Below are 123722 nucleotides of genomic sequence, written 5' to 3' on the forward strand. Positions count from 1 at the left end.
TTGTCCAAAGGCATTCACATATTTAAAAAAAATGTACAAAGCTCTCCCTGTCCTTTCATGATATCGCTGCCGTGTATTTCTCCTCGCTATCCTATCCTTTTTTTTTTTTTTTTTTTTATCGCTGACCGCAGCTCGGGCGCTTTAGATATTAGACAGCAATCACCGCGGCATACATCATCTTTTTCCGTCTCTTTTTGTTTCTTTTCTTTAATAAATTAGTACCACCATGTAACGGCACGTGTCCTCGGAAACATTTTGGTTCTATTTTCTTACTTAATGTACTTTGCTTTCAGAGATGATTTTGTGTTGTTAAACGCAAGAAATAAATATACAAAAGCCCAAACTACCCTCTTTGTTTCTTTTTATTGGTACAGAAAAGAGCTTAGCTGTCGAGGATGTAAAATAATATGCAAAAACACTGCCTGAATCTAGCGCTCCCTCTTCTCTGTTTCGTAGGATCTCCAAGGAAAACGATAAAAGTTTGTCTTCGGCACCTAGTTACCAGCAGTGTTTTATATGTTATGACATCGGTAAAGACAGCAATAGGTCGAGCCACCCATAATTAGTGGTGTTTATTTTCGCCTTCGGCGGAAACACCTTGCGGCTTGCCTCCTTGACTGCAAACTGAAAGAGAGTGGCGTCCTACTTTCGCCTCAGCGATTTTTTCATCTAAAGACGGTTAATACTTTGCGAAACATTGTGCTAATATTTTCAATGCCTCAAATCTATGGAATGAAAATGTGATTCTAAAGGCGCTATATATCGCGACTATTCTTATTACGAAGCTTAATTAGGCGACCGCCAAATTCTATTCCTCGCCTGATGAACGCTTCCCTCCCCCTTTCCTTCTTCTTAAATTTTGAAGAAAACTATTTTCATGGAGGTGTTCATTCATAGAAAATTATCCTTTGCAGAGAGAAAGAAGTTTCATTTAATAAGCTTTGGTCTAAACCACGGTCCAATATTGATATAATCCTAATCCTATCATTAGCAACATTGGTTTACGCTGCATACCTGCTTGAGCTATAGGAAAGCATCAGCAAAAAAATAAATAAATAAATCATAATAAAAAGAACAATAAAAACAAACACATGCGATATAGTCCTATGAAAGCTCCATACGCCGGAGTAGCCAAACAGGACAGACAGCACGCAATATACATACGTAATATACAGTTTACTTTCATTTGTCGTGTCTGTACAATCACAATAACACTGCTGCGGGGACAACAGCGAGTACAAATCCCCGTAACAACGTACATCCCGCATATTAACGCAGTCGGCCGTAGACAGCAGACATATCAGCATAAATTTATTTCTGTGCCCGGTAAGAAGGCATCGAATCAAATGCGAAGGCACGATCGTGTAGTCAAGCTGAGGAGGACTGCACGGGTGACAATTATAACCAGTTTCATTGCTGTGAAAATGCGCCGCACTGTACAAGAAAGAAACAACAACAACTTTAAGGCACCGATATAAAATTGCAGCGTATAGATCCGTATATACTGCATTTCTATGTCATATTATTGCACTGTCGTCCACTGGCACAGATCAGAGTGCACGCGGTCGCCATTTTGAAATGACACTGCATGCAGCGAAGAAAGGCACGTATATAAGTGGACAGGTACACCGTACTCTTGCAGTTCGCAAAAACACTATATGGATAAAGACACAGTTATATCACAAGATGGGTGCTGTTGTTTTATGGAGGGGGGGGGGGGGGGGTAGAAGTTGTTTTAACAAGACAACCAGCGGTACTTTAATTCCTTTGGCACAGCTGCAACTTCGGCTTCTATACATGACCTAGAAATTCAAGTTAGCTCTGCTCATGATTGTCATAGCAGACTATAGTATATGCAGGTGCAATTGAGAAAATGCTGACCTGGGAAGTTGTGTGCTGACGCGCACAGCTATAAAAAAGAAAGACGATTCGTCACTGGAGCCCGGACAGCAGCATGGGCACTGAATGCGACGCGTTAGGAAGCAGATCCATAGAAAAATTCTCTTTGTAGACAGTACATGACAGACAGGGAATTTTGCAATGACCCGTCGGAATCAGGTATGTCTCCACCCAAGGCACGGATGAATCAGGCTAGAAGGTTCGAGTTGAGTGTTCATTTTGCGGGAAAAACATGAAAACCACGCCGAGCAGAAAGACGTTTCAGTGTCATCCTTGACTGGCGTGAAACAGGGCATGCTTTACGAACGGTGCGGACAAAGGAAGACATAGCGTCGCTAAGTTTCGTGGTGTTTCCTTTCCAGTCTAGTCAAGGAAACTCGATCAATAATTTGTGTCGTTCTGAAACAGTGTTCGGTCTAGCGCTATTTGGACTCACTTTTGCATAAGTGTCAAGGGAGATGTTTCTTGTATGTATATAGATGACCTAAAGGTTGGAAAATGCGGTTATCAAATATTGCCAAATAGTATATATTGTCTTGCTGATCTGATTTTCGTTTATCTCAGGCAGCGTATTTATCTGTTTACCAAGTGTGCGACCATGGTACTAACTGAATTCACAAGATGCATTTCGGCAACTAGCATTTTTACGGTGCATGCACAGGAACACACTGTCCGTCTGTTGATTGTCCCAATTTATGGGTGGCAACGACATCATAACGGCCTAAACAAGGAGTTGTGGGGCGGTAAAGCTGGAATAACGAACTATTTTACGTGGCGGCTGCTCTGTGAAGCAGATTTCAATATCTCCAAACCAATGCCAATAATATGCCAAAGACAGTTGTCGCGAAGTTTGAGATTAGAGGTCGTTTTCAAGAACGTTTCCTGCCTTTCTCCTTTCTTCCGAGGCACTATTATCCGTGTCTTCCGTTACCGCCTACGCCACCGGAAAGCAGCGACCAATGATATATGCTCAAAAGAAAGGAAAACAAAACTTACAATGTTACTTAGAACGGGTAAAAGCTGCACGCATCCTGCTCCCAGGTACACTGTAGAAGCAACATATGTGGACCACCATCATGGCGTCCGCGACGTCAAGTGAAAGTCAGATATTGATTGCCGCCTACTATTCCTGCTGTAGCCAATAAAAAACGGTGCGTTATGCTGTCAGAATCTCTGTACACTATCCCACTCATTTCGTCGCTTAACCTGGACGGACTCTATCCTTCTGCACCTTTAGCAAGACCCCGCTGCAGGTCACCGCGTCGAGTAGTCGTAGCTAGTTGGCTGCTTCGCCCTGGGCGGGGGATAGAGGGCGCCGTAAGGCTGGGGTCCAGCCGACGCAGCAGCGGCGCCGGGATGGTGGTAGCCGGCGTACGAAGAAACTGCGGCGGCTGCTGCAGCGGCCGCAGCCGCGGCTGCCGATGTCGGGGGTGGAGGGGGCCGGCCGTAAGGTGAGTTGCGCGACTCCATCTTCATCTGGTAGACGTAGTTGTCGTAGGCAGGCGAGTAGCCGCACAACTCCGTCGGATACGGCTGGCCCACGGCGCACCCCGCTGGGGGTACCCCGGCCGTTGGCGAGGACACCGGGCCCGCGGTCCCCAGGACTCGGGAGAAAATGGCGCTGTTGCTCAGCTGGTCCACATCGTCCTCTGCATTGAAAAGTATGCGTTCAAAACGTTAATAGTTAAGATTAGAAAAACATTTGCGAGCGAACAATAGCGACAGATATGCGTTACGAGAGGTTCAGAGCGCCAGACAAATCAAATAAGAAAATAACGAACACAGGTCAGTGCTTGTCCGACATCTTGCTTTATCTATGCTGTTCACCTTTCGCAATGCTTAATCGGCTAGACCAAGTTGCTGTTAAGCAATACAGAGCTTTATTTGGGCGCTGAAGTTCAACGTTCTCAAGCATACAGGTCGTCCATCAAAGCTTGCAACGTTCACTGATACAGCAAACTGTTGCAACACTATCATATGATAAATGTGGGCTCATGGAGCTTGTTACGCTTCCGTGTTTCCATGCTATGTCACGACCAACACCTGCTAGGCTCCTCGGGGCACAGGTTGTTGCTGTTGCCTTGCGAACCCTTTCCTGTAATCTTGAATGTATCATACACTATCACTGCAGTTAGTGTTTATGATAACATCTGGAGTTACTTTGCGATCAATACGGCGACCGAGGTGAAAGCATCCGGGGATCTGTTAGGGGGTCACAAACTTCGTTCAACAGCGTGCGTTTTATGCGCATGATATACCAGGCACATAAATGGAATATAAGCATGACAAACTTCTGCGGCTCCCGCCCCTCTTTCCACCAAGATATTCCTGCTCGGACACTATCGCAGTGTCATCCTACAATGGTTACACGGGAATTTCACAAAGCACTTCGCTGGCTGAAATTTGTCAACTTCGTGGCATCAAGATCAGCAGGGGTACAAAAATAATGACCTCTTTTCAGGTCCAGTATAACGTACTGGCGCTGGCAATTATTAAATGTTTTCCTCCTGGTAACAACTAGGTGACCTCATATCGCAACAACAGCGCGTCACCCTACCAGAGAATGACAATGACATACAGTAAACGATAACTAAAAATAAAGGCGCTGCACATGCATGCCTGGTTTGAACCCCGAACCATGACGATCTTTTCTTCAACTTTCGGTAGAAGCTGTATGGTTTTCCTCTGTAGCCGGTATGGCTGCGCCTGGGTGGACGCTAATGAGTAATTATTCTCTTAATTATTATAATGTCATTCTTCTGTGCGCGTGACAGTGGTCTTGGAAAAAAAAGCCAAGCGCTTTCTATATATAGAGTTTTAGCATACCGTGATCCGCGATCCGCTTCCGTGATCTGCCACAGCGCGTTCCACTGCGCATGCCCAGATCCCTTGACGCCGATAGATGGCGCCACATACTGGATGTCGGCACATAGACCTGCCGCGTCGGGACCAATCAGGTTGTGCGCCCCGCCCCGCCCACGCACGGTAGCGGGTCACGGTGGCGGATCGCGGATCACGGTGAGCTAAATCTCTCTATTATGTCATGAAAGGCGCGGCGTAGAACTGGCAACGTGACTGTCTCAATGCACTAGGTTTTCTCAACAAAGCAAAGCGGACGACCCACCGTATCAAAACTATCAAAATCGATTGGTTTCATCCACCATGCGTTTGTATCCCTACCGTCAAAGAATATCACATCGCAGAGGTAAAGTGTCTCTAAAATATGGTAAGGATGACTTTGAGACCAGCCTGTTCTTTGTCGCGGCTCCTACTATATCTTACAGTTTTGCAGCCTTTCCTTTGTCCGAAGAACCTCACAAGTTTTCCCTTTGTTGTCTTCGGATGACCTATAAATTTGCAGCTGTTAGTAACAGTTCCTTGATGCTCAGCCATCGATGCCTTCGTCAGTAGTTGTTAGCATGCACGAAATATGGGCTCATAACATGAAAACAACAGAATAAAAAATGAAAACATAAAAATATCAGGATGAACGATCTGTGGTTTACGTAACGAGTGGCCCTTTTCACAGGAGCTTCTAACCTATCCTTTGGTCTCTTGCATTAAATTTTTATCTGCGCGCTTTTATTCATTTTATGTTATTCCGCGTTTTTCTTTCTTTTTTTTTTTTTCTTTTCGCAACCGCTCCTTTCTCCTCTTCCCTTCCCAGCTCTTGACGCGTGGTAAGAGCCAACAGTCTTTCAATACGGCCTGCTTGGTGAGGTGAGTTTGAGAGCCATACAGTTTGTTCGGAACAAGTCGACCGCGGGCTTCTTCCAGCTCGAATTCGAGCCCATGCGGAGGCGTCGAACAGCGCTCGTCTGAGTGCGAAGTGAAGCGACGACCGCGGCGCTAGCAGACGCGCCCTGGTAGGGACCCCTCTGCGAGGCGGAAACGGGAGGCCCCGACCGCCGCCCACCCGCGACAGAGACGGATGCGAACGCGCCGCCGAAGCCGAGGCCCAGGAATGCGGCTAAGTGCCGCGCGGCTCTAAATGGCCTCCAGGGTTCGGGCCCGCGTCTTTCTGTCTTCCGAAAATGCCACCGCGTCTCCCTTTGCGAGCTCGCACGCGCGCACCTTATGGTATAAAAAGCGAGGCGATCGGTTCACCTCGGAAGAACTATCTACACGGCATTCAAGGTCCGTTGTGTTTCTCCTCACAGTAATCTTGGCTGGGTAGCTTACTCTCCGGGCATTGTCCAAGCGGGATTAGATTTACGTTAAGTCTATCCGCATGCTGGTCTGGCCGCCTGCGTTTCTTTATAAAACAGAAAAGAAAAGTTTATCACGCCAGTGTCCAGCAATGCCAGTGCCCTCCAAAAGTTTCGCCACAGCGTTAGTAAGCCCACGGGGCACACAATGCGAGAGATGTTATCAATGACATATAATATTTATGAGGCTTACAGCAATGGTATCTCACTATTCAGTGTACCAATCTTGTGCACCCACGCGTGTATAGTCTCACGCTTGTCAAACTCATGCGCAAGCTAAAAGAAAATGATGGAGTGCAATGATGCTGCTGTCAGTTATCCATCGTGTTCATGACATAGCGTTCTGCGTCACATTCTCAGCAATTGTCCCTGCCTATATGTGCCATAAAACCCAACACAACACGACTGAATAATTTTCATCGCATGTCCAGGTCCTGAGAAAATATTTGACCTTGTTTGTACAGGATAGTCCACTCTTATTGGGAACGCACGAGGAGGTGGTCGATCCCTTTGAAGCTCAACTCCTGCTGACATGGCAGCATGTCGAAGCAAAGTGGCACAGGCAAAGAGGAACCTGGAGGTGGGCTTCTATCGTCTATAGTTTCAGTGAGAAATCGGGTTGGACGCGTTGACGCTCAGAACAGAGCGGCAACGTGCTCGCGTGTTCACCCTTAAAGTGGACGACCCTGATACACTGATACTAATTGAGAAATAAAATCACACTCGCGCATTTTGCCTCAGCTTGTGAGGGCGGAATAAAAGACAGCGATGTCGCCTTAGCTAGTGCCCCCACATTAACCCCCCACCCCCAACTTTCATTTCCGGATCCGACTCAACATAATTTTCCAAGCAGTCCCCATAGTCACAGGGACAGTAGGACAACGCCGTTGTGGTGGTTGCGGATTGATGCAGTATTTTTTTTTATTTTCTTACTCTCTTACTTTCTTTTTCGGTAACGAAACACTCTAATTCGTATGGCTTTTTTTTCTTTTTTTTTAAACATGATAGTTGAACGGCCCGCCCGTCCTTTAGAAAATCCGGCATTGTCGGTGTTGTGAGCGAAAAATATGCTTCTGACAGGTGGTAGTTGGCAGGTAACATGACCGGCCACTGATTGGTCGGCAGGTTTCATGACGTCACGAGACCACGTGACATGGCTGAGTTGGCCGGAGCTGCAAACTCGGGCAGCTGCTTTCAGATTGGAGGGTGAGATGGGAATATAATCCATCGTTATATTCTGGCACGTTCGTATGACGTGGTTAAAGCGGGGCGTTATGTCTATGTCTAGCGGTATCCCACACAACGTAGCATCTTACGAATGTATGCTGATTAGTATGTGTAAGAGAATGGAGGCACAAATTGAGGAATTCACGGTTAGGCGGGTAACGGAGTGCATGAGCCGCTAGGAAAGCCGCAGGCGTCCTGCCGGGTTCTCTTTCTCTCTCTCATTGCTCGCTCACAATAGCGAGTCACGTGTGGAGTCACGCGTGTCTTCCGCGCTGTCAAGCTCTCGTTAATATTGCGTTTAAAAATAAGTCGCTTTTCCTTCCTGACCTCTTTTGTCCCCTTTTGAAACATAAAAAGAGAAAGAAAGAGAAGGCGAGAACCAGAATGAGGAAAGAGAGCGACAAGGCGCCACTTGTTGTCACTGACGCACGCAGGAGCAGTCCAGCTCCGAGGAGCTTCTCACTCCTTCCTCGTCCTCCGCGCGGAAGAGTCGAAAAGATGCGGCGTAAATTACGCGATCCGGACGTAACGGTCTCGAAACAGGCACTAAAGTAACGACCGGGCCGAGCCACTTTCTCAACGTGCCTGCACCGCACCCTAGTCCCACCTTCCTCCAGCCTCTCACCGTTCAGCTCACTCTCTCTGACCGCCTCTCCATCTCTTAATCTTTCTCCATTTTTCTTTTTTCCACCTCTGCCTCTTGTTATTAATTGTACACTTCCAGGGCGATTTTTTTTTTCTTTCTTCCGTTCTTTCCTTTCTGGCATACTATATTATTGTAGCGCCGAGCGCGAGCTTGCGCACAAAAACAGAACACATTCATCACGAGGGGGAATGGAGCTCAAGAAAAAGAGGACGAAAGAAACGGAGTCGAAACTTGTGCCGTTGTGCCAATGTTAGCATTCCAGTCACCGAGGGTGGAGGGGTGGGGGTGCGGAGGGGCCACTAACGTGGTCGCTGTAAAGAGAGTGGAAAGGCAAAGCCAGAAAGAGGGGGGAGGGGGGGGGGGGGGGGCTTCACTCGAGAACAAGCGCGTCAAAAGGCGCAGCAAAAGGATTCGTTCTACAACCAACAGCGTTCACACCATCCCGCTACTCCCTCAGCGCCTACGAGCAGACCTTGTACGGGTTCACCTCGGACCCCCGTGGCTTCCTCTTGGGTACGGAACGAGGAGGCGTGGTGCTCTCGATGGACAGAAGGAGGGAGTGTTTCTCTACATGTGCCCCGCATAACAGCAGATGGAGAGGGACTGGGCAAAGTATCGCAAGTATAAAGCTGTTGACTCAATGAACATGTTTCCAAGTCGTGCCGATGCGTCGTGACTCACAAGTAAGTACTCAAGTGACAAAGTATTGCAAAGCCTTAGAGAAAGGAAAGACAAGATGAAAAAAAAAAAAAAAAAAGGAATCGTTGGCGAATTAAAACGGCGGGTAAACCAATTCTAGAACTGTATGACACGGCAAATGACAAACCATTTAGGCGATAATAAGGAAAATAGTTTTACGCGATTTCAAACGAAGCGATCAGCTTTTGGAGGCAAAAGCTGGGTGCTTAGGGACGAAGTGCTAGTGACGAAAATTCTAATTTCATGAAATATATCGGCTGCCGCTGTGCACGACATAAACAGAACGCTTATCAGGAGTCCGTAACAGACCCAGCGAAATCTGACACAGAGCACACGTGAATGGAGTCAGCAAACAGAGCTTTTACCATTTTCTTTAAGCCCCCCTCTCGCCCCTCTTTACCGCCTTCGTTTCAGTGCCCCCTTTAACACCTGTGGATGAAGGCAGTGCTCATAGCGATGTCCAACTTAATGTTTCTGAGGTCACAAACATGTGATTGGCCGAAGGGGAAGCCTGATCCAAGATTCTTAAAAACCAATTTGCGCCGAATCAAGTATTTCTCACGGCTACGAAATTTAGGTGGAGACAATTACAAACAAATACATACCCGAACCCACTGCAGTACAACAGGATTTACCTCGAAATATATGACACTGACACATTCAAGGTCTGCAAGGCAAACATACAGCACTTAGGCACATACTCTGGGAGCTAGTGCAATGCACAATTGAAAGGCTTTAATCCCGAAACCCTCTCGTCGAGGCGGTCAGCGGCTCTGCGCAGCTCCGGCCTCAACGACCAACTCTGGGCCGTCCAGCAGGGCCTCATGGCGGCGAAGACAATATCTCGACTTTCCCACGTGGGAGCCCGGTCGCGTTAAATCCTGCTGGACATCAAATAAAGTTAAGAACAAAAGACTGACAGTAGCCCAAAATTATTATTTTGCTAAAACGTGCTTAAACCGTGAGCAACCCATGTCTCTTGCCTTCGGAAGTGCACATTTAAGAAGAGGCCAGTCCACGAAACCGACTTTTCCGGGCTCGCACGCCGTGGTGTCTGGAGTGACGCGCTCTCGGGCGCGCTATTAGTGTGAGCGCGCGCAAAGGAGCTCGCGGCACCACCTCAGCGCTTGGCCGGCTTGCCGGCTCTGGAGCGTATTCATCACCCGCCCGCTCGTGTGCGGTAGCGTTTTGCCACCAGAGAGGAAGATGGCGAGGGCGGAAGACGTCGCGGAGACTGCTGGCGGCATCCAGAGCAGGAAAACTCGATTTATCAGCCCGCGCGCGCAAGCTCCGCAGCTCGTTAGCGCTGCTTTTGCAGAGCATGCTGCCGCGGTGCTCTGTGAGAAGAGCCCACCAAGCAGCCAGAAAGCGGCCAGCTTTCTTGTGTGCGAACGATACACCCTGAAGAGAGAGGCCGCGCTTTTAGCACCGTGGCCAAAGATGAACCTTCGCTTTTGTATTCATGCGTGAAACGGATGCGCTGCCTCTTTCGGCGCTGTGTTTTTGAAAGAGCAAGCTGGCGATGTGCGTGGTTCGGCTCTGTAGCGGCGCGCTTATGCGTAAGCGGGTGTTGCCATGAAAAATTGCTTCAGGGTTAAGCAAAATAAAGGCCCGGGCTCGCAGTCTCCCGAAGCAGTGGGTAGCACCAAAGGCGTGATAATTGCTCCTGAAGACCACTGTGTATCCAGTCTGAGTTTGGAGACTTGCCGTGTTCAGCATAGCGTAGACGGGCGCCTTTCAGCGCATACACAGAGAAGACGTATTGGCCTAGGCGTGTATCGGATCACCGGAGGCCCCACGCGCATGCGCAGTGGCAGGGTGGGTCCCTGTGCGTGCGCAGCTGGCTGGAGTCTCCTAAATCGATATACCTGTGTCCACATATATGTATGATAAATGGTTCTTTTATATAGGCATATATTACGGACGAAGTCATCGCGCACCACAACTGAAGGCTTCAACAGCACAATTAGTTGGAGATGGTCTGACTGGGGCTATCGAGATGGAAAAGTGCTAATGCTGAGCTGTTACTGTTCCGCATGCTTTGACGAAACCCGTAACAATGGCTTCAAGAAGGAGACGACTACAGAAAGTTGAACTAATGGCTACTAGGGAGGAAGATTTCATCCGGTAGCTGACGGGCAACACTGAGAGCCGGGGCTGCTTTAGGCTTCTGGGTGACTATAGCCTTGACATCCTATAGGATACTGACAACAGCTCCTTATGCCACAAGGAAAGTCATAAAATAAAATAACGCAAGTGAAACAGAGGCATTATACATAATGTACACCAGTGATAAAAGGATACGATATGGAAAGAAAAGGCTAAAGGCACTCACCCTTCTCGGCTTTTGTGTATGCTCCCGTGTGGCCGACGCCGTGCAGTAGCTGCTGGATGGACGAGGGCCTCGGGTGCACCTTGGGCATCTTGACCGGGGGCAGGTGGTGGTGACCGAGCATTTCGGCTACGCCCGGCGGGACACTCCTGCGCGAAGGTGTAGAGAGAGAAAATTAACAGTATATGCTATAAATTGTTACCGTTGCCCGATATAAGCTAATAAAAAGCACAGAGGGAAGCGGATATGGCACGCAGCCATTATATGATACGGAGCAAACGATTGAGGAGCTTTTGCAACGCGGGACTGTCGACGCCGCGATAGGACGGGTGTTTCATGTTACAACATACGAATCGACACATATGCGGAATCTGCCAGCCTTAGACAAGGGCCTGTGCAATTTTCTGAACAAAAGCTACAGTGCTGATGAACTTCGCAAGAGTTCGTATTCTCCGCGTTGAACTAAAGAAGAAAAAAAAAATAACGAATAACATGGTTAATATCGGAGGTTCGTCCTTTGGCAAATATGGGCCTCTACTCAGCTGGCCCATCTCATACAGCCCATCTTCTTCTTTCGCTCAGAAGGAAAGTGAAGAAGGGGGATCATTTTAAGGGCGGAAGCCTCTCCCGTGACCCCAAGCCAACTTTCCGCCTGATATCCTTTTTCATAGGCCACGGCTCAAGAGGCGCGGTAAACGAGGCGCATATGAAGGGCTTCCGCCTCTGAAGAAGGCATGCACGGGGGAAATATATGTGCGCTGTTGGTGTTAAAAAAAAGAAAGGCGTACATCTGAGATAGCAACTCTTGTGATGTCGCCGATGAGGCAGCCTCGGAGAGTCGCAGCCCTTAAACGCGGGAGTTGATAGCGGGCTTTAACGGCCGTTTTTAAGACCTCTATGTGCTCGTAACACTCGAAGGCATAAAAGATCTCACGGGATATCCGTTACCCTTCAAAGAGGCCGGCTTGCGTCTGCGATTGCTTCCCTTATAAAAACGTCGCGCAGCTGTCGGCTTGACAGTGCCCAAGGATAAACTTTGAGATGCGACCCTTACGATATTTATAAACGTCAGCAAAACATCTTCATATGCTAGTCAGTAAACAATTAGCTGTTAGTTTGATGCTTCGCGAGTGGTTAACCCCGTTCGTAGTTCAGTGGTGGCTCGTAAACATCGTCTGGCGAGCGATGGTACACGAGAAAAAAGAAAGCCTCCTAATATTATGCAGCTCTTTGAAGCAGCTGCAGGGTAGACAGGCGTCCAGGCCCTGACAACGTATCAGACAGTTAAATGTATATGCGGTATGTGCACATGATTGCTAACCACGAGAAATGCCTTAAATATGTATACGCTTCTTCGTCCCCATTTAAGCGGAGGCATGTTATTGTCTACATTGGGGCATTTTAAATCACATACTTCAAGATAATGAGCAATAGCATGAACGTTACCGTTTCATGCTATTACCGTTAATAGATAACGTTTCAAATGCAGGGCGAAAATTCGTGCATGGACAATCGTGAAGATAAGATCGTTTATTTGTCGAACAATATATTCTTCAGTAGACGTTTACGGATGCCATTCGAACTTCCGGAGGTTTACTTTATGGTCTCGGGTTCCGAAATGAACTACTGTAACCAGGCCTTCAGTTTTTGGTAGAACATGTGTTGGAATTTGAGATTTACCACGCATAAATAGGTGTCTTGAATTTACGGGCTGATTACTATGAACCAAAGTGCCGCTCAAGAAAGTCAGAAAAATTTTCGATTAATACGTACCAGTCTTCGGCGTCGCAGTCTCTGAAGCCCTTGGCGAATGGATTACTGGCGATTTTCAGTTGCGTTATCTAAGAAAGAAAAATGCGAGCAAAATTGTTATAGACTATAGTAGCAGCGAACAAACGGGAAGATAGGGGAAAGGCAGTGAACATGTGCACATTCTTTCTTAATTGTAAGACACAGGCAAAATGATGTCAGGCGAAAACTACAGATTTCCACTGCAAATTCAGTTCTCCTGCATGTAGCAGTTATAATAAGCACAAATAAAAAAGAAATAAGTATCAAACATTCTAGACATTATATCTATGACACAGCACGACAGCATCGACACATGTCCACATGCGCCATTTTGTAACTTTACTTATTTTCTTATAACTATATCCTCAGCGCTGAAAGAGAAGTATACGTTGTCTCAAGTTAAGGAAAGACTGTGATGGTCCGCAAAATTCATATTTGAAAGGACACACACATATGCGAGCAATATTAAAAACCGCCCCTGCATGGTTTACAGGCATGAACACTAAATATGACACTGCAGAAATGAGGCATGGGAATGTAATGTGGTGCAGTACACAAAGGGGTACAAGTGAGTACCGTTGTAACATAAGGTTGTATATTACCGGCGCTCATCTGAGAGGCAGAAACGTGGAGGCTAACGAAAAGCATTGAACTTATATTGAGCACGCAGCGAGCTACGAAAAAGCAAATGGTAAGCGTAATGTGAGGAGACAGGAAGAGCGAAGAGAAGAGCAGTCAAATGCGACCTAATGATTCTAGCCGAAATCAACAATGACAAATCGCCATGGGAAGGGCGTGCAATGCAAACGAAAGATAAGCGACCGTTTTTAAGGGTAACGGGTGAGGTTTCAAGAGATCACAAGCGTACCAGGGGGTGGCATAAAATGAGCTGCACGAACGAAATTAGGTAGTCTGCGAATCATTTCTCCTTTGCTGTTATCTAATTTGCATTTCGCTCTCTTTACCTCTTCCTTGAATATAGGGTAGCCCAGGCTGGTCACAATAGAAAACAGACAGAACAGCTTGCACAAGACTGGCTAGCCAAGACAGCCTAGTCTCCTGTACCGTTTGTCGACATAGATTTTTATTTTTGACTCACAGGTGAGACTCAAGATTCATCACCTACGTCATAGTTCCTCTTTCTTCAATAAATGGGAGCCACTAGGTGTGTTATGAAGTTAGGAAACTCCATCACAAACAAGCGCAGTTGTACGAAATTGGGCAATAAGGGAAAACATACTCGGTGATCGTATCCTAGGTAACATCAATGGCGAATCCAAGGCGCCTACAAATTTTCCGCGTGAATTAAATGTTGCTCTAGCAACGAAAGAGAGTTCTAGGTATACAATTAAAAGCCAGCGGCACCCTAATCTCTGCTCCATGCTACTTTCATGCTCATTTCAGCCGCTATCTGTATCTTTCATTGTTCATGAACCACCCAGGCTACTATCCAAATAGAGGCATTAAATAAAAAAAAAATGCAGCGCGTTCGAAAACATTCTCCCAAATTACGACTGCCGAGAGTTCCTACTGGGCCAAACTTGTCGACCTTGACTCTCGACAACTAAAAGAACGCAAAGGCAGCTCTGCCGTCGCTAGACGGATAACAAACAAACAAATGGAGAAGGCACACATCCACAGCGTCACAGCGTGTCAACGTTCCTGTTCGCAGTTCTGATAGACAAACCTTGTCACACGCTGTGCCCGCGATCTCCACCTCCTCCTCCCCGTTCTTTCGTCGCGTTTACGGACGCACGCGCGCGTGTTTTCTTGCCGCAGGCATCATCGCCCAGCGGCAACAGCAACAGCAAAGCCGCGGCGGCGACGCACAATCGAGGCGTTGGCAGATTCGAACCACGCGCAAACTCGCGGCCACGGCGAGTGCAGGGCACGCGCGCGCTCGGCGACAAAGTGAAAACTTCCCCGCGCAGCGCGTCGAAGAAACAAACTTTCGTCGAACGAAGACGACGAACAGGGCCACCCATATGGTGGCATGGTCGCCGTGTCCTCCTTGCCCCCCCTACTCCGCCCATGCTATGATGGCACCATACCTCAGCTACTAGCACCACAACCACCACCATGCAAAAGCTACGGATTTTGACTACTTTCCCCCTCACTCACCAACCGCGCTCGCACAAGAGTGCATACGGGGACACGTCATCGCTGGCGCAGTAAAGCGACCGGCCATGTCCCTGTCCCGGTCGGGGAGAAAAGGTTTTTGTGAAGAAGCCGTGATTTACTGCCTGACTGGCGACGCTCGTCTTGAGAACGTCCGTGCGTCTCCAAGCCCTAATCTTTCGATATTTGTTTTCCCGGCGTTCGGGCTCGAGCTCTTAGCCCAGAACGATTTTCTCCTCATTTTTTTTTTTTCTAGCCATCAGCGAAGCGTCCTTCTTTTTTGAGACCCACGGGTCGCACAAGCCTGCGATCCGGAGAAAGAAGCAAAAAAAAAAAAAAAAATAGTGCCCGAGAAGAAGACAAAAAAAAAAAAAAAGAAAGAAAGAAAGAAAGCAGTGTGCGTCGACTTGGCTGTCGCCGGGCTTGGGGCCCTTACAAATTACTCGTCCGGACGACGAGCCTCCGCATTCGCCGGTCTGGAAGTTCCGCGGGAGCTCGAGTATCGTCCCGTCAGCCCTGAATTACGGCGCTCTTCGAGGTCATAAATGCAACTTTCGCACTCCTTCGGGGCGAGCGCACACACTACTCTGCCAGACCCAAACCCGAACGCTGCTGCTGCTGCTTGCTGCTGCCGACTCCCAGAAGAAGCCACGGCGGCTCTTTGCTTACACTATGCACTCACACACAGACAATACCTTCCCGTCATGTTTGTTTTGGCTGCCAGGAAGAGGCGAGCAAGGAATGCAGTCGCATACTTTCCGGCAGGGAGAAGAAGCTTGCACCGCCATTATTTTGGGGCTGACTGAGAAGTCACCAGTGTTCGAACCGTCTCTGCAGCAGAGGAGGATCGTTGCTCGTCTAGGCTTTCGCTTTCATAGGCACATGACGCCGTTGCTTGTCGTGCGCCACAGGAGGTCGCCTTTCTGGTCTGCCGGGCGGCGCTGCTTGGGTGTGTTTCCCAGTGGACGTCCAGTGTCGGGTTACAACGCAATGCCGGTTTGTCAGAGAAGGTGGCGACGGCGCGCAGAAGGGCGTGTCCGGAGCGCGCGACTCATGTGGACAGTGTACACGAGACAGAGGGCGCTCGTTTCGGCATGCGCGGTGTTGGTGGAGGGCTGGCTGCTGTGCCTGGTTAGCGCGCGGTAGCTGTGGCGTCGACGGGGTGTCGTTCTCCCCCCTTTCTGCCGCTTCTCTTTCCTGTCCCAGGTTAGATTGATGGCTTTTTCACTCTTGACCAAGGCTTCCAGAGCATACTGTGCAGACTGGTCAGGGTGCACAGTGAACATTTACTTGCCGGTCGTGTTGGTAGTAAATCTTTCGCGAACACCCCCATTCCTTCCAACTTTTTGCTCTTTTCCCGCGAACCCTCGCACTGGCTGAATTGAGTAAATACGTGCGAACGAAGTGACTATAACAAGAACAACACCGGAGAAGGAGAAGTTTCCAAGCGAACTAGCGAGCGCTTCCTGCTTTCATGTTCCCCTTGGTCAACCCGAACGTTATTTCGTAGCCTCTGAGCAGTCCTTTGCGGATGGACGAAGTTGAGAGAGAGGTTTGTATGGTTTGCCGGCGTAGCTAAGGGAGCATGCGAGTGATGAAACGGGTAATAGAAAAAAAAAACAATTTTGTGCGCACGGCAGAGATGAAGTGAAGTATATAAGAGCAACGAGGATGGGTCACGACTCAATGCCGTTACCTTTTAGTAAAATCTGAGGGACACCTAATCAGGGTATGACACGCGAGATATACGTTATCGGTTCTCCTCTTCGGCTTCCCTTCCGGATTCTCGTTCGCTTACAGACACTTTGCTACTCTCTTAATCGCTAATTCCTTAATAATTCCTTAATAATATTAGCTCACATGTATACTCGTTGGCATACAGTGATAAGCTACCGTTATATGTGAAAGACCACCTTACATATAGATATAACAACCCGCTTTAACCAAGCCGTACTAATGTCACGTGGTCTCATGACGTCACACAATCCACCTACCAATCGGCGTTCCACCTGTCAGATGCATGCTCACAATTTTTCGCTCATAAAGCCGACGCTTGGAAAGCAGGGCTTTTAATAGTCGCATTAAAATCAAGGAAAAATGCGTACAACCGGATCTGAAGAAGCACTATAAGTGGTAATGCACATTGTCGATAGAATGTGTTAATCAATTTACACCATCCATCAATGAAGCTCAGCGGCGATATAGTGTTCGGCTGACGAAGCACAGAATTGTCATATCAAATTCCGACCACGGCCAGCCGCATTTCGATGAAAACGAAATGCGAACAGTACCATTCTGCTGAGCAATGCCAAAGCTCGTTATATGAGACAATGATGGGCAAGATATTGTTACTAGCGGTATTATATAGTCGCATACAACTCAAGCCTGCAGTATACCACAACACACAGCTCCTCCGATACGGGAAGTAACCCGCTGTCAAAGCTTTTCTAGTTATCTAAATTAAAACTAAGCATCAGACAAAACCAAGCGTTTTGATGCATCTGGCTCGATTGTGATCAGATTTAGAAAACTGATTTCTTTACTGTTCAGTGGAGAAATACACACACAAAATACCATTTCCCAACGTCAGCAACTGCTGTTTTTTTTTTCTCTTCTTTATTTTAAGTTATATATAGTATACATAGTTCGTCAACGTTCCCGCCTACGGCCGATGAACGATTTAATTTTTTTTTTCTCGCGTTTGTGCGTGGTTAAAAATATCAAGGTATGCATGTACCACCACTTGTCTTTTACACGTCTGCCAAATCGTGCTCAAACACAAATGAGTAGCAACAGTTTGTTAGTACTTTGCCTAATCAAGCAATGTCCTTCAGGGGTAAGGGTTTTCATTCTGAAATCAATATTTTTCTTTCCAGAAAAGAATGACAAAAAGTTGGGTACATCAAGGCAGATGTCTGTATGGCATGCTACTTTCGTCGATAATTAGGGCACGTACTTTTCGGTGTTAACAAAAATAACACTGTTGAACATTCACCGGTAAACATGGGATCGTTAAAGTCGTAAACCGGGCCAGCCACTCTGCATATTGGAGCTAGCTAGCCGATGATAATTTTTATCCAAGTTCTTTTCAAAGCCCGAAAATTGCAAAGGAAGCTTCTCTGATCAGCTACCATGTTCAACCCATATGAACAGCAATATAGCAGTGAGTTTGTTCGAAGCAGTACAGTGGGCATGATCAAGCACATAAGCGCAGTGTAGTCGACTTCCGTGGTTCACTCCGCACACTCGTGGCTTTTCTTTCGCTTCTTCTGAGAAATGTTCTTTGGCTCGTGAGAAATATTAAGTGCTTTGTAACTGCCCATACATATATGCAAGTGTCTCTCAAATCCTTTGCCTCAATATATGGCAAAAAAGCTTAAATAACTGAGCTCAAATTTTGAATTAGTCGTCCTTACAGACGGTTTTTTTTTTTTTTTTTTCAGCTGACATGTTCGCAAGAACTTTTGAGAATGGTCTTCGTGTACGAAAATCTACCTCTTTGTTCGATGTAGTGAATAGGTTTCAATCGGAGAGGTGTATATCCCTTCCGTCTCCAGTGTAGGGTAGCCATTGACCGGAAGCCTTTCTGGTTACCATCCCTGCCTTTCCTCCTCCTCCCTATCTATGTCAGCCTCGTAATGACGGGGAATGAGGCATCAGTGGCAGTCCACTGGAGCATATAGACAGGACCCATTATGTACGCTAGATGAGGACCTATGAAAGTAGTTCGCAACATTCCGCAGCATACAAGGCGCTCAAACTACTTCCTTGAAAACACTAATTTTAACGCCTACTATGCATAGCAGCTCACAAGTGAGCCTTAAATTTGACGTCTAAAATGCTGGCCCTTACAGAAAACTAAGATGCCAGAAGAATTCGCGCACCACGAATACAATATCTATTAACTGATTTTGTGGAACGAATGCAGCACAGAAGGCTTCTCCTTCCAGATGTCTTTTACATCTCAAATACATATGGCGAACAAGAATTTTTGAATTGTGTGCTGCAAGCACAATCATACTGACGCAATCCATCAATAATGCTAACAAACATTTAACTATACAACAAACTTTGCATAGTGTACGAACCAACTAGGTAAAAAAACTGGGTTCTTTGGTTCCGTTTCTCTTTGAAAACTTGGAAATTAATTATCGCTGATAGTCGCCTCTTTTAGTTTACCGAAAAGCATAGATTTTCTGAAAAGGAAAAGACGCCAAAAAATATTCGCCGAATTAAACACAGGAACATCCACGGCCTAAGGACACTGTATTGCGACAGGCCACACGTCGAGTAATATATATACCGGGTGTCCCAGCTAACTTGAACCAAGGGATACAAAATAATACTTTTGAGGTAGGTCAGTGAAACCAATTGCATTCAACTGCCAGCCTCCTTGCGCACTACAGGCAATTTTTTGTTTTGCAATTACGTAATTAGCTAATTATGTTAATTTTTCTAATTTATTAAATATCGACTTTAGACCAAACATGTGAATTGTAAACTTGTAGAGCACCTTCAGAAACCCCCATTCCATTAATTGCGATAAAGAAAGTCTCACGTGTATCTCTTTTTCTGGGCTCAAAAGAAGGCCCGCGAAATACAAATAATACCACGTGACTTGTGCATTTGTGCGCCGCGATTGTGGTGCTCTCGGTCATGGTTTGAGCGAACGAAATTAGCGACGGCTATGACCCGATTGTCCCGTTAAAGCGGCAGGCCGATATGCCTGCAATGGCTTCTTCGCCCGCTTCAGACAGCCTACCCACGTGACGGTGCAGTAGCAGCGAGAGCGGCGAGCCGACACCACCGACATTCTAACAAGGCATCCTTCTCTCCCATCAGCGAACGTCACGACAAACGAATGAGCGATAAGGTATCAGCCACCGAATCTGCGCATACAGGCTTGGGTAAAGGGGCGAGATGACATCATGTGACTCGACTAAAATTAGCGCTGCGCCTTCATTTGCCGGTTCTTTATCGTCATCCGCCTGTCGTGATGTAGGCCGCTGCGGTGCGTAGGCCTGGCCAAGATCGCGGTGGCGACGGGCGAGCTCGAGCTCGCTCCAACCATCGCCAACATTTCTGCCTGCCGCTGCAACGGGACAATGGGGTCACGGCCGCAGCTGATTTCGTTCGCTCAAACCACGACTGAGAGCACCACAATCGCGGCGCTCAAATGCGCTAGTCACGTGGTATTATTTGTATTTCGCGGGCTTTCTTTTGAGCCCGGAAAAAAAGATACACGTGAGACTTTCTTTATCGCAATTAATGGAATGGGGGTTTCTGAAGGTGCTCTACAACTTTCCAATTCACATTTTTGGTCTAAAGTCGATATGTATTAAATTAGAAAAATTAGCATAATTAGCCAATTAAGTAATTGCAAAACAAAAAATTGCCTGTAGTGCGCAAGCAGGCTGGTAGTTGTATGCATCTGATTTCGCTGACCTACCTCAAATATATTATTTTGTAACCCTTGGTTCAAGTTAGCTGGGACACCCGGTATATATTTGAAAGGAGCGAACAGTATGCGTGTCCAAGGTAAACGTAGGGGACATTTTTTTATTAATGCTTTTGTATGATATTCACCAGAATTAGTATCATGTAATGATTTTAGGGGTAGAAAAATTATTATTATTAAAATTATATGTATATACAGTGCCGTTTTCAGCATTGATAAAGGCGAAACGACTCAGCGTTGATTTTTCTTCCTCTCCATTTCTCTCCCTCTCCTAGCCGCTCTTTCTTGGAGAGCGAAGGCAGTGGTGCTTCTTCGCGGTGCGGCCCGGCCCGTTCGCGCGTCCCGGAGACCAGTCATTTGTCTCAGCCGACAGTTCTCTGTCTCGTCTGTCTCGCAGCGCTGCAGCCTCGCCCGGCCCGGAGCCCAGCTCCGGGGAGAGGACGGGAAAGAAGTGAAGCCACTGCCAAGTCTCCTCGCTCTCTGTCACATTTTGTTTTCTTTTTAAATATCCTGCCTTCTGATTTCTCATTGCTCTCTTTTCGTTTCGAGCTGTGAGCGCGAAGCACTGTCTGCACGGTGCGCACCCTGGGCGAATTCTTTCTCACCCGCTTGCTAGGCGAGACTTATCTAAATGAAGATGCGGCAAATAAAACACAAATACCAAGGAGATGGTTGCGGCGGTGACGCGAAGACGCAACCAGCGAAACAAAGAGTGGCATTAGACACTGTCGGCGGGAATTGTGACGAGCGTATCTTATCGCTTTCGCTCCACTCCCCCACACGCGCGTTGTACGCTGATGACTTCGGTTTATGTTTATTTATTAAGGTGGGAGCCGGGAAAGGCCTTTTAAGCTTGAGCTCGTAAACTCTATACAGGTCGCTTTAGGTTACGGGGCTGGAAAGCCATTCGATGGTTGTGTAGGCCAGATTTCTTCGCCATTTTTTTTTTTAGGCTTTGAGATGTGCCAAAGAATTCCACCGTCCAAGCACACTTATCGAAAACAATTGGGCAACTTCCCGGGTCTGAGGTCTTCAGTTAAAACACGCCATTTTGTGCAGTTATTTCAAGCATCTATGTCAATGACATTCAGACTCAGAGCTTTACTTGCTGTTGTGATGGTATCGTTGGAAGTTATAGTTGAGAGGTCTGCCAGGAATCGGAGTGCGAGCGACATGCGGCACATGAAACTATCTAAGGGCTGTACCGCGCATATAAAAGCAACATGACGAAGGTGAAGTCATATGGCACAGGCGTATTCTCTCGCTGCCACGACCTCGACGAGGTTGAGCCGCTTCTGCTGGCATGAAACTGGTCGCAAGCTTTTCATTTGCCTCTCGAAACAGCTACATGCAGCAGTGGTGACATTCGTTGGCAGACGAATGACACTAATATTTGGAAATAATTCTTTACAGAAATTATTTTAACACACGCATCAATGCTTGAGAGCGGAAGGAGGACGGTTGAATCGCAAATTTAGTTCCACAGCGTGCTCAGAATGCGTCTACGTCCTTACCGCAACTTAAAGGTTTCAGGCACGTCTGAATACTAATGAAATTATGTGCATGTTTGAAGAATCAGCTGGTAAGAGACATCCGCCGCTTTTCAGCTGACAGCTACAAAACTAACATCAGATGGTAGTTAGGTTTACCGGCCACTGGGATGTGGACCACGCACAACTGCACATCGGGAGGTTGCTTTGATTATCGTCCTTTCTTTTTTTTTAGCGACTCCTCGCATTGCCCTCGCCCAAATCGTCCCTCCGTTCCTAAACGGCAAATGCTGCTCGCAAAGGACCATCGGGTCGTAACGTAAAAACCGTGCCGGTAGTAGGTGTACAAGTCATAGCCATATCAGAAAATAAACGTTTTTCACTCACACTCTGGAAAGAGACATGCGCTCGGCGACGGAGCCTGCGTGTCGCGTTCCCCGTGCGTTGTTGGAATGCAGCGGTTTTTGGCCCTTTTCGGAGAAACCAGCTTTTTGGAGGTTCGAAACTTTAGCATATCAAAAGCTACAGGTGTACATCACCACTTAAGAACACATGCGAGCCGTTGGGCTGAAATGTTGCGCTCGATGTGTTTTTTCTCACACCTCGCCGATGATGGCCAACTGAACGCAGGCGTCATATATGTGTACCTGTACAGCCCAGCTAGGCTGCTGTCGTGACGCTGGGGCTATGTCGACCCGGCCTTCACTTGGTAGCGTGCAGAGACTCGGGGTTGAAGTAGGATTGAATCTTCGAAGTTGGTGAAATATGTACAAGCAGGTTTAATGGCACTTTGAGAAAACTTATTTACAATATTTACACGAAAAAGAAGGGTACATCAGCAAAATGGCAAGCGTTAAGAGTTCATAGCGAGAAGCGACTGGATGAGCCGTTTACCCAGGGCTCAGAGCGACATTTCGTGCTCTGCAGCGTCCTTAAAAACCCCCTATGTCCAGCCCCTCTCTGAAGATGCTGACCAACCAAATCCAGGGCACGCCCCTCAGGTATCGGCATCCAATCGAACACATCACTGCACTGATGGTCTGAAGCACTGACTGGTCCGGCATTCATTCGTTGGGCGTGATCACTTGTTGGCGGGAAAAGCTTGGGAACGGCGAGGAGAGGAGGTACATTTCTATTCTTCAGCAAAGAAACCACAGGCTGGTTCTGACAAAGGGGTTTTACTTCTCAGAAACCCGAGTGCACGTGGCGCCGCATAGGGCTCCCAACATGGTCCCTTTTCGACAATTGCAAATCTTTCCTGCATTCCCGGGAAATCACTTAATGGCCGTATGAGTCATGCTCTTCTCTTGTCCTGCACGTCAGCGGACATGTCACTCTGTCGTCTCCTTTGGATAGGAGGCATTCATCACTGGAGGATAGCACTTCTCGACTGGAAGGGTGAACAAAAGAAAGCACTTCCTGCTATTTCCCGCAGGGGGACGTTTCTTTGTGTTTTTCCAGACGTTCTCTTGACAGGGCCAATTTGGCATTTGCAGGTTGTCCACAAAGCAAAACATGCTTACAAAACAGGATTCCTGGAAACAGGCTCACTTAGAGCCAATGGACCATCACCACATATTCACAAAACTTTTCCATGCCCACAGGCGAACAATAGAGCGCGCAAATGCGGATGCTTGGTCGTAACAGCCTCCTCCCCCGCCAGAAGAGACTCGGAGGGCAGCAGCCGCAGCTGCTGCATGAAGAGACGACTTAATGGCCTGCACGTGAACGCTTGAAGCTCGCTGTTGCATGTCGCGTTGTCTTGATTGTTGTAGGCCAAATTGCTTGAGCTATCTGAAACTCAACCACATGTCGAAGCAAGCACTCGGCTCCCGTCTGAAGAGACCAGGTCAAAAGAAAACTGCCATTGTTGTTCGAGAAAAGCCCACTCTCAAGACGTTCAGGACCCACGTATGCCTCGAAAACCAAACGTGCTGCTTTACATAGTCATCTATATTCAAGCGCACGAAAAAAAAAAAAAAAACCTGATTATCAATTTGGATACATGGTGAGGAACATCTCGGACCGCTTAGAAAGAGCGGCTAAGCGCGTCCGCATTCCCATTTAACTTCCCCTTTTTGTATCTTATTTCAAAATTGTACTGCTGTAAAATCAAGCTCCACCTAAGAAGGCGACTGTTCTTCGATGTCGCAGTTTGCAGCCAAGCCAGGGGACAATGGTCCGTCTCTACGGTGAATTTGGCCCCTCCAAGATAGCACTGCAATTTTTGAATGGCCCATACAATGCAAGCGCATTCCTTCTCTGACGCGCAATAAGCCCTCTCTCTAGAACTCAGTTTTCTGCTCAAGTAGAGCACGGGGTGCTCATTACCGTCGTCATCTCTCTGGCAGAGAACAGCACCTAACCCTCGATCACTGGCATCACACTGGACCGTGAATTCTCGGCCATAGTCTGGAGCTCGCAATACCGGACGGCTAATCAGCACAGCCTTCAGGTTTACGAAGGAGGCTTCCTTTTGTTCGTCCCAGACTACATTTGTCGGTTCTGTCTTGCGGAGAGCGTCGGTCAGAGGGCTAGCCAAAGCTGAATAGTTAGGGATGTAGTGATTGTAGTACCCAGTCAGACCCAGGAATGCTTGAATTTCCGTCTTCGTGCTCGGCCGCGGGTAGTCTGCTACCGCAGAAATCTTAATCTCGCTGGGTTTCCTGAAACCTTGACCTACATTGTGACCCAAGTAGTCCACGGTCGCCCTTGCCAGGCAACATTTCTCGGCCTTTACGGTTAGTCCAGCTTGACGCAAAAGGCTCAGTACAGCTCTTAGATGTACCATATGGTCCGCCCATGAGTCGGAAAAAACCGCAATGTCGTCTAAATAAGGCACCGCGAATGTTTCACACCCCTTTAAAACCCTATCCATGAGTCGGGAAAAACAAAATGGAGCATTTTTGAGCCCGAAACTCATCATTGTTGGCTGGTAGCTGCCCGTCGGAGTGACGAAAGCCGCGTATCTGCTGGCGCGTTCAGTGAGCGGTACTTGCCAATATCCTCGAGTAAGGTCCAGCGTAGTCACATATGCCGCTCTACTGACCTGTTCTACTCTCTCCTCAATATTCGGAATAGGATACACTTGATCCCTGGTGAGAGAATTTAGCTTTCGGTAGTCTACCACAGGCCTAGGGTCTTTACCTGGAGCTTCTACTAAGATCATAGGCGAAGCATAATCGCTTTCCGAGGGTTTTATTACTCCCAATTCCAGCATGCGAGTTACTTCCCTATCCAGAATTTCTCTTTGCCTTGGAGAAAATCGGTAGCACCTTGATCGCACTGGCACGTCTGAAGTCAGCTCAATATCGTGCTCAGTCAAATCAGTTCTGCCTGGCCTGTCCACGAAGCAGGCCTCAAACTCTGTTATTATCTCGCCCAGATCGGACAGCTGGGATTTCTTTAGTTCTCCTCTCTGCTCCGTCTTTTTGAGAAGCTCCTGAGCGTTGCTTCCTTTTCCGCTGAGGCAAATCAAGTTGTCCCCCATCTCCTCGGGAAGGTTTAACGTTAGATTTACCACGGCTTCCCTCTGCACATAAGGCTTCATAAGATTGCAATGATAAATGCGCACTTCTTTACGCCTACCGGGAATTTTCACTGCGTAGTTAGTGTTAGAAAGCTTTGCAACGACTTCAGCCGGTCCTTCCCACTGTACTTCGAGCTTATTCTGCCTTGAACTTCTCAGCAACATCACCTGGTCCCCGATACAAAACGTCCTTTGACGGGCTGACTTATCATAGTACACCTTGGAACGAGCCTGGGCTGACTTCATGCTGGCCTCAACGAGTTCCTTAGTGTTATGTAAGCGATTCAAGAGGTTCAGAATGAATTCTACTACTGTTGGGTCTTCTCCGCGCCCCTCCCAGGCTTCGCGCACCATTCGCAAAGGTGAGCGCAGTGACCTTCCGTACACCAACTCGGCTGGGCTAAATCCAGTGGATTCGTGCGGCACTGACCGCAAAGCGAAAAGCGCTGCAGGCAGGCAGGTATCCCATTCGCGCTTGTTTTCATAGCACAGTCCCCTCAGGACTCGTTTGAGAACAGAGTGCCATCTTTCTACGCTGTTGCTCTGCGGATGATGGATCGAGCTATGCACTACCTTAATGCCGCATCGCTCGAGAAATGAGGTGGTGAGGACACTCGTGAAAACGCTACCCTGATCACTTTGTACCTCGGAAGGGAATCCAACTCGTGCAAACACTGACAGCAGCGAATCCACTACACTCTCGGACGTCACCTCGCGCAGCGGAACAGCCTCTGGAAACTTTGTGGCTGGGCATAACATAGTGAGGATATAACGGTACCCTGACTCGGTCACAGGAAGTGGCCCAACTATATCTATTACTAACCGGTGAAACGGCTCGGTAATGATTGGTACTAACACCATCGGAGCTTTCCACTTATCTTGCGCCTTTCCAACCCGCTGGCACGTGTCGCATGACCGTACAAAATTTTCCGTGTCCTTAAAACATCCAGGCCAATAGTATTCTTGCAACAGCCTCTGCTTTGTTTTCTTTATTCCAAGGTGACATGACCACGAGCTGCCATGGGAAAGTCGCAGTAAGTCTCCGCGGTACTTTTGGGGAACGACTAATTGGTCCCGCTCTACTCCGCGCTTATCCTTGAATAAGCGATACAGCACTCCCTTTCTCATCTCGAAAGAAATATTGTTTGCTGTCTTAGTGGCGCGGTGGCGCTCCCTTATCTCCTGTATATTGGGATCATTGGCTTGCTCTATAGCTAAGTCCTCTCGGGTTCCACTTAAAAGTCTCGTGAGATTACTAGACACTGGCGGCAAGAGGTTACTCTCAAGAACGTCCTCATTCCGCGTCTCATCAAGCTCACTTTCAAGTTGACTTATCTGAGATGCCTCGCTCTCAAAGTTTTCTGACCTGCTATCTTCCGCATTTACCATTGTTTTAACTGCCGTTTCCTCCGCTGTGGATTTTTCTGGAATGAGCAGTGTAGCTAGTTCTCGCGCCTTTGAACGTGTTAAGGCTTGCACAACTCTGTCTCCGAAAAGGATGCCCCTCTTTCGCAGCAGCATGTCCGATTTGTTGGAGAACAAATACGGATAGCACTTAGGAAGCTTTCCTGAAACGGCAGCCTCGGTTGTTAATTCGCCGAAAGGGCCCTCGATGACCACGTTCGCGATCGGCAAGCACACACTCTGTTCCTCAACTACCTGTCGGATCCATGCACACTGTCCTGTATAGTCGGAAGGCGATACATACGCCGGATGGACAACATCCATCGTTGCGGCCGAATCGCGCAGTACCTTGCAAGGCTTCCCGTTGACTACTAGGTCATGCAGGTAGGGTTCTAAAAGCTGCATATTTTCATCGCAGTCCCTGACATACGAGAAAGCAATCTTTTCTTTCCGGCAGTTGACGGCAATGTGACCCTGCTCATTACACCTAAAGCATGTGAGCGGCTTCCTAGCCTCAAGCTTATTCTTTGTGTTCTGCACGTTGGTCACTTCCCCACTTTTCTCACTGCCGTCCTTTCTAGGGAATTTGCCTGAAGAAACCTTCATTTCTTCGTTTCCAACTCTAGCAAAGTGCCTTTCCTGACGGTTTTTCATACTGAACTTGGGATTGCGGGGCCTATCCACTGCTGGGTTGCTGAATTGTCGGCGCGAAGCATACTCCTCAATAAGTTCGGCAGCTTCAGTTGCCGACTTAATTTCGCCTCGGTCCTGTAACCAATTTCTTTCTTTTTCTGGGAGGCAGTTATAAAACTGCTCCAAAAGAATTTGCTCGACTACAGCGTCCCTATCACTGTAGGAATCTGTGCTCTTTAGCCACTCGCCCAAATTAACTCTTAAATTGTACAGGAATTCAGGGTAACTCTCGTCCCTGGACTTAGTAGCTTTCCGAAAACGTTGTCTGAACGCCTCGGCGCTAAGCCTATACTTTCTCAGAAGGCAAGCTTTGACCTTCTCGTAGTTGTCCGCGTCCTCCTTGCTTAGCCGCGCGACAACCTCCGCTGCCTCGCAGGGCAGAACCGTCAATAATCTCTGAGACCAAGTGTCTCGCTGGAAGGACAGTTTTTCGCAGGTTCGCTCAAAGTTAGCCAGATACAGACCGATATCCCCTGATATCACATATGGCTGCATGTACTTTGACATCTTGAAATCTGCCTCCTTGTTGAGAAGAGGTACCGCTAGCTGGGGACAATTGCCCGACCTCTTGCTCAACTCTAGTTCTAATTTCCGGAGCTCAATTTCTTGGTCCAGCTTTTTTGCTTCTCTTTCACGCTTCTTTTCCTCTTTTTCCCACTCACGTTCGCGCTCCCTTTCCTCTTTTTCCCTCTCAAGTTCACGCTCACGCCTCTTTTCCTCTTTTTCCCGCTCTTTCTGCTCTTTTTCCCGCTCCTTCTGCTGTCTGAGCTGTTCCTTTTTTTGACCGATGAGGTTCCATGCTTCACTGAGCTCCTCATCATCGGCTCCCAAATCTGTGATTGCCTTTATAATCAAAGGTTTTCGTGCCAAACCACTTGTATCAATTCCCAATTCCTCACACAATTGCAACAGTTCCGGTTTCTGCAGCTTTTGTAGGTCCATGATCGCTCCGAGTGTCGGCTACTTCCAAAACAACAGTGCAAACTACCAAACCTAAAGGCGTTTCCACACTCTCTTTACCAGTTCTAAAATCTAACCCTGTTCTAGAACCTGGTCCACATCAGAAGAAAAGCCAAGCACTCACCCACACATGCGATCGATGTTCCGAGCTGCCCTCTTGTTGGCCGATTGTTGCTCCTGCTTGTTGCTTGAGATGCCACCTCCGATCACAAGGTGTTGTGGCTTGTAGCTTCAGATCCACCTCCAATCACCAGATGTTGTGGCTTGTAGATTCAGATCCCAACGCTGGGCACCAGTCGTTGTGCTTGTAGATTCAGATCCCACCGCTGGACACCAGTTGTCGTGACGCTGGGGCTATGTCGACCCGGCCTTCACTTGGTAGCGTGCAGAGACTCGGGGTTGAAGTAGGATTGAATCTTCGAAGTTGGTGAAATATGTACAAGCAGGTTTAATGGCACTTTGAGAAAACTTATTTACAATATTTACACGAAAAAGAAGGGTACATCAGCAAAATGGCAAGCGTTAAGAGTTCATAGCGAGAAGCGACTGGATGAGCCGTTTACCCAGGGCTCAGAGCGACATTTCGTGCTCTGCAGCGTCCTTAAAAACCCCCTATGTCCAGCCCCTCTCTGAAGATGCTGACCAACCAAATCCAGGGCACGCCCCTCAGGTATCGGCATCCAATCGAACACATCACTGCACTGATGGTCTGAAGCACTGACTGGTCCGGCATTCATTCGTTGGGCGTGATCACTTGTTGGCGGGAAAAGCTTGGGAACGGCGAGGAGAGGAGGTACATTTCTATTCTTCAGCAAAGAAACCACAGGCTGGTTCTGACAAAGGGGTTTTACTTCTCAGAAACCCGAGTGCACGTGGCGCCGCATAGGGCTCCCAACATGGTCCCTTTTCGACAATTGCAAATCTTTCCTGCATTCCCGGGAAATCACTTAATGGCCGTATGAGTCATGCTCTTCTCTTGTCCTGCACGTCAGCGGACATGTCACTCTGTCGTCTCCTTTGGATAGGAGGCATTCATCACTGGAGGATAGCACTTCTCGACTGGAAGGGTGAACAAAAGAAAGCACTTCCTGCTATTTCCCGCAGGGGGACGTTTCTTTGTGTTTTTCCAGACGTTCTCTTGACAGGGCCAATTTGGCATTTGCAGGTTGTCCACAAAGCAAAACATGCTTACAAAACAGGATTCCTGGAAACAGGCTCACTTAGAGCCAATGGACCATCACCACATATTCACAAAACTTTTCCATGCCCACAGGCGAACAATAGAGCGCGCAAATGCGGATGCTTGGTCGTAACACTGCACGCAATTAGTCCGAGTAGTTTCTGAGCTAAACAGCAAGGTTCGCGGCCAGAAAGCAGACCTTAATTATACGGTATGGGCTTGCCAAGAAATATACTTCGTAAAGGTAACCCAACGTTGGCGGATTGGAAGGTGTCTCTGTCCAGCTGCGATCTTGAGGCAGAAATGACTTATCTTGCGAGAGGTCGACCAGCGGCATCAGCCAATGGATTCCCAGGTTGAGGACCCGACCAACCCCGTTCCGCCCCAAAATGCTTTATACTACAGCGAGCACGGGCGGTGGATGTAGCGTTTGAGTGTGTGTTTTCATTATTTTATTGTTGTTTGAGATATTGAGTCCTTCCGAAATCTGTTCAAGGGGAAGAGCTGCCAACGAATTTTTGTAAAGCCCGCTGTATAAACAGACTCGCGAGTACCAGCGTGTCATTGGCCATTTCAAATTTGAAGAACACTTTCCGTTGGCTCCTATAAATGCCTTCCCTATTGGTCGCTAAGATGGGCCCCAGAATGCCCGGAAAAGTGATTTATGGAGGTGTTTTGGCGCCAAACAGAGAGATTTGGAAAGAGCACCCAAGGAGAAATTTTCCTAACAGGGTTTCGCTATAACCCGAGGTTTGACTGCAAATTGTACAGAGTAAATGACACTCACCCTGTGGTTCTGGTAGGCGGTGACGGCAGTGAACTTGGTCTCGGGAAAGATGAAGGTACGGAAGTTCTCCGTCTTGGAAATGTCCTCTCCCTTGCGGTTGACGTACACCACGTGACACCGAGGTTGATATCGATGCATAGAGTTCAGGATGATCTGCACAAGTGCGAGCAACTTATTTTATGCGCTTAGCAAAGCTTCCTCGTTAGCAGAGCGTACAAGCGTATATATATTGCTACATTAGGCGGTGCATGCACTGGAATCTGCATAAGGACGGAAGAAGAAAAAGCTCGTGAGTTTTGGTGAAGACGACGTGCGAGCAGTGTCGGTTGGTGCCCGGTTAACGCTGCTGTGTTTCTATGTGCTGTGTGCGGAGTCATCTTGGACTAATCTCTTGGCCTTACCTTGCCACGTATCAATATAATCGAGCCACCGACCACCAAGAACAATTGTTTTCTATTCCCACGATTTGGAAACCATGCTGCTAATATTCTTGCTGTTGTTATTCAGTTGTTAGACAAGTCTTCTCTTCTGAAAGCATCGCAATAGGTATTTAGCGCAAAGACAGGATTCGATGGCCTGTCGAGCCGATCAGCTTAACTTGTAAGGTATGCATCCAGGTTTGATTCAAAAGCGTAAATGCCTTCAAGTGTGCGTTTAATTAAAAGACGCTTTAAACAAACTCACACAAATCATCGATTAAATCCTGGCGCTCTGGCCGACTTCAGGAATACTGAAGGAAGGTTGTAATAGCTATATATTGACAAGTGAAACCAACAAAACAAAAAACATAAAAATGGCAATATCTTGCGAAGAAAGAAGAAAGCACAGCAGATGTTGCATTTTCAGTGGACACATGAACCACACCGCGAGAGAAATGAAGAACGAGACAGTGAAAGAATAATATATCCGCATTCTCTCAAACGTCGAAATGAGGCCGTCGCATATCAAGGGTTAGCACTCGCGACCTCGTCGAATGCCATGCACAACCACTGGTCAATTACGGTTGTTTAGAAACAGGCGCACTCACGTGCCCGTTGTCGTCCAGCTGGTTGTTGGTGAGCTTGAGCTTGTCGAAGGAGACCACTTGCTTGGTCCACTGGGCGCCCTTGCAAGGGGATTCCGGATGCACGTGGATGCGTGGGGGCATGTTGGGGTCAGCCTTGCCGGCCACCATCCAGCTGGAGCTGCACGAGTGGCGGCAGTCGGACAACGTGTTCACCGTTAGTTATCGCGCGCCTGTTCCAATTAATAAGGTACATAAGGCGTGTACATGAAAGAGAAAGCTTTTTAGACGAGTCTGAACAAAGCGTTGCACATCTGAGCCAGTTGTGGGTCTCGTAAAGAAGTGACATGGAGTACAGAATGGTTGTCGTCATAGACAGGAGGAAAAGCGAGGATATGCGAGCACCTTAAAGAGCTGCACAGGCCGCACACAGTAAAAAGGCAGGTTGCAAAATGCGCCGGAATGCCCGGCCGAAAGGAAGAAGGCGACAGCAAGCACATGTCTAAGCGGGCAGTAATGAACTGTTTTCGGATCAATGAGGAATACATTTACAATGGGTTCCGTGCTTAAGGTCTATGCACGTAATCGTATACAATTTAGGATGAGCGCACAACTAAACTGAATGGTGAGAACATGTCGACAGTTTCTACCTATAAGCGTTGCAGCGTGCGATGTGTGTTGTCTGCTACATATATTCTTATTTAAGAGGAATTCCACCCATGGGTCTACCTGAGCCGTTTAACTCGCTTCTTAATTTACCGCTGTACATTTTTCAGCCGTCCTCCCAATCTAAGTTATACGACGGCCCATTTAATATCTGTTGTCTCCTCAAACAGCACTATATAGCAAGCATTCTAGCGTTAAGCGCTGAAAGGTTCAATTTCCAAATGCGGTCTGTGTTACCGACGCCAATTGGTGAGTTGATACGCAGCCAGGGAGGTGTGATGAGCAGGGATTGTTTCGTGTACTGATACAGGAGGGCCGGAGCGGCCAAGTACTAATTAGAGTGTCCAAATCCTGTTCCGATGAAAGGACGAGTTTCCAGCTCGGGGTGATGTGATGAGACCGCGATCCAGGCCCACTTGTTCAATTTAATCGCCGTTCAGTGGATAAAAAATACGGCGTCGGCAATAACATTCGGTCATTGACTGGAGGAAATTACAATACCACCCTAGAACTGACAACTATGGGTTTTGATATATCGATCTTGTTTGGATAACTTCGGGGAAACATGTAGCCACCAGAAATAGATGGCCGGAATACTTGTGTGGATGTTTGCAGACAGACGTGCAGAGGTCCGTAAACACCACAGTGAAATAACCGCACAAACTTCGACGTAAAAGCACCAACCGCTTCTAAAATACCGTACTACCAACTCACAATGGAATTACGTGCCGCTGTGAATGTTTTTCCATCCGCCGGATGGTATGAGAAACGCGCAGCACCAGGATTCGAACCGCTGTCCTCCTGGTCGTGAGGCGGATGCTCTAACATGCATCCGCTTCATTACCTGCTATAACAGTTGTACTGAATACCAAACACTACAGCGCCATCATGTCATGAGACTCGCGACTCGAGTGAATAATGGCGACGGCTCATTCTGTCTAAGTTTGAGAAACACTTACCACCAACCAATTTATTTATTAGAACCCGACGAGTCGCCTCTGAAGAAGGGACCGATTTGATCCCGAAACGTCGGGTTCTAATAAATAAATTGGTTGGTGATAAGTGTTTCTCAAACTTTTGTTTCAAATACCCAACCAGGCGGAGTTCTGCCGAAGATGTTCCCATTCTGTCTAAGTCCATTCAGCTCATCAACGAATTACACGCTTTCATAACAGTGCATACTAAAGAGCTGCGCGGCTCACCTGTGGAAGGCGTACCGGTAGCGCTTGTTGTCCACTGGCACAAAGTCCATCATGAGCATATAGTCCGCCTGCGGGTCCAGCCCGTACAGCTTCACTTGCAGCGTGGGGAACATGCGCCTGCGCCAAAAGACCGACGATATTATCGGCTGAAAGGAACCCCGTGGAAGCCACATTGAAAAAGTAAACCACGAAACGAAACGGTACGAAGCCACCGGTGGCCGCTTATGCTAGTGTAGTGAGCGGGAGTTAATGGTGGTAGCAATTCAATTATCTGATATATAAATTAAAATAATATACAGCAAGAGCAATAAGAGAAAAAAAAAGTGTGTCTATCCGCTTGATTCCAGCGCATTTGTCGCCGACCATTGCAGACGAAAGTTAAATGGGTGTGCACAGCTGTTACACTGTTTTGGACTTTGTACTGCTGTGCATCAGGCTATCTCGATAGTTAGCAGTTTGGCATAGAGGGTGCTGTGTCCGCACTTAGAACGTTTACAATACGCGTGGGTGGAGTGGAAAGCATGTGGAGAGGAATAAAGAAAGAACGGTTCTCTCCTCGAAGAACAGCCTCGTTGCAATCGAGGGTGGCTGCTCCCGCGTTGCGCAGGATTACGGATCCTGCGATGCGTACGTGCGGCAGCGGCAGCAGCAGCAGCAGCACAGAAGCTGGGCGCGGGACGTCCCGGACGGGCGCTCGCAATCCGGGTGAATGATTGCCGCTGGCACGATGGTTACCACATGGATGGCGCGCCGCCGTCCCACGCGCACTGCTGCTGCAACCGCCGCCGCCGAGAGCGCGCAATATGGGAGCAGCCCTTCCTCCACCCCCGACGGCAAGGACATTTATCGGCCGCCATATATACTGAGAGTGCCAGCCAGCCCCGTGCTGCTCGGGAGCCCCCATTCCCGTATCCACGCGGTATGCAACCACAACAGCAGAGCAGCCCACTTTTCAAAAATTTAGGACTGCGCCCTAAGAGAAGAAAAAAAAAAAAAGGGGGGGGGGGGGGGGCATCTTAAGAAAAAAAAATAATAAGGGGTGGGGGCAATTACTGGCGATTAGTTGCTCGCATTACTCATCTTGGGTAACAGTTAGCCAACTTACTGCGGCTGATTTATACCTTTTATAGTCCCCATATCAAGTACGTGCATATATGGCTACTCTATGAAGGACTAATGCCTATTTTGGAGGCAATTAGTTCCTGTATAGCTGACCCCTTTAGCACGATTAGCCCTCCCTGACTTAGCGCGCGCGATACATGCTTGCTGGTCCCTTTTCCAAAGCGCATTAGAAACGCTTAGTGGCGTGGTAAAGAAAGAAAACGCGAGTTCATGAAATTTTTCCTGCAGGAGATACAAAAAAAAAAAACAGACATGCATGAGCAGGACATGTGTAGCGCTCGCAGAAGTTACCAGAGGTGGTTTATAAAATGGGGACAAATAGGGCAAGAGAGAGCAGAAAACTTTTTTTTTTATCTCTTCAGTTTAGGAGATGGTTCTCCAAGCCCAGTGGCCTGCCAGTGCCAGTCCCTCTTGACTAGCCAAGGCCTCTGAAATGGCCAGCGCCGCCTCTCAAAGTTCCACAGTTCTTCTGTCTTTCGTAATATCTTATGTACTTAGACTGCGTGGAAGAATTTAGGGACCTCTCCGCACTGCATGAATAACGTATTTTATCTTTATATTCTGGACAAACTGCGTGGCATCTTGTTAAGGTTGGGTAGGTCCCTCTAGGCCTCTCCAGGCGGCTGCCGGTGCTCTACTGACTGTTGTGTCAGGCGGCGGTAGTTTTCTCTCTTCTGGCGGAAAGTACGTAATTATTTCCGAGAATAAATACCCAGAAAAAAAAAACGCTTCACCTGGAGCTAGCTGTGGAAACGCTCAATCTGCACCACCCTTTAACAACAACACTTGCTAGCAAACGAATCCTCAGACTTCTATGTCTTCAGCGATTAATTTTGGAAGTTGTTCTTCTCATACATGTAGACGCTCAGCTTTCGGACGAACTCTGGTCAGTAGCCCCAACCGGTTAACCCTTAGAGAGGACGAAGTTAAAATACGAACACAACTTGCAAATTCCAACCACGGCTCTCTTGCAGCGGTACCCCGTTGGCTGTATGGCGCGAATACGGTACAGAGAGCCGATAGAAAGCTAGTCTCCCGATTCTTAGCGTAATGCCGCGGTAGCAGCAGCAGCCACACCAGCGGCGGCGGCAGCAATAGTAGCAGGATCCATACTGTGTGTGCTTAAGGACCGTAGCTGTAACGCGAGTCATTCCGGACGAACAGCCGTGAGCGGCGTCGTGCGAAGAGGGCCCCTTCAAAAGCTGCTAATGAGACAAGCCGCCCAGTGTTGGTTTTGGCCTCTGCGGAGGAAACCATGTCGGACGCCTCTGCGTTTGATAGATCGCACGCACCCCCACCACGCCATCACCTCCCCTTACGTGCTCTCTATACTGGCGTGCGCGGGAGGTGGGGGAGCGGAGGGAGTTAACTTTGGAAAACGACATCCAGAAAAGCTTGCTCGAACTGGCGTTACGAATCCGCACGGCAACACGGTGCTGTCTCAGGAAGAAAGAGTGGGACGGGAGATGGTTTTAATGGGGCGTCCCCTGCGTGTATCTTAAGAGAAAGCGCAACTTGCGCAAGCAGACATGTCTGAAGGTAGAAAGCTTTGTCACTGCCGCGCTCCTATATTTACAGACGTCTGAAGAGCCGCAATATTTCAGGCGGGAAGAGAGAAAAAAAAAATAGCATGTGGTTTAGCTTGAGGAGTTACGCGAGAGTTACCTGGAGTTACGCGAGAGCTATCTGCATGGCTTAGGTTCGGCTTGAAAGTAGAGACATGGCTTTTGCACATAGTAGTTTACTCTATAGTTTCAGCTTTATTTATGCCATTGGGAGCAAATTCGACCACTAAAGTGTGAGGAGGCGATAGCGTCTGTTGCGCGGTGGTCTTAAGCCCTCCACTACGGCACCTCTTTCTGTTTTCACTTCCACCATCGCGATGACGCTATAGCGTAAGCTACCAGTCAACGTATAAAGCTGTATGAACATGCCTGCGTGGCCTAGGGATAACGTGAATGCAAAGGTTTTGGCAGGCTGATTGTTATATCACCCTCCCATATGAAAGGAGAGGCCCGACTTGCAGCTCATGCCAAAACCAGTCCTGCCTACGTCCAGTTAGTGCTCGGCCATGTCAGCTGCCAGCTGCCGCTTCCCACGACCTCCTCCTCCTCTTCTTCTTCTTCTAGTGGTTGCTAGGCAACGGATCAAGGTCAGTGCAACCACGGCCAAGGAGCGACCACGACTAAAGTGCGATCACGGCAAAGAATCGAAGTGGCTGGCGTAGTGTAGCTCTCGCTACAAAACAAATCCATTCGGATACGTTTCCTTTCTGTTTATTTTCACGCTCATTTATGTGCAACCGCTACGTAACCTTTGTTTCAAACTTGCTAAATCAAACAGCGACGTTGAACATGACAGCCTGGATTTAGTGTTTGACTTGCTAACAGGACACGATTCGTATCGGCTGAGTGCAATTCGCCTCAATGTTCAGTTAACGAGTATGTACTACACAGTTTCGTATTAACTCTCCTTTCGTTTCTAATTTATATGCATCGTCATCACTACCATCCGCCTGATACGCCTCCCGCAGGGTGCCGGTCTCTGCCATACCCCTCCAAGTTCCAACGGACCTTGGCCACGTCCCAGCTTCCGGACCAACCTATCCTTGCAAAATTCCGACTATCCTATGCACAAACGTACCAGTTCAGAGCTGCGCGCTTTCGTAAACCTACACAGCGCTTTAACGAGCATATTTACGCGTGATTTTCGCTTCTGCCTTATTTTGCTGCTTTCCCGTGCCGTCGGCTCACCAGAGCCGACCGCGTCGAAAGACAGGCCTGCGATCTTTCACGGTCGACCACACACGCCTCTTCTGGGAACGCCGGCAGAGTATACGTACACAATCTGTCGTGCCTGAGACGTCTCTCCATTTTCTTCTCATTTCTTTTCTTTTTTTTTTCGCGAACTGCGCTTAACAAGACGCGTCTATAGATATTCCATGCCTTCCTGGGACATTATCTGCGGGGTGTACGCCGGGAATGGGTTGCATCGCATCGAATATCGGTCGGCCGTGATCGCAGTAGCCATATTTCACCCTGCTATAGCGTGGGAAAATTGAGCGTTCCTACTTTAGTTCTCCCTTTCTTTCCGATCGAGCCCGACGTTTTTGTTTGCTTGTTTTCCCTAAAATGGCGCTCGCGAATTTGGTGTGCTATAAATAGTGTGCGACATTTCTTCCAGTATATTACTTTCGTTTAAAATGCGCACATATTTGAAGACTGCATGGAAATGCAGGCTTCAAATGCCTGTGTCCATGCCCATGGATGACACAGCACAGGACCGGATTAATTGGAGGATATGGAAGACGCTTTCTCACTGCTGTGGGTATAGTCAGGCTGATGATGATGATGATGATTTGAAGCCTGTTCGAATTTATTATTAACATCGATTCATTTAGGCACTGGAATGCATGGAAGGACACATAAGTACACCGGTGATATTGAGAACAGATGGAGCGTGCTGCCAGCTTTCCTGCTTCTTCTTCTTCTTCTTCATCTTTTTTTTTTTTTTTTTCTGTCTTTCGGCCACAGCAAATACGCTTTTTCTTTGTTTGTGGGAAATAATAATAGGCGCTCCCCGCACATGGCCCCTGAAAGCAACGCAATCGGGAGCTTCTTAATTCTTTACTTTCTCCAACTCCTTACTCGAGCCCGAGTTTGTTTTGATCAAAGGTATACACACAGCCAATTTATATGCTGTTCTCCTTTAAGCAATGCTAGTTCGTTAGTATACGCATGCTTTGTTTTCGGTGGTGGGCCCACCAGCACAAGCGGCAGCCAGCTGCCTTGAAGCAGCAGGCACTTCGGGAGTAAAACTCCTAAACAAAAAAACGGGGAAAAAAATTTAAAGCCGCTCGCAAGCTTCATTTGTTGTTTCAGGGTGTCGTCGAACCGGAACAGAGCGACGCACCGTTCGCGCTACAAAATCATGAGTTACGATAAACAGTTTTTTTCCCTCTGCCTTGCTTTTTTTTTTTTTCCCCTCCCCCTGTATCGCCAGGGCTCTCACGCTTCTGTAGTACAAGACATCTCAGCGAGCCGGAGCCTCCCGAAGCAACGATTAGGTTACCGCAAAGCATCATTCGAGTCTCGTGGGCGTTGAGTCGCAGCGTCCCAAACCGCGAGAGGAGGAGGAGGAAGAAAGGGAAAAGGGCGTTTCTATTAGAGCTGACCTTGCAAGTGCGCTTCGGAGCTGGCTTTCGCCCTATGTGCGTAAGCGAACGCAGTGTAAATACGCTGCAGGCCGCGCGATCACAAGAGTACTAGGCTACCACGCATTGCTGCTCGTTATATTCTTGCTATTTTCTCTCCCTAGACTTGTCGCGTTATTGGGCTCCGAGTTTGAGCTATGCGACTTTTACGCCCGTCGGATATGTTTATGACTCCGCCGTAAAGTGGTCTAGTGCACCCCAAGTGTGCATGCACGATCGCTCCTCTACGTATACAAGCAGAAAAATAAAGATGTCAAAGAACCGCGCTTTTGCTGGTGGTGAGGAAGTCCTCTGATCGAGGAAATCGGCGCGAGAGCAGGCAGAGGGGAACTTCGCTGAGAGGAGTTGTGTGTGTATAATCGGAGAGGGCGGGAGTTGCCGTCGGAAAAAAGTTACGACGGGAGGGAGCGCTGCCTGGAGGGCTGAGTGTCCTGCAAAAACAAATCGCGGAACTCAAGGAAGAAGCTGGTGTTACGATGGTGATTTTTTTTTTTTTTTTTCACAACGTGTATATGTGGATTCATGGTTCATGCGTATGCCGCATGCAAGACAACGCCCCTTTAGACGCGACGTAACCGCGAGGAAACAGGGCGCAAGAAAGGGCTGTCAAGTCACAGCGGCGTGAAGAGGAGGCATGAAGGATTTATGTACCAGGCGAAGCGCAACGGCTTACACATCGATGTTTATTTCCTTGAGTTACATCTGATACGTGTCTGTTGTCTTTACTTCTATTGAATGACGCTCCATCGAACATTTAATTCCATAGAGGCTTTTGGCAGTTTTGGGGCACGCTGAAACGGAGGGTGGAGGATAGAACCGGCCACACGCTGTCCTTTTGCTTGCAGCAAAATTATAGCCCACAAGAATTGTCCGTACAGCGCCAGCTGTTACAGGGTTAATTGTGCCGAGGTATTGTCGTCCGTGCAAAATGGCGCCATCACCACGTGACTTGAGACCTAGTGTAGAAGCTGTGAAACACTTCTACCGTAAATTCTGGTCTACTGTTCGCACCTGGTTTGCGGTGCGCTGAACTCAATTTTCGTTTAAGTACAGAAAATTTACTAGGCGGTCGGGACGTCTGGTAGAGGGCGCGTCATGCCATATATGGCAATACAGAAAAAAAAAAAAGTGCTGCACAGTTCGCAACTACAAGTAGTCCGCCAAATGTAAGATTTCAAATTAAGTTAGGTATGGGCGGATTGCAGACTGACACCGCAAATTGTAGCACCTTGGATTCAGACCCCCTTCCCTCTCATTCATAGACTCCGTGCTCGTCGTCAACATGAAATGAAGTAGTGACGTCATTATGCAGCAAGGTCACATATAATGATTGCTAGTGATCATAAGGCTGTCATAAATTGGTCACGTCCCCCATTATTCAACTCACCCTCGAATACATTCGGCTGTGATCTATTTCGTATTCCCTTCGCAAATACAGCTGAAGTTGTAATTTGCATTACAGTGCATGAATTTCAACTTCATCATAATTTGTCTGGTTTAGTTTGTGGGGTTTAACGTCCCAAAGCAACTAAGGTTATGATAAACGCCGTAGTGGAGGGCTCCGGAAATTTAGACAACCTGGGGTTCTTTACCGTGCACTGACATCGCACAGCACATGGACGCCTTGCTTTTCGCCTCCATCGAAAAGCGGTCGCCGCGGCCGGGATTCGATGCCGTATCCTTGGGCACAGTAGTCGAGCGCCTTAACTACTGCTCTACCAAGGCGGGGCTCATAATTTATATTTTGGACTAATAAACATATGAGGTCTCCACCAGAACAAGATGAATTCTATTGATCGCCTTCCACTTGACACTCGCAATCACACAAAACGTACTACCACTGCCGCTATGGACGAGGAAGACGCTGACGAACCATCTGAAGGTTAGGTTACACGCAACATAAATACTTAAAGTAGACGATTCGATATCCGCCACTGTAGCTGAGCCAATAGAGCACCGTACGTGAAATTCGAAGGTCATCAGTACGGGTCATTGGTGTTGCTTTCTCTCCTACTTTCCAATCATTATCCTCCACCCATAGAAATAAAAATAACTGCACCAATAATTTCACATTGACACCACAAATTAAAAACAAAAAATTTCCCTGTGTTTTTCTTGACTTTGTTGATTCTTGGCTTCCCTCATACTCGTATCCTTCGCTGCATTTGTCTGATTAATCTTCAAGGACGGTCATGAAAAGTCGTCCCTTCCAGGTCAGCTACATATATGCTCTAAAGAAGAGGCAGCACCTCATGCTCTCTGGAGTTCGCAGAACTGTTAGTGTCGGTTTTCATACACGACTCATGCTAGTCTGTTACACTGAGTTTCGGTAACTAACTGGTGAGTCAAACCCCGTACTCCATTTCTGAATTAAAATCTAAGCCAATGTTTATGTGGCGATGTACCAATTCGCGGTTCTTAATATAAGCCTCTATATACGGACTCAACAACAGCACTAGGTCGAGTCAGCGTCGCGTAAGGTAGGTCACCCTCAAGTGTGCCAACGGCGCCTCGTCGAGATTTGCACTGATCGTGCAAGCTTTCTACCCGTGTTTGATTTCGTTGCAGTTTAGTATCGAGAACTTAGCGTATTACTTTTTTTTTTTTTTCGTCGTTGAGGAGGGCATTCAATTTTGCTGACGCTCCTAGGCGAGCCGGAAATTTTTTGATCTGAGAGTTCCCCATAATTCGACTCCCTGAATCGACAGCTTCTACTTGCAGTTAGGCAAGTGGGTCGAGCGTGTTAGCCTACCCATTTCAGGCGGATCAACTCGACTCGCTCCACCGCTGACGTCACTCAACCCGACTGCGTATACATGAACCCGACAACAGCTTTTTTTTTTACCCGATAGGCACACTCGACACGGCTGTTGAGTACATGTACACAGGGCTCAATTTAACGAGCACAAATGTTATAGTTTACTAGCGGTATCCGCAGTACTGATCTACGATGACCTTTTCCCACCGCTCCCCTTGGCTTTTCCTTTCGTTTTTCACTCAGAAGAGCAACTCGTGACCGCAAGTCAAGCGGCGCGGACAGCGGCCAGACGAGAGAGTCGTAAACACGGCCAGGCAGTTGCGCCGACGTGTGCGCCCGCGCGCGTAAACTGTGTGCCGAGAGGCCGCGGCGCTTGTAGCCGGGCGTGCGTTCAGCCCGAGCCCTCCGTGAAGCCGCAGCACGCGACGGGAGTGTGTGCGATACGCGTGACTGGAGCGGATGGACGTCCGTTAGCACATTAGTTTAAATCGCCCGATGCGAAAGCTCAGGACGACATTTTAGCGTGAGGAGGGACACTTTTGTAATATGAACGATTCCGCGCTCTTTCATCGTGTACAAGTCGAATATAGCGCCTCGCTTCGTGGGCAGTAAACATACGCGCGTTACAATTACACGGACATGTTCTGGCGCAAGCACTTTGGGCACAAGTGTATCCGGCATTTTTGGTGAACTGGCACTTTATAACCTTAGATCTTGTTTTATTCTCTGGTACTACGAACATGAGTTTCGGGGAGATAAGAGGAGAGGGGGGGGGGGGGGGGGGTATACGCGCTAATTTCCGCCCTCTTCAGCGTTTCCAGCCTACAGCGCGGAGAGAGTACATTAATAAAGAGAAGCATAAATCAGTTGCAAATACAATACATATGAATTCATTAATCGGTTATGAAGAGAAAAAAAACGGTAATAAAAATACGGCTACTTGACTGTCGCTGAACAAGTTAACCTCCAGTTTGTCATAAAGCAACGCAACGTTGAGAGAAGTCGCCAGTGAGTGGGCGGAAGATCGGATCTCCCATCTGTGTTTTGAAATAACCGACCATTCAGGTATCAAAAACAAAGAGTACAGCTGGCATCTCCCAATTACATTATAGTTGAACATTGCAGTACGGCTTCAACGCGTTTTCACAGCAGCACAGACGTCTTTGTTCTAATTCGTTGAACGGTGTCATTAAAGCCACACGTTTAACGGTGTACAGTAAGCGATTCTTTGCATTCATGCCCATTTCTGTGCGCATTTCTGGCATACGCACTTTCTGTGTCTATACGAGCGGAAATAGAAAATAAGCTAGGAATACAAAGCAATACAAAAGAAACTAAAAAAGAGAGAATAAAAAGAAAAGCATGTCTAGGCGCTCCTTGTAAAAAACATCAGTCAACTCGCTGTCACAACCCCTTAATTATTTTTTTTTGTTTATTTTTTATGACAGGGACGACACGTACGAACGTTTATCAATAGTCCACTGAGCGCTCTAATCTTCGGTCCACGTGCGGACAGCTAAAAATGACCGGACCATGTTTCACAGGGTGCCCCGATACGTCCGCTCCAGCACAGCTCGTCGTCCGAGCATCACGTTCGCCGGGACGTCCCGTCACCGTCTTCTCGCAGGTTCCGCGGAGTGCCGTTCTCATCGCATCGTAGTGCGTCTACTCTGCTCCCCTCCCCCCGCGTTCTTCCCCCCTAGAAGAAGCGCACCGGACAAACGGTGGCTCGCAGAGCAGCCACGGAGAAACGACGACGTCACTACACCAGTGATGGTGGAGGGGTGGTGTGTTGGGGCCCCTTTTAATTTATGGCTCTGTTCTGGCTTTTCTCAGGCAGGAAGTACCCCCGTAGAGCAGCTTTGTGCCGTGCTGAGCCGAGAAGGAAGCTGAGGAACGTTGCAAGAACGAAGGCTACTCGCGCACGCGTAGGCAAGCCCTCCCCCTCCACCTTCCACCCTCCCTCCAACTCCCCTACCCCCCGACCCAGCTATAGCTATGTAAAACTTACCCAAACTTGCACTCCCAAGCTTGGACATTCCCGTTCGTTCGCGTATGTGCGCCTGCGCGCGTGCATGTTTGTGTCAGTGTTTCTGTGAACCAGAGCACTAGTTGGTGGTGCGAGAGTGGCAGTGACACAGGCAATGGCAAGAAAATCCCCTTAGCAACGCGTGAGGCGACATTGCGCTTCGAAATTGGGCGACTTTCAGTAACACTTCGTTATGTGCAGTTATTGGACGGTACGCATAATGTACTATCATGTCCTAATCAATCAGCATGTTTTTCCTCTTGGCGTTCACACGTAATGCGACAAATTTTTTAGCTTCCAACTTGAAATGATAAAGCTTCGAACTGCCCCAGTTCATGGGCGGTCTTCCTTACCGTATCCATCCAACCCTCTATCGTCCTGAATGCCCACCTGGAGGACCAGCGTCTGCTCGTTTGCCGGGCTGAAGCAGCTGCGAGGGCTATTGGGGCCCTGGACTGAAGGTACCACTCCCCGTCCCTCAACATGTAATCGCCATAACAGAAAATAAACGTTTTTCACTCACTCTCTATACAGTCGAAAATTTCTTTGGTGGAAGCATGTGCAAGCTTTGGGAATAAATGAATCTGAAGATCTGAGCAAACCATCGGATGCGCCCCCTTAGCTCCCTCAGAACTTCATCCTGCCGCTAGTTTGGTGTCATACGTACGATTTTCAAAGTGGTCTGATCGCGTGATTTATAACTCCGCGTAAGAAGGAATTTGTGAAGACATGCTTCAGCGCGTCGCGCCTTCGTCAGTAGATTAGAAAATACACAGTTCACACTTCGTAATTAAATTAAATCAAAATCGAGTAAAAATGGGAATGGAGCAAAGGTAAGAATGCAGTGGGAATGGCCAAATAACTGTGTATTGCCGTGCAGCATTAGAAGCGGCACTGCTTCGCTTTTGAAAGGCGCTGAAACAAGCTTAACATGATCATAGCATCTCTAAAGCCTGCATATTACGTCACTGATATGCACTATAGCAACATTTTCGTGAAGTAGTATGCTTCAGCATGCCTATAGGACAATATGTAGAATTGCAACATATAGGTATATTCCTTCTTAAAATGTGCCACACGCGCATTAAGATCTTCGCAACGCTTTCTCGAAGGAACCAAATCCTCGTGCATTTAATTTTCACCGCTATGTTTCGGCACTGAAAGCAGCGCCAGCACGTGCAGGACTATGAAGCACTGGCTTTGCTTATGCATGCATTCTCACTTTACCTTGCTCCCATTGTTATGCACTTCTATCATCCACAAACTGCATTAGGTTTTTTTACCTGCAATGGCAAAAACTTAAGCGAAATTACAACTATCACCTATTTGAGCTGAAGTTATCTGTTGCTCAGAAATTCATCATAGTAACCATTGCCATATGACTGTAGTTGCTGTCGCACTCATTAGTCACGGTCACGTACACACAGAATTCAAAAGACTCTTGTAGTGATGTCAACTTATCCTTGGCCTCTCCGCGGAGGTGCATTAGTTAGGCACTCGACTACTGTGTCTGACGATGAGGGATCGAATCAAGGCAGCGGCGGCCGCTTTTCGACGGAAGCGAAAAGCACGATGTTGTGCGATCATAAGTGCACGTTAAAGAACCCCGGGTGGTCGAAACTTCCGGAGACCTCCACTACGCCGTCTATCATAGCCTGAGGTCTTCTGGGACGATAAACCACGTAAACAATATTTTTCCAAGTGAAAGGGCACTGGCGTCTACAATCGGTTCGGCGGGTTCGCACATACCACGACTGCCAGTTTCAATTATGCAACGAGTGAAAAATGGTGCGTAGAAGGAAAAAGCATGCTCCGTTTACTTTTGTCCGCACCGGTATACATACTCTCGGTCATAGCAGCCTAAGTACTGCTAACAAAAAGCACCCAAATCGTAATAAACGGTTAGACACCCATAAAGGTGTATTTAATCCATGTATACTCCCCTATAAGCAGATGAGACGCCGGATGACGCAAAATAATGTACTTTTACTCCAGTTCTGACTTTGGAAGCGTTGAGAATAAGAAACTAATTAAAAAGTTAAAAAATAATACTCTTTTGGTGTGGTTTGGTTGGTAAGGTTTCACATACGAAAATAACTCAGCCTATGAGAGACGCCGAGAATACTCTTAATTTTTGACAATCAATGAATGCAGCAAAATATTTAGTTTACACCATCTTCGCTCCATATCGATGGAGTAAGTGTCTCTACACAATGGGCAGCGTCACCCGTTTAAACACCTTTGATAATTAGAACGCCAGGATGACTGATGCATCCTGATTGGGTATCCGGGGGCATTTAGAACGAAGAAAGGGGGTCAGTGAACTTTCTGTCCCGTCATTGAGTAGTGCGCGTCCTGATGCTGAGTATCTGTCCTCTGTTAAGATGTTCCCGTTGCATGGTGCGCGGATCCAAACGCTCTTCAAGGCGTGCTTGGTTTGCAAAGGTGAAAGCGCAGAAGGAAAAAAAGCGAGACGAGAGAGCTAACAACAGCTTTTCATGCGTCGAGCTCGGTCCGCAAATACCTCGCGCTACTGGAGTGCTGACAAATTCTTCGCTAAAAACAGGGAGGACCCAAATCTTTACGACCTGTGTCAGTGCGCGTCGAACGTCCGTGGGCTTGTGACATTGACTCCGAAAAGTGGCTCGGCAGCATGAAGCAGCGGGCTTTCTCAAGCTAGCTTCCATGTGCTGTCGGAGAGGGGGACCGCACACTCGTGCTTTCAATAGTTTCGAGAAGCTTTCCGCTGTATATTTTCGGTTCTGACAGGCTCTTTGTTTTATTCTGAGGTCGCTCATTTTTAAGTACGCCGGGAACAAGCAAGAAACGAAGGATGCTTCCGCTACCACGTCACGCCTTTGTTCCATACGACCACGGATGGCGCCAGACTTTACGTAAAGCGCGGTTGGAAACGGCGGGAAAGGCGCAATAAACTTTCTGCAAGGAAGGGGGTGCGGAGAAAGTTAACTGCCGCAGGACTAGAACTAGAAGGACAAAGCTGTCTCGCGAAAATTTCTTCACCAAGGTCCACGTTTATCTGTGTAGACTCTTGTGTGGAAGTCTGCTGTCTTCAGACATCTCCTTATGATGGACTGTTCGGCAACCTATGGGTTTGTGACCTTGCACATTTAGACGTGGAAAGGTGCAGAGGCCTCCAGCAACAATGGACAAAGCTCTCAAGCTCTCTAGATCTACATGGGCGAATAACCGCGCGATTTTGGTACACTATATACGTCAGTGCTCTCCGATGTGTGAAGATAGTTCAACAATGGCGAGACAGCCCGTGAGAACGGGTGCTTCGAAGGTGTTGGCAAACCTTCTTCTAGGCTTAGGCTTCGCGGCTGTTTCAAGGCAGGAAGGAAGAGAAGGAAAGGTTTGCCGGCAACAGGTATATTAAAGATGAATCTTGCCTATGCACCAAATACTGGTCAGTTTCCGGCTCAGTTACCGCTTGTTATGTCATATTTTTACACACTGAAACAAAAAAAAAAACAAGTTATGAAGGTATAGCAATCTTCGCGGATATCAAATACGACCTGCTAGCTCAGAACAAAGGAGTGAAAAGCCAGGAAACCACAAAAATGGTAACTATATACCAGCAATGGCAACAAGATATTTTTGCCCTCGATCATAGGGTGCGATTAAATGACAGAGGTAGGCCTGCCGCGCCCAACCCCATTAATAGAGGCCTTTCAATGCAAGGCTTATACGGCCCATGCGCGCACCAATATCACGTAACCATACGATGCGCCTTGCCTAGAGCAGACGCGTTTCATCCTAACCAGAACCAGTTGACATAGTCTATTATCACATTTTTACAAAGCCAACGTTTCCGTCACTATAAGCTATACAATGCCAACGGCGGAGGCGTCCTCAAAAGAGCTTTCGGCGCAAAAGAACAAAAAATCTGAACGCTTGGGTTAGCTTGCCACTGAATTTGCTAATCTCCAACGATTAATCGACAGTTTTTCTAGCAGTTGTATTGTCTAAAGGCGTGCGCACTTATGCCAACGATCTTGAGGCACATTTTCTGCGTCGCTCCGAGTGCCTAATAAGTGGCAGCCCTTCGCGATGTAACTTGTAATTTGGGAGCAAAATCGGCTCGCTCAGCGAAGCCAAATGCTATAACCTTAAGCCGTTGCTGTGGGTCAAGCTGAACGGTGAGCGCTATGATACTTCGAACAAGATGGACCTTAAAAATGCAGCAGAGACGTTGAACGTATACTGCCATGTAAAATCGGCCGTCTGAACGCGTGCAGGGGTGCCGAAAGACAATACATATAATCACATAATAATCATGTAATCGCAGGACACGAGTAGGTAGATGCTAATTATTTATCCTAAACATTCATACTCGATCAGATAGATACTGATAGCGGTATGTTAAAATGTGACCGCTCGCATAGTGTTTCTCGGTCACAGGCCACCGCCGGCTCCATCCAGTGGCTGCGGCGGCCAAGTTTCCATAGAGACGGACCGCAATGCTCTTGTATACTTTGTGATGACAAAACACGTCATACGTCTCCAGGTGGTCGAAATTATCCGGGACCCTCCACTAGCATGTGCACTATCATCCACTTACAATGACCCACAAACACTCACATCCATTCACAAAACCTCGCATCCACCCATGGTGACCCACAGCCAGTCACATGCTGCATAGCAAGGGATGGATGGACTTGATCTTCGGTACATGGCGAACGCTGATCTCCCAGCTCGCCATATACACAGGAAGTATACGAATGTAGTCGAGCGTCGCTGTCTGACAAAGAAAAGGGGCTGACTACGGACGGTAAAATTCAGTAAAATTTGTCGGGCTAGTTGGTTCATACTTTAATGCAATAAAAAGCTGCGCTAATAAGACACGAACGAAGGAGGCTAATCAAGAGTCAAGACTGTAGTGCGCCTAGTACAATCTATGAGCGCAGTACATGCTTACATCTACTCAGAAAGAAAGAAAAAAACATTTGGGACACCTAAGGCTCCGCTTTTAAGGGCACTACACGATCACGTAGGCTATCAGCCAACATATAAAGCCCCGCTTTAAATAACACGTATGAATGTGCTTGTTGACCTAAGGGTATACCGTGAATGCAAGAGTCTTGGCAGGCTGATTTTGATATCACCCTCTCATATGAAAGAATTAGATGACCGAGTTAGCAGCTCCTGCCAAATGTAACGTCAGTTAATATCACGAACAGTCAGTGCGCGGTCATGTTAGGTGCCAGCTGCCTCCTGCCAGCGCCATGATCGTGATTTTTCGCTCACAACGACAACACCGGATTTTATAGAGAGTCAGAGCAAAGCCACCGCCGTAGTGGAGGGCAGATGATTAGTTTCACCATCTGAGGCAGTTTAACGTGCATTGAACTTGAGAAGAAGAGCGTGTATTGAATTTGGCTCTTACTAACGCGCGGCCACCATGGCAAACTGTAATTGAAACTCGCGACCTCGAGTATGCAGAGAAGCCGGCTACGACGGGTATCTCTGATGAAGTTAGTCTCATGACTATGGGTCGGAAGACTCACCTTCCAGCCTTGGTGACGATCATCTCAGTTCCGAGAGCATTGAACTCGTCCCAGAGTGCTTTCATCTCGAGCGAGGCGCTCACGCCCACCAGCTTGGGATGCAGCGGCTTGCGCTCCTCGTCGGTGCAGCAGCCGCCCGTCGAGCTCTCCTCCGGCGTTGCCGCAGCCGAAGAGGATCCCGACGAGGCGCCCTCCAGACATGGGGACACTGTGCGGCCCTCGGCTGCCTTACAGCCTCCGCTTTCCTGGAACTCGGTGGAACTCCGGTAGGCCTCGGCCAAGCTCGGTCGGTCCTTGATCGTCGTCAGTAGGCAGGCTTTTTGCACAACCGAAGTATTGCAGAATCCGACACAGAAAGAAACAGAAAAACACAGGCAAGGCCACATTTAATTATTTCATAACTATTATATTAGAGTTTGGCGGTTTGCACGCTTTAGCTGAAATTGGTTTCCATTAAACGCTATTACCATAGAGTGCCTGCACTATAGCGTACACCGGTCGCATGACACACTATAATCACTCGCTTGGTCCACTTGACTGTTGTACACATCACAGATTGGTGCCATTAATGGGTCGTCCGAACCTTGTACATGACTCATTTCAACGCAATAGCGTTAAAGGCTCCGTTCCCCAGAAACCACTGTAACAGACTGGAATGATTTTTTATTGCCTTTCGCCACACTGTAATGTTTATTAACTTTGTTATTATTGTTTTGTTTGCTATATAACCCACCTTGCTTAAGCCTTTACAAGGTTTGCAGTATTGAATAAAGAAAGAAGAAAATCCACCGTCGGCTTTGCAACTGAAAAATCACGAGCTCTGAAAGGGGCTATAGCTGGCAGCTCACGTGACGTCACTTGATGTGTGATGTCACGAGACCACGTAGCAATGCCAAGTTGTCAGGAACTGGAAACGCTGGTAGATGCGTCGAGATGGGAGGCTGAAATGAGAAACGAACCTGGAACCCTGGATCCCGAGATGTACGCTGGTATACGACTTTGTTAAGTGAGGCTTACCTATGTCGGGTGGTCTTTCATATAATATCACAGCTTACGACAGTTTGCTGATGAGTATGCGTGAAATAATGCACAAATTAGGTGATCAGTGATGAAGCGAGCAGCAAAACGCATGTGCGCGAGCAAGAAGGCGCAAGGGGAGCCGCTGATGGACAGTCATCAACACTGTCGCGTCGTAACCTTATAAAGGCGCAGCTAAAGTCTCCTCCGAATTTTATTAAGGCGAAATCCTTTAATGGCTCATGCTGTCGTTGACAAAACGTGTCCCGCTTTTGCGGCGTTCTGATTGGACGAGGCGGGATGACGTCATAGAGGTCTCGACAAATCACTAAAGCCCCACCACAGTATGCGCGAATGCGTGCCTCATATGGCCATATGTAAATCAATTATCACTTACTAATTAATAAATTACTAATTGATTATTATTAAGTAATTCGCTATTATCTAAATAGTTGTTAATTAATTGCTTAAAATTAATAATTCTTTACACACTTAATTATTAATTAATTAACAACTCATTAGTTCCGGTTGCGTAGCAGAATACGGCACTCAGACTTTCGCCTTTCACTACTTTAGTCGCTAAAGTCCCTCGTAAGTTTTTCACTTATTTAGTTGTTCCAATATTCACATTACAAGGAGTTATTGGAGGGGTGGGTTGGAATAAGGTAACAATTGGCCACAATAGAATGACGGCCTGTGGGGCGAGTTGGTTCATGACTTGAAAAACACTACGGCGCAAAGATGACGACACAAGAAACAAAAGGACACCACATGCGCACACTATACCAACTGTCTATTGGAAGAAAAAGGGACATAATTTAAACCCTCGACCACGCAATGTGTTCAAAGCTTAATCGCTCTCAACCCTGCCAGTATCAGGAATCAGCAATGACATGACTAAGCACTTAAAACAGTAATGATAAGCCCTTTGTTGCCTGCTCCGTCGGCGTGGTGTATGAAATCCCACTAACACGTGGAAGGGCCTACAAAGGCTAGATGGATCGTTGCATCAATGGCAGAGCACGGAAGCATGACAAATCGCTAGAGAAAGGAGAAGGATCGAATTTGACTCTCCACTGTATAGATTGCGGGTGTGAGCGCTTAGCAGTATCAGGATTATAGGCAGAAGTCGCGATATGTTGGCAAGAGAAATTCTTGAAGAATTTTTTTATTAAAAAGAAGGGGAGCATGTGCATCAGGGATAACTCTGTGGCTTCATCGGAAAAATGAAATTTCCTAACGTTTCTATGATCTGCTTCGCCACGCATTATTCATCTGACAACCTGTCTAGTGATTCTGTATTTTTTTACCTTGTTTTTCGTTTTGTTTTTACGTTTTAGTTTTTGACTGCTTTTGCTTCCAATAACTGACACTGCTTTTGCTACGAGTGACTAACTGCTATTGTTACGATCTTTTTATTGTTGTTAGTCACCTTTGTTGTTGTCTTTTTACCTTGTTTGTTTTGTTTTTACGTTTTAGGCCTTGACTGCTATTGCTTTGAAAACTTGACACTGCTTTTGCTACGATTGACTGACTACTATAGCTTAGTTTTGTTTCGTTTATATTTCGTTACCTTTAGTCATATGTGTTTAGTCATGCCATTTGCTGATTCCCGATAATGGCAGAGTTGAGAGCGATTAAGCTTTGCACACATGCGCAGTCGAGGGTTTAAATTTTGTCCCTTTTTCTTCCAATAAACACTTGGTAGTGCGCGCAAGTGGTGTCCTTTTCTTTCTCGTGTCGTCGTCTTTGCACCTAATAGTGATTTTCAAATTGGCCACAATTCTATATATGTGGCTATTATGATTGCTACCACGGCTCAGTGGCGTATACAGAGTGGTGCAGTACAAATGGTGGTACGCAAACATCATAAAGAATGCGTAAGAGAAAAATATGCATCTCGGCAACCATATCAAACGTTGGCTGCGCGGTAGTACAAGCCGTACTTGATTTGGTTGGAATAATGACTGCGGGAGTAAAAAATGTCAAAAGGATTATATTTAATGCAGGAGACTTCATCCAGCATATTTACTCATTTGATACTGGCCATCCAGTCAGGTATCGTAACAGAAAAGGCTTTTATGAAGTACAATGACACTCAAATATGATAAAAATAAATAATTCGAAGTTCGCTGTATAGCAGCCTGTAAACATATATTTATACACTATATAGTACATCACACATACACGTTGAGAACTAGACAGAGGACTATATCTGACTTCCACTGTTCATTTCATATACCAAATTTGAAGAATTTAGCTCGAATGAGCTGTGACGAATTAGGAACAGACCCTTTAAGCCTTGCACCAAATTTGCTCGACTGGTTACTGCGTGAGAAATGTGTGTTATAAAAGTTCAGGGCGGTGAATCGGTGGGATTGTACCAACTGTAAATAAAATTAACCTTCTTTTGGAACATACAGAGCGTGTATAAAATATACATCGCGTGCGGGAATCATACAATATTCGCATACTCTGAGGTCGGTTGGATAAGCGTGACGTAGGCAAATCGTTTAGTTTTAAGAGTCGACTGGGCAGAGGCTCTTTATTTTTCTTTCCTTTTCATGCCTCAACATAATATATGTCGCAAGGCTAGCTTCCGCATTGCTTACCTTTTTCACACGCACTATGCCGGTCACGTCGGAGCAAGTAACGATTTCTGTATATTGATGCTCAGTAACACTCCATATCGCGGTCGAACTTATATTTTTTTTCTGACAGGCATTTAAAGCACCTTTTCTGTAATTGATATCTGCCAGATATACACCGATGCTCAAATTTACAACGTTATACTGAGTTCAATTTGATCGTTAGCATTATTTACCTCTTAGTAAATCACGGAATGATCCACAAATAGTGCAGTTTGGACGTAAACTTCATTTGCTAAGCATTTATGAATAAAAATATAAGGAACGGATATAAAACAGTTCCTTGGGACGTATATGAAAAACTTGGACTGGATCTTAACGATGGCCATCAAGCTGCAAAAGCTGTCACCGATCGGAACTTGTGCCGAGTATGTGGGAAAGCTTGAAAAGCAGCTTTGCATGAGAGCCGATCGACTGCCTCTGGCTGATCGTAAGAGATCATATAGTACTAATTGGTGACTGGTTGTTATGATTGTGCACTGGATAGTGAATAATTTCCGCTATGTGTCAGATGGTGTGGATAATCCGCTACAGAAGCCATGTTAGTTTGGATGGATTGTGTGCTTAGTTTCTGCACATTTTGCAGCGAACTGCAAAATAATATTCGCATGAATCTCACAGGAGCTCACAAGTGAACTATAGATCGATCGTAATTTGTCACGATGGACATCAGGACTAATGGCGAGTGGACTTGTTTGGTGAGTCGTTTTAGTTCAGATGGCAGATGATGTGTCACCCGATTTATGAACTCGGATAATTTTAGCTGATTTCCATTGACAGAGACATAATACATGACTTCGTTACACTTCTCGACCTCTGCAACAGGTGGCGCTCAAATTCGTGTCGCAGCACCCTATGTCGTACATAACAAGAAAGTTTGGACACTTTATGGGGAAAACTTTTTGAAAGTAACTTTTTACATATTGTTTAACATCATGATAACAATAAAAATTATCTGCAGATCTTCCTTCTTGAGGCTTCTAGATTTCACTATAATTTTTTTTTTTAAAACTCGTGCCATTCACCTTGTATGGCAGTCTGACTTAACTGCTACGAGCGCAGGAGGCTTCATGGGCAAAATTTTGGTACACATATCAAGATTAGCCTTTCAAGCTCTCTCTGTTCAGGCCTATATATATACACCACAAACCACAGGTTTCTTTCAGGATGATCCCACCTGTCTGCATGGAGCTGCAGTGTCTAGTGATACGAATGAACCTGCTTATTGTATGGTGGCTCCAATGCCACCTTCTTCCGAAGATATATCTTCACTTCTTTCCCTTTCATCTTGAGTCATCCACGAGTACCCTCTCCGGGCACGTTCATCCAGAGAGCTTTATCTCCTGTAACCTTGATACTATGTTTGCAGTCTCAACCTTGCCCCCTTAATCATGGTCATTCTGAACTCGATAACTCCTGGTCGCGCCCAAAAAACTTTAATGCGAATGGCGGACTCCTTTAAAAAGTTACGCCTCCTGCCGGTATCGTTTAGTGAGTCTTATTTTCTCATGGGTGTTATGCAACTTGTAATACATGATCCATTTTGTTGCACTTTGCCCTCTGATCGCTAGTTATGCTAAGGGTAGGTGTGAGCTCTGACTAAATGTTTGACTAAATGTTAGCGCCTTTATTGTCGATAATAAAGACCATATTGGTACTTGCTGTCGGGTAAATTCTCGAATTTGTCGTCCTGCCACCGATCTCAGACAAGCGCATAATGAACTGATGTCTTTGCTAACAGTATTTGCAGACATTTCTGCTGATGCTTGCACGAACTTGTTTCTGACTGGTTGAAGGACATCATACAAAATGTTACCAGCTCGATATTACCAAGAGAGGAGACAGTCCAAGTTTCGCGTCGATTCCAGTCCAAGGCACTCGAAGAATTAGAAACACTAGAAACAGCTCGGATGCATATAGTGTTAAGTGCTGGCAGCTAAGGAACTCAGTTGGTTTTATACAAACGACGATGCAATATCTCATTCGTCAGTTAAGACGTGGACCTGCCTGCATTTATCACTGAGCAAGGTGATGGGAACGGTTATTTGCGTGACCTGTAGTGGCGCAGAGGAAGCAGAGTCCGGTCTGGTGGAGGAAGAGGAGAACTTATAAAGCTACAGGTGAATGTCACTGGCTGGAGAACTACTGAAGGAATTGAGGCGGAGATACTGACCGATAGGCGAGCCTACAACTGTTTGTACACGTCGTATCACGACCTTGAGTTAAGTGTAACAGGATGCTATAATATTAATTATTGAAAGGGCACCGTCGAAGGGATCAAATTTTTATACCTGTCTTATTTGAGCCATTTATATATTTTGGAATGTTTTTCTGGAAAAGAAAAAGAAGCATGGTTTTGAAAATTGTAGCTTAGGTGACAGCAAGCAATGAAAAGAAAACGCTAAACGGAACGTTTTGTGACAGGTATCAAATAGCTGAATGTGGATTGGGGGGGGGGGGGGGGGGGGAAGTCGAATTACGACATCCTGTAGCTGAAATGAATGGAAGGAAATAGTTGTCGTGCGGGATATTTAATGCGGATAATAGACGCCCGATCGCTTGCCATGGCAACAGAGTGGACACCGGAGTCAAGCGTAAGAGAAGAGAAACGTTACTGTGAAAGGAACGTTACCGAACGTATACACCACCGAGGAAAGAATAGCGCATACTGATATACCAGTATATGAGAGGCCTTTGTAAGGCAGTGTATACACGTTGCAGGAGGAGTCGCGCAATTTTGTCGCAGCAAGCGCTCAAGTGTTTGATGCAGGTGTGGCCTATAATGTACAACAGTTTCGAAGTGTAACGCGCAAGACTGGCTATTTGGTTTGCCTCTGTTTATAGAGCAGCGCACCAGAAAGAAAAAAAAAGGAAAACGTGCTGAAATGAGAACTAAATTATATTTTGCGCATTGCATTTTGTATATTACAGGACGCGCATTCACCTGAAAAAAATATTGAGCACGTGCTGCACGCGCAGCGCTTGCTGCGAAAGAATTCCAGGATATGCGAAAGTAAACCGCGATTAAGGTGACCGAATGGTCCATATCGTACCCCCTATGGGTGATTTGATCTTATAGTCGTTATTCTGACATGCTTCTGAATAAAATTTAGTTGTAAGTTGAACGGTTGTCCTCGTCCTTCAGTTCCATTTCTTTCTTGTGTGCTGCTTGCTAAATTTGAAGGGTAAGCAGTCCGACGAGTCTGCTCATATAAGCCTTGTATAGTGAAGCGTTTATAACGCCGTAGAAGTTTAAACTTCCGGCGGGATGCGGACGAATATGTTCTTCCCATGTTCACCAGATCTAAAAATTTTCGGCATCATTACTTTTTACAAAGGTTGTGCATGATCTGGCTGCTGATGGTTGTGAAAGACACTGGAAACACCAATCCAGACTCTGGAATATCCATTCGTCTAGTGTACGGACACTGCATCTGTACTCTTTAGGCGAGGGTTCTTATGCTTAATGCAATGCGGCCATACGCACTAGGATAAGGGTATATGGCGCTTGATTTTGCAGGCTGTCCCCAAGAAGGCTGGCGACATTAATTCAAAAGATGCCTGTACTGGCCAATACCGGATGAGCCCTGCTGATAATTTTTCTCAGTGCAGCTGCACTCAGGAAATAATAATAATTAATTAGTTCACTTGGGGAACTGTCCAAGCAAAAACTGTAAATATTTATTTGTGTTTTGCATGTATGAGACTAATGCGCGTTCTGCCAGACTCCAACTTTGTTATTACGATGTGTCTTCTTCATTCGCCCGATTTCACATGCCGCTCTGAGTGTCCGGTGCCTGATGTATGGAATTTAGTAGCGATATCATAATACTGTGAAACATATATATGATCGAAATCGTGCGATGTCACGCTTCTTTAACACCGTGAAAACGCTCGTTATTTTCGACGCGTTATGGTAGCCGTGCAAACAGATCAACAAACACGCCAAAACCTACAGCTGGCTAACTATATCTCAGCGTGCAGAAATTTGTTAATGCATGCGATTCCTTTGTTCTAACCAGGGCACATGATCATTGCTTTTTGGAAGGCAGTTACCCCCCTTCGCCACCGCAAACCAACAGCGCATTTTCCTCCTTTGTGCAGATTGATGATGATGATGATGATGATGATGATGATGATGATGAAATGCATTGAGTCACTCCCCATAATTCGCGGTTCATTTCTTCCTTCAAGGTGCGGTTGAGATGTCTCCGTGAAGAATCTCCCTGTACCTCTTCTTTTACTAAAAAGCAGAAATATGCGACTGGGAGATTCGCCTCAGCTGTACTAAAAGGAACACTGCTCTCCTTGAAAAAGACCTCACTGAAAAGAAGGGTTCTGGAAGGGGGAAACAAAATGTGCTTTTGACATATGGCAATCCATTCCCTAAAAATGGCAGTGTATTCCCTCTTTCTCGCTGCACAGGATAACTGAGGCAATCCTCTGTATCTGCTGACTATCACCACCTGATGGTCTCCTGCAGCTATACCGACTTCATTAAACTGAACCTCTTCGTACTGAGGCTACTTACGAGATAACTAGTCGCCTTAGAACTGCTTTTAAATGCCACAACGTATCGTGATAGTCAAAACGTGCTGTTTCCCGCTCGTGGAAGATACTCATTGTTTTTATGAGAAACCTCTACCCAGCGCCAGCGTCACTGTACGGATCGTACATTGACGCCTATACACTGCAGGTTTGCTTTTCAGAGTCAGATAGGTAATTTTAGCCTCATGCAAAATGACGCAGCGTATAGCTAGCTTTGGTAGGCCACTATAGTCTTCATACTCATGCAGTATAGAAAGAGCTACTGGTATATCCTTGAACTAGCCGCAAAAAGAATTCACATAAGGAAATACCGCGCCTAAAACGCCGTCGTACTATTTTCGCGCTAATGTGTCTCTCATACTACCCGGCAACGTCATTGTTGGCCATCTTGAGCACTCGAAAATTGCCTGTGCAGTGAAACCAGCAGTTGTATATCAACAAGATCTATACGTACAGCATTTATATCGCCGAAGGAAATGTAGAACATGGACTATCCTACAACCTCAGAGCCTTGATTCGTAGCAGGCACCTGTGCACACACGTCTGACTGTTCGTGCTCTTGCGTTGGAAACGTGCGCAGGTACGTGCAATGCGAACCGCTCTTGCGGAACCATTCACAGCACTTCCCGTGAGGCAACAGAGATTTTTGAAGCAAAATTTTCTTATCTTCCGTAAAACACTCTAGCCTCGTCACATGGCGCATTAAATATCAACAGTGATAAAAAAAAAAAAAAAATGTTGGACAGGCTACACGGCATTTTCGCAACCGTTGCATGTCCGCAGTTGACAAACTAAAGCAATCCGAAACTGCCGTCGTTCGCACGGCAATTAGCACCCGTTGCTCACTCCAAATCCACGCGCGCCGCCAGGAAGTGGTACTCATCTGTGCCGCAACGGCGACGACAGTCGGCCCTCTTCTCACAATCCCTCAGATTACTAACTCCACAAGCACGCGTGCATACATACATACAGCTCAAAAAGAGAGAGGCATCATCCGCCGGGGTCGAGGCGGGGGAGGTGCGAGGCACGCTGCTCACCTTCCATGTCTTTCACCGGCGTGCTGGCGACATAGCTGGGCGTGCTGGCCCAGTCGGTCGCCAGGCAGCAGTCACCGGCAGCGGCCGCGGCCGCCTGGTACGCGCCGCTTCCTCTGGCATCCCCGTCGGCCGCGGAAGAACCCGGCAGGTAAGCCTGGACCGGCGGCTCATTCGCCATCAGGGCCGCGATGCTGAACGTGCGCTGCGAGGATGACCGACCCGTGTCGACAAGTTCCATTGTCTGGCGCCTGCTCGCCGAGGTGTCGACAGGGGGGCCCCCTCACGGCCGCGCCTACGGGAACGCCTCCCTGGGAGTCCGACCGCGGGCTCTGGACTGGGGTGTCGGCGCCGCGGTGGCGCCCACGAAGGGCTACGCCCCCCCTCGGCTCTTGGGGTGCCACCCTCCGAGCTGGGAGAGTGGGGAGCAAACCCTCGGTCGACACGCTGGTGCTACGGTTCTTGCTGTTGCTGTTGTGCCCTTAGCGCAGTGCACCCTTCTCGGTCATCACTAGGACGGGGAGGATTGCGTGGCCCTGCGGCGGCTCGAGCGTTTGCGGTGCTTCGCCTTTCCACGGCGTGTAAGCCGGGACGGAGGAGGGGCTTGGCGCTCTGGATGCATGCCAGGGTCCCGCACCCCACCACTCTGCTCCCTCGAGGCTCGCTTCGGGGCTTGGGTGCGGAGAGAGTGAGTGCATTTTTTTTTTTTACTGTGGTACTTTGCATGTTTGGGCAGTTGGTAAGAGGCACGGGAGCATGCTGTGATCGTTCGATAGGTCTAGATAAAACATCATGCCGGTCTTAAGACCTGCTGTAACTCGTTCTTCCTGTGTTATTTAGACCACTGATGCCACCACTTTTGAGCCTTGTCTTATTTGCATCGCCTTCACCATGCACTGCAACTCATGATCCTTAACTAGCTTGCATACCTCGTGGAAAACGACATCAGGAAGATGATTATGTTGAACTACTGGAATGACGCTGGGTTTCCTTGACCTATTCCTTTTATTTTTACGCTGCAATGCACCAGGGCTCACATTCCTTAGAAAACCCAACCTCATCGTTGCGAGCGAAATATCACGAACATGGAGTAGCAGATAGTAGATTGGAGGGCTGTGTGGCGACTTGAGACCACTTCATATGTCCGAGATGCCAGGAGTTCCTTAATGAGTGAGAGAAGGGTACCGCCGAACCCTGAACCCTGGAATATCGAGCCTGACACACCATGTTGAGTAATCTTTCACGCACTGTGGCATATATCACGACTGAGTAGTAATTAGTATTTGTGAGATATTTGGCGCGCAAATTAGGTGGTTTGTGGTTTGTAGGAACGTCCCAAAGCAACTCAGGCTATGAGAGACGCCGTAGTGGAGGACTCCGGAAATTTCGACCACCTAGGGTTCTTTAACGTGCACTGACATCGCACAGCACACGGGCGCCTTTCTTTTCGCCTCCATCGAAAAGCAGCTGCCGAGGCCGGGATTCGATCCCGCACCCTGGGAGCAGTAGTCGAGCGCCGTAAACACTGCGCCACCACGGCGGGGCAAGCGCGCAAATTAAGTGATTAGCAAAGTGCATGCTGGTGAAGGGTGAGTGCCCCGAGGATCCGCAAGCAGAGCTAGACGAGAGCCATTCCTGCTATCGAGGCCGAGCAAAAGTGTGTGCCCCCCCCCCCCCCCCCCCCCCCCATTTGTTTGTTTATTATCGCAGTGCCTTACGACGACGCGGTACATTTGAAAGGAAACATGAACGGCTGGTAATATTATTGTTACTACTGCGATCTGTAGTCTGACAGAAAATGCGAAGGAACGCATTTCTCAAGAATTGGAATGATTTTCGCGCCCTTTGTCATTCCTCCTTTGCCAATATAAATTTCTGATATCCGAAGAATATGCTTTGGCACATCTCAAACATCAGATAACATGTGTGATCCGTTCAGATCCACATGAGAAGCTTACGTCTGTGAGCTAGCTATGGCCTGCATCACAAAGATAGTGCGCCTTTGTTTCCCGTCAGTGCAGCGTTAAAATAAAAAGAATAGGTCAAGGAAAAGCAGCATCATTCCAGTAGTTAAACATAATCATCTTCCTGTTGTCGTTTTCCACGAGGTATGCAAGCTAGTCAAGGATCATGAGTTGCAGTCCATGGTTGTACTTCAGAAAACATGGGTAACGAGCATCTGTTTCAGATTTAATCATTATGGACGCTGCTTTTCTCGTCATTTATGCTGCTGTGTAAGAACGATCCTTAATTGTTGCACTGTTCTGTTATCATTCAAGTACAGTGAGGTGCACGGTTTTAGTCGCTAAACGCGAAAGCAGCTATAGATCAGCATCTTGTGCTCTCTCAGTTCGAGAATCATTCGCAGCCGGTTGTCGAAGAAACGAAATATGTCGCGCACTTGTTTCTGTATGAGAGTTGATGTAAAGCGCCTTCTTTTCGCCGCTGTTTTAGTGATGGCCAATTCCAATTCTTCCCGCACTCGTCAGCGACAAAACAAGAGCTCCCAGATTAGGTACCGGTGATATATTGCATCCCACTTGCTTGACCAATGTATATGAGGTTTAACCGAACCGCCGCATCAATGGGTGTAAAATTACTGCATTCATTAACATACAATGTGACCTTTAGCTTACTTATGAACTGGCCATTCAATAATTCTTCTTCAACCTTGACGCTTCCTATACCCCTATTTCTTCTTTCGGGGATGGATGGATGGAACCTGATAGTCGACTGTAGCAGTCGTTATACGCTAGCTGGCTCGTCATTTTGCTCGCAGCAAGTTGAACACAAGGCCGCAGGTTCTATATCGACCGGAATTCCATCGAACTCGAGGCATTTCGCCGTTGCCTCGATGGAGGCATAATGCGTGGATATTAATGTGCTGAGCTTTCTATGCACGACAAATACCCAAGTTGCTGAAATTGATCGAGAGCCCTCCATAATTATGTAGCCTATAACAGCTCCCTCGGCTTTAGCACGCAAACGATCATTCATAATTACGTTCAATTTGTTTCATATATTTGATCTTTACTGGCCCGGAGACGTTATCTTAAAGCTGTCGGGGAGCAAGATCAGTACAAAACTCCGATACTAGTTGAATAATAAAAGAAAAGGTGCACAAACGAAAAACAGGGCGTGGCATGGAGCAAAAATTAAACAGTGAGAAGTAGCACGGGAAAATTTTATTTAGTGTAGGTGAAAAACAATGCGAAACAAGGAACATAAAAACAAGAATCATTTGCTGCTGACGTGCGATCATGCATGAGCGTTGTGGCGTATAGGTATGGTAATAGTCTTAACTGTTGCATGAAATTTGCTAAAAAGGGCGCCTGGGTTTACGTGGTATGAAAAGGAATGTATTTAGGTGGCTTAGACGCGGTAATAGGTTGCGTAATAGAAAATTTAAAAGAAGAAGGATTCGTTTAAGTGCAATGACGCCTGTTTCTCTTGAGTCCTGTGACAAGATAGAAGGGACCGGTTCTCAACGGCTTGTAGCTAATTTTCGAGACGATCTTGTGAGAGTTTTTAGGACTTTCGATCGTACGTAAATCTGATAAGCGAGTTGTTTGACATTAGGAGACGGCTGTCTGTAGGCTTCGCGGCGAATTGAAATTGTCATGAGCGCTTGAGACCTGAAAGAATAGACGGTTCACTGCGAGCAACCGATAATAGCGATGTGTGATCTAAGCTAAAATATTTGTGAGCAGACGGTGATATAATGGTAGTTAGACTGGCGTCACATCTCTTTTTAATAGAAGTGTGCGTACGAGTGAAAGACATTAATTGGCTTTTCTCGATGTAAGGTGGCACGTGCCATTTCTCACGCCGTGACATGTTTTTGTCGGTTCCATTTCGAGGGCAATAATGCTTTCATAGCCATATAGATGGCACAATAGCAGCGATAAATCCACGCCTTAAGCTACACCCGATTCTTTACGTTATAGTGGTGGAAGCGAAATTCCTACGCCCTGTCGGAAAGCATTCTATATAGCCATGTGAGCAATATATGCTGTTTAAACCACTGTAAGACATGGAAAAAGACAAAGAAACACACACGGCACTAGTATGAGAAACGTTCAGAAAAATATTGTTCGTGCAGAGAACGATGACGAGAGTAAATGCAAGGACCTGTACGCGTTTCTCATGATACTTTTCGGAAGCATGCATCGTTGATGCGGGCAAAGTTTATCGATCGTGGGCGATTATATTTTTTGTGCTTCAGATGCGTGGGCGGAATTTTCTCAGCCGAATGGTCCGATGGTTATTTCATTTTGATAAGTGCCCTGATTTAAAAATGGTAGTTGTTCTGTGTCACTTTTTTTTTTTTTTTTTTTTTTTTTTTAAGTCGGGATGAACTTCTCCGGCACTGAGGAACTGTGAGAATAGCAGGCGTAATATTTTCCCTTGTACTGAAGCACAACTTTTTGCTTTTTTTTTTTTTTGTTTTGCTAAATTGATCGTGGCTAGCTGCTGAGGATAGTTGAGTAACTTATCAGGTTCGCTATTCCTTCAGCGTTTATTTGAATTTTTGGCATTGAGGTCGGGGATATGTGAGGAGGTTTTAGGATTGTTATAGTTGCCGAAATTCGATTTGACTATTATAATAACACGCGAAGAAGATTTGCCACCAGAATCTCAAGGGGTTTGATCGTAAAATTGATTAAGACACTTTAAGCAGGCTTTCGATCTTTTAACGTACAATCATGCCTCATTATGACGAAAAGGTCGTATGGTTAACACCGTTCAGCCCTGATCATGTTTTGGAGGGAGAGGGAGACGGGACACCTAACGATAATCGAGGTCCTGCTGGTTTAACGGGGTCAAGTGAGGGGAAATGAAAGCGTATAAAGGGATTTCCGCGTTGACTATAAAAATGCCGTTGTCATTTTGTCAGTGCCTTCGGTCTGGTGTATGCATTATCCGCAATGCATCCCTGTCATGCCAAGAAGTATTGTGGGTTGCTCGGCTGAGCGACTGAGCTGTGCGCCGGCGCCAAGGAAGAATACCATTTGTAAAAAATGCGCCATGGACGTCAGTGCCGCGCCGTTCTATTCGTGAGTCGACTTACTGTAAACCTGGGGTCTTGAGGAATGAATGCGATGGACAGTCACACTGACTGCAAACGGGCTTAAATGGACCCTAATTTTGAAATCGGGGTTACAACTAAGGTTATGCCTGCACCAGCGCGTGATGCAAACGAATTTGAAAACGGTGAATTTGGCTCACATTGGAGCTACTTTCCAAAATTTTGTCAGAATTGCACAGCTCATCTGGTTTGGCACATTTTTGCGCTGAGTCAAAAAAAAAAAAAAAAAAAAAAAAAACATGGTGGCTTGTAAGTAGGTTTGGTTTGATTTATAGGATTTAACGTCCCAAACCGACTCAGACTATGAGAAACGACGTAGTGGAGGGCTCCGAAGATTTTTGACCACCTTGGGTTCTTGCACTGACATCGCACAGCACACGGGAGCCTTGCTTTTCTCCTCCACCGAAAAGCGGCCGCCAGAGCCGGGACTCGATCCTTGGCGCATCCTTGGCGCATCCTAACCAATGCGCCACCCCAACGAGGTATCAGTAAGGTAACACCTTCTAAACGCACGTACATACTACTATAACCGAAAACGCAGACGTTGTAAGCTAGGAAAGACCAGACCAAAATACAAGTACTGCTTTCCGGGCCACTTTCGCGAATAAAATGCGTCCTTGACACCAATTTTAAGCCGCGGACCACAAAAACTACGACATTCACTTCAAATAAGCGGTGATTAATTCGGTAAGAATACAACGAGTTTATATTAACTGACAGAAAGGTTATTAAATCCATATTTCTCGCAGATAAATGTGCCTTTTTCTGGGGGAACAAGCATCAGCATAGCCAGAAAGATGCAAAAAATTAATCTTTATTGGGAACAATAATCCCATGTATTCGCCCTTAGTGTCGCTTTAGGTTGACTTTCCTAAGTGTTGGACGTATGCAGTTCACGTAGGCTCAACTGCTTCTTTTCCACAAGGCAACGAAGTGAACCCCAAAGCCAACGCCTAGAACTCCGCCGTATAGTGTGTCGTTTCCCCACTTCGACCGAGAAAGGATGTAAAAGTTAATTCCGGCTCAATTCGTGAATATTTGTGGCACGTGCATTTCAATTTATTTGCCCTCTCAGAAAATAAAAATAATAAAAGAGAGGGAGCTCGGACCTGCACAGCTTTGCCGGGCTTAAATCTGTAACAAAGGGTAAACGAAAAGGAGCAAAAGCTCGGATTAAAAGTAGTACAATATACGCTGGAAACGGTAAGTTAAAAAGAGAGAAAAACAAAACACGGTGATAATGACAAGTTCTGCTTAACCAAGGTGGCTTACAATGAAACAAACAAACAAACAAACAAGGAACGAAGAGAGCACCGCAAATTCTTGCCTGCTGCAGACCTTGTTTCGCTTTTTTTTTTTTTATGCGGGCTGGCTACGTGCCCGGTCAGCATGATTACCTGCCACATATACATAAATCTATACATATCGAGAGCTGATTAAAGGACTCTCTGGAAAAAAAAAATACAGTTCGCAGCTAGAACTATTTAACCCAGAACTACAATTGCACGTGGAGGCCGAGAGTTTTGCTCTTGAAGGATATTACTTCTGTTTCGTCATAAGGCGCATGTAGCGAGCTTTACTTTTTGGCGCTGTTTAACGCAATTGATTGGAGGAGCACTCAGATCACAGCAATGGGAACACCTCGCCCTGGCGGGATGCTGACATATATTCTCTGTGGTGAAATAAAATTCCTGCAAAATAGGTTATTGACCCTACCGCATGCAATATATATATATATATATATATATATATATATATATATATATATATATATATATATATATATATATATATATATATATATATATATATATATATATATTGTGCCATGGTGGTATTTGGTGAAAATCGCGCTCGTGCCATTATACACCAGCACTGTTTTAACGGTGCGATGCCGCCGCGAGCAATCTGCTATAGCTTTTTAATTATTTGCCAAAGTAAGGTATCTAACCCCGAGATTAAGTTAGCAAACTGGTGATCGTATTGTTACGAAGCACACTCCGACGTAGTCGCAACAGTTCACCGTCAGCGACACACTCGAAGGACAAACAGAGCTTCAATTTCGTCGCTATTCATAACACCAGCACATCTCCGTCGTCTCTGAGACTGCGTACCGTATATAATACCACCTACGTGCACAACAACAATCCGAAGAGCAGTGGGAGGTCAAACTACCCACGCCCCTGCCCCGAGGAATAGTTCATGCTGGTGGGCAGGGGTAGTGAACTGGCAGTGACTGCGGCCACCTGGACCAAGGAATCCCTCCATTTATAGGGCGAATATTCTTACCTGCTCATTTCTGAAATAGAGATTATTATTTACTATATGTCTGGCGCCGTCATGAACCGATAGCTACTAAAGTTTTCAATGATATGTAGCCTGTGATCGGCCCCTGTGATTACTGACACCTTCGAGTGCAACGGCTGCGAAACCTATGTAACATCCCGTGCCTTCCCTCTCCATTTTATATATCTCTCTTCGTTCTGTTGCTCGATCATAAAACCAGTGCAGTCAAAGTGGTCATCTAAGAAAGAAATTTCCCCATTCAAGACTAGTACAGGATGTGTGAGGGCGCTTTCAAAGGTTTAAGGATTTTGCGGAAACTTGAAAGAGATCATAGACAAATTATTTATAACCAGAAAGCTGTACAATGTATTTGCAGCGACTTGCAATGGAAAACCTTTCTGCCGCGCCGAGGACTCTTCGCGGATGGTCCAGCAAAAAGACCGTCCTCCCAGCGGCATGTCGACGCTGAAAATCAGGGTGGAGGGGATTAAATAAAAAAAAAACTATCCTAACAGTAAAAGAGATATATTAGAGCTTCCGGAGCTTTCCAATCCGTCAAAAGTGATATCAGGGCTTCTCACTCTACAGAGTACGCACCGGATTGCGTAACATCGTGTATCGTATACGCGAAGACCGACGGGTAGAACATGAATCTTCCGAAATTGAGTAGATGCCAGCTACCAACACAAGTGCATCAGTCACCTTCATCACGCTCACCTGCTCATGTGGTCGTTTAGTTCCCATGATGCCCATACCCGCTCACTGTGAACAATCTAGAACGACGCTGTGCATTTGCGTAGACCAAAAGGTAAGATTTGGGCTTCTGTTCAACTCTAGGACATTCCCACAATGAACAATAAACATAGGGAAAAGAAAGAGAAACGACGGTCGAAACCTCACAGAGTGTCAACTAGCTGCTACAAGAAATAAACTATGGAGCTTGTGAAAACAACAGCGCTATATACACGAACACAAAGGAGGACACAGCGCTTATATTCGCAACTCAAAAGTCACAAAGTCACCAATGTTGTTGTTGTTGTTGTGGCTGTAGGAAGAAGGAAAAGAAAATGCATGGGCCTGCTACTGGCTCTGTAGCTGAGCCACCTCCGCTGCCTCGTGCAGAGAGAAGAGAAAATAGAGAAGAAGAAAAAGGGGAAGAGAAAGACGCGCGCCGCAACAACAGCCGTCGTCCACCACCAGAGCGGTGGCGGGTGCAATGACAGCCTACAACAGATAAAAATTCGGTGGCAAGCTAGCCCCCGCCGCAAGCGGCGGTGACCTATACCTGTCCCAGCCCCACCAAGGGAGTACCACAGAGCAATCACGTGTCGTCTCTTGCGCGGCCTTCTTTATTCGTGTGTGTATCTAAAAAATCTGTGCCACTTCCGGAAAGGTCAATCGATGCATGACACGAATTCCCGTATATTTTGATATGGAAAAACCTTCCGCTATCTTCCGTGCTAACTGATCTCAGTGACGGAACAGAACGCTCGTTCTCGAAAGTAACGGGTAGCATTCATTCTTGCTCTCGATTTTGCTGCAGTTTCGAAATTCGCCATGAAATTGCTTGAGGCATCACCTCTATCAAAATGACGGCTTGAGGGGCTAGTTGGTGCTGCATAATACCCAGAAATGTGGCGCAACAAACAGATTCCACTGACGTGCGGTAAATATATATAGGGCAAACTGGAAGATGTATCAATGATAGAATGAGGAAACACGAGAAGTCCATAGAAAACGGGAAGGGGTCAAATTTACCCCTGAACTGTCAGAAGTGCAAGTGTGAGCCATTGTTTAGCAGGCTTAATATTTTAGGGAAGAGACGGGATAAGATGGCACGCGAAATTTTAGAGGCGTTCTAGATGCAGAAGAAAGAAGACAGATGTATTAGTGAAGCTTCGCTGATTTTACGTAGAAAAGAACGTACCTTTACTGAGCAATCTTCTTGAGTAATGCAAAGAACGAGTTTGTTATCGGGCCTAAAGCTGTTATTCTTGGGCCTAAAGCTGTTATGCTTGGACACCTCTCACGTATTGTGACCATGGTAGTGTAAAGATTCTTTTTCCCTCAAGTACATGGACTTCGTTGCTTCGTAGACATGTTGGCAGGTTACAGTGTTTTCAATATATAAGGACTTCACAAGTGATGTTTTTTTGAAGGTCATGTTGGGCAGGTTATAGTTTTTCAACACATAGGGACTTCACAAGTGATGTGTTGTGGATGGACATGTCCTACTGCACATGTGTGGTGGTGGTTTTTAGTGTGTGACTATGTGATGGTCTTTGTCCAGCGTGGTATTAGTTTCTGGGCAAAGCAGAGGTGTGGAGAAGCAAGTGAGTGTTGAATTGGTACTGCCATGCTTGGACGATGTTTATGTTCTGCGGGGAAGAAAGTGCCAATATCCCCTTGGCAAAGAAGAGGTGTGTGAAGAAGATGTACTTTGGTGTAGAAGAAGAGGAGTGGTGAAGAGGAAGTGTTTTCAGATCCATATTACAGTTGGTAGTGTGCGCGTGTGTTGTGTCTCTTCGCTTGTGTTTGTGTTTGTTGCGCCACATTTATGGGTAATAAACCTCTATCAAGGCTATTGGCACGTATTTTAACTATATATGACATCCAATACCGCCCACTCCGGCCCACGCATCTTTGCATGGCAGAGGAATACTGTAAACTATACTCAATACTCATACCTTGCAACAACTTACAGAACGTGGAATGGGCTTAACACCACAACTCCTCTTTGTTTGATTGAGCCACGCTTTGACTTTCTTTCAATCAGAGGACATAACCCTGAAAGTTTGTCCGGCGCAAAAAACATGGCTCGAACGCCATATTTGCTATACCAACTTGATCCCGTTTAATTGACGGTGAGCATTAGCATCATCACGACGGGACTGCTGCATTCCTTTCTTGTTCTCGCTCCTAACTGTTTTTGCATTTCAGCCAACGAGCAACCTTTTAATTTGTTCTGCTTACCACGTAGCGTGGGTAGCCATGCACTTGAATCCAGTCTATTACTCCAATAAGTAACGCTTTCTTTGACCAAATGATGCCAGCACTTGGATACACTGCAACTAAATTGAGGCAGGATACCGCGATTCCATCCCTAATAAATTTGGAGGGCGCGGACTCAAAATTTAACAGCTGTTTTGCTAGCCGTGGACGGTAAACCTAACAGAGATGATTCGGCTTCTTCAATAGTCTCATCAAGAAACTCCAATTCGCCATCGTTAGGAACCTCATACGTGAACTTCCCTCCCAGCCCGCTATTCTTAAAAAAACGTTCAGTATTCAATCACCTTACTGACGAAGTTTTCGCTGTCGATGAAAAGAATGCAGTGGTACTCCATGTATCGGAAGACATTTCTGAACAGGCCATTTGAACACCGGGAGCTATTGTTTTTATTTATTTTATTTTATGTTCATATTTAGGTATTAAACCAGCTTTCTGATGTACTGCTGTAGACTGCTTAGTTTGTTACGGGGGCAGAGACCTCGTCAGGCAATCATGCCTTTTGTCTCTGCCACCCGCAGGAAGGAGTGATTTCCTGCAAATAAAAAAATGACTGACTGACTGACTGACTGACTGACTGACTGACTGACTGACTGACTGACTGACTGACTGACTGACTGACTGACTGACTGACTGACTGACTGACTGACTGACTGACTGACTGACTGACTGACTGACTGACTGACTGACTGACTGACTGACTGACTGACTGACTGACTGACTGACTGACTGACTGACTGACTGACTGACTGACTGACTGACTGACTGACTGACTGACTGACTGACTGACTGACTGACTGACTGACTGACTGACTGACTGACTGACTGACTGACTGACTGACTGACTGACTGACTGACTGACTGACTGACTGACTGACTGACTGACTGACTGACTGACTGACTGACTGACTGACTGACTGACTGACTGACTGACTGACTGACTGACTGACTGACTGACTGACTGACTGACTGACTGACTGACTGACTGACTGACTGACTGACTGACTGACTGACTGACTGACTGACTGACTGACTGACTGACTGACTGACTGACTGACTGACTGACTGACTGACTGACTGACTGACTGACTGACTGACTGACTGACTGACTGACTGACTGACTGACTGACTGACTGACTGACTGACTGACTGACTGACTGACTGACTGACTGACTGACTGACTGACTGACTGACTGACTGACTGACTGACTGACTGACTGACTGACTGACTGACTGACTGACTGACTGACTGACTGACTGACTGACTGACTGACTGACTGACTGACTGACTGACTGACTGACTGACTGACTGACTGACTGACTGACTGACTGACTGACTGACTGACTGACTGACTGACTGACTGACTGACTGACTGACTGACTGACTGACTGACTGACTGACTGACTGACTGACTGACTGACTGACTGACTGACTGACTGACTGACTGACTGACTGACTGACTGACTGACTGACTGACTGACTGACTGACTGATTTCTACAGATCACAGGAAAATGCTATACTAAGAGCAGGAGCTACACAAATAACTGCAATTATTTTCTGAAAGTGCTTGTGATTCTATTCTTTTTGTGAAGAGTAATTGGTTATGTAGTTTGATTACATGTGGCATTTCAAGAACGTACTGAGTCATGCGACTGCCGGCGACTGTTTTTCAGTGGAGGCGTGTGTGTGCTGTGCGATGTCAGTGCACGATAAAGATCCGCAGGTGGTTGAAATTACTCCATATAGTAGCCCTCCACTATGGTACCCCTTTCTTTCCGCTATCACTCCCACATTCCTCCCTTCATGTGAGTCACGGTTCAGTTGTCCACTGCGCCTTTCCTTTCCTGTAAGGTGGTGGTGGTAACAACTTTTATTGCCACAAAATGAAAGGAATTATTTCGGGCTGGGGCGAGTCTAGGGTGGCATCCAGTCGGGAGCGACCTCTTGAGCTCGAGTGACGAGAGCCAGTTGCGTAGTTTTTCTTGGGCTGGCCAACAGCTTGTCCCATTCCACCGCTGAGGGAGCTGGCAAGAGTGTCTTTGGAGGCGGATTGCTGGCGCATTCCCACAGTATATGGTCTTGAGTGGCCTGCGTCCCGTCACCGCAGTGCCGGCATGCAGGGTTGAATTCTCCGTTCGTAATTAACGATAATCGGTAGGGGCTAAGAACGGCCTTTGTTTGTAGGCGTCTGAGTGTCGTGGCTTGCGCCCGGTCGAGGTCGGGGTGAGGGGCGGGGTACGTGCATCTTAGCTCGCGATAAAAGTTTGTTACCTCCGCGTATGTGCGCGGCGCCTCGACAGGCGAGTCCGTTCCCGATAGATCTCCCGTCTCCCGGTTGGTTAAGCCTCGGGCTAGACGGTCGACCCCTTCGTTTCCGGAGTTACCCGCGTGATCCGGAACCCATACGAGATTGATGTTGTGATTGAGAGATCGGTTGCGCAGAATTCGCGCCGCGAGTGCGCTTACAGAATTATTGGCGAAATTTTGAACGACGCTTTTTGAGTCGCTTAGAATAATTTTGGTGCGGGGATCCGCGATGGCCAGTGCGATAGCTACTTCCACTGCCTCGCATATGGAGCTAGCATGAAAATGTTATTTTACACTTACTTTATGTTCCGCTGAGTGCCCGCAGGACGAGAGAGTGAGCACTGCCTGCAGGATCATTCGCCTTGCAAAATACGGCATATACCGCATACAATGTTATGTACGCTGTCTTCACAATTCCCAGACGAATAAGCGGCTAAACGAGCAGTGCATGATACAGCCTGGAGACTCAGTTCGTGGTCAGAAATTCTGCGTGATGAAACTTCTCAAGCTGGAATTTAAATGTGCGTAAAGGGTGCTTCGTCCAACAAACATATATAATTTTAAAAGCCCGGCCGCAGTGGTGCAGATGGTTACGACGCTCCACTTCTGGGCCCAAGGATGCGGGATCGAATCCCGGCCGCGGCGGCCGTTTTTCGATGGAGGCGAAAAGCGATTGGCGCCCGTGTGCTGTGCGATGTCATTGCACGTTAAAGAACCCCAGGTGGTCGAAATTTCCGCAGTCTTCCACTACGGCGCCTCTCATAGTCTGCGTTGCTGTGGGATGTTAAACCCCGTGAACCAAGCTAAACCAAACCATATAATTTTGAAAGCGAAAGCTTTACTCCCCTCCGTAGCTTCTTCGCCATGTGCGACGTGTGCGCGTGTTCGTCCTTGAACCAAGGAGAAATCACGTGGCAGCTATGACGTCACTCAGCTGCCACCGAAACGGAGGTAACCGCGATCCCGCCTTTCCCTTGTCCCGTGCCAACCATGACGGCACTCACACCACAGCTACGGAGCCGTGACGCTCGCTCTGTCCATAGCCTTCGCTGCCTTTTAGCCGGTGCCAACTGATCCATTCCTATGCCCTTTTTCGGCTCTAATTCGGCTTGCGTGACGTCACATCCTCTACATCACATTAATTCAGTTCTTGTTTACTCCTTTTAGTCTTTGGTACTTTCAAATTGCGCACCAAACCCTTCCTATGCACTTTTTTCGACTCCGCCGCGCCGGTAACGGAGGCCCCCTGAAGCTTTTCGCTTCAAAACCTCAGGTGGTCAAAATTACCGCCGAGCCTTCCTTTATGGCGGCTCTTCTCTCTTTCCTCTTCTGTTATAAGCTCCCTTTCCGTACGACGCGGTACAGGCCTAATTCGATCATCCAGTGGACGTATTTCGCCAAGAGGCTGCCGCACAGAGACGAACATCAGTACGACACGTCAGTGAGGAAAGATCAGTGATTGCCATCAAGCATATAGCCAAGCTATACCAGGCCTTTTCAATTTGGTTACTTAGATTTAGCGGGGTTAAATCTTCACCTATTTTTGTTTTAATTTCGCTGTTGCAGAACCTTAAGAGACCCCGGAGTACTCCCTGTGTCCCTCTGCGCTTGATTGTTCAATCATACCACTCGTTTTTATGTGAACTTCTACCTGCAGAAACTCTTCCCTGAGTGCGCGCGCGCGCCCTTACAAAAATGTGTGAATGTGTGAGTGACTGAGTTTTTTATTTAAAATCTGCCATTTTATGCACTCATCAGGTATTTCTCTTGATTTCTGAGTTCAGTTTCTGATGTACTGTTGATAAAAATGGCCACCTCCTACCTGACAGACATATTATAATGAGTGCGTTTTTGATGACATTCTGATTAAATTGTGATATATATATGATTTAAAAAATTGGATGAATTTCGTGGTTTACATAGATTTTAACTAGCGGTTCAGTGAAGGGAAAAAAATGTATCGAACGACATTCCTAGCTTTGTCGTTTTAAGATCACTGAAATGCTGCAGTAATGCTCACATCAATGCAGCGTTAATGCCCATATTGTTAACTTCCTCACATACTTACTTGGTAAATACCAGGACTAAACCAGCCATTTAGCAATCAGCTTCCATCAACCCTCGGAAACAACAGCGTCAATAATTGGGTACTACAGTCAGTCGAAATACATGCGACACCGATGCAGTTCTCAGATCCGAACTTATGACATATCCCTCACTTGTGCTTATATATTCCCAACGGAAGGCCCCTATAGGCAAGTGTTGGGGTGAACTTCTGGCGTCATGTATATAGTCTGTAGACTATAATAATCGAAAGATTTAACTGCCGAGGTCTGTTAGTTGATCTACATCATTACTGAACGAGCAATTGAAGTTATATTTGGTTTGTGGTTTGATTTGTGGGGTTTAACGTCCCAAAGCAACTCAGGCTATGAGAGACGCCGTAGTGGAGGACTCCAGAAATTTCGACCACCTGGGGTATATATATATATATATATTTGCATTTTTGCATGCACTTTTTTCATAATATATATATATATATATATATATATATATATATATATATATATATATATATATATATATATATATATATATATATATATATATATATATAAGTGAAAAATTGCTTCATACTGTTTCAAAGTTTATTTGTTGGGGCGACGTTTCGGCAGGAGCCCTGATATATATATATATATATATATATATATATATATATAGCTTCTGCTGACATTTTTTTACATCAGAAAAGTTCATGCAAAATGATCATAAAAATAATGATGTCAGCCTGATCGGAAAAATATTAATAAAACATTCATCAAGATTTTATGTTGTCAGAATGATTTAAAAAAAAAAAAAACCTGATGCAAAAACAAATAAAGAATTCATAATGTCGGCATGTAGGGCGCAAGACTAATAGATATGTTACTTTTTTTTTACTAATTTCTGATTGCTCATCATGATTGCATCATAATGATATCGAAACTTTAATATTTATTACTGTAAGGGCGAAATTCTTCCATTAGCTTACTTCCCACGCAAGATGAGGGGATAGCTATTTCACTATGACATGTTATTAGAAAAAAAAAAAAGGAATTCGGAAACTGTTCAGTTTTCCCGGACAGAAAAAACGAAACATTATCCATAGCTCTACCAATTTAGGCGCGACACTTTAAACTGTTAGGCGGAGGGCAAGTCTGAGTGCTTCATTGTAGCATTTCACTCATCTCAATGAAGTTCGCTCACAGAGCCAGCCCAGTCCTGCTCCTCCGTCCCTCCGACGCGAGCAATTTTGCCCGCGTCACTCAAAACCTCAGACACACCCAATTCCGACCATGCATTTACACGAAGTGCCATAACGTGTGGCTTAACGGCGAACTCAGCAACCGCTCTTCTCTGTTTCACACGTCCGCCTGTCGTCAGCAATATGCCACTTTTTGCCTTTGCCATCTTTATACACATATGCCATGTCTCCAGATGTAATTACTTGAACCCGAAGCATGGGGCGCCGAGATCTGCACCGTAGTAGGAAGCCTAGACATCCTAGGCACGCGGCAGCTGCGCATGTCCAAGGAGACGAGCGGGCAATTTTTCAAAATGCGTTGGAAAGCCTCAAGACAGTTACCGCGCCTATCCTTTCTTCAAACCTCCTCCCCGATCCTTACCGTCAAACTGGCTTGACAAAAAAAAAAAAAAAAAAAAAAAAAAAAAAAAAAAAAAAAGAAACAAGGCGAAAGAGAGAACATGGAGCCTCTAAACAGGAAAGGCAAGACAGAAAAGCAAATTGGCCTCTTGATTTGTAACTATCAGTTTCTTCTTTTTTCAGTTATTTCTTCTTTCTCCCCCTCATCTCTTCATTCGTCTGGACCTGCTCGCGTCTTCCACCGCGTCCCTAAGGTCTCCAGTGTGGGCTTCGCCCAAGCTCGGTGTCGGGTGACTGCACACTGTTTACCTTCCTGTGAGCGATTAGTCTAGATCTCCGCAGTCAGACTTGCTGCGCGATCGCGCCTGCAGGCTGAGGGAAAAAGTAGCTTGTTTACCTTAACGGGCGCAGGGACTCCCGGCTTCCTTTCCGGTAAAGCCCACCCTGTTGCGGACATTGAAAAAAAAAAAAAAAAAAAAAAAAAAAAAAAGCCTGGGTGCTTGCATGGCCCCTATACAAGCTTGCCCCTTGCAGAATATTGGGACTGAGCTAAGCTAAAGAAAATGAAGAAAAATTTCGGTAAGCAGATTTTATTAAACACTCCGACGAAGTTATCGCTGTAAAAAAAAAAATAATAGTAATGGGGGTGGGGGGGAGTACACTCAACTTCCGTCTTTAATGAAATGGCTTGATAGCGTAAAATGTCCTGGCCCGTGCGGCTCCCATTGCGGTTGTTGTTTTGTTTTTTTCACGAACGTGTAGTTTCTGCTTTTTTTTTTTAATTACCAAAGCCTTAATTTGTGCCTCTAACGTCTCACATATCATTATTAGCATACAGTCATAGGTTACACCGTTATCAAGCTTCTGGCCAATTGGCAGTAGACTATAAGCATCCGAGTGTTCTGAAAGATTGATTCCTCTACAAACCTCCCACCTCAAACGAGCAATCTGCATGAGTTATCAGCTCTTTCCACCTCTATGCTATCGTGTGGTACTATACGCGTCACACAACCAATCGGCGAATCAGTGCTCGACCATATGTACAGGGGTAGTCAAAAGTTCCCAGGCCACAGGTTCTGCTTCTGGTCGGAATTATCTGGCACTTGAGATCGCATTAAAGCTATTAATTATCTCAGAGATTAGAATAATGCTTGTCTACCCTGGACAGATCTATGAAATTTGGGGTCGTCGTAGCTGCTTGGTTATATTACTCAGAAGCAGACTCCGTGGCCTGGGAACTTTTGAATACCACTGTACATCACTTGCCAGCTACCGCCTGCCAAAGCCATGTCCGTGGTTTCTCGCTCACAACGCGCACAACGACGCATTTTTTTTTTTTTTTTGCAGGACGGGGCCTTTAACGCTCGTTGAAATTGAAGTGGCTTAAATTGTTTAAAGTTATTAAAGCATGAGAAAGCGCTAGTTTTGCGTAGTTATAATCTCGGTAGGTGGTAGATGCAGGCAACGTTGTCGCAGTCTTCTCGTCCGCTGTTCACGTTACTTGGCGCGGAGTATTTCAGCCTTCGACAACTGCCGAAAGAGGACAAGGATAACCGTTTCTTTTTTTTTTTTTTTTTTTATTCGAGAAGTTTGCCATCAAGCATATTGAAAGGGGAGTGGAGAAAGTTAGAAGAAGGAGTGTAAACAGGTCTCACTTAAATAATCGCATGTTGCCGATATACTGATTGTCTAGCGTCCACTTATAGTCACAGTCAAGATCCCACCGCAAGCCTACTTTCCGTAGGTAGCACATTCTCACGGATGCCGTGGCTGGGCAGGTCCACAGCAGATGTTTCACATCGCACAGTTCCGGTGAAGCACCACAATGCGGGCACTTGTTGTCGGTCACTTGAAAGCTTTCGGCACGCCACCGATGGCGCACAGAAGGGGTCAGAGCCGCTCCTGCCTGAATCCGGCGCACAGATACCTACTCCTCCCAGTGAGATTACGGGGGAGAGGGTACGAACACGGAGGAATTAGAGCGTTCGCTGGCGCAAAGATTCTTTCTCGGGAACATGAGACAGGAACAGATCTGGGGGAAGAGGGGAAGGTGGCGGGATGTCTGATGTGTCAAGGTGTGCCATTGTATCCGCACGGATATTATGTAGATCGCGAGCATGGCCGCGAATCCAATGTATACTAAGACGATTAATATAGGTTATAGCGCGCATACCTTCATGATTGATAGCTTCAAGGGAGTCCCATTGTCGACGGGTGAGGCGCTGGAATTGCGCGTGGTACACTATCCGCGGCTGAAGGATGGAGCGCAATTACCGCCAGCCTGTTCGACATTGTCGCTCAGGTCAGCTATTTTAATTATTTGAATAGTTTTGGCTATTTTCGAGATATGCGTGTGTATTCAGCAAATCATTGAACGTAGGCTAAAAATGAATCAAATTGATTTTTTTTGTATCCCATAAATAAACAATCGCCATTATTAAAAGCGTCTGACTCTGCAAACATGGTCCAAAACGTAATTATATAGCGCTCCAAAACTCGTTTTGTTACTCAAAGCTGCTCCAAAACGTCATTATTCCCTGAGCTGCTATAAAATGCTCGAGCCTACTTCCACACCTGTTTGTGTCACAAATAGCCGAAAGTGTCATCATAGTAAATACTTGATGGTGCTAATTTGGCCGTATGGGCTTGAAGCATATTGTACCCTCTTTACAGAATGAAGCGCGAACTTAAACAACACAATACAATGACAAGGACGAGAGCTTTTCCACACATGTCCCTCTCGTGCGTAGTGATTTCCCCTTTTGCTGGTTGGCACTCCCCCTTGTTTTTCTTAAGGCCCCTCATTTATTCTTGACTACTTTTTACGCTGATGAGTACCAAAAATTATTTGAGCTTCCCCTAACCCCTCCTTCAGACTTCTATTCTGGTATGATCCCAAGCTTGCTCATGTGCATTTGTTTGTCTTGGTGTTTCTGCAAGATGCAGTAGCTGGCCCAGCAAAACGCTCGACTTCCTAGCAGTCCTCCAGTGTTTGAAAAGAAAAAAAAATTATTTCATGCGTGCGATAGGGCGTGCAAGGGTACAAACCATGCGTTGTCCTGAATCGCTGCACGTTTTCACGCCGACATAAGTATGACGAGTAGCAGTATTACGTAGATATACTCGAGGAAGACGTGGCTCAGGTTCAGAAAACACGAGCATCACCTTGCAGAAACAAAAGTTACCTTGCAACTCGTCATACGAGCATCGTCTTCATAACGTTACGTGAGAAACATTCATCTCTATCGCTGGCGCCTTGCCATTACGACTTCGACCCAGCTGTTATGACACTATATTGCAGCTGGCGCCGCTTAACGCCAGCTTAAGTCCATAATTTAGATTCACAAATACTTAAGGTTTCTTTATCACCTAACTTTAAAGTCCATTTTGAGTTAAGTTCAAGAAGTAACCAAAATTGTTCCTATATGTGCAACATTTTTTTTTTCTTCTTTGGTCCACATCAAATTTCCACGTAGTTACCTTTATCATGCGAAAGCAACTATTTCTCTAAGCCACATTGAGTTATCATCTTGCTTTGAGTTGTCTGGTGGATTTTCCCTTCGGAATACTTCACTCTAATCCTTCATTGCTTAGTCTTGCACAGGCAGCACTTATTCGAGATCTATAAGCCAATTGCCCTATATAAGTCAATGGAGTGAACGCCAAGAGTGGTTACAACTTTCTTGTATCTCTTGTGTCGCACGCTTGCTTGAGTACTATAAAGATGCCCAGGACAAACTGAAGTCGCCCCGTGTCGATTTATTACTGAGTTCTGATGACAAAAAGTATATTCCACTGAGAACGGCGCATGTATCGGCTCGAAAAGGCTGAGAACTTAAATACATTCACAAGCAAATTATGATGACGTCAGGTAAATTTTAGAGCGCAGCTCTTTGAGCCCGTTCGGCGATTGGGCCGCGGCGTTGTCGGTGAAACCGAGCGAAACCGAGCGAATCCGAGCGAAACCGAGCGAAAGAGAGCCATGAGCCACGAGAGGGCCACGACACGAGCCAAAGATAATTTATCAAGAGAGAAAGAAGAGCCTCGTGTTCTGCCCAGTTCGCTCGTTTTCTTCCTCTTCTTATGAGAAATTATATTTGGCTGGTGAGAAAAATAGAATGCTTTGTAGCAGCCCACTTGTAGCTACAAGAACCTCTCAAATTATTCGCCTCAGTATATATCGCAAGAACGCTGAAATAACTGCGCTCAAATTTCGCGCTTTGGAGCATCGTAATCGCCCTTAGAGTTTTCTGTTTCCGCATCCCTGAGGCGTGCTGTTCCTCACTGTCCTCAACTCCCAATACCGGTCACGGAGTCAATAGTTCTCAGCGACATGCTTTTGAACTGAGCGGCTAGAAATATGCTTCATATACCTCAGCAATGAATGCGTCCTTTGCATTCCGAACGAGCCTTAGCTTACGATATTGTGAGCAAAAAGACCTTGTGTTGGTTCCGTATATGCCGCGAGATTCGTGATATTTGCATGTGCAATAACTCTCCTGTGGAAAACAAAAGGTTTAAAGCTTGCCACTTCTAGAATAACAACAGCATGATTTTCGTGAGTGACGCTAACGTCCTTTAGTTTTTTTCCCCCTTAAGTTATTGTTTACGAGGCGTTAATTGCTCTACTGTCTTCTTTTTTTAAAGGATTGGTTTGGCTTTTGGTGGTTAACGTCCCACACAGCCTATGAGAGACGCCATAGTGGACAGCTCTGGATATTCCGACCACCAGGGATTATCTAACGTGCAATGTGCACAGAACATGGGCGCATTGCTTTTCGTCTCCATCGGAAAGTGGCCGCCTAGCCGGGATTCGATCCCGCGTCCTTGGGTTCAGCAGTCGTGCGCCCTGATCGCTGAGCCACCGCGGCGGTGTGTTTCTTTTTTCTTTTTCTTATATTCAGATGTCATTTATATTAGACTTGTTGAACACGACGTCAAACGCACATTCGTTCAATTCAATAATCTCTATCTCACTGCCAAGGCCGTCAGGTGGAGGGCGTGCATTTCCAAACAAGTGATGCTGGATAAGCATAACTTGCAAGCCCAAGCTGTCTCTATAGACGCTACTTGCGTGACGTTTGACATGTTTTCTCACCGTTGAAAAAGCAAAAAAAAAAAAAGGAAAAAAGAAAGAAATGAGGCATTTGAAAGACGAGCGCATTCCTTTTCTCGGCAATACAGTTCAGACGTTTCTCGCACAAACGCTGCCACGCAACGTTTTCTTTGCTTCGCAGAAGAAAATTTGCGCGCGCAAACAAGGCTCCTCCCTTCGCGTTCTCATCCCGTACAACTTGTTCAAAAAGAATAAAAACACGAGAGAAACATCGTATAAGACTCGCGGCAACGAGAGTGAACCGTGGCAATCCATCTTGTCCGCTTGGTTCCGTTTCCGTTAGCCGCCACTGTCATCGCCTCCCAGGCACTCCTGTCGTCTGTCCGCCTGTTCCTTCGTCTGCGTTCACGCGCCTGCCCGTCGTCTGCTTCGGGATCGACTGCTGCTGTTGCTGCTGGGTAGGAGAAGCTCGCATTTGTATATGTCTACTACACAAAGTGCGTTATTTTCCTTTCTCCCTTTTCTAAAGGGAGGGGCCGATGTAAGCGAGGGGAGGGCTTTGAAGAAGGGTGGGCAGTAAGGAAGAAGCCGGGGGTAGGATCGAGCGCGCAAGAGAGTATGATACCTCTTTTCCGGGCGCCGACGAGTGAGGAAAGCGTCAACTGGAACGGCCGGGAGCAGAACGAACAAGCTGCGGCCGCTCGTACGTCACGGTCGATCCCGGCCTCCGCCTGTCTGCTGCTGCTTGTACGGACTCCGGAGTCAGCATGTTCGCGTTATCTCGTTGCTGTTCTATTTACACCCTCCCCCCCTCTCCCTTTCTCCGTTACTGTTACTTAATATTCTTTTCCTCCCTTTTGACTGAGGTTGGTCCAACTCGTATCCAGGTTCACCTTTGAGATTATTGCATGCAAACGTATACGCTATTCTGTTTCTTCCAGAACCATATAAAGGCCGCTGAGGTGTTGGAGATGCTCTAGAGCCGTCACTGATAGTCGAGACTCCAGAGCATACGTAATAGAGCTGTAATATCTGCTATTTAAGCACAGGTGGTCACATGTCGTAGGTATTCCAGACTACTCCTGGGCGTTGCAACGGTTAGATAAACTATAGTTTGAGTACTTTAAGTACGTATACGTACTCAAAGTACTCAAATGTGAGTGTGGATTGCAATCCACACACTCTCATGCACGATAATAGGCTGGATATGTTGGGGTGGTATATGATTCGGCTAGAATCATAAAAGGTCACATTAGCACTTTTAATTCAACACGTTACTCAAAGGCACAGCGCATGCTACGCACCAGACCATGGGTGGCCATATAGTGTTCGTATACCTACTTCCTTCTTCCTGTTTTCACACGGTTGCTTCGTGGCAGCAATTAATCAAATCGGTTTCTTAGTAAGCAAAACGCAACGAGAGCAGGGCGACGAAGTTTGCAACATGTGTGGGCCCGTGCTCAAGCATGTATACACTGTGCACAAGACTGTGCAAGCTCCGCAGGCCTTATATGATATTCAGTCTCACAACCCCGTGCGGACAGACGAGACAAAGACCGCGTTCTGAGGCAGCGGCGTCGTTATAAATGGCTTCGCGGGCCGGTGTGCTCCATCCGCCCGCGAAGCGGTCATGAAAAATGATGCGGATCTATAGCGTCTGCTGCCTTTATGCGACGCGCGCAATAACTTTCGCGTCAGTTGATCTGGGTCATCGGAGATCGCAAATCTTCCTCACTCAGCGGCTTTGAGCAGTGTTGAAGCCCTCGACTTTTTTTGTTGGACAGGGAGAAAACAAGAGGTTCGGGAGAGAAATCTTAATATGCGCCTTGTTAAATACGCACATGTTTTTCCGATGCCTCTTCCGACAGCAAACAGACGAGGAAATCAGCGCCTCCAAATAAACGAACTGTCGGAAAGAAGACGCCGGAGCATGGAAAGAGTCCGGGCCCCTGTTAACAGGCAGAGTAGAGTCAACTGAGCAAAAAAGAAAAGCAAGGGAAGAGACCACACGTGTGTATAAATACCGCGGTAGTGCGCGGGTCTATGGAGTGCGGCCTGAGGTTACACGAACTGTATTTATATACGTATACACGTACGCCTAACCGCGAAGGAGAGAGGAACAGTCTCGGGTTTAGAAAGTGAAGACAGCACGAATTTATAAACAAATGAGAGGCAGGTTGTTTATTCCGCCTCGGTGGAAGATCGTAAAATGTTCCTCCCTTCCAAAGGGCGAAAAAAATGACAGAACTAAAAAAAAAAAGTTTTTTTTGAACAACAGTAAGGAAAACAAAATCTCTGCCAGCACACACCTTCGCCGACATGAGCAAGGTGGACTTGACTTTGTACACAAAAAGCGCTGAGCCCCAAATGTACCGTCTCATTTGTCAACGATTTTATGAACCTATAAGCACACCAGAGTCAACAATACACCCATGACGCTTGAGCTTGCGACATCTAACACTCTGCTTTAATGGTACTGTCAATAAATATGATGGATCACAACTTTATCTTTACCTGCCTCCTCTGGAGAGGTGTGGATGCAGGGGCAACTCAGTAGAGGTGGAGGCAGGGAACATTATGTTTCTACGCGCGTAGAAATATTATGTTCGTGCGCCTTTCGACCACGGTTCAAGGATGCGGTAAGAAGAACACAGTAATGTTGCGAGTGTCATCCCGACTGACCCTGGTTGCCCTTACTTTTCTTAGTGCTGCAAACAACTTGTGAAACAGAGTGTAAAATGTGCATCCCAACTACATGAATTAAGGGATGCACTTCACCAATGACTTCTCAGCTGACGCCCGTTCCATTCGTAAAAAAAAAAAAAAAAAACAGTTACAAGGGTGCTTACGTGCAGAAATGCGGAAGCATTGCAAGTTTCGTGCCTGTAGTTCCGTAATGAGTTCTGCGTTTCATAGTTCCGTTGCTTAGTACCGTTGCTTAGTACCGTTGCTTAGTACCGTTGCTTAGTACCGTTGCTTAGTTAACATTTCTACTGCTCCTATTCCGGCGAAGTCCAATTTTTGGAGTCAATGGACCAAATTTTGTGGGTGCCCCATCCAAATTTGGAAGTCACCACTTAGTGGTCCTAACTCAAATGAAATTATACACCAATTTTGGTCCAATTAGGACGAAGTCAAATTTCGCGAGTCCAGGGAGGCCAAATTTCCGAGGAATCAGGTTAGGCATCAATTTTGGTTAAATTTTGACGAGTTCAAATTTTGGAGTTCCAGGGCGCCAAATTTTGGGTGTAGCCCTCATCTCACTTTGGAGGTCAACACTGTAATTTTTTATTTATTTGTTTGTTTTTATTTGTACATACTGCAGCCTCGATGAGGCTATGGCAGGAGTGGGCAAACAAAGAAAAGTGTATCAAGAAAATACAAACATATAAAATCAAAGAAAATAAAATATGGCACTATAGGAAGCAATGGCCGTCAAAAATTCTCCAATGGGTAGCGAGCGGACGTTTCCAGGCAGCGAATTCCAGAGTTCAATGGTCAGAAATTACATGCTCAATTTCTTGGCGGTTGCATTAAATTGAATAGTCGTCGCTGACCTGTTCGTTTTGCTCTAACATGGCGCTTAATGACGTCATCGCTGTCTTTTAGATGCCGCGAAGCAAAGAATCTCAAGTGCCGAAGACCGATGGAAGATGCCATTATCGAACCTGAGGCTCGACAAGAACAATTATTGCTTCATTTTAGCGTGGGATGATGGCCTTCTTGAATTAATTTTATTAGGAGAAAGCAGGTAAATGAAAGAGCAACGCAATCGCGAGACAAACAGCAGATGGCAGGCCATACGTAAACACTGCTGGCTAGGAGACGACGCGAGGTCGCGTCCATAGTATGTTTCGCCCCTGCGCCGCATGGTGGCGGCTCTGCTTGATCTCGTGGCTGATAGCATGAAAATGAGCATGATAGCTACTGCTACCACCCCGTTTCAAAGGGGACGCTCCTATATTCCATCCATCCATCCATCCATCCATCCATCCGTCCGTCCGTCCGTCCGTCCGTCCGTCCGTCCGTCCGTCCGTCCGTCCGTCCGTCCGTCCGTCCGTCCGTCCGTTCGTCCGTCCGTCCGTTCGTCCGTCCGTCCGTCCGTCCGTCCGTCCGTCCGTCCGTCCGTCCGTCCGTCCGTCCATCCGTCCATCCATCCATCCATCCATCCATCCATCCATCCATCCATCCATCCATCCATCCATCCATCCATCCATCCATCCATCCATCCATCCATCCATCCGTGGCTAATATTACGCATTTCCTAGGTTCAAAAAATGTCAGTAATGCTGTTTGAAAAGATGTTCAGTATGGCTAACTGAATCATCCCAGCTGCGCGCAAAAGTTACTCCTCGTTTTGCAGGAGCCATGATTAGCGCATCACTGGTGGTGCTCTGTCTTTACTTTTTTCTTAGCCGGCTAGTTACGATGAATCGGAAACATTTTTTTTTTTTTTCGTTTAAGCCCATAGCCACTGGTCGAAAAGTGTGGCATTCTTTGGAAGCAACACACTGCAGAAAGTTATGCTCGCAGTATTTAATTTCTACTTGTTAAGGTGCATGTCTCGATTGGCGTTGCCTGCTAATTAATCTTCCACGTGTTACGGTAACGGTAACACAATGCACGTCATGCTTAGAATACTGCCACCGCAACCGAGATGGAAAATGGCGCCTCACCGAGGCATGCTATATATGTTAGTCCGCCGCTACCGGCTTCTTAACTTCTGAGCATGTGGACGCGAAGGACCGCTACGTCTGTAAGGCTGGCTGCTGCGCCGCAACGATATGGAACATTTGACATCAGCATATAGATAACGTGATCGCCGCTTCGCAAGTAGTTTTACGAGTGGTGCGGAGAAAACAGTCGCACGGCTGTGCTACCTGCGAGACCAATACGGGGACTGTCATGCAAGTTTGTTTGGTTTAAAAATAGTGCAGCCATACCATGTCCAAGGTCAATATAATAAATTTTATACAATTCTCAAGACAAGAATAATGCATCACGCAATGCCAAAGTACAGTAGAGCACGTCACATTTCATTTGGTGGGCGAATAAAAGAACGGCGAGTTGATTGGTAGGGCGTTCCAATCCGCAATCGTTTGAGAGAAAATAAAACCTGTATATATTAATTTGCGCTAACACAGGAGGTAAAGTAAGACAGTGTACATGTCGATAGGGTCTTGGGAAATATTTTTAGGCAGTTTCGAGGGCTAATACGAAGTAAACAAAATCAATCATTGAACAAGGGCTAGTCGGGCCTGCTTCCTCATTTCGTCTATAATGTATCATGGGTGTCGTTGAGTCTCGGCTTCTATAACAAATATTGTTGCAGGCGTGCGAATGAGCGAGAAGCATAGGCTCAGTGCTCTTGTGTTATTGTCATGCACCATCTACAATACATAATAAGGCTTGCAAAATCCTGTCTCTGCGATCACAGTGGGTGCGGTTTGAGCATTGGGTGGCATACACAAATAAGGTTCCCATTCGCTCGACATGTTGGTTTCAGTTGAGTATGCTGTAGCCATGCTTTTTAACTACACGTATTGCCACGTTAGTATAGGCGTAAATGTTTCTTATCTGTCGCTATAGATTTCTGTAGAACACAAAATGGAAGCTGATAAGTTATGACCATCTTTCGGTGTCACTGTTACAAGACAAGGCATAATAAGCAGAAGAAAAAAACAAACCAAGACAGCCGAATAGTGCACAGCATATGTCACGACTCACGAGAGCGTTATGCATAAAGAGCCCATACCGTGCCCTTTTTCCCTCAGCCAGAAATTTGGGGATAATACTAGAAAAAAGTTTTTTAACGTACTTTTTTTTTTCATATATAAAAAACTGCACCAAAAAAAAAAAGCAATATATTTCCACATCCTACCTCGCCGGTATTTCGTTTATTGTTTTCTTTTTTTTTTTTCAAAACGTTTGTGAATAGTGCTGACTTGCCAGTCATAACAACTTTGGTGGCGATAATGAAGAATATTATTTGGACAGCTACACGGACGTGGGCCCTCAGTACGCGGTGCCACTGTATTCGCCCTGCAGTTCAGTAAGTAGTATGGACAGCTCTTTGAACAAGGTCTGTAGACAACCCGCCGCTTCTTTGAAGCTGAGCGCATGTGCTACGCGGGTCACGTTGTCGAGTCGTGAAGGTTTGAAACAGCTGAAAATGGTCGCTTTAACTGCCTCCGCGTGCTTTAACTACATTCTCGTAGCAGGCGTCGACGCAGCATAGAGAAAAGAAACGCTTAACAAGTCGCAGGGCTCACGCCGTGGCACCGTCGACATCAGATGCGATCGCCTCACATCGCTCGGACGCACTGAGGAAGGTCAATTGACACATAATGCAATGTCTGGCAGTAGATCTCTCTATTGTAACGTCATATTTATGCGTAATAAGCTTGCTAGCATACGATACCGAAAAGAGTAGGCAGAGGACTTACCTGGCATGTTGCAAATCGCACGCAAAACTTACTCTTCAGAATCCACATACACGCTGCTTGAGTTGTACGTGCATTTATATTCTTAACCCCACTATCCTACCCTTTTTCGCTTTTAATGATATAGTGCAGTGATGGGAGATGAAGGTGGCACCGCGGTTGGCACCGCGGTGCCGAGGAGCATAGATCCTCACGGTTACAAATTATAGCACGCAAAAAAGATCTAAAAAAAAGAGGCGGTCATGGCTGCGTCATGGCAAGGGTGTCGTACACTGGAGTGGACCGTACCCTTGCCATGACGTCATCCAGCGGTGATCGCAGCGCCGCCTGTGTTTGATTTTGGGGCTTACTACCGACCATTATGGGTATGATTTTCTAAAATTCATGGTGGAAGCAGTCAAACTTTAGCTAATCTACCTTCCAATATATCCGACTAAACTGGAATTCGGAACGAGCTAATAAATTAATAATTCTAATAATTAAATGGTTGCTTAAGGATTGAAGCCAGTTGGTTAACCAAGCCCCTGCGATTCCATCTGCTCGTGAGCGCTGCTTTAAGGTGGCGTCCCACCCCATCGGTGATATTCGTACTTCGACAGTGCCTCGCTCGTTTGATTTATAAATGTGCTCTTAATATCTCCGGAAAGCATATTTTCTCTGCTTTTGAAAAGTGCATTCGGGTTATAAATATAATTATAATAAAAACTAGAGCATGCCTTTGGCAGGGGGTAGAATTGGAAGGTGATATGGCACTGATTGGTCCGCGGGATGTGTGAAGTCACGAAAACGCCTGTGACGTCACGAGAGCTGCCAACTCTGGTAGCTCCCGTTAAACTGGAATCGAACCAATGACTCCTTGCATCCAAAATCAGCCCCCCCCCCCCCCCCCCCCCTCACCTCCCATAGGCCGCGTACGCACGTTAGTACGGCTTGGTAAAATACGGCTTTAAATTTATGTCAGTGGACTCTCACATAATGCGGTAGCTTGAGACTGGGTGCTAAAGTGAATGTGTGAGAAGAGAGAAACACAAATGTGCACGTGATTCGTGAACAATGATCCGCGTGTGGAGTCGGCCAACAGGAGCCATTAACGCTGTGGAGGCGTATCCTTAAAGACGGAGCTTAAAGCTCCCGCCAGTTTTGGTCAGCTTGTCTGCTTAATAACTTAAAATAACGTTAAATGGACCAGGACGACCAAAAACGTAAAAGTGTAAGCGCCCGATTGGTATTGTAGTGCTTTTCGCGGTGCTTAGAAAAATCTATGTGTGGATGACGGGCGTCGAAGAGGAGAAGAAAGGTGGGGAACAAATCACCGCTCAAAGGGGAAGCAAGAAAATGTAAAAAAAAAAAAAAAAAAATGGAGAGAATGAGTGAAAAAGAAATAGAGAGCCCGAGGAGCAAGCAATTATGAGACAGGCCGTTCTACACAGCCAGCCCGTGGATGCAAGCCTCGCTTCTTTCGTTGTTCGCCGGCCATCATAACAGCTGTAAACCGGGAATGCATCACGGCAGAAGACGCCGGTGGTAGCGAGAGAGCGCATGATGCAACACTGGAAAACACAGACATTAGTGTTCACATAGACCAAGACTCCCCCTTTCCACAACAGCCCCTTTGTTCTGCCTACTTTTTTATGTTTCCTAAACAAAGTTGCCAAAGCTATGACGATGGGCGCTGAAAGGATTAATTCGAACCACATGCGTCGAGGCAAATAAGGAGAGAACAATGAAAAAAAAAAAAAAGGCAACCAGGGAGGAAATGAAGTAGAGAGGCCGAAAGAGTGTTCGACGAGTCTCAAACAAAAGGCCGCCCCAAGGGGGCCCGGCGAACAGAGTCTGCCCTTTGTATATACGCGGAGGCCAGTGAAACTCCTCCCGTATCTTCCTCTGGGAGAACAACAGGGGGTTAGAGGAAAGTAGGAAGATGGGCGGGGGGGTGTATATGCGTATATACACACCAATGTCCCGAGAGGCCTCGACTCGCAAGTAGCTTCTCGGGGCGGTGCATGGTGGTGGTCGCTGTGTTTATACCCGGACGCTTGATATATAGCGCCCACTTCCACGAAACAACGCGTGCGGATTTACCGTACGCCACCAGAGAGGCCTCGTACGCGGCATGTTTGTTTTACGAACGCGCATACTTGCTTGCTACTCCCCCTCATATCTCGCCTGCTCTGCCACATACGACCTCCCTGAAAAAACGCGGGGGGTAGGCATCACGAGGGGTATGGCGGAAAAGCAAGGGGGGGGGGGGGGGGGGGGGGTTGCGGGAATAAGTCGGATCGACTGGGCAGCGCAGAATAAGACTAATACTTCACTTTGTAGGTTTCGCATCCATAGCAGTGAAAGTTCGGCGCCCACGACGCGACGTATCTTGAAGAAGGGAGTTGGACTAGGTCGTGCTTTTTTAATAGCTCCGGCATTAAACCAGCATAAATGCACAAATGGCCAGCCAATATATTAAAAAGGAGACTGGCAAACTTTTTTTTTTTCTAATTCTGTATGCCTTTGAGACAATATAAACGTCACTTAAGAAAAAAATAAACAGATAGTATAAACTTGCTCTGATATTAGAGAGATTTAGCATACCGTGATCCGCGATCCGCCACCGTGACCCTCTACCGCTCGTGGGCGGGGCACACAAGCTGATTGGTTGCAATGCGGCAGGTCTATGTGCTGACATCCAGTATGTGGCGCCATCTATCGGCATCAAAGTGATCTGGGCATGCGCAGTGAAACGTGCGGTGGCGGATAGCGGTGGCGGATCACGGTGTGCTAAATCTCTCTATTGTGATTAACGCGGATAACATGAAGATGTTTTATTGCGAAAACAATACTACGCCAGGTCTAACCACTCGTCGCTGTGTGCCATGTACGCCCGTGTTCGTGGTCCCTCATAAAAAAAACAGCCTGTCATGACGTTTGCATTCACGTTACCCCTGTGCCACGGGCGAGAGCAGCCAACTCGTATCGCTCCTTTCATACGGGAGGGGGATATCAGAAACAGCCTGCCAGAACCGTTTGCATTCTCGTTACCCCTACGACACGCAGGCACGTATGGGAATAATGTAGCAGGCAAAAGAAGCTTCCGCCGCTGCTTTCGCAATTCAAATAGGGTTAACCAGAGCTAAACCACAACTAATATTTTTTTTTTCTTTGCGGAAAGGGCAGCTAATCTAGCTGGCTCTGGTTTAGAGCGAAGACATTGTAACTAGCGCGAAAAACATAAAGGACAGGGGAATGGATTGCGAAGTAGCACTAATCAGTGCTTGTTTAATACCTCCGTCATTGCAGTAGCGCAAAAACACAAAGGACACGCAAGCATAATTTTAGATAGTACGAAATTTGTACCACTTGACGCTTACATAATACGTTCATATTGTACTATGGCCTAAAACCACTAAGGACGCTACAAAAATTTTCAGTTTTCAATTAAAGAGTTGTCTAAGTCGGTGCTTGCATAACGCCTCCGACATTGTACTGACCCAAAAACGCAAAGAACAATTCAAATGATTTTTCTACATAAAAGAGTTGTGTTAATAAGCTTGTTGAATAGCTTCGACACTTCACCTACCCCCAAAATAAAAATGATATATTTTTTTTATAGAATAGATTTAGACCAGGTAATGTGCTAGTAAAGAGCAGAGACATTAGACTGCCAACCAAGATCCGTATAACTCGTGCTGTGGTCTTTGCAGTTGTGATGTATGGATGCGAGAGTTTGACTGTGAAGAAGGCTGACCGCCGAAGAATTGACGCGTTTGAATTGTGGTGCTGGCGAAGACTCTTGAGAGTTCCTTGGACTGCCAGAAGATCAAATCAGTCGATATTGTCGACCATAAACCCTGACTGCTTATTGGAGAGTCAAATTCTAAAGTTAAAGCTCGGCTACTTTGGTCATCTGATGAGAAGAGAGGAGTCGCTGGAGAAAGATTTGATGTTGGGAAAGGAGGGTCACCGGAGAAGGGGTAGGCAGCGAACATGATGGTTAGACGGCATCCTCGAGGCGCTGCAGATGAAGTTATGTGATGTTAGGAAGGCAGTGAGAGACCGGAAAGCGTGGCGTGATATGGTCCATAGGGTCAAGAAGAGTCGGACACGACTGAACGACTGAACTGAACTGAACTGAATGTGCGTTTAATAGCTTCGACAATAAACCAGAGTGAAAACACAAAGGAATTGTAAGCAAGCAGCTGGTCTAGTCGAGCCTTGTTTAATACCTTGTTATCACGCATGCCACTGATTTTCCTAAAACGAAATCATATGAAGGCCGCCTATTCCACAGAATACAGGCGGTTCAATGCCCCACAGAAGGCGGCAAAAACGGTGTTGCGGAATTCTAGGCGTTGAAGTGTGGCTTACAGAAGCGCAGCCTGTTCGCCGTTCCTCAATGTCGTCGTTTCATGCTACTCTAATCAAGCAACCATGCCGGCTGCAGAGAAATCTAGCGTTTCACCAATCGAGTTTTAGAAATTTCGAAAGTGAACGCTTATCTACGCGAAGTCAGTTCAGTGAAAAAAAAAAAAAAAAAAAATAGTTTAACCCGGTAGGTTGGGTAAGCAAAGCCTACATAGCTTCTTCTTCTTCTTCCTCCTCTTCTTCTTCTCTAAAGGTCAAAGGTCAAACGTGGCTGCCGGTTTACGCGACGGGCTGAAACCTCGCGTAGTATTGCATTACGCAATAAAACCTCAAAGCAACTTGCCTGTAGCATTGCGTAAATGCTTATATAGGGATTTAAAATTTTTATAAAAGCTTGTAGTGTATGCGCACTGGCCTCAGAACCATTTGGACACTCTGAAGAAATATCTTCTCTCGAAGGTGACTATAGAGCGGCTCACGCGGAAATCCGGATGCGTCCATGCACGGAGCTGTACAGGACGGTGATTCCGGCGTGGTCATCAATGTGGTTTTGCAGTCCGATTATGCAGAAGTGGCTGCTCACTATAACCCAGTTGCCTTCGACGAAGCACCGTGAGTTTATCACCACAGCCTGGAAATCGAATAAGAGCATGCAGGCAAAAGGCTGCCGCGGACCCGGATAGGGACGGCCATCTTTGTTTATGTTGAGCCGTGTCGTTATAGGCGCGTCCTTTTTTTTTTCTTTTTTTTTTTTGGAGTTGCGAATATACTATGGCTGTTAGTTAACTTTAGGACTTAGTGTTTTACATTTGCTCGTCAAATTATCAGTAGACGATAGCGTGTCTGCATGCCACTTTAATCCAAAAAGTGCCTGCCCGACACTGAGTCCATATACCTATACCTTCAAATCGTGCTCGGTGCAGTATTAAAAAACGCAGCCGAAGAGCCACAACACCCAATACGATGCCATAATTCTCGCAGGAAAGGCAGCCACACTCAGTATTATAAGGTTTATTCAGAGCAACGTGCACAAGCACCGCATAAGTTCCGGTATGTCGCCACGTGGCGTTGACACACAGAAATATGGCGCACACCACCGAAACAACAGATGAGGGACAGGAAGGCGCGGAGTAGAAGTGAACTGTGCCCGAGGCAGACGCAGCGCCACGCCAGACGAAGAAGAACGACCTTATCCGACAAAACAGCAGCAAAAAATTAGGCGAAGTCAAGAAGACGATACAGTAAGCACCAAAGAGGGAAAAAAAAAAAAAAGCACTAAGCTCTAAGCTTACGGAGGCTCTTCAAGCAACTTTATCACCCTCAAAATAGAGAACTCCTGCGAGTATAGACCTCGGCACTCACTTTCGTGCAGAAGAGTCTGTGCGTGACGTCAGCTGCTGCAGCAGCAGCACGGGGTCATCTTAGGTAAACAAGCCCGAAATCAGCCCCGCCGCATCGCGCAAGGAAGCTGCTGTGCAAGCTGCGGGGAGGCAGGGCGGGGGGTGACAACCTTTCCGCGTGCCCGGTCTCCTGAACGACGCCAGCGCACTGATCGACGGGGCCCTCAGTACTGTGGGTTCCGTGCCTCTGCACGGACGCAGGCATGCACAACCGCACTGAGATTACTTGGTGCACTCGGCGTGTGTTTTCATGAGTTTGGACCAAACGAAGCTGCTAAGCTGGGCCTCTGCTCTTGAAGCTGGAAATGAACTAAAGAAAAAATTTATATTTTGAGGATTAGCTGTATAGTCGCAGCCATTTGCTTGTCATGTAGCAAGAATTATACTTCTAGGGAAAAGCTTCAAAATCTATATTAGACGCAGTTAGCCCCTCGCACCGATTAACCGCCCTTATTTTGAAGTGGGTTCCAGCTTACTAATTTTCGGCATAACGTCTAAAACAGGGAAAAACTTACAAAATCACCATGAAGCCGCCCGCAGGCTGTGGAAGCGGTTACCCTTAATGCTCGCTTTATAAGTAGCACGCCGAAGCTATATGCATAGTCATTTATCCATTCGACCGAAGTGACGCTACGCAGGTACATTATTTGTGAATATCTTTTTTCCAGCCAAAAAAAAAAATTAAAATGTGTATGTTCGGGCGCAAGAATTAGTATCTTCTTTAGACGAGAATAGACTCAATAGAGCCGAGTTTCGATAGCTCAAATTCGAAGGCGTCCAAAACGTGGTTAGGATTGTACTAAGCGGTTTAATAAATGAGACGTTGTTAGAAGCAAAAAAAAAGAAAACTCGAATAATCCGGAATTTTAAATGGAACAAGTCCGAGTTTCACTGTATATACTAAAGCAATCCGTTTATAAAGACGACATTCGAATTTCGAGCGAGAAAGCATACGTTTCCTAAATTTGCTCTCAACCTATGTGTTTCGTGCTTTTCACGCGCTGCTGCATCGTGAAACGTGAATAACGCCTTTGGCCTTCTGAAAAAATGTTGTAAAACGCAAGACGCCAAAAGGCAAGAGAAGATTCGGGATTAACGGGCAAAATTCGTGGGAAGGAAACGTACGTACTCTTCATATTGTCACGTGGTGGTGACCAGGGTCGATGGCACAAATGAAGAGTCGGTGATTGCACTGAAGAAACTCTTTATTGGGCTGACTTGCGCCCGCAAAAGAACTAAGCAACTCGGCGGCGGCGATAGCAACAAACGTGCTCGTCGATCGTCGAACAAAGAATTGCCCGTCGCACTCGCCAACGCTCAATTTAAAGGCTGCTCAGAACAATCTAGATTACGTCGCAATTGCTACCAACACAAGCTGGAACATTGTAGAAAGACACGCGAGTGGCCGGAATCTTCGGGGCAGATCTCGGTGCATCTTGCGCTACAACGAAACTGATAAAGGTGTGAGTCGCGACATCGAGCATTAACAAACAAAGAATACGGAACTGATACGCGATCCAGAATCAGAGTGATAAGGCCATATGCCGGCGGCTGTTAAAAAAACAACAAATACAGTTTTGAAGGTTTCGCGGCAATATGACACGCCAGGGCGGCACGGATGCAATGTCTTCCTGCTGCAGCAAATGAGGTTGAGGGTTTTGTCTTCATTCAGTGACAGCAGCGGCAGAGATTCGACGGAAGCAAGATGAAAGAACACTCACGCCACTATTGTGCCCGTCAGCTCCGGCGTGCGACAAGGTAGTATTGGCTCCCATGCATCCTCAGCTCCCCTTTTGGATACTCGTTCGTGCGCATGCGCGTAGGTAGTCGCTTAATAACTCGTGCCTTAATTCATTCCTCTGTTATCTCACATATACTCATTGGCATAGAGGAAAAACTGCAACGTTATGTGGAAGACCATCGGACATATATCAGTCACTGCACCTTTCACGAGCTTCGTTATAGTTATCGTCGTAGTTGTTGCTGCTGTTTTGAATGCGAAAGCATGCGCGACTAGACCGTAGAAAAAAAAATGAAAAAGCTGGAATCGCAGTGGACTCGAACCCAGGAATTATTCGCGGAGAGCGATCGAATTCGGAAAGTCTCATAGCTATCGCCAACTTTTTTTCTTGCTTCATATCACCGCAGTCGATTACCCTGCGTGAGAACGGCAACACACTCTGGCAATGAGCACGTCACGTGCACGTCACTGCCTCCATCAAATTCCGTCTGTGCGCAAAAGCTTTCTCGCGTTCCGGTTTGACTACGTAAAAATCCTACCTTTCTTTTTCGCCGTTATTTCTGCATAATCAGTGAAGGTGGTCTCTATTTGCAAGAATGCTTGCGAATGCGTTAACGCGATGCGCCTTTGCATATACGACAGCTACACGCCTGGTAGCACGCTTAGTAACGTCAGTCCTCCTTTCTGCCGGTAGAAAAGGAGAACAGGAAACGCGGGGTTCTTGGAGCTGTTTTCTTGCTGCAGGGTCCAGAGCGTGCATGCACACGCGACCCCCTCTCTCCTTCCCCAGTTCACGCCACGGGTCCGCGTTGACAGCACCGGCATAGATGGCGAAGAAGGTCCTGCGTCTGCCTTCGCCGCAACCTCCGCGTGAAGGCGCTGACGCCCGTACACTCTCGCTGCAAGCTATAGGAAGCAAGCTAAAGGGAACCCCTAAGGCTGGCGTTGGTACCTCAAGCTTGCACATCGGCGTGTACGGCAAAATACGGGTGGGAAGTGTCTTTCAGCGTGTGCCGAGATTCATTGCTTCAGTAGGTAGGAGGCGGGGGTAAGGAGGGAGGAAAGTGTCGGTGACTCTCAGCTCAACCGCAGCTTCTGAGAGAGTGGAACCGGGACACCCGTGACGGGAAAAACAAAACCTTTTTCGGTATAACACCAATAATAACTGCTGCACGGTAGACCCAGAGGCTCCTGATTGCGCAAATGATGTTTGTAACGATGTCATCTTTGTTTTCTCTCGATATACGAGCATATATGGCTAAGATGTCCGAGAAAACACCCGGTGCACATTTATTATGACGCGTAAAAAATAAGAAGTGCTGTAAAGAATAGGAAAGTGCGCATTCCATCTCACGCTTGATCTTCTTTCCACCGGCAATTATTACAGCATCGCCAAATAAATATAAGGTCACTCTAAAGAGGGAATGCGATTCCCTATATCGAACTTTTTTCAGACCCCAATTTTCAGTGGTTGGCCAGGGCTAAACGATTCCTTGAAAAACTTGTAGTAAGTGGTGGCCATCCAAATTCGCGACTTTCAGCCGCTGAGGTGCGGGCTAGTTAGTTGCTCAGTGATGGATTAAACAGCAACTTTCGGTTGATTCTCAGTTTGGAATATCCTTGCAGTGGTATCGTAATCTTGTGACATTATGACATCGCCGTATCTGATCAACTAGTCGCGAAAATCACGAAGATCTCGAAAGATCGCCGGTCATGTGGTTTGTGGCTGACCGTCACGTGGCGTGGATATATGGTAATGAACTCTCAACTAAGCAGGTTAGTACTTTTTCTTCGTAAATCCAATCACTCCCGAGTCCCGAGGTGGCGCGATGTTCGTGGCGTGAGTTCCAGTGTCTTTAGGCGGGATCTCCGGCTTGTGCTTTATTCATGTGTTCACTGTACTCAGAAAATGGTGGTTCATCTTAGATTTTTCGAATTTAGCATCCACCCTCGATTTGGTCATCACGGTCGTGACAAAAGCGGTAGTTAGAATCGAGAAAATACGGCAATTTAGTGTAAATAATTAACTTTTATCTATTTAACGCTTGTCTGAATAACATGATAGAAAAAACAGCGCAACAGACGTGGACGGAGGTGAAGAAGAGACAGGACGGGCGCTCGCCCGTCCTGTCTCTTCTATTACAGTATTTGTCTGAATATGACGAATTATCTATTACCTACTCTTAACTATCTATAATTAACTCAGAGAGAGAGAGAGAAAAAAGAACTTTATTGCCAAAAGGATTTGTAAACCGTGGGCGACTGAACTTCAATGTGGCGCCATTTAACTAGAACTTCCTTCGTTGTCTTCTCTTGCGTCAGCACCAGAACTCTATATAGGGAGCTGGCAATGTTCTACAAGGTGGAGGTTTGACCTCACATCCCCATAATATACGACTTTGGGTTGCCTATTTTTGGCAATGTAGACATGCGGGTTTATATTCCCTGTTAGTGATAAATGGCAACCTGCAGGGTGGCTTAAAATGGATCAAGTCTGGATCCTATTTAGCGCCGTGGCCTGTGCATGCTAAGGTTTGTATGCGGAGACGGATAAATCCCCCTTCTATCGAATTACTGCTACTTGCATTATCACTGTATCCACTAAATAAACTTAGCTTGAATTGATTTGTGGGGTTTAACGTCCCAAAGCGACTCAGGCTATGAGAGACGCCGTAGTGGAGGTCTCTGGAAATTTCGACCACTCGAGGTTCTTTAACGTGCGCTGACATCGCACAGCACACGGGCGCCTGGCTTTTCGCCTCCATCGAAAAGCGGCCGCCGCGGCCGGGATTCGATCCCGCATCCTTGGGCACAGTAGTCGAGCGCCCTAACCACTGCACCACCACGGCGGGGTCTCCCAAATAAGTCCTGTGGCACTTGTGTATATGTGAGGATCAAGTTATGTGGTTTATGGACATATACTGTGGTGAGGCAGACCAAAAGTAAATAAAAATAATGTGCCTCTGCCCGTGCCGCAGACGGATTTGCTCTGAGAATCGCCTAAGAATGATTGCACATTAAAACGACCCGCCGGCCATTTACCATGCATGGTTGCTTGGCACGCACCGGGGTGGATCGCGAGAGAGGAGGAGGAAGAGGAAAAATACATTGTACAAAATTTTTCAAATTATTTTAGCAACCCTAATTCCTAATTAATAAATTATATATCTGCAGTATAATTTCGGATCATGTAATTCTTACACATGCACTGAACCCTGACCAATCCCCAACGGCGAGAAAAAGAAAAAGAACGCCTGCACGCGGCGGATAGGTTACCGCGGCATCACCAGTAGATGTTCGGGGGACTAACCTGTCATAAAATTGCCGAAAGCGGCCGCCTTTGCGTCATTTCTCGAGCGTAATCCGCAAATGTGAAGGTTCATCTGCGATTTTCTCCCCAAAGCAGCGAAAATAAGAAGGTCGTAGTAATCCCCAAACAACCCAGCCGTCCGGCTAGACTTCGTATTTTAGTTAATTTTCCTTTTTAACTTGGACCGCGGGGAGGACGTGTCTTTGGATGATAGGGTCGCCAGAATTTTGCAAAAAAAAAAAGAAAAAAAAAGGGGGGGGGGGGAATTACGCGTACCTGACCGTTGCTATGAAACCTCCGAAGGTCGACCCATTCTCCTTGACGGGGCTGTTGCGGCGGTGGATCCTATAGTTCAGTTTTCTCTTTCGTTCCTGATTCCCGTACTCTTTTCCAACATTTTTTTTTTGCAAATTACCTTTTGTCACTACGCCATAGTATGTTATTTTACAATTTACTTCTTGTTCTTCCGTGACAATTTCAATAGTATGGATGAGGTCTGTCAGATCTCGATACTACCGGAGCGTTGTACAGCTCTCATACAAGAGGGCGAATGTAAATAAAACCTCTATTACTGAGAGTGAAATGTTGAAGCCAGCATAGTGGCCTTCTTTATGTGCTTGATTAAAAATTAATAACCATCTTGTAATGGAGCACAGACCGCGGAAGGCCCTAACTGGGAAATGTGCCGAAAAGGTCGATGCGTTGCGTGTGGTTCACGAGGTAACATTTCGTCTTGAGAAAAGAGCACATAAATGTCACCATTTCTTGGAGGCACATATGGGTGCTGTACCCCACATGCTAAGCGATGGTGACTGACGTAACGCGAGGAAGACCACCCTCGCTTGCGCCTTCAGAAGAGCTCGGAACATGTTGTCAGTTAATGGCGTACATACGTCTCCGACGAGAAGGCGTTAAACTGTTTGCAAGTGCGTTCGAGACACGCGGAAAGCCTCAGTAAGCAGCGTGCAAATCTTTCAACTCCTGCAATGCCAAGCGTATGTGCTCCTCCGGATGGGCTACGCTCTGACAGCCCCCCTTCCACTCTGACCTTCCCTTCTTCTCCAGCCGCACAACTGCTCCCGCATTCTCCAATACGCATGCGTGGTACTTTCGAGACGGAAGGCGCGATGACAGCGGCATCGGCTGACAATTTACGCCCTGATCTAGAAGGTCTAGAGGTCCTCTCGTGGAACCCCAAGTTTCGCTGACCCCTCTTGAAACAGACTCCGCAAAGTGAGGAAGGCCGTAGCTAGATGAAGTACATAGGAAAAAAAAAAAAAAAGTGCCAGCGGCTGTCCGCTTCCAAAACTAAGACTTGTTTTACGAGACATTGCGGGCAGTTGGGTGAAGAGGACGGAGGAGGAGAGCGAAATGGAGAGAGTGCTATAGTGCCGCTTTTGACGGACCGCGTTCTTGGCTACGACAAATTGCCAGCAGCAGATGTTTGGGCCAGCGTGTGACTTTTTTTGCCCGTGTCTCATTTTCGCTATGCTCCTTGTTTTCACCATGTATGTATATAAGACGAAGAAATACGCGTGTCGTAGTGCGACCCCGCACGGCTCCTCTGCAAGATAGTCGCTGAGCCTGTCTTCACCAATTTGGTTGAGTTACGCTCGACAGATGGCCAACTGCGACGGACTTGGGAGATATATACGAGACATCAAGTTATAAAGCACCCGTGCCACGCGGATGTCCTACATTGAAATAGTAATGGAATACTGTTGCTGGGACAAAACTGCGAAGAAATACTGGCTTGTCGCGTACTGCGTTTCAGTGTTGGGTGAGCAGTCGCTGGTGCAATGTTCCCGCCGTCACCGTAACAACAGAACGCATTTGCGGGCTAGTTAGTGCGCAGTGCGCACGTATATGAAAGGAACTTCGCTAAAAGAACAGGGACAGAAAAAAGGAAGCATACAGACAAGGTTTGTTGTGTATGCGTACTTGTTCCTATCGCTCTGTTCGTTTGCTGTCTAAGCGCTTGCAATGTAGAACTTCTTGTTCTTTGTGAGCACAAACATCGACGGACACAATATTGGTGCTTCCTTTGTCTAATTGTGCCTGCTAGCGCTATTAGTGAAATATTAGCGAGTGACATACAATCCGTGAACCTCTGCAAAGTCCTGTCCATGTAAAGCTGTCCCAAATTGATCCTTGTTTTCCCACCTAATGATCAAATCGATCGCAGCTGTAAACATCACACAACAATAGGTCAACGGCAGTTTCGAGTATACAGTCCGCTCGACGCCTCGCTTGTTTTCCGCAAAACTTCTTGAATGGTAGGAGAGATGAGCGTGCACGCTGCATGTATGGAGTACGCAACACCCACAAAGTCACGGCACACGGCTGATTACTTGGCTCCGTACAGGAAGCTTCCAAAGGAATGATTTCAGTGGAAATAACCTTGTTTCCGGTTCCGCTGAGATCGAAAGTTTCGCGCGTCAGGAAAAAACTCAAACGTTGAACGGGTTATTTGTGGTTTGAATAATGTGATTGCGCGTAGCATCTGACTAGGAGAGCGATTGCTCTTTGAAATTATGCTCAATGTTTGCGATCTGCTAAGGCTACCAAGACAAAGACGCGATTGTGACATTGAATCTGATGTCGAAAACAAAACAAAAAAAAAAAAACGCGGGTAAAAAGGGCAATGAGGACGACGTACCATACACCGGAGAAGAACGCGCTGTGTTTAGATACACCTTCTCTTGGGAGAAAACTCTGGTGCATTGCGATAATGAATTCTTCAGTTCTTCAGTGAAAATTCACACACAAAAAAATTCACAGACGCTCAAAAAGATTCGTATGGCCTACACTCGAAGGTGCCATATATATTTCTACAGGATTTTGCATGATTATGTCATCACCTATGTGAAGAAACGAGCGATACATTGATGGTCGTTTCTGAATCATTTACTACAGCTTTTCAATTAGCTTGGCGGTTTTTTTTTTTTTTATTAACACACGTAACTCTCTCACTCAATTGCAGCCGGTTCCGACACAGGGAGAGATCCCTCTACACACATCCGGAGACTCCAGTGGCTGCATGGGCGCCGGCTACTGCGGCAGTTCTCAACAAGAGCAAGACGAAAAATACTTCGTTTTTGCTCAACTACGCTGCACTTGAAACAGTCTATATATATATTATTAATACCGTGCCTCGTTAATATGGACAGTTTCGGCACGCGCCAGCGATAAAACTTGGCACGATGACTTTCTCGTTCTGCAATGCGCAAGTTAATTGCTGGGCACATCCGAGCCAGCAATTCAGCAATGCCTTTATATGCCATGAATGGGTTTCGAAAATTTCCCACATTTCAAAAGTTGCAGCCTGCAAAAATTTTCCGACACGTTTCATCTCGACTTAGTTTTCGCGTCCGGCAGCGCCTTCAGCAGCGATCATTAAAGATCGCAGTTGTGAACCGGTACAGTGATAAAGTAGTAAGCAGTGTGGCGGCGCATGCTCAGATGCAAGCTATCTCAAGCCTGACGTCATTGGTAGGCGCCGCGCGTGCAGCCAAAAGCAGCCCGTTCGAGTGCTCTAGAAAGAAGTGCTGACGACTCTACTCGCCGGTCGGCGCTCACTGCAGTTAGATAAGAGCGCGCCCACGCCTAAAGCTCTTTACTTGCTTTGCCTAGCGGTTAGTCTTGCCTGGTTTCGCTCTGAGCTTTACGGGTTGTGACGTTTTTTTTTTTTTTTTGGTTTTTTTTTATGGCCTTCATCAATGTACAACTTTTTTCGGGTAATATGTGTTGGCCGGGTAAAATGGGGTGAGCTTGGAAAGTATACGCTAACGTGTTGAAGATGAGCCTTTTCGAGTAGTGAGTACGGGGCCGTAATTCTTAAGACTGCCGAAAAAAAAAAAAAAACTCCCAAAAAGCAGGAAAATCAGAAACGTGTGCGCTGAAGACTCAGTAATCTGCGCCAGTAAAAACGCGCATTGCGCACGCGTACTGACGACATGGGAATGCGCTTTAAAAAATGGCAAGGAAAAAGGCAACGCTAAGGTCTTCCTAAAAAGCTTGGAAACTAGGAAGTGGCACGCGAATAATTCTCTTCGTCGCTTCTAAAAACATGCACTACACCCGCGCATTTGTTCTCAGTGCTCCCAACACGCACGCACGCACGCACGCACGCACGAACGCACGCGCACGCGCACACACACACACACACACACACACACACACACACACACACACACACACACACACACACACACACACACACACACACACACACACACACACACACACACACACACACACACACACACACACACACACACACACACACACACACACACACACACACACACACACACACACACACACACACACACACACACACACACACACACACACACACACACACACACACACACACACACACACACACACACACACACACACACACACACACACACACACACACACACACACACACACACACACACACACACACACACACACACACACACACACACACACACACACACACACACACACACACACACACACACACACACACACAATCTCTCCCTATGAGCGTCTGGTTGGCAGCCCGTGTGATTTTGCCGCCCATGAATGAAATATATTTCTCAAATGAAACGCGTAGTTGGCTGTCATTGCAGTTTAGAAACTAAAAAATAACGTTGGGGAATTACTGGTTGGGGTCTTCGACGTCCGGTATAATGTATATGTATTGTATGTGTGGCAAAAAATGTTGAGCATGGGAGATTCGCAAAAGTATATATTGACCCTCTTCATAATTTCATTCCTTTACATCTTTCTGATGTTTCCCCTGCCTATTTAGGTAACTGCTGTTGTGTGCCGTAGTGCAACAATAACAGCATATGTATAGTACATACATGAGGCTCGGGACAACATTCCGCATCCAACGATATAATAGGGCCGTTGAGCTTTCACGGTTAAGCTCGCCAATTCTCCTGTTTTAATGCACAGATCATGTATATTCACCGCGATGTAACTGTTAATCAACCTGAACAATGTGCTCATGGGCATGAAATTAATGTCCCTGGATATCTGTGAATATTTTCACATTCCGGCGAATTGACAATATGATAGTATGCTAAGGTGTCGTGGTTTATAAGGTTCAACGTCTCAAAGCGACCCAGGCTATAAGGACGCAAATAATCAGGAAGCCATTTTTATATTGAAACTAAGTGCATTGCGGCTACGAATACTTTGAGGAGTGTTATATTTTCGTCGTGAAATGAAGGCTAGACAGGCTTCAACATGAACCTGTGTGTTTTTCAGGTTACCTTAGGCTTGCAGCATATTTGCATTCTGAACAAGGTAATGCTGAGTGTGAAATGTGAGCTTCTGGTGGAATTTTGTTGGCAAGTTCGTAGAACACTTGCCAGTGTGGGGTGGGGTGTGCATATAGGCTCAAGGCGATGTTGCGTCCTCCGGAACATTACCCGGCCAAGACTGATTGCAGGTTATATTTAAAACTAAATACTAGAGCGTATATACTTTTGCTGAAGGAGCCGGGAGTGTAATTTGAACATTGTAATATATAATGCCGGCGTTGTGTATTATTTTCAGACTGCAAATCTAGCGTCATGCATTTTGTTTTGTGTCTATATATGTTGCTTGTCTTGTGCAATATCCCGATATCCTGTTTTTTTTTTTTTTTTTTTTTTTTTTGTAATGTACACATCGGCTGAGGTATCCTACGTTTCCTGTATCTTCCAATTCGTTTATGATGCGCCAGATGGGGACGTAATTGTATTGGTGTTGCGTTTATATACGGCGAAAATAAATGTCAGTTTCGCAAAGCACCTGAAATCTTTTCTGGAATATTGTTTGGCAAAGACTGTGACGCAGCTGCCTTGATGGCCGGTCAAGAGCAATGGGGATGTAATTTTCGTTTTGCATATTGAGTGATTCCACATGCTAGCTGCCAGCATGCAAACCACGCACCTTAAATCGAAAGCGGAAGTTGCTTAGCGCTAATCGCTTGGTGAGCTACAGTCAATTGGGCTTTGTGGAAGCTAGCAAAAAACGATTGGAAGATTGATGGCTTAAAAACAGAAAAGTGACAATGTTAGTCATGTAGAAAGAAAAAAATTCAATAAATATCATGATGGTATAGTTAGGCTATCTGAAATAATAATTAAGATACAGGGGAAAAAAATTAGCATGATAGCAGCTGCTACCACCCCGTTTCAAAGGGGACGCTCCATCCAACCGCTGAACAGGCCATATGGCTTCGCGTTCGCGCATGGTGAAATGCATGATGGCGCTTTTTAGAATAGCACACAGTTGCGGTTCTCTGCAGGCGTCCAAAGAAGAGAAACCGAGGCTGGAACCAAAGGTGTTAGCACAGAGTTCCGGATTTAGCAACGAAATCGATGAAACGTTAGAATGAAACGAACTTTGCGCTTCACGCTCAAATATGGTAATGTCGAACGTTGTTTCAAGGTTCTCGGTTTTCGAAATGGGCATGTGCGCGATAGGCGGGTTTTTTAAACCACAGAATAGAGAAAAGCTGTATTTTCGGTATTCTAAGAACTGATATGGCTACTACTAACGGCCGGCTACACATCTTCATTTCAAATCAGGCATGCACCTAACTGTAAATGTTAAGAAGGTGCCTTTTGGATGTTACTTACCTAGCTTGTTACAAGACTGGACTGGGTCATATGTGTCTTCGTGGTCATGAAAATACAGCCTTCTCTTTACTCCCGTTTTCCGAAAGGGTTTACAAGCGCTTGTACTTATAGCTTGGGCAAATCGTGAAATAATTTATACTGAGGGAACTGTATCGGAAGCCATTGTGTGCGTTGCTGCTGGATCGGAGATAACCGCCAGCGGTTGTAGCCGACGCGCCATAAAAGCGCGCTGTCAGCAACAACGCTTATCTCGCAACCAGCAGCAAAAGCGAAGATTTGAGCAAATCAGGAGGCACGAATCTGTTACCGTTTCAGGAAGCCCCGGATGAGAGCGGTGTAATCACCGCGCATTTCCGGCACCCAGAGTGCGCTGTCACGTGGCACTTTTAAAAGTTGGTGTGCTTTCATTTCCGCTGAATTAAAAGAGCTACCTCATTGGAAGCACCAGGTCAGACGATTTTAATTGTGATTGCCAAAACTTTCCTATTTCCACCTCCGCGTTTAGACCTATACCTAAAGAACTTTTCTTTGATGTCGACTAATCATTCACGTATACGCCGAAATAAAACTACTGGGGTTACATCATATAAATTTTAACGACTTTCACTTCTGCTCAATTCAGAAGAACGCTTGGGTTATGTCTTGGTTCAGCTTAGCTGGTGCACCTTGTACACTTGCAGTACCGCGAGCCAACTTCCTGCATGCTATATATACTGTTGACATCACATCATACCACGCTGGTCCCTGCAATTATTTTTACCTAATTCGTTAAATGCCTTATTTATTTTGTATGCTTGTGATTTTTTTATTAAGAAATTTCTTTTTGACCCTTCTAGATACAATAAGTTTAGTTCAGTTCATGGGATTTAACGTCCCAAAGCGACTTAGGCTATGAGAGACGCCATGCACAGTGGAAGGCTCCGGAAATTTTGACCGTCTGGGGTTCTTTAACGTGCACTGACATCGTACAGCACACGACCGCCTGCAGCTTTTCGTCTCCATCGAATAAGCGGCTGCCGCGGCCGGGATTCGATCCCACACCCTTGGGAACAGTAGTCGTTTGCAGTGGTTACACTGCATCACCGCGACGGGTCTCGGTAAAATAACTCGAAGGTTGGTTGGTTTGTTGATTTGTGGGGTTTAACGTCCCAAAGCAACTCAGGCTATGAGAGCCGCCTTAGTGGAGGACTCCAGAAATTTCGACCACCTGGGGTTCTTTAAAGTGCACTGACATCGCACAGAAGGTAGTCGACCGGCGAGAACTATTACGTGCTATGCTAGACTCGGAGTTCGTAGATGGCCTGCAGCTACTTTTGTTTAATATGTACAATTGCGCGGATTCACTCGAGATTTATTGGTGCAGTATATATGCTCTCGGATGCAGAGTGCAGACCTTAACATGACACGGACCCCTTAATACGCACTGCACGCGACCCTGAGCAAATCTCAGAGAACCAAGATAAATCAACTGATGCCTCTTTGTCACTGCACAAACTAAAGCACACTGTGTATCTGTGTATAGTTCACTACAAGCACCGGTTAGAAAGTACTAAACATTCAACATCTGAGTCCGTATACCGAGTTTGCGTCATTTTCTGAAGGTTCGATTTAGCCCACACTTCGAATCCCCTGGATGGTGGAAACATCTAAACCGGATTTCAGTTCGATTGCCACCAATCGGGTAAGGGCGAAAACGGTAAAAACGACCTTTCTGAAAACGACGGAAACTCGGAATAAGGGTTCTGAGTAGTGTAAACGGGAATATAAAACGTTTATGATGGAAACAAGGTATTGAGGGTCAGACCGATCTAGGCAAGCGTATCGTTGAAACGATGCCATTGTCACGGATCTCCAATGTCACAGTGAAATCAACCTCTCGTTGGCGCTGGTTGGCGCTGCCTGGGCAGGCTCCCCTGTTGAAAACTCGATGAACGATGACAATCTGCTGATTGCAATTGTTTATTAATTGTATAACTTTAGGTGAGCTAATTTGAACCACTCTTTTATTTTCACCTCTTACCATCAAGGAGAACTAAAAACAAATAAAGAACGAAGGTTAGGGAGCTTTCATCTCTAACAATACCGCGCAAGTAACGGCATCTGTAATGCAGGGTTAAAGTCTATCAGTAAAGCGTAACAGTGAAAAAATAAGTGATAGATGTAACACTCACAAAGACCATCTCTGTGAATTGCTTGCATTAGTTTATCCTAAGTATAGTATTTCAGGGGCCTTTTAATACGTTATAGCTTAGGCGGTGCAGGCGACATATAGGTATATATATATATATTCCTGAGGGCATATGCGTGAAAGTACAGAAAAAAAAATGGATAGCGTGACTATTCTTCTTCAGGTACAGCAAAGCGAATGAATCTCTTTACCTGAGATCCAGTACTGAAATTCGGAAAATCCAAATTTTGACTGTTTCTCAGATGATATGGTATGAGATACCATATTTTTGTACTTTACCCGTGACTAGAGCGGGTGACCATTTTCTACACTCAAAGTTTTCGTTTTTTCCTGCGAGAACATCAGAACCCCATCGAAAAAAAAAAAAAAAAGAAACACGTTTCAGGGACACTTAAAGTTAATTAATGGCGCCCGTACGTGAACCTTTATTCGCGTATATGTATGTTGCTACTCGCTTAATCACTAATCTCTTAGTTTGCACCTCTATTGTTACAAACGGGCTCCTTTACAGTCGTAAACTAGCAGATTACGTGAGAGACGACCTGACATAGATATAAAGTCCCACTTTAACCAAGTCGCATACGAGCATACCTGCGAGGCCAATGACAGCGTCTCTGACTCGGTATCCAATAAGGGTCCCGGAGGGTTCTATTCCCATCGCACGCTCCCATCCTAATTAACTCAGCCATGTCACGTGGTCTCATGACGTCACATAAGCCATCGACCAATCAGCGCCCGGCCATGTCACCTGCCTACTACCACCTGCCAGAGTCATGTCCGCGAATTTTCGCTTACTATATACGCTGACGCCGACAAGGCCGGGTTTTCTGCAAAGCGGAGCTCTCAAGTTTAAATGCGACGTTTGTCGTATAATTCTGTCACCGGAAGCGACGTCCGCGGACGAATTGTGATCGAAATAGACGTATAACCGGAAGCGACGTCACTTCCTTGAAATGAACATGAATTGTACTCACCCGCTATGCGAATGCTATGATACATGCTGCGCACGAATAAATGAATCGTACAGAGCTGTCTATCACAACTAAGCGTTTCGATATATCTCTTATGTTCATGTCGCCACCTGTAGGGGCCTTCATGGGAGCCTCTAATCACAAGTCATACGACATGAAGAGGTGTCTGAATGTGCACGTAAAGGAATACATGTATGGGTCCGCAAGCATAACAATGAAGGAATGTAAATAACAACAACAACAACAACAACAACAACAAAGAGTATAGGTATTGGCAGTTTCTAGTGTTACCGCATTGTTAACACAATGTAATTAGGTGTCCCTGTATTTTTTTATTTTTACGTAAGCAACTGCTGCCCTCCTGATTAATATATACTATATCACTGCTATATACGAAGATGGTGCCATTAAGCAAGTCCTTTGCTCACCGAGATCGAAGATAAAACTTCAGAGCTGAAATTTTTGCAGTAGAGTTGTCGCTGCCTAGTTCTGATAAATTTCATATAAGTTGCTTCATATGCAAGCTTTCCGAGCTCTGCACTTACTGAAAAAGCCAGAAACCCGATAATTTTAGCAACTTACATGTTACCCGCTATGCCAACCTACGGCTGAAGCCAGCCACCGAACTGCCCCTGAATCTCTCGAGCCACGGCTAGGCACAGGCGGTCGTTGCCCCTTTTCGCTACCACTTGGACGGCAAGGGGCAGCCCGTCTGCCGATTTCATGACGGGACAGGCCGTCGCGGGCATCCTGAAAATGTTGAACAGGGCAGTCAAGCTCGGCGAATCTGTGAACAACAACTCTTGACCGTGGTAGGGAGCCGTACTCGTGGTGGCCGGCAGTATGAGGACGCCGTCTTCTCCCAGCGTCTCTTCTAAACGGTCCCGGATGCTGTCCACGGATGCGAGGTACGCTTCCGCTTCCTGTCTGGACGAGAATCGAAACATAGACATTTTGGACGCCAACAGTGCTGCCAGGGTGTGGCGGCCGACTCCCAGCACGATGCGCACAAGCTCGGCGAGCGCGTTTAAGCCGCCAGGCCTGAAATATTCGGCCAGGGATCCGGGCGCTACGGCGGCATGCGTCTTCATCCACGTGATGAAAACGTACTGTAGCTCTGGCACGTGCAGGCGGCGAGCTTCTATACCATGTGCTTCTCTGAGACGCGTTACGACCTGCAAAAACGAAATGCAAAGCGTATTCATGCGTTAAAAGGAAAGTTTGATTTAACGAGTGTTTGTAATGTTTATGCTTGTGGGAGAGAAATAAAGAAAGCCAATAGTCACCGAGACCAAGGAAAGAATAGGAGGATATTTTCATAGATGTGATTAAATTTGTGGTGTTGGCCAATGAAAAATTTAGTTGTGTGGTCATTTCATGGCTGAAAGATAATTGTCTAAAATGTTGTCGAAATGTCAAAATGTGCGTCTAAAAAAATGTTTAAAGTAATTATCTAAATGTGCGTGTTCGTTTGACCTGCATGCCCTCCCATCTGCCATGTCTCATCACGTTCGATAACGTAGGCGCAAGTGGGACGGAGGGAGAGGGGGAGGGGGGGGGGGAGTAATTTTCATACACAACGTTGGTGTTTTGCATGGTCAGCGTTTCGTATAAAGCGCACCACGAACGTCGCGTATGAAATGTCCTGCAAGAAATCCTTTACTGGACAGACGGGGCACATAGCGGATGACCGACTTTGGGAATGATGCAAAAAATACAAAAAAAAAATAATTAGAATGAGCGACATGCCGAAACTGCAGTGCTCTGAGGCTGAGCAGAAATTTCTTTAACGCCTTCTCTGATAAGACTGATGTCTGTGTTGTTGTTTTTTTGCTACCTTGTGGGTAACAAAAACTGTGATGGGTAAGCTCTTGTGTTGTCGTCTTTCTTGTGTGTGTCTTGGCTGCGCGAAAAATTCCGTCATAATGACAAGAAAGTACAGCCCTTGTCAAAAGTCAAGATTCCAAGAAGTTTGCTTTGAGGTACAGCGTATTGCTCGGAATGTGTTCCCAGCGTTCCAAATCTCCTGAAGCTAAGACGATTATTTGTACTTCCTTTTAGTTGTCTTTAAACTTTTGCCAAACACTGTACATACATATACTTAGGATGCACCAGCTTCTTACAAGTATATAGAATCGCATTACTGCAACGTCTGTACAGCTGCGCAGATAAGTGCACTCACCTTATTGACAGCCCGGCGAGCCTCGCCCGTGACGCGACTGAAGCAGTGGCTTCCTTCGGTTTCTGTGAAGTACACCCTGACTGTCTTCAGGTTTGCCTGCACAGGCAACAGGCTCACCTGAAGACGCTTTGTTTCTCACTCTGTGCACTGCTTTCCGTCTGGCTGAAAAGAACGGCAGCCACACCGTAATAATAAGCGTCCCTCAGTCTTGTGCACGTCAATGTCACCATTTCTCGGAGGAAAAAAAAAAGAGCAAGTAACATGCATGTCATCGAGTTACATATGCTCTCAGGTGTAGATGCTTGCTCTCTTCTGCCGCTTAGTCTCGGTTTAAACGATCCCGAAAAGCCAGAATTAATTGCATCGCAATGCCTGAATAGAGTAACGCTTTTAGAAATTCATAAACTGATGTGGTTATGTAATTGAAAGTCAGCTACAAATTGCTGTTTACAATGAAGCGCCAACTACACTACAAAACATTATTGTACTTTATCCAAGAAAGTTACTGATTAACATGTCTCGCAAGTTTATTGAGGTCCTGTTGAGAGCATTGTGCCAAGGAAATCAGTTTTGCCTCGGAAACTAGCATTAAATGCTATAGAAGATTGCGATAAAATGCCTTTCATAAAAGAAAAATGCAACGGACAAACAAAAATTCGACAAAGACACCTAACTGCTGACGCGTATTAATGCGAAAGCATTACAGGCCTGCCGGTGATAGTAGGGTTTTCGACATGTAATAAAGATATTTCTGCTGGCATTGTATTCGGCGTACGTTTTCGCATTCCACGTAGACTGTCAGGCTTCACGCAGCATTTAGGAGCTGTATTCGACGATACCTCGCATTGAAAGATTCCAAATGGAGGTAGGTATGTCATTGGCTTCAATCCCTGTTGCAAATTGGCCCGATCTTGGCACACGTATACTGTATGGCGCAAGAAACTGTATGACCCATACGGAACGCTTTTGTACAGACGGTTACACCTAAATTTGGCACGCAAGTCGGGAAAAGTGGTGCCACATGAAGGTCGGTCAGTGGCAAGTATATACGGACTAACGACTTTCTGAAGCGGCAGTAGCCTCGGACGCGGATGGGTCTGGGTGCATCCAGTGATGCATCGCGGATATTTGGCTTCTTGTGTTCGTCATACTCCCAGCCTGATGCTGTCACCATATTTTTCTTGTCATGAATGAATGAATAAATGATTTTGTTTTAGAAGGCGGGCACGAAGCCCATGAGTGTTAATCAGGGTAGTAGGGTTCATTGGTTGGCGCAATGCGCAGTACATTTCGTTGCTACGCTTCACTCTATACACTATATTATCATGTTGATCTTGCAAGCACAGGCAAAAGTTCCACAGGCTTGCAATCACTAATCACTGGGATATTTAGCCCCACCTCGCGAACACGACGAACGACGCCACCGGCTTCTCACGGTCAAGTAATTCTTTTTCATTTATGACAAAGTTTCTCAATAGCCGGGTGGCGACGAACGACGCTACCGGCTTCTCACGTAATAGGTCAAGTAATTCTTTCTAATTTATAACGAAGTTTTATAACGCTGGGGCGGCCATTCTCCGCTCTCTCTTTAGCTTTATCTCTGCAATGACATCTGCGCGTGCTGGTTATACCCACCTCATCATCTAACCTGAGTCGATGGGCAGCATCTCCGGCAAGAATTTTGAGGAGCAGTACGAGGTCTTCCGAAAACCTCGTAAGGGGGCCAACGCAAAAGGGTTCTCCCAAAGTTTGTCTGACGTCTGGAAACAGGCCGTCGTTTGGCACCACTCCTGCACGTATATAGGGTTGGGAACAGCTGCGACTTCCAGACTACAATGACAGAATCCTGTCGCGTCTGGAAAGATACTGAAGGAAAACTTGTTGCTGGGCTAGTTGGTTCATGTTCACACGGGAGAAAAGTAAGCGCAAAAAAAAAGACAAACACAAGAGAGGAGAGAGGACAACGCGGTTCATGTTCGTACGGGAGAAAAGCAAGCGCAAAAAAAAGACAAACGCGAGATAGGAGACAGGAAGCGCGTTGTCCTGTCGCTTTTCTTGTGTTTGTCTTTTTTTTTGCGCTTGCTTTTCTCGCGTCTGGAAACGCAGTATGTAAGAAAGCCTAAGCAGTTTAAATTGACCAGCCAAACGATGTCGATGTGCGAACACTTAAACACTATATTTACAAAGGGTTCAACAGAACAGGTACTTAAATCAAAATCGGAACAAAAAACTTGCGCAAGTTATAGCAAAGAAGATGTAAACAACCTATGCAGAGAAAAAGACTGATGAGTGTTCTCACGCAAACGGGCACATCAGTAGTTCCAAAGCAGAGACTAATGCATGAAAGAAATTGGTTACACGACAATGTTTACAGACCATAGTTGGCTTGGAGTATGTGAGCAGCAGCTATTGCCTGGAAGCGACTGTCATATTTTTGTGTCAGTGTAAAATTGGTAGACTGTTTCGATTCCAACCTTTCACAGTTAGCGCGCCGATATGTAGACCTGGAAAAGAAATTACGCTTCCAAAGCACACATTGACAGTGTATCCCGCTTCTGAGTTACAGGTTACTGACTTGTCCAGAGAAAAGTTGTAACGTTACAATCCGCGGGGTTGGGCCTGTGTTGTCCGACCACGCTTGCTGAAACTTTAGCGTCGAATTTCTACCTTGAGACGAAACTTCGAGCCGCTATCCTTGAATGAGGCACCATGTATGACTTCATTTTTAACAATTTTTATACTAGCAGTGCGATTGAACGGACATGCTTAGGCTTGCAGAATAACTTTCAGCAACAAGAGGAAACACAGAGCACCAAGTCAAGGAAAGAATCAACAAATAAACACGTAACAACGACCACCCTGAAGACATCGCCGGCATTTACCAGCTGTAGGTTTGTGGCCGAAGATCCCGCAGTAGGCGGCCGGAATTCGCACACTCCCGGCGACGTCCGTCCCCAGCCCCATCAGCGAGCCTGATGAAGCCAGAAGACTGCTTTCGCCACCTGCATTTTCGACGTTCATTAATCAGCTCTTTAAAATAATCATTCTTGCACAGGAAAAATGGTAATAACTTCGCTCTACTTCGTTTTTCGAATACAATTCTATCTTTGTGGTACATAACCTTCATTTGTGAGCAGACATGGCAGTAATTGAATTGCAGTAATGAAATACTGTAATTTAATTACTTTTTCCGGTAATTTGTAATGTAATGAATTACTATTTCAGTTTGGTAATTTAGTAATGTAGTGAATTACTTTTTGGTAGTAATTTCGCAGCAAAGTAATTAATTCCTCTCGAAATTACTTTTACTAAAGTGCGCCATCACTCCTTCAATAGACAACAAAGTAGAGTGCGCGAAAGCAGGAACGACGTGCTGCAATCCGAAGCCAGAGTTACGGATTGGCAAAAGGAGACAGAATTTAGCAGAACATAGTCAACTAGAATACTCTGGAGAATAAGTTGTTGTTTTGCTTAATAGCTTTACTTAGTTTTTGCATTTATGGAAATAGAAAGTAAATTCAATGTAATTGAATTACTCAGTAGAAGTAATTGTACTGCAATTTCATTACTTTTGGGGAGCAGTAATAAGTAATGTAATTTAATTACTTTTCTGTGATTTTCAGCAAAGTAATTACTAATGTAATTTAATTCCAAAAGTAATTTTGCCACGTATGTTTGTGAGGCAGCTGGCAGTATTTTGAGACATTGTTATGAACATATTGATGTGTAGAAAATTGTTACTTTCAAAGTTTGTCCTTCGCATGCACCGAGTAGGTAATTCTGCCATACAAAAATGATGTGATGCGCTTTGTACACTATTTGGGAAATAACTATGAACTATTCTAAGATGCTGTTGTGGGGCTCTTCCCTTAGCCTTTTAAACTGCGCGCACCCATTTCCCTCCGTTCTGGCGGTGTGTAGATTATATTCTAGTTCTGGTGCGCGCGGAGGCAGCCCAACTGCGCATGTGCAAATTTTATCGCGGCGCGTGACACTGTGCTCGGCGCGGCAAGATGTCTTGATAGAACCGGTGGATTCCGGCAGGAGCCCCTCTGAGGCGCGGTCGCGCTGTCGGTGAGCGGCACGAGGCATTCTGATCTACACGGACGGCGTTACCAGGATGAAGACTGAAGCGGTGTCTCCTGAGCTGTTCTTTTTTTTTTTTTTTTTTTTTTTTTTTTCGTGAGTTGGGGGTGCACGCGGGAAGCAATGTATTTTGCATACCACTCGGAGTTCTTTTTCCGCGTCGCATCACCCTATCCGCACCCCACTATGTTTTGTCACGCCATGTGAAAGCACTGGCCCCTTTTATTTTTAATGAAAAGATTGCCCTGTCGCGAGCATCGACCGCGTGATTCGCGTCGCAGCGGCATCTCATGTTGTGTCGTGGCAAAGTGCTGACCCAGAATAAACCGTTAATTGTTTTCATTCGAACTGTGGATTTGCGACTGGAGCGGAGTTGTAATATCCGGCGAATCCAACGTCCATCGTGTGAAAGCCATGACTCCGTCCTATTATCTTCAACATTTTTACTCGTTTTTCTCAACCATGTACAATCTGGCTTGAAGCTTGACTGGTAAGCATGAAAGCAGCTCTGCACCTCCACAAGACGCACCCTATTATTATTATTTTTTTTTTACGTGGCACGCGTTAAAAACCGACGCATGTTTACTGCGAACGTCATGTGGTGCGCTACCTGTCATCCTGTGCAAGCCCTTCACGTAAAAGTGTCCCCAAGTCCTTTTGCATAGCCGAGATGTTTCTTCGCAGGCAATAATGGCGACGGTGTTAGGATGAAATAACACATCATATATCTCACCGCTGCTTCCTCCGGGCACACGGCGTGTGTCGTGAGGGTTACACGTCGTGCCATCCACAAGGTTGTGGGACTCTCCCCACATGCACATCTCGGGCACGTTGGTGAGCACCAGAGGAATGGCTCCAGCCTGTCGCAACAGGGCCACCGAGGAGGCGTCTTCATCGGCGCGCCGCCCTTTCCAGACCAAAGAGCCGGCATCATGCCGCATGCCTGGAGGTTGGACAAGCACGGGGCAATGAAACTCTTGTAGGGATATGCACACGAAAGAAGCCAGAAGTATAGGGTGGCCGCTTGGCACTGGTGAACATTCCTAAGGTTAACCTCTGCTTAACGTGTATGCCGTCCAAATTAAGTTTGGCAGCCACTGCCGCCCTAAGTCAGTGGGTAGAGGTCTGTACGCAGCAAGCATGCTAAGGTTATCATTAGTTTGTTCATTTAACCGGCATTATTTAAGGGAAAGTAAGGTTTCCTTATTGCTTTCTCGACTTCAAAAATGGTTAATTTCTAAGCTGTATTTATGGAGGCGAAATCTTAAGCTTACCAACATTGTTACCTATAGGCACCACTACGGGGCCACAGCATTTTAGCTCACTTTCTATTGTCAGACGCTGAAGAGAAAGCGGTCTTTACTTTTTTTTTTTCTGGCGAAAGCATCAGCAGTTACTACCGTACACCGCCAACAGCGACTCCATACGATGCGCGCTGAGCACATTCGTTATTAGGGAGAGAATCGCGCTCGCCCGGTGGGTCCAACGTAGGTTTAACCATTTCTTATAATTGAAGAGGTGTATTCCACAGGTATTTTTGAAGGAGGATGGAGCAGTTTTGGGAGAGCTGAGCGGGAACTAGGTTGATATCGAAATCGGAGCAAGCAGCTACACGGTGCGCCAAATGTCAATCAGCCTCCCCCCCTTCCCCAAAAGGCGTTTAGCGAAAAAAGAATAAGTTAAAAGGAGTTGCTGTGTCGTGTTTTAGGACGCATAAAAAAATTTAAGCCATCTTGCGCCAAATGTAAAGTAAGATAGCTCCCTCCAAGACACGCTGATGCACTGAAAGAATCCAGCCGTAAATCCAAACGAATAGGTCGATGCCGTGTCATTTCAGTTCCGAGGACTGAGTGTGGAACTGGAATAACACGGCATCGATATCATAAGATATGGTGAATATGGATTTTGGCAGTGCTGGACGAGTTTCCTTAGAGTGCCTTAAAGTTGTGTCGAAGGAAAGGCTCGAATAGGGACATCCGGTGCTATGAAAACTAACGGCTATAGATGCATGCACAACGGCAGGTAATATATCACTCAATTAATGTTTCACAACCAGCGATTAATATTGTGCTAATAATAAAGCAACCTTTTTCACTCCTCTACTCTCGGTATACGTTAGTGGTGTGGGAGAGAGCAGCACTTTCTTTTTGGTTACAGTCCACTATCTCTCTCTCTCTCTCTTTCTTTCTTATATCTGGTGGCACATATTGCAAAGCAAGCGGAGATTGTAAAGTTGTTTTAAGGATGTCTGACAGTACGTCGAAAAGAAAAAAAAAACGTTACTCTTAAAATAAAACAACGTCTACATAATAATTAGTGACAGTTTCCCCTCCCTCCCATCTAAGGAGTGGGAAATATCTTCCTGAAGAACTACACTGATTCTCCTTTTTCTCTAGAATAGCTTAAAATGAATTATGCTTAGGATGTCTCTCGACGGTTGCCTATTTATCCGCGTTCACGCCCAGAGAATTTTTTTTTTTTTGTATATTAACTACCTTATAGACAAGTGAATTACGAAGTTTCGTTTTTCTTTGGGGAATTTTGCACCTTTCACTGCGATGCTGTTTTTGACGCTGAATGGCAGGCCCAGCAGCGGTTTCTTCTGGCTCAATTGGTACGCACTGATGTTACCAGAGGACACCAGCTGATCGGCTTCCGCAGCCTCCCTGAGCGCTTCTTCAAAGCGGTCCTCCACTACGGCGTTGATGATGGGCTGCACCTCGCGTATGCGTCTGATATATGCTGACACCAGCTGAACGCTTTTAACCTGCAAGAATTAAAAGGGAAATTGCGGGTCAACGATTATTAGCACGCAACAGTATTTGGGAAAGAAAGGAGAACGCCTTTAACCACTAATAATATGTACGTTCTTGTTTTGGGTGAAAGTAAAGGAGGCTTATTGGGAAACTCCTCCAAAGTGTTACTTCCTTTAGTATAGTTGATATTGCTTTTGTTAAGCCTTAGCTGTAAGGTAATCATTCTAGGCCTGATACTCACGCCCTCCTTTCTGTTTCACCGCCGTATCCCTCCAGTTTCATCCGCACTCTACTTTTCAGGCTCACTAGTGCTTCTTCGGTAATAGAGATGCTGGACCACCGTGTGCAAATCACTCTATTATGGAAGCTCTGAGACGGCATATAGGGAAAAAAAAAAGAATAATTTCTGCAGAAGTCGCTCCGCTATTTCTCGCTGAACCGCAATGATCGATATTCATAAGAGACTACACGAGTCTGTCATTATCGCGATATCAAGAGTGAAGAGTTGCGAACGGTAAGGCTTTGAGAGAGAGCTGGCTCGGCGGGGAAGACCGTTCGGGGTCACGTTGTATTCGAGCCCCAAAACAAAAGAAATCGACTCGAGACGTGAAATGGTGAACACATTTCGTGAGACATCTTACGCTGCATGGAATAGCTTATTCGTCCGCAGTGTCACTTTCCAAAATCCGTACATTACTCTTCAGTAGATCTTTGCCAGTCCGTCCGTCCAGAGGTGACCTATACGAACCAATCAGGGGAGCCAACATAGGAAATCATTTTCATTTTAGCCTGTTGCTAGAGCCTTTCAAAAAATGGGGAAAAGGGAAGGACCCTTAAAAATGGGGGAGACATAGGGACGCAAGAATATTTGCTTTGAAATGATGAACTTTAAACATAACGACGATCCGATGCATTCTTCGATGCTTGTGAAAAATTATTAACAAAAACCGCGTCTGCCGGGGCGAGGGCCCCCATCGCCTGGAGCGCTAAAAATCCGCGAGGCTTAAAGACAGGAGAGCTGGGGGGACCTTATGATGCGGCCAAGGCAGTCTGCTCACATAATTCGAATTAATTTTAAATGTTTTGTTTCCTGGCTCCACCCGTCGTCTCAGGAACAAAAAAAGCGACGGGATACGTGGAGAATTTCGACCAGCTGCTGTAAGTGTGGAAACATACACGATCATTGACGATTTTCTGGACTCTATGACTCGGTTTAGTCAAGCAGTGATCCCCCCTCCCCCCACCCCTCCCCTCTCTCTTCAAAAATAAAGGCTTGCGCGCGAAGTGCTAATGGCTGTACAGTATAGCGAAAAGTCATTTTTAATTGGTGCCCCATTTAGCAATGAAAACTCACAATATCGCCTATGTGCTTTCATGTACAAAAAGCGGTTCATGACAAAATATCTGCTGAGGGAATAAACTGTAATTTATTATGGGGATGAATTTGGTATTATGTTGAACAAAAACTGTGACGCTGCCTTCCTATTGGGTTCACGCTCAAGACTTACGCGGAGAAAAAAGTTGACTTTGTTCACTACTGTTTATAAGCCCCGATTTAACCACTTAGCCAAGCAGGAGTATGGCGTGTCTGTCTCAGTATAAAAGGATCCCGGATCCGGTTCCCATCTGACCCTCCAATCACAACGAGGCTGTTCTGCTGACGCCATCTTGACCGGTGAGGTTAGCACTTGTGGCGTCACACAACTCGCTGGTCAATCTGCGCACACCTCCCAAGTCCCAATCACCACCATATACCAACGCCGCCGATGAATTTGTCCTAGAAGGGGAACCTTTTTGTTATGTTAAAAGAGGGATATGTAGAAATGCGTTAAGCGCAATGCGAACTCACCTCTCCTTTTCTGATAGCGGCAGCGAGGGAAGCAGCTGAGCGCAGGAGAAGGTCGTCCTTCGCGGCTGGTAGCGCCTTCGGACTTCTCCAGACGAACAGCATGTGGAAAAATAGCCTTGTGGCGTTGCACCACAGGTACACGGCCAGTTCCACCATGACTGCTACACATTTCTTGGCGAAGGGGGTCATCCTCCAGGCAGCGGCTGTTATGCTGAGAGGACGTCGGCTGTTGCAATACTTGTGGAAGGACGCTCTTTACGGCAACAGAAATACTAGTACAAGTCTGTCCAGAGAAGCGTTAGCTATATAGGTGTAATAACCTCGCATGAGAGCATGTAATGGTAGTTACATCTTTTATTGGGGTTTTCCGTTGATGTGGCAGCAAAAAATTTGAGTTTAATGGCATTTTGACAGCCATGAACATATTTTGCGAGATGTGTACTAACGAAAAATAGATATTTTATTCCGTGGTCACGCAAAGCAAGTCAATGAAATGCACAGATACATGAGGAGTCATGCGTGTTTCACCTGTTGAAACAAATATAAGCTGAATTACTACCGAGAAAAAAGTAGGATTTTTTTCCCCGTTAATTCCATCCCGCAAGTTCTTGCACATGTGGAATCATATCCTTGATTCGAGACTTTTTTTTTTTTTTTTTTGACGCAAAAAGGCGGATTCTGAACTCCCTAGACATTCCGTCCTGGCGAAATGCAAGCAGCGGAAACAGGGGCGAAGCGGCTTCTGCAGATTGCATCTGGGGGCAACTGCGGGATGCTGGGGGTTTCATATCCGCATATGCGCCCGCGGGAGCCTTCCCTGCTGCCCAATCAGCCGCTTTGCTAAGAAGGAAACGTTTCCTCTAGCATCACTGTTTCCCACCAAGTTAGGTGCGTAAAGTTATACCACAGGTTACACCTTTATTTTGAAAGGAAAACTGATTACTACTGCCGATTACCGAAAAAGCTTACAAAGGGCTATCTATAGCTTGCAAAAATCCAACAAACACTAATTTTATTCAAAAAAGCAATCTTTTCTAACGCGTAGTTGAACACCGCACATTATAATATACTTAACACTAACTTTAGACGTAATGGCTTGTGTATCATTTTCGAGCACACCCTTTATCTCCAGATGTTCGATAATTCAGTGGCAGCCATTATGACAACGCCTCTTGATAGCCTGATGTTTACACTGTTGACCAAATACACAGCATAAAAACCTGACTCATTGATCTTTTCAGGTCTCGCCTTCCTAATGAATATGATATGATGGCCCATATGAAAAGGTTAAAGACAGCCACCCTGCGATATATCCACATATAAGGGTGTCTGGAGGTATTCTCTCTTAACACATTTTAATGGCCATCGAAATGTCAGCCGATTTGTCGCTCTTTTGGTGCATGTATTAAAATCATATCAATCAAAATATAGTGTCCGACAGATTGCGAAAGTATGTAATGTTACGTTTTCATTTTTTTTTATTTGGCCTCGGCATAACCTTATAGCAAAGCGTTATGGTACAAGGACTGAACTAAAGGGATATTTAAAAGTGGAAAACATGGCGCAGTGCGTGGGTGGGGGATGAGAACCTTGTTAAGATTAGACATCGCAGCAATATCCCAGTCTGAAAGACAGTAGTGAAAATGTGTTGTTTCGGTGTCTTAGCAGGGCTGTTCTCTCGCAAAAATAAATTTGGCCCCTAGTATTCGGTTAAATTCCCCACAATAAGAACCACGAAAAAAAAAATTCTTTTTCTGGCTATGGCAGCTGCACAGACTGATGGTACAAGTAAGAATATGAGGCATAATGAATTTGATAACCATGTCTATGAACATTTTACTCCGAGTGTTTTACCAGAACAAGTAGTGTTGCAATAATAATCTTACTAAATTTCAGCAGACGCTACGCGTTGTCCAAGCTTCTGTACGTCCGCTTCACTGCATGGCAAATTGCCGTAATCTCAGTGCATTGCGCGGGCCCATTCACTAATGCGTCTGAGAGCTCGTCTTGCATAATACAGAAATGACGGTCCTTTCCTCTGCTACGTTTCGAGAATCTTGAAGCCTTTGATCGAATCTGACAATATGTACTTCGCCCTGAGGTCCGAGTGCAAGAGGCGAGTGCGATACTTCGGAGACAAGCAGCGAATCAACGACAGCGCAAGTACGTCGCCTTCGAGTATCACACGCGAACAAACATTGTGTCTCCGTGCTCTTTCAACATTTGACCTTGAGCAACCTTGTAAACTATCAACAATAACTCTAGCTCACAAAGCCATATGGCTCTAGAGGCAACAAGTGTTTTGTGAAATTTTGCGAAAGATCGGCCCTTTCAGCCGCCGGGTGAAACGTTGGATCAAGCTACATACTGTACAAACAGAAGAACATGTTTTCAAATAACTAAGTAGCAAAATTAAGGAACCATTATGATCACCTTTGCACCCCAGCTAGTGCAGCCCGCGTAAATGTTATATAAACTACCGAAAACCACAAATATTAGCGACAACCATAGGCTAGCAGAGCAACGATTTCGCCAAGTCAGTCCACTAGTGAGAGAACGAGATAGGCATCGATTGAACTACTGCACGCTAACCACCTTGAAGCGCGCATTGTAGCTCAAGACCACAACGCTTAAGGTCTATTCACACTTGCGACTCGCGAAAGACACGCGACCGGCAGTCGCATGCGACCAGAGAGCAACCGATGTTCACACTTGTGAATGCGACTTGCGGGTTGCTTTCCACATCTTGTCTACCTTGACTGTTCACGACATAGAGTCAACTAGCTTACGTTCACGTCAGCTGAGCTGCTGATTGGTTTAACGGTTAGCGACCAGCAGTACGCCGCGCGACTGGAAATCGAGCAGTGCCCGAACGGCCCACGGCAGTCCCTTTTCAACCGATGCGACCATTTGCGACTGTCACTTTTCGACTAAAACGGTCGCGCGACCGCTGCGAGTCGCAAGTGTGAACGAGCCTTTAGACGCTACAGCTGGCTGAGCCTATGCTTCATTTTGCGGCCGTACACATACTTAGCGCAATAGGGACCCTGCACTTGGCGTCTGTACACGCCTCGCATCGGCGAATGCGTGTCAAGGCCGCAGCATCCTCGCTCTCCGGACTGGTCCAGCGAAGGTCGCTCGGAAATCCCGACCGCTACGGACAACACCGCGCGTCAAACAAGCGCGCAGGGAAGAATTTCGAGTATCGAATTGTCCCGGAGAGCAGGCTCAGTATTAAAGAGTTTCTATATTTCGTACTGACTTTGCACGAACATTGAAGTGTTCACTATGTGCGAGCCTTAGTTTTTGAATAAACGAACCGGTTATCGGTTTTGATCGCCTTGTAATATTTCGAACCAGTCTTTGGCACTCTGATCAGTTGCAACTCAATAATATCCTGGAGTGGCCCAGAAAATAAAATGGATGCAAGAAGTTACAGTCAATGCTCAGCGATCACGTTCTGACACTCGTGCTTGCTGTTTCGGGGAAGGCTGAAAAATAGTTTGCTCACCTTGGTCAAATAAAGGTGGCAGCAATCTTCTCGCGCACGCGCAAACGCTATAACATAACACCGCGAATATACCCCTTCTGCTGTGGCTCGTGGACGTGATCAGTGTGCCGATCAGCGCACTCCCGTTTAGGTGTTGTAAATGTACGAGAGTTGGCGAGGGCGCTGCAAGCGAAAACGCTTGCCGAGGGAATGCACCTCTTGGCGCATTCCATGGCTTGGTTGTTTTATGATCATCAGTGTTTTAAAGCGTAACGCAAATATAAAAGTTGTGAATCTTACCTAATGAATTTTGTCTCAAAGATCGTGATTTAAACATGGAGTATAAGTTCAACGAATAAAGATCAGCCTCTCTAGGCCAATTAAACTCATAACTACGAGGGCTTTCTTCTTATTTTCTGTCATCGACTCCTTGGTCAATAACTCTGATCGTTCCGGAACTACGATTGCTATCTTCCTATTTCTTGTCCGCCGCTCCGCGGTGGCGCAGTGATTAGGGCGCTCGACTACTGAAAGCAAGGAGGCGGGATCGAATCCCGGCTAAGGCAGCCGCATTCGCATGGAGGCGAAAAGCAAGGCGCCCGTGTGCTGTGCGATGTCAGTGAACATTAAAGAACCCCGGGTGGTCGAAATTCCCGCAGCCAACCACTACGACATCTCTCATAGCCTGAGCCGTTTTGGAAGGTTAAAGTCGACCAGTTAGCCAAACCATCTCATTTTATGCCCCCTGGCAACAACCAATTTGTTGTAGTCCAAAACAACTAAAATAAAAAAAAAAAAGCATTTCGAATGCATAGTGTTCTATTCCTGTATTACTGTGCTGATAAATAGCAACCGCAAACAAAATCAATTTGAATATATATAATTTCGTCTGGCGGTTAGCTTTTCTTTCTGTTATCCAAGAAAAGTTTTATCAACTAACTGCTTTTTATCACGGAGGTATTCTGTGTGGCCGTCACTACAGATATTAGTCGTATCAGAGTCAGACTATATCCGAAATTTATTCAACCATCCTGTTGATTTTTTTTTTTTTTACAAAACTGTCAAATTAAACAATCACGTAGCTAGTGTCTTCTTTCTATATAGAGCTTTACTCTGTACACCTATTTGAAGATAGATTGACGATAGTTTCTTTGTAACAATTATAAAATGGTTAACATAAAAAATGTGAAAATATGACCTCTAGTAAGGTTACTGAGCCGAATGCAATAACGATGTATTACAAAAAAAAAAAAAAAGGGCCTTTAACACAATTTTTTTTTTCCTCTTCGTTCGCAGACACCGCCATTCGTTTCAAAGCACATATCAAAGTCTATGAAGCCTTTCTAAATTCTCATAAATTCTAAATTCACCTTGCATGTTATAACCCTCAGGCATTTTACACGCTGTGAACTCTATAAGCGGATTTGTCGGATTATGAATTTCATCGTTTCATTTTATGCCATTACTCCACGATGCACTTTACAACGAATTTAATGGCCGCATTTTATCTACCCCTTCATTTCTTTTATTTTCCTCACCATTCTTTTTCAATCTTTCCCTCCCCAATTCCCCTTTCCATACAGAGTAGCATGCCGGCGTAATATAAACGCCGGCTAAATTCTTTGTTTTTCAATAAAGGGCCTCTTTCTCTCTCTCTCTCTTTTTTTTTTTTTAACACTATTCCTCTTTTCGCAGGAGTTGATACATAGATCAAATTTCCCCTCTCCTCACTCACCTCATTGTGAGGAAATGATGGACAGGAAGCGGCATTGCACAACAGCGGAAATGACACAAAAATGAAGGAAAAGAATATTTAATGTGAAAAAAAAAAATCGACAGTCTTCAACAAGAAGCTAGAAAGCCATTATACCCAGTTTTTACCCACCTGGAAGCGGCGGCCGTGTGTCAGCTCCGCTCTGTGAGGAACTACGCCGTTGTTTGCACTGTTTGTTTATAAAAAAGACCGAAATAGTCATGCCGGTTGAGAAATGATTGAACTGTGGGTGCTGTTGTGCCCGGCCAAAGCCGCCCAGAAATTCAGCCGAACGCCAAACTTCTCCGGCGAACGTCTCCTTCACCAAATCGGGATACTGCTTTGCAAAGCACCGGTGCACTGGAGGCGAGCCGAGCCAAGGGAAGAGACGCAACGTATTTGAACATGAGCTGAGCATCCAGACAGCTCGGCGCCGTGGCCCTGGCGGTGAACCCTTTCTCGCCCCGCGGCATATTTGAAGCAAGAGCGCAGCAAGCTATCCCATTGGCGCTGCGAAAGTGCTGCCGTCGGATTGGACCATTTGAGCGTTAATGGTTCCTCGGTTTAAGGAGACTCAAGAGTCAAGGGCTTCCGTTCGAGACTCCGAGTGTGAGTTTGTCACTAGCGTCCATCGGGAGCAGTTCGCCCCCTGAGAGACCGGACGCGGCGGAATCTCCCCGGCCGTCCCTGCGCGAGAACAGTCGCGTATATGGCTATGTTAGCTTTCGGCCCCAGAGCCGATCTCGTTGTGTAAATGCCTTTAAATAGTGTACAAAGCCTTTTCTTCATCTCACCAGCGCCGACTTGGAATCATCGCTATCGCCCAGGGAGCTGACAGCTCTCGTTCACGAAACGGGTGACGAGCTCTACGCAGCCAACTCCTTGGCACAACCCTGTTGACGGTGGTCTACTGTGTGATAACCCCAACGGCACAACAGCACCTCCAAAGCAGCCAAAGATAAAGCCATCTGTGAGGCGTATGA

The 123722-nt window shown here is 46.3% G+C and overlaps 2 protein-coding genes across 2 annotated transcripts; both read right to left on the reverse strand.

Annotated features, from left to right (window-relative positions):
* Positions 1-1724: 1724 nt before the first annotated feature.
* Positions 1725-103698, reverse strand: LOC146197165 (T-box transcription factor TBX1-like). Its single transcript, XM_084598939.1, has 9 exons — positions 103465-103698; positions 58193-58861; positions 48943-49258; positions 33293-33409; positions 31449-31605; positions 30422-30574; positions 12785-12852; positions 11015-11160; positions 1725-3548 (listed from the first exon to the last, which is right to left on the reverse strand). The coding sequence occupies exons 2-9, from the start codon at positions 58428-58430 to the stop codon at positions 3154-3156; spliced, it is 1590 nt and encodes a 529-aa protein (XP_084455065.1). The 5' UTR covers positions 58431-58861; positions 103465-103698; the 3' UTR covers positions 1725-3153.
* A 2999-nt stretch (positions 103699-106697) lies between these two features.
* LOC146197166 (fatty-acid amide hydrolase 2-A-like) lies at positions 106698-117685 on the reverse strand. The gene is made up of 7 exons (XM_084595979.1): positions 117497-117685; positions 115439-115658; positions 113625-113834; positions 111688-111807; positions 110441-110595; positions 108806-108901; positions 106698-107798 (listed from the first exon to the last, which is right to left on the reverse strand). Exons 1-7 carry the CDS (start codon positions 117683-117685, stop codon positions 107226-107228), a joined length of 1563 nt encoding a protein of 520 aa, XP_084452105.1. The 3' UTR covers positions 106698-107225.
* Between the last annotated feature and the right edge of the window lie 6037 nt (positions 117686-123722).

This window comes from Amblyomma maculatum, chromosome 3 (assembly GCF_055883805.1).
Source record: "Amblyomma maculatum isolate TAMU_Amacu chromosome 3, ASM5588380v1, whole genome shotgun sequence".
NCBI classification, from domain to species: Eukaryota; Metazoa; Arthropoda; class Arachnida; order Ixodida; family Ixodidae; genus Amblyomma; species Amblyomma maculatum.

Excerpts from the sequence above, each read along its gene's own strand:
- LOC146197165 (XM_084598939.1), bottom strand. The coding sequence starts at position 58,430 with ATGGAACTTGTCGACACGGGTCGGTCATCCTCGCAGCGCACGTTCAGC. Across the intron at positions 30,575-31,448 it reads AGCTGGACGACAACGGGCAC|ATCATCCTGAACTCTATGCA; the intron begins GTGAGTGCGCCT and ends GCACTTGTGCAG. Across the intron at positions 11,161-12,784 it reads GACTGCGACGCCGAAGACTG|GAGTGTCCCGCCGGGCGTAG; the intron begins GTACGTATTAAT and ends ACCTTCGCGCAG.
- LOC146197166 (XM_084595979.1), bottom strand. The coding sequence starts at position 117,685 with ATGACCCCCTTCGCCAAGAAATGTGTAGCAGTCATGGTGGAACTGGCC. Across the intron at positions 110,596-111,687 it reads CGGCCACAAACCTACAGCTG|GAGTGGTGCCAAACGACGGC; the intron begins GTAAATGCCGGC and ends ATATACGTGCAG. Across the intron at positions 108,902-110,440 it reads GACTCAGGTTAGATGATGAG|GCAAACCTGAAGACAGTCAG; the intron begins GTGGGTATAACC and ends TTGCCTGTGCAG.